A 135,391-nucleotide genomic window follows, 5' to 3' on the forward strand; every position below is an offset into this window, starting at 1 on the left:
GCACATGAAGCCTCAAGAAATGAACCCTTTCTCGAACCAGTTGGCTCAAGAGGTTCAATGCCTCATGAGGCTTCATCTTACCATCACTAGAACAAGGAACACAGGTGGAGTTAAATACACGGGAGGGTAATCACAGAAACGAGACACACCTGGGAACAATCAAGGGGAGGACAGGACAACGAAGAGACTTAAGGACACAGAAAACTCTAAATAAACACAGAAAAACACAGATCCTGACACTATCATATCCTTTTATAACAAAATCTAGATTTGGTTTTAGCCATGTTTTCTGTATACATATAATCTCTGGGTTTTCTTCAAGTCCATCTATATATCTTTTAAATTCCTGTCGTTTGCAATTAAACTTCTGCAATATTATATGTTTTTATCACCAGGGGCTCCTGGTATCCCATCTGATCCCAACCTTTTATTAATATCTTCCAAAGATCTTTCCCTAAACCCCAAAAACTTTTCAGCTCCTCTTACTATTATTTTAATCTTTTCTGTTTTGTGCTTAGCTTGATATGTGCAATTAATCACATATGCTATAAATAATATAAATTTTTCCACAAACATGGGGAGCAGCCGCTGCTGCTTCTTCCTGCTGTTTATCTGCAGTGGGAAAACAACAGCTTGGCTTACCACTGCCTACAGCTGGACTACATTGTCATAGAAGTCCCTTAAATCTAAGTTACGGAAATATTGTCTGCTAATAATTTTAATCTCTTAAAGGATTTATGACTAAATCAATTAAAGCTAGTTTTGTCTGGTTTCTGTTTAGGTTTTGAATCCATTGTTTCATTTGTTCCTCATACTTCTATCAGTCTAATTGTTCTGTATTGTATCTTTACAAATGTGTGTCTTTCCTTAAAATGAACGGAGTCCTGTTTAGCTCAGTGTGTCCAGATCCCAGATGTGAAATGATTTCTTTCTCTCTCTCTGTTTTAATGGGTATTTTATTTCTGTTTTCCCACATGTAAGGATTATCACACATTTGTCATTTAAATTCCCTTAAATTGAGTTTTGTATTTCTACCTGTGAACAACTGACTGAGATCAATTGTTCAAGGACAACTGATCAGTTGTTTATTCCATACCCATTTCCATATTAACTCCTTTGCTCCTCCCATCATTTACACAGGTAATATTTTTATTGTCTATTAATTTATTACTGTTCCATTCTGATTAATATTAGCATCTCTTAATGAGTTGTGTTTATTAAACTTACACACCAAAATATTTTCCAATTAAGTTGATTTCAAGTCTATCTTTTGATTCATATAAGAGCATTTTGCATGGATTGTAGTAATAATAATTAATAATTCGGATGATTTCCTTCCTATTCAAAACTTCAACAACTTCTCTAAAAGCCTAAACTGAATTTGCCTTTTTAAAATTGTTACACATCCTCCTACTCCATGTCTGCGACTTTTAGAGCTGACTCAGGGCTGATTGTCTAATTCAACCCCAACAGCAACATTTAACACCTTGGAACATCTAGTTACACACTTTAAACAGAAAACATAGTTTATTTTACTTTTATAATAATTCCTGTGGAACATCACTTCAACTGGTTTTCTTATGTCCCAGTTGTAAAGTGAACTTGAAGAAGGCTTTTCTTCTTGAACAATCAGAAGAACTTCCCATCAACCAACTAGAAACTCTAACCTCAGAGCAGGTTAGAGAAGGTTAGACTCATAAACAGAGTCTCAGTCTGGGTCTAATTAAATCAAGAGACAACATTCAACATGAGGCTACACTCTTAGAGGACAAGGCTCTGTTGACCATGCTGGTCCACTGACTCTTTACATCTTAATTCCAAATCCAGTGGTCAGAAAGCTTGTAGTTCTTAAAGCAGAGTACAGGAATGTCTTACAGGACACGGCAATAAGAGCAAATATTCTAGAGTCAAGTCAATGGTTCATGATGCTACAACCTGAGCATCTTCACTCACTTTAAGCAGAAGTCTATTTTCTTTTTGTGCATGTGATACAGTAACTAAAGACTGAAATTCAACTGACTGAATTTCACACAGAAAACTCCAGTGCAGCTCTATTAAAGAACAAGACATAAGGAAAAATGCTTCTCCTGGTTTATTAGCATCAGCATTATCAAACGTTTTTTTTAATCAGTGTACAAAACCATTATTAGAAAATATTCTTACATACATATGTTGAGACATATTTAAAATTGTTTTCTGGTAAGAATGTACTGAATAGAAATGTATCTGTTTAGATTATGATGGAAGAAATTGTTCACAAATTTCATTTTTTATGAAGGACTAAACTATAAAATGGGTTAAAGTGAGCTTTGCTCTGTGCAAAGTACAATACCAGTACAAAAATATATATTACTGTTAAAAACTGATCCCTTTATGTGAAACAGAAACATTTTTATTTGCATTATTCATGTAGTTAGTCTGAACACTCCTGAGCTATATAGGTGCATTTTAATTCCACTATCAACAATAAAACATATGCTGCAGAAAAATGATCAAGTATATACATCATACACTCCCTCAAATAAACAGTGTATGTACAATATCTGAAAGAAAAGCTAAGGTTCCCAGAGGAAATCATAACATTTTTCTTAATTTGCTGTTAAAAGAAATCTTCTTTTCTTTCAGGTTATGATTTAACAAAATGAACTGAAGCAGTAAATGTGCAAAGAATGGTACTGTATTGATTATAAGAAGCTGCATGGGATGCTCTATCTGTTAAAAAAGAGATACATTTGCCCACTAAAGGACTACTTCCTCCAACCTGACCTATGCTAGTTTACCAAACTGTCTTCAGTAAAATACTAACACATCCAGTAAAAACCATCTTTAACTTGTTTTTTTCCATAAGGGCTTATTTATTTCATATCTAAGTAGACTGAATGAGTTTAACCCAACTTCAGAAGACTGGCAGCCAATATTTGACAGCAAAATATACAGGTCAATCTCAGTTCCATAGAAAGACCAGAGTTGTATGCTCCCAAACCAACTTAATCCTTTTTAAATGTTTTGGGTGCGTTTGGGTTTACATCCTTTGACCAGAGAATAACTGTCCAATCAGTTAATTCCTAGTTGATTGGCTGTTACTTATTTACCAGCTCATCCTCTTCTTTGTAATTTTCAATTTCTTGACCTCTCTGAGGACGCAGTCAGCCCTCTGGAGCTTCTCCAGAGCTTTAGCAAGCAGATCCTCCGGCATTACCTCAGCGTAACTTCTCTCCTGAGCCTGACTGAGGAGCTCACTTGTATTTTTCATCTCCAGAGCCACTTCGGTCTCAAGCTTTGTTACAGAATTTTGAAAGGGTGATATGCTCCATTCATTTTCAGCTTTGCAGGTGGTTTTCAGCTGACCGGAGCCCAAGGAGTCGGACAGTAGATCTCCGATTGATGCAGACCTGGCCTTGATTGACGATTTGAGAGGTTTCTGGAAAGGCTCTGAGCGCCGACAGGGAGTGACATCTGGTTTAACCTGAAGACTGGCTGATGGCCTTAAGTTAACAGAGATTTCCCTTTCATCTTCAGTGCCATCCAACACATCCAGGCCAGCATGGCTTCCATGGAGAGCAGCCGTGGAAGCTGCCAGCGTGTCTTCACTCACCGAGCCTTCACTCTCATCGTCAGAGTGCTGACCACTGTCTACAGATTTCTCCTCGGCCTTCTTTTTTTTTTCTCCTGGCAGGTGGTGGAGAAGTGGACTCAGGTTGAGGGTCTCAGTGAGTGGGTTGTCTGTGCAGACAACTACTGAGGGGACGCTCTGCAGTGAATCCTCCTCTCCTTTAAGAGAACGTGCTGAGGTATCAGAAGCAGTGGAGTGTGATCCCTCTGGCTGAGTGACAGTTGACAGATCTTCTGCCAGAACTTTGGGTTTGTTAGAGGTCATTTTGGATTCACGATTTTGGACAGTTTCCTCAGACTGGTCTACCTCATCATTGATCATTGCTGTTTCGTCCTCACTTTGTTCAGTAGCTGTATCTTGTGTCTGTTGTTTGGGCTCCACAACCATTTGCGAAGGTTTCATGTCCTTGGACGGTGGTGTTGGGGGTTGGTGGTTTGGTGAGGTTGGTAACACTTCTACAGGGTTGCTCAATGACCCACCAGAGCTGGGCTTATTGGGAGGTGTTGGTGGTGGGTTTGTGTTTTTCTTATCATCAGTATTTTCATCTTGTAAAATCACCTCCCAAGGTGTAACACTGGGTTTAGATTCTTTTGATGGAGGCATTGGCGGTTTCACGACCTTGAAAAACATGAAATCGGTTTTATAGACCATTATATTCATGTAAATTTACTTTGAGACAATTGTATGTAGTAGTATTATATGGTATAGATACAGTATATAGTATATAGTATTTCTGCTTGGAACATATGAACAAACCTTTTCTTTTTCATCTTGTTTATTAGGCTCATTCTCAGGTACAACACTGGATTTAGCCTCCTTGGTGGGAGGCATGGGAGGTTTGATGGGTTTCTTCTCCTCATCTGTTGTCAACACTGTTTCAGGACTTTCAGTACTGTCTGTTTTAGCAGTATCTGTCCCATTAGGCATCACAGCATCCTCAAGATTAAGATCCAAACGCAGGAGACCATCGGAGGACACCTCTGCCACCTAGAGCAGGACACAATACAAGCTTTATTAACACTGCAAATTCTAAACTATGTGCTATAAATATTTCCAAAGAGTGAAATATCAGGAGGAAATATCACATTAACAGGCAAATGAATACCTCAACGGTTTCAGGAGCAGAGATACGTTTTTTTCATGGATTTAGTGTCCTTGTAATTCAAAACATATAATGGGCTGCACAGTGGCACAGTTGGTAGTACTGTTGCCATACAGCAAGAAGGTCCTGGGTTCGATTACTGGTCTAGGGTCTTTCTGTATGGAGTTTGCATGTTCTGCGTGTGCATGCGTGGGTTCTCTCCGGGTACTCCGGCTTCCTCCCACAGTCCAAAAACATGACTGTATAAATTATCCGTAGATGTGAGTGTGGGCATGCATGGTTGTTTGTCCTGTCTGTCTCTGTGTTGCCCTGCGATAAACTGGCAACCTGTCCAGGGTGTACCCCGCCTCTCACCCGTTGACAGCTAACGATAGGCACCAGCACCCCTCCCCATCCCATTGGGATAAGGGTGTAAGAAAATGCATAGATGGATGGCATTCATGACTTTGGTATGTTCTCAGTATGTTAAATAGCTATGTGCAGGATCAGGGCCAAACCTTTTGGCAGAGACCAGCTATGTGGTCTAAACCTTTTTTTTTATTTATGTCTTATGATTCTAGAAAACACTGGAGAACAAGAATTTTATTTGCACTTTGATGAAAGAGTCCATCTTTACAGTGCAAGTCCATACCTCTTTCATGTGAATCCTGGTTGGTGGGCGCCGGTTGCGGTTTCCTTGAGGTCTTGTTCGGGTAATATGCTCTAAATTGCTGCTTTCATCAACTTTCACCTATAATAAACATGCCAAATTCTAAATTTTTGAAGACAAATAGAAGGTAAATAAAAAGATATGTGAATAAGAGCAACAGAGAAGTGGGATAGTGAAGCAACAAGATGCATGGTGGATGAGTTTAAGCAGCAGGGGTCAAAGGAGTGGAAGAAGAACGGGTAGTGAGGGTGGAGTGGATGGAGACAAAATATTTGTGACAGAAGAACTGGTGCAAGAACATTTTACTAAAACAAAACAAAAACAAACAAACAAAAATCAACTAATAATAAAGCAATAACAATGTTAGCTTTTCTTACATTACTTTTCTTAGCAGTAGTAATGCTATATTATTTGATCAGTAATTTTAACATTACCTTCCTTTTTCCTTTATCATATCAACAACACTACAAGTACCTAAGTGCCATACTGGACTCTTCTCCTATTTCTCTTTTTCTTTTCTCTATTATTGTTGTACACCCATTTCCAACACTTGTATTTTTTATATATCACAATACAAAAAAGAACATTTTACTATGTAGTTATGATTAGGAGAGTGTATCCTTCTTTCTGTTTCTAACCAACAGAAAGAAGGCAGAAGTGGAGATGCTTTGGTGACAAAATGAACAGGATTAGAAATGATGTGAGAGACAGCTCAGTTGGAGCAGCTTGAGAGGCAAGTTAGAGATGACTGGGCAACAGATGAAGAAGATAGTGTTTATGGAGTAGTTGAGAAGGATATGCATCCATCAGCTGCGATTACAGATAAGTGGGGATGGGGACAGATTGTTAAGAGGCAAAGCTAAAAGATAAAGACGGAGGTAAATAAGCATCCCTCACAAGAAATTTCTGTTTACCTCATCAAAGACTTTGTTTTTAGCTCGGCTGATGCAATCACTGAGCGCTTTGATCCAGGCCTCCTTCTCCTCTACAGTCTGAGTCTGGAACTTCACATCATGGATCTGCCAGTGGCATAAAGCAGGCACCTCTTTACATTTAATTCCAAAGCTATTCCACTGTTTCTTAGAAGGGGAATTGGAACTGCACAGCAGCATGATGTAAGGAACACACTGCTGCAGCTGGGACACTTCCAGGAGGGTTTCTACTGCCACCATTCAGCCCTACAACACAGAAGGGTTACCCTGGAGAAAGGTACAGGCAGCCAAGTAGCTCTTCACATCCTGATCATTCAGATGAAACAACAGAAGCCTTGGTTGCATTCACTCACTTTCAGTATTCTAGCAAGAACACAAATGAGACAACCAGCTGTATTAAGTTTGATATTTGCCAATTTTGCATCTTCATCTGCCGAGCAGATAACCCAGCAGTGATTAGAAACTACATACTAGCATCATTAATTTGTGGAAAATGCATTTTCTTTTTTTTTTTTTTTTTGTAGATATGTTTATTAATTTTTGTTTAATAACAACAACAACAACACAACACAGAACAAAAGCTCAGCAGTACAGTCCAGAGTCAAAAGGAAGGATAAGATAGGGGGCATACATACTTCCATCGTCACTCACATCTAAGCATTTATAAATGCTCGAGACAGGATGGTAGACAAGTGTCCTTCAGCATAGTCCAAGAAGGGCTTCCAAATGCGTCCAAAAATGTCAGTCTTAGAGTGGACGAGGCATGTTAGAAAGTCGAGAGGGATATATTCCAAAATAAGCCTCTTCCATCCATTAATAGTAGGAGATTTATTAGAGATCCATTGTAACAAAATATTCTTTCGAGCACAGAAAATTAGGACATTATATAACTTACTCTTGTTTTGATTATTAATATGTTTATTTGGTAAACCAAGGAGGAGAGACACTGGATCGAGATCAATATTAGTTTTGATAATTTTCCTAGTCTCAACCAGAATAGATTCCCAGTACATCTGGATCTTGGGGCATGACCAAAGACAGTGTGTGAGGCTGCCTTCATGTATTTTGCATTTAGGGCACAGTGAAGAGGACCCCGGTTTAAACTTAGACACCCGGTTTGGGGCCAAGTGAGCTCTATGTAGTAATTTAAGTTGCAACGCCCAGGAGCGATTGCAAATAGTGATTTTTCTGGCAGAGTTCCAGATACTGCTCCACATTTCATCAGTAATCTCGATGTTCAGCTCTCCCCCCCAGGCCTGGGCCAGAGTTGATAAATGACACTTATGACATTTTAATATTTTGTAGCACATACTGAGTGACACTTCACGAGTTCCGAAAAACAGTTTTTCAGTGCCCGAAACATCCGTGTCCCTGAGTAGAGTTGTTTCTTTTTTAATAAAGTCTCTTAGCTGGAAGAAACGGAAGAGGTTATTTTTTCCTACTCCAAAGGCTTCCATAACTTCATTAAAAGACATTAGGATCCCTTCCTTAAAAAGACAGCCCAAAGAGGAAACACCCTTAGCCACCCATTCCCCAAAACCTGCATCTAACACACCCGGAAGAAAGTCAGGGTTCTGGACAAAGGGTGTAAATGGGGATGTTTTCCCAGTCCTTCCCTCGATATGTTGAACCGCCCTCCAGGCCTTGACTGTATTCACAGTGATTGGATTGTTACAGCATTTCTTTATTGTTTTCATATTTTTAAGAAAAAGCAGGCTTTTGAGAGGGCAATCACATAACGAGGCTTCTATATCCAGCCACACTGTGGATGAGTTTCCAGATATCCACTCTCGGGCATATAATATCAGAGAACTCAATTGATATTTTTTTAGATCTGGAAGGTCCAAGCCTCCCATGTTTCTTGGCAGCTGTAGTGTTGACATTTTTATGAATGCCCTTCTTTTGGCCCAGATAAAGGAACCAAACCAACTCTTTAATTTTTGGATCCACCTCTGAGTAAACAAAATAGGAACCATCCTAATTGGGTACAACAAACGAGGGAGAATGTTCATCTTGAGAAGCGAAATTCTGCCCAGCCAAGATATGGGAAGACAATTCCAGCGTTCAAGGTCTAGCTTAATTTTTTCAAATAATGGGACAAAGTTTGTTTTGAACATCTGATCGAAGACAGGTGTGACAAATATGCCAAGATATTTAAATCCTGTAGGGGACCACTTAAAAGGGGAACTAGGGATATAAAGTTGTCTACCCAAGGGCATGGCCTCGGATTTGGAGAAGTTTATTTTGTATCCCGAGAATGAGCCGTAGTGGTTAATAATTGCAATGACTCTGTCGACTGAAGTGGTAGGTCTGGAGAGGAACAACAGAACATCGTCGGCATATAAAGAAATTTTATGGGTCCCCCGATCAGTGTGGACACCGAATACAGTGGGGTCACTACGAATTGCTTCGGCCATTGGTTCAATTGCAAGAGTGAATAAAAGAGGCGAAAGGGGGCAGCCCTGCCTGTTTCCCCTTCCCACCTCGAAGTTTCTAGACCTAAGCCCATTTGTAATAACTGAAGCTAAAGGACAACTGTAGAGGACTTTAATCCAGCTGATAAAGTTGGGGCCCAGTCCAAATTGATGCAAGGTATGAAATAGATATGGCCATTCCACACGGTCGAATGCCTTCTCTGCATCTAAGGAGACTACGAGACCATCCATCGCCCGCTGTTGACACAGCTGAATCACATTCAAAAGACGTCTGAGGTTATTGCAGGAATTACGACCCTTGATAAAACCCGTTTGGTCTATCCCTATCAGAAGGGGTAGAATGTTTTCCAAGCGTGTTGCTAGAATTTTGGACAGTACTTTTAAATCTACATTAAGTAATGAGATGGGTCTATAGGAGCCACAATTTTCTGGGGGTTTTGATTTCTTAAGAATTAAAGATATATTTGCTTCCCGGAGGGAAGGGGGGAGGACACCGGTACCAAATGAGTCATTCAGCATGGATAGATAGGGCTTTGACAACAGATCCATAAATGTTTTATAGAATTCCGAAGTGAGCCCATCCGGGCCAGGTGCTTTCCCTCTGTTAAAGAAAAATTATTATTTTTAATGCTTGATACAGTTAATCTACGACATGTGTAACAGTTATAGCCAACACTCTTATTTGGAATAGTTTCTGTTGAGCAGTTGGGAATTCAGCAGACAAAGCAGGGCCTTTTTTCCTCCCCCTTTTGACAGACACAGCAATAAAATTTACAATTCCGAGAGAGCAGAAGAGACTTCTTGGCGCCTCTCCCCGTACCTGGCACGGCCCAAGACGGAGTGGTCCCCCTTTCGCCTAGACAAAAACCAGACATCGGGGCTGTGATGAGGGGAGTTTCTAAGTTTCTAATTGGTCAAAGAACGGAACGCCTTGACTGCATATATTAAATAGGGAAACACCTCTTTCATTAAAAAGTACAAGTCAGCAAGCCAACGGAGAGGTTTTTTTTCATCTTTTCCTCCACGTGGGCGCCTTTGTCTGTCTTATGTGTTTCGTGTTGTCTGTTTCGTGTAGTCTGTATAAAATGCATATCTCTGTTCCTCTGCAGCTTTGTTGTCGATTGCTTTGTATGAGATTAAACTCCGTGATCTGTGACGTCAACACGTTTTGTTGTTGTTTCGTTTTAGCAGCACGCCGTCGCTCCACGTCGCCCACTGAGAGCGTCACTCGCCAAGGACTCGGAAGATCCCGGGCAAGATTAAAGAGGAAAAGAGCCAAACGTTTTGTCCAAAGCTAGCATATAATGATCCTCATTTTTTAATATTTGGGGGCTTCGTCCGGTTCTGGAATCTTGGCGGGTGGCGGTCTCTCCCCGATCGATCCGTCCGGCTGGTGCGGTAAGACGTTTTTTAATTACTCTTTTGTTGTGCGCAGCCACGCGGAGTTTCGGAGCTGCAAGGGTGGATAGTTTTGCTCTTAAAAGAGTCTGTTGTTAGTTATAATTGGAATTTAACGATAGCCTGCGGTAGGCTTTGAGTGTGTGGTACACGTAAGAACAGCGAACCGTAGCGGGTTCAGACGGAGGATTTTGCGCTGCCTCCGTCGTAAAAAAGCTGGGTTTGTTAATTGTGTTCTTGTGCCCTGGGAATCAATGGCTGGGTCCCTAAAAAATGAATTTTCCGTGCGTACAATAGTCTGGGGTAGACTTTGAAAATAGCCTGCGGTAGGCTTTAGGAATCAAGTATTAGTGTGGGGTACACTTTAAGAGAATCTGAGGTAGATTCTGGGAAATAATCTGAGGTAGATTTTGAGAAATAGTCTGCGGTAGACTTTAAATTAGCTTGCGGGAAGCTTTGGAAATAAGCCTGCGGGAGGCTTTGACAAATAGTCTGCGGTAGACTTTATAAATGGCCTGCGGTAGGCTTTGATATGGTGCATCTTTTATTTTTTTGGCCGGCATTTTATTTTTCCCCGTCTGTCTGTTACGTTTGTCTGAAAACGTGTTTGTGTTCTCTCTGTGTGTGCTGCTTTGTGTGCCGGCTGCCGTGGAAGTGCGCTGTTTGTCCTCAGAGCTTTGTGTGTGTCTGTGTGTATCTGCGTGTGTGTGCGTATGTGTGTCTGCGTGTGTGTCTGTGTGGCCGTGTGTGTGCGCGTGCACGAGTTCGGGCTGGCTGTGTGTTTCAGCAGAGTGTTAAGTTGTTTGGATAGCGCTGTCTGTGTGAATTTGCATTGATTTTGCTGCGTTTTATTGTGAAGTTATTATGGACACTGAGTTGCGACACGTGCTGTACGCTATTTTATGGTCGGGGTTCGTTGAAGAGTCGTAACGGGGAAAGTAGAACGATGGCGAAAACGTGGTCGTTTAGTTTACAACATAATAAATAAATAAAATAAATAGGAGTTCAGTACATAAAACTGGTACCAGAACACAAAATTATTGGTTGTGGTTTGATTTTCACATAACTTTGAGATCTATCTTTTTAAACGTGCACGGGGAATTAAAAGGTTCCTGACGATTGGAGTTTAAAATTAATTAAATTGACACATGAAAATATGTTAATAAAACATTGGACAATTCCTGAAGCTTCAGTAAATTTGATATAAATTACAGAAAATTTGATAAAAATTACAGTTAAATTTGATAGAATAATGACCACAGACTGACACTTGGGGACTGATGAAATTTTGACTGACTATAAAACCTGGCCAGATGTGTGTGTTTTGTGTTTTCTGTAATGTGTTGTGTGTTTTTGTTTTTGTTTGTGTTATAATTTATGTTGGTTTGACAGAGTGTGTGATTGGAGATAAAATACCATTTGGTATTTTATGTCATATAACTACTGAATTTTTCTCAGTGCTGTTTGATGGTGCAAAATTTCTAGTTTTTACAAACATCCTCTGTGTTAAATTGAACTAACTTCTTAAAATTAAACAATAACAGCAGTAAGTGTGACCTGCAGTGTACAGTTTGGAAGGTGATTAAAGGATAGAATCTTGATAAAATACATTATCTGAACAAATTGAAATTACAATATGGGTTCTACGGTTAAATAAATGAATAAATAAATAAAGAAAGAAAGAATAAGCCAAGAAAATTAGGTCACAGAGGATTCTAGAAATGCTGTCTTGGCAAATTAATAGTTAAATACATAAATATGCTGAATGGATAAATAGATAAATACATAACTGATTAGGTACAGCTATGAAATAAATTAAATAAAAATTTATATAGACTTGAGAACTGAATAGTGGATATAATGTTAATTATTCCTTCTAAGGCTGTGAAGGTAGTAGGAAAATGGAATAACATACAATGAGTAAAATAGGATTTTTTTTCATGAGTTGAGGATAAGAAAAAAAAACGAAGATTTTTAGAGAAACAGGCTCTAACTGTAAGAGGAAATTGTTCAGATAATAACAAACTGCAATATGCAACTGACTCTAGATATTTTCACAATCAGTCTTTTTCAAACAGACCAAAACTTTAAGATAGATAAAATATTGTTAAATCTACAGGACTTACGGATAATTTGACAGGATAAATTAGAAGTCACTCTCTTGTTAAATAGAAATTGGTTGAATATAGAAAAGTTTGCTAAAACTTACAAGATTTGTTGTTGAAGGATAACATTAAGTTTGACATAACTTATTGGTTAATAAATAAAAAAGATTATATGGAACTATGGTAGAGAATCAATATTAAACTGTAATAAGAGATGATTAAATAGTGCCTATAGACAGAGGAGAGGGCTGCAAATAAAATAAGAAAATTAAGAAAAATAAATAAAGAGAACAAAACAAGAAGAAGCGACAAGTATGTTTATTTAGACATGAGACGAATGGAGCTCAAGGAGGAGTTATAACCCCATTCACAGAAGTTCAGCACGGGAGAACAAGCTACAGCTGTGCTGTAATTTCTACCCCCACTAGATTCAACTAATTAACATGTGAAACCTTTTTGCATATCACTAATTTTAAGTACAAGGCAACCTCTGCTCACAGCAGCTCAGCAGAAAAGAATAAACAACTGTAAGGCAAATAATTTTCTCTCCCATCGTTTAAACTACCTCCTGACAAAATGTCTGAATATAAGTTACAATTTTAGTAGTGGTACGACAAAAGGTTTTTAGGTTCAAATTTTACAATTAAAAGAGACTAAAACATATCTGATGCTTTAAGTGCCAAAGCCTACTAATAAATTTAAAGAATTGGGAGTTCTTCCTGAAATCCTTATTGGCTCTCTTTCCTGCCATGCAAATAGTTCCTCCGAGAGGTGAAAAGGGGGTTTTATGGTGGGCTTAGGAATTTGTTTTATGGTCTGACAATAGAGATTGTTCAGCATAGTGTAGTGACTTTAAGATATATCTTGTGAAATCTAAGTATGAGGATTTAATTAATTTTAGAGAGTCATACATAAGACAGAATTTTGATGCTGTTTGGTTTCCCAGCTTTAGTGAAACATTTTCTCTTTCAAGTAGATAGTTTAAACAAGCACATACATAGTGAACAAGGAATAATGTGGAAAATGTTAAATATAAGTTTGTAGCATCGAAACACTGAGTCGACTGTCACACACAGACACTCTTGGTAATGATTTTCTGTTTTCTTTTCATATTACTTTATATATTAAGTAGTGAGTAGTTTAGGATTTTATCTTTACATTTCTTTTCATTAGTCTGACTTTTTATTTGGCTATTTGTGTCAGTTCTTTGTCTATTTTGTTAAATATAACAAATTACTTTCTTTCTTTTGAGTTATCAGTTTCCTCTGGACCCGTTCACCAGGGGATAGGGAATTTTGGTCTTTAGTTTAATTTCTTTCATTTGTAGATTTGGTTATATTCTGATCAGTATTTGTCGAAATTTATCATTTTTAGATTTTCTTGACTAAGACTATATTTTTTCTTTTTCAACGTCTCTCTGGCTGGTTTATGCATAACATTCACTGAGTTTTTAATTGGTAAACACGTTTTGTCAAACACTGCTGAACATTTTTGAGAAGTTTCTACAACGAATTATTTGATAATCATGAGAGTAAAATTGAATACTGAGTTTTAAAACTGTAATGTGAAATGTTTTTTGAAAATAGTAATCTTGAAGGTTTAAAGCATGCTATAATAAATTGTTCTGTTTGTTTTGACAGTTTGCCTGTTAGGACGGGGCAGTATTGGGTAGAATTTCTCAGTAAAATAATGACCCTGTTTCATCAACATCGTTAGTTAACATATTAGGTAATGATGATACATTAGCCAGTAATGTATCATACAGAGGGAGAATATGTTACGGATTTATTTTTATTTTTATATTACTTACGTAATTTACTGAAACCTTTATTACTTAAACAAATTTTTTGAAGAACATGTCTGATCTGTGTTACACAAAAAAGTGAAACGAAAATATGGTCTGGTATTATATGTGCTTATTTTAAATGGATTTGAGTTGTTCTCCATTAAAAGATTTTCTGACAATGGGCTAAGGTATGTTGAAACAATAGATAACAAATTTATAGTGATAATGAAGCATAGTTTGGTTAATTAACTTGGGAAAATAATTATAGAAACTAAAATATTATTGTGTCAGCCATTTTCAGAGCATTAATTTAGTGGAGCATGAATGTTTTCAGAAATGTTTTGAAGAATCTGTTCTTGATTAAAGTTATCACTAATCAGTAAAAGTACACAGGCGGGATTATAATGATTTTTCTAAACTTGATTTTGATTTTTTGATTTACATCCATTTACAACGAATTTGGATAAAACTTTAAATTCGACGACAAGTAAAAGCCTAGGTAATGTCGGTATATTTTGAAAATGTTTGGATTTGTTAAGGCATACATTTACATTATAATTTCTCCAGGTCTAACTCTTTTGAATTTTGTTTAAGGAACGCATGTAAAATGATTTAGACAAATAACCAGTAAGATCTAGTTTGTTCTATAAAAGTAATTTAAATTGGACTGTTTAATTCCCATTGTTATTCATTTTGGTGGTAAATGTAAGCTTTACAACTACATTTTTAAGTTTTTGTGATTGTTTTGTTTCGTTTGTTTAATCCTATTTTTTATAAGATTGGTTTAAGAAAGGATCTGCATATGTTTAACATTCTGGGAACACGTTACTTTGGAAACATGTCTTTTGAAGCAAATGATTACAGGGTTTTGGTGTTTTCCATCGGTTAGGAGCTATAGTATATTATAATAGAAACGTAAATTGAAGGGATCACATCCACCATTTGATGAACAGAACTGGACAGACTAGGAGATAAGGTTTCACGTGATGTGTTGCTCATGGTTTTACACACAGACTGCCCTGGAGCTCGGAGCTCCAGGACTCTGGACTCTGTCATACAAGCTGTGTCATGCGAGGCGGGGGTGGGGCTGCTTGGAGAAGCGGCTTCACACTTATTTCGAAGATAACAGCCACAGAGCCACGAGCGTTGGAGGATTCACTTGAACACAAAGTGAATTGAAGATGTTTGTGTTGAATTACACAAATGAATGATGCCTTTGGATAAATCTGATCTCTGTTTTGTCATTATAGTTTTGCAGCTGGTTTCCTGGTGCCCTGCGGATGTGGTCTCCTTCAAAGTCTGCGTTCTTTGATAAAAAGGATTAAAATATTTTCCCTGGATGGAAAATAACAAAACAAATTTATTTTTAGGTGAAACCATCGTTTGATTATGCTGACTGTAATGAAGATGATATTAAAGAATGTGGTAATTGTGTTTCTGATGCTAATGAAATTCATGTTGAACACAAAATGTCTGTGTAATGACCTGTGACAGGTCGTTTCTTGAGGTTTCCAGTCGAAGAAGATCAGGCTAGAAGAGGATCATCATCGACATTAATTTTTATTGCGTGTTTTTCGTTCGTTGGGAACTTTGAGAAGGACTTTCGTTTCGTTTTTTGCGCGCATTTTTTGAACATTTCCTGACGAAGACTTCATATTTTTTGAGAGACTGTCGATGGACATTTAAAAAAAAAAAAAAAAAACACGAGCAACAGATTGTAATTTTGTGTCTTTCTCATTTGACAGGTTGTACTTGTGTGGTGAATGTTGTCTTTTAAGTTGCAGAGCATTTCTTAATAATGTTTCTATGTATGTCCCTGTTTTATTTTTTGTTTTACACTTTGGGTTTTTGTTTGTCCTGTGTTTTGGTTGTATTGTGATAATTTTGTTTTATGATTTTATTTTTGGGAGGATAAGTATTTCTTACCCTTGGGTTTTGTTTAAAAAGGGGGACTGGATATAATTAGGGTACAGCACTCTTTTGGTTTTCATTTTTTGGTTTTTTTCGTTTTTCTTTTAGTTTAATACACAGTTTTTGGCTCTGTATTAGAAGGCTTAATCAATTTTAGTGAGGTCTGTTTTTCAGACCTCAAAAGGGGGACTGTTAAAGAAAAATTATTATTTTTAATGCTTGATACAGTTAATCTACGACATGTGTAACAGTTATAGCCAACACTCTTATTTGGAATAGTTTCTGTTGAGCAGTTGGGAATTCAGCAGACAAAGCAGGGCCTTTTTTCCTCCCCCTTTTGACAGACACAGCAATAAAATTTACAATTCCGAGAGAGCAGAAGAGACTTCTTGGCGCCTCTCCCCGTACCTGGCACGGCCCAAGACGGAGTGGTCCCCCTTTCGCCTAGACAAAAACCAGACATCGGGGCTGTGATGAGGGGAGTTTCTAAGTTTCTAATTGGTCAAAGAACGGAACGCCTTGACTGCATATATTAAATAGGGAAACACCTCTTTCATTAAAAAGTACAAGTCAGCAAGCCAACGGAGAGGTTTTTTTTCATCTTTTCCTCCACGTGGGCGCCTTTGTCTGTCTTATGTGTTTCGTGTTGTCTGTTTCGTGTAGTCTGTATAAAATGCATATCTCTGTTCCTCTGCAGCTTTGTTGTCGATTGCTTTGTATGAGATTAAACTCCGTGATCTGTGACGTCAACACGTTTTGTTGTTGTTTCGTTTTAGCAGCACGCCGTCGCTCCACGTCGCCCACTGAGAGCGTCACTCGCCAAGGACTCGGAAGATCCCGGGCAAGATTAAAGAGGAAAAGAGCCAAACGTTTTGTCCAAAACTAGCATATAATGATCCTCATTTTTTAATACCTCCCTGCAGGGATCTGATGGCTCTTTCCACCTCTGCCTCCGATATTTCTGCATTTAGAGCTTTCTTTTTGTCCTCTGGCAAATTGGGCAGTTTAATTTTTGAGAAAAATGTTTCCATTAAAGTTTGAGAGTTGTCGCATTGCTCAGATTGGTACAAATTTTTGTAAAATTCAAAGAAAGCTGCATTTATTTTCTCTGGGTCTGTAGAGCATATACCCCTCCGATCAGAAATTGAAGCAATTGTTTGGGAGGTCTTCCGTGTTTTTGTAAGATAGGAGAGGTATCTACCTGGTTTATCCCCATATTCAAACAGTCTTTGTTTAGCAAATTTAACTTTGTCTGTAGCGTTCTGTGTCAGTAATGTGTTCAGCGAGCATCGGATGGCACTGAGCTCCCCCAACTTAGACCGCGAAGGTTTTTTTATGTATTCTTCTTCCGCGAGTCTGAGCTTTCTTTCTAATATGTTTTGTTGTTCTGCAATTCTTCGTTTTTTGCTGCACGTATATGATATTATTAGTCCTCTACTAAATGCCTTAGCTGTGTCCCAGAGCAGGGAGGGGCTGCTAGCAGAGGGAACATTGATAGCGAGGAATTGTTTGAATTCTGTTCTAAAATACTCCACAAATTTTTCATCCTTTAAAATTAAAGGATTTATCCTCCAGTGATTTGATTGAACCCTAGCATTTTTAAAGGTATAATTTAGATACACTGCAGCATGGTCAGATATAACAATGTGTCCTATTTTGCACGAAGCAACTTGTCTTAAAATAGTTTTAGGGAGAAAAAAATAGTCAATACGTGTGTGGCATTTGTGGGGGTTGGAGTAGAAAGTGTATTCCTTTCCAGCAGGATGGAGTTTTCTCCATGCATCCACAAACCCCGCCTCCTCAAAAAGATCAAAAATCTGTTTTGATTTCCCTGAGATGGGAAGGGGGCTAATGGGGATCCTATCAATCAGTGGATTCTTAAGACAATTAAAATCACCTCCTACAATAACATTTTCAAGAGAGAGGCCTGCAAGTTTTGTCATTATTTCCGTTAAGAAGTTAATAGGGTGACCCGGTGGAAAATAAACATTCAAAATGGCAAATTCTTCCCCGTTTATCACTGCTCTAACAAGTACGTACCTACCATTTGCGTCTTTAATACATTCTATGACTTTAAAGGGCACAGATTTTTTAATAAGAATTGCAACTCCTCTACTTTTGTTAGTAAAAGAGGAGAAAAAAACATGTTCAAAACCGCATTGTTGTAATTTTAAATGTTCGGAGTCGTTTAAATGTGTCTCCTGCAGCAGCGCTATATCTACGCCTTCCTTCTTAAGGGCTAAAAGGACCTTTTTTCTTTTAATTGGTGAATGACTTCCCTTAATGTTCCATGTACATATTCTTAGCATTTATAATCCAGGGTCATAATGCGATGCCACCCAGATAATGACTACATACAAGGACTGCAATGTGCTGAGCTGAACAGGAACCAAACAAAACCAACAGATTAAAACCAAAATAAAACAGAAAAATGCGCATTCCGGGCGCGCTTCCCCCCTAAACCTACAGGGGGCCATCCCTTCCTTAACCAAGCGCGTGTGTTTCATCTCCCTGATGAAAACACACGCAGGTAAGCAAACCCAAAGGAAAAAGTCCATCACATATCCATCGTTGCCGCGCACCACTAAATATCAGCAGAAAGTACAGCTGAGCAGATCAAATTGAAACGAGTCATAATCACAATTACTCACATCCCTTATCCTTATGCGAGAAGAGGGGAACAAAAAGAATCAGAACATGCTTAGAGATCAAATCCCTGACACCGTCCGGTCCAGAGCCTCTACCTCCATGATCCTCCGCTGGCGTTGTTTCAGCCTAGACTGTCCATGAACTCCACTGCCCCATCCGGCGAAGCAAAAATCTTTGTTTCCCCATCGCGTACAATCCTCAACCTGGCCGGGTAAAGAAGGGAGTACTGGATGCCTGCCTCCCGCAGCCGTCGCTTTACCGCATCGAATCCTTTCCGCCTGCGCATGGTGTCTGCCGAGAAATCCTGGAAGAACATGATCTTAGAATTCTGATACATCAGGGGCTGGTCTCCGCTCCCCGCACGCCGCGCGGCTTCAAGAACCTGCTGTTGATCTCGGTAGTTATGAAATCTGATCAGCACCGGTCTTGGTCTCTGTGAAGGCCCGGGCTGTGGAGCCAGTGTGCGGTGAGCCCTCTCGAGCTTGATCCGGCCGCTCTTGGTCTCGACTTGTAGAAATTCGGGCAGCCATTTTTCGAAGAACTTTAGGGCTCCAAGGCCAGCCTCTATGCCCTCTTTTAAGCCGAGCACCCGAATGTTCTTTCTCCTGCCTCTGTTTTCAATATCATCGATTCGTTGTGCCATCGTGAGGACCTCCTTCTCCAACTTTTTTATGCGGGCCGTAGCCTGGTCCAGGCCGTCCTCCTGAGCTGCAATCCTGTCCTCCGCATCTGTAGTGCGTCGGACCAGCTCCTTTATCTCCGTGGCCTGGCTCTTAAGCATTTCAGCCAGGATGTCTACTTTCTGGGAGATAACTGATGAAATGTTCCCAGTGATTTCCTCAATAACTTGGCGAAGAGCAGGATCGAGTGTGGTGGTCCCACCAGCCGCTGGTAGCTCAGCAGCTAGCTCCGTGTTAGCCATGTTACCTGTGCTGGCCAGTTGAGACTCTATGTCGCAGGTCTTGTTGGTTTTCTTTAGGATTTTGGGCGGCATTGTACTGGAGTAAGTCGGAAGGGCGTTTATCAGCGTTGTATTACCACATTTAGTTGGAAAGTCGTAGTAAGAGGGTGGTATTCTGCTCAAATATAGAATATATGGTGCACCGTTCAACGAAGTCAACCACTTCCTACGCCGCCGGAAAATGCATTTTCAGCAGCCTCTATCCACAACAACTGTTTTTATTGATCATAAGCTAATTCAGGTTGATACCATTTACATTTATTTGAGGTAACAGACAATATGGAGCTGCCCATTGGGTCAGACTTGCAGCAACACATACTCTGATTGTGTCAATCAGATATTTGGCTAAGTTTGGATAGTTGGGTAGAGCCATGGGATGAAATACGGACTGAACTACACAGAGAACATGAAGGAGGAATCACATGAACAATGATGTCATATGCGATGTCTTTCTCTTTGCCTGCAGTTCTCCACTGGCTGCACTGGGAGAACACACCCAGAATATCTTGATCTTGCTGGCTGAGTAAAAACACTGCATTTTCAAAGAAAAAACATTGGCTTCATTTCTGCCAGATGAATCTTGGCAGAAAATATTCTCTGAGAAAAGGCAGGTTGTCTCTAATCCTAAAAGACTTTTCCTTCCACTGCCTGACGAAAACGCCATGTGAAGAGTTCATGAGAAGCTACTGATCTCAATGTGCTCCTGTTCATCACAAGGGTTCACTGTAAGAGGTTGTGTCTGGGCAGAGAATATTAGTTTAGGATAAAACAGGTTATTGTTTCATTGTGTTTTGCTATGTTTTGATGTTGAAGCTGTATCTCCAGGTGTAGCTGAGGCTGCAGGTGTTTGTAGCTTTATCTCAGCGATTGGCTTGACAACAGATAATTCAGTGGCGTCAGATTGTTCCATTTTATCTGTGCTTTCCCTTCCTCTCTTCTCAACCTGCATAACAAACATTTAATAAATCAATTAAATGTTGATTTGTTAAATGTTTTCCCAAACTTCATAAAACTTCCCCGGGTCAGTGAGGAGGAAAATACTCTCCAAACCATATGTAGTGCAATATACAATAAAGGAGAGGACAATATGACAACAGGGATGAACAATGGTTATCGTAAAGACAAAAAGAAATTAATGAATTAATTCAAAAATGAAACATTCATAAGTTTTAACATCTTTCTAGATTTATTTTGCCTATTTCCAATAGGGTAAAAATTAAATTTGGTGAATTTTCAAAATAATATAATTAAATAAGTTGTAAACACAGTGACACAGAGTTAGAGGTGACCTTGATGTTGTTGATTAGATGAGAATAAATGTATTTTCTTTAAAGACTAAACTCTACCTTGGGGCAAAAGAACTGAGAACTGATTTAGACTTTGAAGAAATGACATGTCATATTGTATACATATTTAGCCAGTAATAATTGAACATTTTAATATGTTGAATGATTCAAATGTTCAATAATTTATTGTAATACTATATCTTTAAGTTCTAAATCATTTATAACTTAAAGATATAAAGACTTTATATCTTTAATTTAATTAAATAAAATGTTGAACGATGTCATAATTTACAAACTGTTGCCGTTATTACAATTGTCTCATTCATTTTAAATCGTAATACATCATTGTTGTTTCTGTCTAATAGTTGACTGTTATTGTTCTAACAGTCAACTATCAGCTGACTGATGATGCTTCAGTTCATCACCATTCTAGATACACTAAATACCATGAACCAGTACAGATTGTCATCAACTATTGGTGAAGAGGCCTACACAACATTGAAGCAACACTGAAGCAGTTGCAGGAATTTGACAACAATTCCATGTGTTCTTAATATGTCTGGACTAAGGACCAGTTGCTAGATAGAATCAGTTTCTTAAAAAGTAAATATGGAGGCACCACCAAGATCTCCTCACCTAAGTTTTTGGAACAGAATTCAAACTGGATGCTTTAAATATGCCACACCCAATGAAGATGGCCTACACAACATGTTACACACTGCAAGAACTTATTACCATGATAACTGGTGCTCTGAATAAATAAATGAACCGGTCTTTCTTCCATTGAACATCCTCTTAAAGTGTGTCTTAGCTCACCTTGTTTCCAGACTTTGGAGACCGTATCAGAACCAGTCTATGCTTCTTCTTGAAGGTACTCTTCAATTCATGGCATGTTTCATAGTTTTCCAAGTCCAGTCGCTCCAGGCAGTTCTGCAGATCCTGGAACACAAAGTAAAGTTCTGTATGGACCAATCTGGAGCAGGGTCACCCAAAGCATAATGACATCTTTGGGGTCATGTGACAACACTGAAGCAGGCCACTGCTGTATTGTACCTCATTTTCATACACCACAACCTCGGTCTTCTCCACATGGAGGTAGCGGTCTTTGTAGCTTGTCAACAAGCGGCCATGGGCCTTCTTCACCCAACCAGCCTTACTCAGGAACTTTGGCTTATTTTGCTGGGCAGTGTCCTCCTTTGTACCCTGCAATGATACAGAGGAAGGAAGTCACACATACACATCAGATGACTAGCAGAGTGCAAATGCAGCTAAACATAGAGGCAGAACGCACTCTATTCCTGTTGTGTGACTAAAGAGCTGAATATTTCACAATTAAATCAACCTCTTACAACTGCATCTTTGGTTTGCTCCAGATTTCAAGCATGAACCTCTTGTTCCTAGACCCAATTGGGAGGATCTACATGTTGGAAAATGGAAACTATTATTTAAAACCATTGTTGATACACCTGGGGCATTGAGTTACAGTTAAACTCAGATTAATGCCAAAAATGTATTGGCAAGATTGTTTAAGACTGTTTATGTCAATTATGATTTCAGATGCAAACAACAAAATTATGGAGTAAATGACTTCAGATGTGACATGTGATTCATATATATGAATAAATATATATAAATTTCAAAATTCAAAAAGACACTGATGAACAGTGATAAATAGATAAATGCACAGTGCATTTACGTTTTAATTAATTCACCTTCCAGTGAATTCACCGTAAATTCACTGGAATATGCAGTGAACTTTCACTGGAGCCACAGTGAACTTTCACTGGAGCCGTAGTGGAATTTTACTGGAATCGCAGTGAAATTTCACTGGAATTGCAGTGCACTTTTACTGGAGCCACAGTGGAATTTCACTGGAATTGCAGTGAACTTTTATTGGAATTGCAGTGAAGTCACCAAAAGTGTTGCACTGTAAAGATGGTTTATAGTATGTTTTGTTGCAACCTGAAGTGTGAAATACACTTCAGTGGAGTTTGAAAACAACTCCATGGAGTTGTTCACCATGTATATATATACTATTCAGGGTATCTTTAAATAGAGTTTAGTTAAAATACATTTTCCAAAAATCTCCCTGATCCTTTATATCCAAGCGGAACAAGTAAAAAATATAAAGCTCTACAGTTCCAGTCAGAATACTCTGGATGACAAGTTAGAGCAGGACAGCTTAATACTAGCTAATGGTTTCATTCCAACCTGGTAAATAACAGAAGCAATGAGTGGACAAACTGAACACAGCTACAGTTGTGTTAGTGGCTTGATGTGGTCCAATGTCTGGAACTCTATTAGCTTTATATCTCCATCTACGTTTATTAAGCAATGCTATTATAAGTATTTGTGAGCAGCAAATATCTGTTAGTAACTATGCAATGCTGTGGTTTAGCCACATGCTGACAAACCTTCTCAGGAAATTAAATGTAGTGTCTCCTGTACACCACTATCTAAGTCTTCAGGGCAAATGAGCTATGGTTTAGATTAGATATTACAGTGAATTATAAGATGGGCTTGAAATTTTGAAAGGTTCTGGGAACCATATTTAAACAGTTTAGGACTCACCCTGATCCTGGGACTTTCATGCTGAAGCACAAAGGAGAAACAGAACAGCCAGAATGTAGACTGGTGGACTGAGCCTCTGAGCTGGCTGACCAACAGCGACCCTCAATGCTGGAAGTATGAGGAAGCAAAGAGCTCTCTGACCAGATCATTGGGTCATATAACAGGTAGATAAAGATTTTCTGCATTTCTAATTCAATTTAATTCAGTGCAGTTATTTTATATATGTAATTCCTATTTTAGCCACACACTCCTTCTCTTTGATGACTACCCCACCAGTAGGTGCAGATGTCTGCGAATCTTCAGACTTTGCTTCTCCTTTAGGAACTTCCAAAGGGTATATATCTTTTTGGCATTAGGTCGTCTTACAATTTTCCACTTTTACTGTAAGTGTGAGTGTTCCTCAGCGTGGTGAACAGCATTGCAGCCGCAGCAGAGAGGGACACCAAGCAGGGAGGAGAGGCATCCCAAAACTAGAGCTGGAGGATCCAGAAGAGCCTCCAGTCAGTAAGGAAGGACACTGCATCAGTCCTGGACATGCTGACCATGCAACCTACTAAGTCATCATAGCGAACACAGTGGTGCAAAACAGCAACCATTAGTCAAACTCTGGTTGATTACCAAAACTCTTCAGAAATGATATCACACATCATATTTCTGGTCAAAACACAGGAAGTCCACTCTGCGCTCAAGCATTAACCAACCTCTAGATATACAGCTAGCCACAGATGTTTTTCTGTCTTGTCTGTGGTGTTGTGGTGAGTACTAAAATGAGCGCCGAAGCAGTTGTGCAGTGAAACCGTGAAGCAAATCTAACTAGTGTAACCCTTTCTAAAGGAGGAGCAAACAGAGAGCAGGGTTCAGCAGCGGACATGTGTTTCTAATGAAGGTTTAGGTCAGCGAACATCTGGAGCTCATTGATCCTCCTGCTGACCTGCCCAGCTCACTGCAGCAGACTCCCCTCCAGAATGCCTTGAAGTGTTGAGAAGCCTCACCAATAATGCTGGTAAAATGTTAATAACATCATGTGGAACACAAGCTGCTGGTCATCCAGGAGTTTTGACAATTCCTGCCAGACAAAAGCTTCAGATGCAGTAAAAACTGAAAATAAATAACAACAATGCGTTTTAAATTTATGGGTATGTAGGTTACTTCAAGAACCAGATTTTACAACAATCCACTATTTTAGATACACTAAAAACATGGCAAAATGAGATTGTAATTAATGGCTAATAACCAGAAATAGAGTGCCTATCCATTCATCATTTTCTATAAACTAACCCTACACTTAAAAATGTGTAAGGTGTTGTTTTTCAACCCATTTTCTGTTATCATCAAGTTCACACATCTGGTGTTGTTTTATTTCAACAAGTGGACACAGAATGTCTTAAACCATTGACCAATCACTTCTTGGATGCCTGTTTGTAGATGAGGATCTGCAGAATAATACAAAGCTGGTGAATGTATTACACTTGCCACTGGGTGTCCATCATGACATAGAGTGGACCTCCAGCAGGAACAGAGGGAGGGTACCACCTGGACTAGCCCAGCATAGAAATAAATCCTGCAATCTTACTCTGACTGGCATAGGAGAGTCTGCTGGCAGACTCTCCTATGCCAGTCAGTTGCTGGCAGGTGTCTGCCAGCAATCCTGCTGGCAGACACCTGGCAGAAGTCTGACCAGTTAACCCAAAATGACAGTAACAGAACCCATGCATGAACAGAAAAAACATGCAAACCCTGAGGCAGTCAGGCAGGATTTAAACACTAGACCTATATGTTACAACACTGTTCCAGTTACTGCATTTCTTTAGTAGAAACACAATAGAAAATTCATAAAGTGGGAAGATGCTAAACTTAATTTTTTATATTGACTTCCTGTTTTGTAGAGATGTTACAGTTCATCTTTCAGATCAACTTCCTGCTTTGTGTCAGTGATGTGTATTAATGTAGCCAAATGTGCAGCAATAAATACTAAACAATTCCAGGGAGAAAGAACATGGCTCTCAATCAGAGAAAAGACACTGAGGTCACCAGAAATGATGCTCGACCCACACACAATATAAAGAAATAGAATGCATCATCAAAAATTCCCCTTTCATTCGCAATGAAACCGTGTGTGTGTGCGTGCATGTGGGGGCGTGTGCGCGTGTGTGTGAAATATGGCCTCGGCCTCTTCCTGACCAGTAAAACTTTGTGACGTGGTAAATATTCAAAGCAAAAGCACTAACCTCATCAGGTAGTTGATGTTGTGGTTTGTCACAGATCAACTAGTCAGGAAGGAAATCTATTTTTGGAACAGTGCAACATCAGTGAAGAAACATTTAAGAAGAGCAGCGGTGCACTGGGGGCACTGATCCTCCCTCCCAAACATCCTGGTAAAGGCTGCAGTTCTTTAGTCACCTGACTGGGATGTGGAGTGAATGTAAAGATGGGATGAATGAGGCTGGATGATGGCCTGGTTGTGTTGGTGACAGATAGAGACACTTTCAGTCAGCTGATAGGAACCAGCACTAACTGTCTAAATGACAAACAGTAGCATGTCCAGTCAGCAGAGTTGAAAATTACTCAGTTACACTTATGTGAGTAAGTTATTTGGGGGAAAATTTGCTTTTAGGAATATTTTTGCTACGCTGTACTTATCCTTTCTACTTAAGTTCACTGAATGAAAAACAAGCTTGTTCTAACCAAAGATTCACCTGACAGATACACACCTGCAGGTTTTGTTTGGTTTTTTTTTAAAGAAATGGATTTGGAAAAATATTTATTTTGCATAATTTTATTATTTTGTAAATATTTATATTAATTATTTGTATTTCTGTCCTGAAAATACCAAAATTCCCACATAATTTTGCTCTATCTGATGATGTAATTTTTAAACATTAAATAACTGATGTTTTGATCATTTACTCAGTACTTGAGTTGACTATTTGCCAAATACGTTTTTTACTCTTACATCAGTAATTACTTAAGCAAAAATATGCTAAAGTAGTGCTACTCTTACTTGAGTATAATCTTTGGGTCCTCTACTCTCCTATGCCAGTCAGAGTAAGTCTGACAACGTAGGTAACTTTTTAACCATATTTAGCTGTTTTTCTGATGCCATAAGCCTTTTGAAGGTTGGGAGGCAGAATGGACAGCTGAGTCTTAGTGAGCACATCAGATATTCTGTAACTCATCCAAGGTGGTTCAGCGGTGGTGAAGGGATGTGGGTGGGGCGGGGGGAGTTGGTGGAGTGACTGTCAAACGACCTTGAAATTATCAATGCAGGAAACCAACAAAGCAACAACAAGCTCACAGAAACCCTCCACTGAGCTTCTTTTCAGACAAAAACTTCATGACAGACAAACAGGAAAGAGAACAGAGGTGTCAAAGGTCAGCACAATGCTGAGTTCATCAGGAACATGAAAACCAGTGGATGACATCATAACCACTGGCTTCAGTTACTGGAGCAGAAAGGGAGCCACTGGAAGCTGACCGGCTCAAATCCAATCATATTCCAAAACATTGTGTTAATAATCCCTGAGGTTCTTCAGAGAGAGAAGGTTCTGGGTTTGGTTCTGTCCTCACAGCTGTGGGTTTTCAGCTGAGGCTGCACTGAAAAAACACAAAAACACACTGAATTGTCCTATCATGGCAGAGCGGCTATGGATGGCATGTAAAAGCACAGTCTTTTTGCCCTCCATCGTTGTGTACACGTGCAAAATTTCCATATTTAAACATGAACATGCTAGTGGTCACTATTATTCAGTCAAAATGCAAGTGTTTATTTTTAATAACTTCTGTTAGCAAAATGTATTATGCAATATTGTGAGGCTCCTTTTGGTTCTAAATCAACTATCACAACATATTGCTTTTACAAACAATATTACAAGCACAAATAAATAAAAACAGAACTTTTCCCTGTCAGAGTTTAATAATAAGTATTTTTTGTTGACTTGGCCTAAATTGGAACAAGCTTGATTTGATCTGTCGAATATTTATAGATAGGTAAGCACTGGGGCAGAAAGCAGGGGACTCTTCACCTCAGAGGTGAAGACTCTTCACCTCTGTATACAGTGACGGCACAGCAACTTCTGTCATGTATTTACGTGTTGGTATTGCGTAGCGTGGTTCGAGTATCTTTAGCATATTCTTAAAACCCTTGTTTTCAACAACACTGTACGGTCGTAGGTCCTTGCAAATAAACACGGCTACAGACTTTGTGATTTTTTGTGCGCGGGCAGAGGTTGGCGGAACTTTAGAGATGAGTGATTTGTCGATTTGTGTCTGTTTGGAGTCAACAGGTTGTGCTTCGGGTTTTTGTAGCGCATCTGCGTGGTATCTGGGTAAGTGGTTGCGCAGGTTTGTCGTGTTACTGAAGTACTTTAATTCTCTTTGGCACAGCTTACATACCACCTTGCTTTTGTCGACTTCTTGAGTTCCAGATTTAGACGGGAAAGCAAAATGAGCCCAAACATCTGACTTAAAAGTTGACGGAGTTAGCTTTCTACAGCTGCTCGCCATGACTGTTGTTATGCGCTCAGGTGCTCAGCACAGTAACCAAACTCGCAGAGCCCCCAACGTGTCAGGAGGTGAATCGATTCTGAGGAGCCCCCTAATCGATTATGAATTTTGCGTGAAATTATTGCGATGCATCGATTCTTCAATTATTTTACCCACCCCTAGTGAAGACAGCCGTTTTGGAGTCGTTAAAATCGGCCGAAAGAGTTGCTCTGATGTGTGATGGCTGGACCTCGAGAGCGACCGACCCCTACGTAACCATCACTTCTCATTTCATATCGAACGAGTGGGAATTGGTGTCAAATGTGCTTCAGACCAGGCCCCTTCATGGAAGTCATACTTTGTTGTCATGCCAAGCTAAAAGGTACCTTTGCATCCCAGGCAGTAGTGTACCTGCTGAAAGGATCTTTTCCACAGCAGGTGACATAGTCACAGCCCAGAGAAGTGCATTGAAGCCTGAGCATGTGGATCAGCTGCTTTTTCTGAACAAGAATCTCCATGTGCCCACTTAGTCTGTAACCAGAAATGAAGAACTGTACTGTTACAGTACAATTCTTTATTTCTGGCTACAGTACTATAGTTCAGTTCAAGATATGTTCAAAAATTAGAGGTTAATCACTACATGTTCAAAAGCTAAGAATGTTTACAAGCACTAAACTTTTTTCAGTGCAATTCAGTTGAATACAACCCTATGATTTGTGTTTAAATCTGCACTAATATGCACAGATGTTATTGAAATGCATTTTTATTTATATTAGACTTTCAAGAGATAAGCTATGCCTAATTTTATTTTACATGCACTTTATTTTTTATTGTTTATTAAGAACAGTTTTCTACTTTAAGCACATTGCAGAAAGAAGTTTGTTTCTTTGCTCAGAAATGTGATGTTACAGAAGTTTGTATGAACATAAATATTTTAAAAATGTCAACATTATCTTAAATCATTTGTGTCTTCACAACTTTAAATCAATATCGAATCGAATCGAATCGCAACAGCAATAATCGAAATCGAATTGAATCGTGAGGTTCCTAATAATACCCAGCCCTAGCAGAAAGCAACATGTTGGTTTCACCATTGCTCCATAAACACATCTAAGAAACACTTCTTAAAAACATCTCCAAAAGTGTGCTCCAACTTTTGGAGATGTTGCAGGAGAAGGCTGTCAGACAGCCAAACAGGAGGTTGAAAAAGGTATTATGTGCAGGACTAGCAATAACTGTCTCACTGCTGATTTTATTTAAAGCTGATTTTGCACAATGTATTTTCCCCCACTGGATGAGAGCGTTGTAATTAAAGGTTTAGATGACAAGTTTTTCAGTGTCTGATTATTCTACAGCAATCCAAAACCTGTTTCTTTTAGTATTTTGTATTTTCTAACAAATCTTTACCAGGAGATCTGCGTTTTCAGCATTTGAGCTGCTGATCACTGTTCAGAAATTATCAAGGGACATTTGTATCGCTAATTAACTGGTGTATTCATACTTCAGTGTTTAACTCTCCATCAACTAAACATTACAGGAACTAAAGCATTCCTTGCCTGCACCATTCAACCCAGGACTAGAATCAGAGACTCTGACACAGATCGTTCATGTTGCTCATCCTCTTGTTTTTCCCAGAAACTGGAAGCAGAGTCTCAGTCAGACCTCTTGCACACACACTTCCATTGTGCAGTAGAGGCTGATCCCAAGAGAGGGTTAATTGTTTTCTGGCCAACACATAGAGTGGCAGTCTGTTGGCTCTTTTCTAACGAGTGAGGCAGACACGTCACACCATGCACTGCAGGTCAGCGCGCTGCAGAGACGAGACAAAGAGCAGCCTGGAAGGGTCGCATCGCGTTTGGTGGGAAAAAGTAAAGCAGAGTTGGGGGAAAGGGAACCACCACAGTGTATCAGTTAGAACTTGCCACATTCCAAAGATCAATTAAGTGTTATGGAGACATGCACTGAATGAATAGTCCAACATTCAAACTGTAACAGTCTCAAAGTGAGAAGCCAAGATATTAATAAATGTATGAGAACTTCTGGGTAAAACACACTTCCAAATCAATGTTCCTCTTCTTCAGAACCAACATACCTGTCACTAGTTCCTTTTCACACAGTTTCAATTCAGGCTCATTGTGAGTAGTCAAATGTCAAATCAAGCAAAGTTGGACTTTGGATTGCTATTTTCATTTTTATTCATTCTGTTTGGAATGTGTTGCTGTATTTTCGATTATTATCCAGCTGTCAACCCAGTTTGGGCCGAGTTTCAGCTGTTAGGTTCTGTTTCTGCACAAACAGGCCCAGATCATCAGCCCTCCACCTCCATGCTTCACAAGGTGTTTTTACTGATGTGCATTGTCTGCCTACTCTGGTACCGTCTGTCCAAACCTCACTGTTCAATATGTCATGTGTCTCAGTGCTGTGCTGCTGTCATGTTCTTTTTAAAGAGACCAGAGCAGAAATACGGGTTCAGGCTTTTTCTGATCGTTAACGGTTATTTTTTGATACATGTAATGTTAATTACATCACATGTAATTAACTCTCAACCTCAAGGTTTTTTAAAAAATCATTTCTTTAACTTTTCTAGAACAGCCACTCCTGGGAAGATTTGTAGCTATCTTGAATGTTTCCAACTTGTAAATAATCTTCCTGATATTAGAATATAAAACTCAAAAATGTTTGGAAATGGCTTTATAGCTTTTCTCAGAAAGAAGGGCAGCCTTTCAAAATGTCGTGTCTATGCCTCTGTGCTCAAAGCTCTTCAAACGTTTTACCACAGAGGCCAAAATAGTGAAGCAAAAAGCGTTTTGTTTCTTTTTCTTTATGTACTAAAGAACAAAATCAATTTTACTGTAATATTTTTCTTTTTTTCTTTATTTACCTGTTTTTTCTGAGGTAAATAAACTTACTTTATTTTGCCAAGTTTATTAGATGCTTGAGCCCAAGGGTTTTATTTAATATCATATTAAACTGAAAGCAAAAGCTAGGGTTAATAATAGATGAATAGCTTTTGTTTTCATTTTAGGAGCATCTTAATTACAAGTATTTTGAAACACCTGGCCTTATTTAAAATTTCCCCCCAATTAAAAATAAAGGTATGTCTGTCACCTCGCTGTAGAGCACCAAATCTGAACTGTTCTTGAATTGTTCTCCACAGAACTATCATTCTGAGGAACACAAATAGCCCCTTAGGCACACTTTGGACACACCTGCTCTAAATAGAACATCTCCTTTTATAGAGGTGTTTATGCCTACTAGTGATCATTTGATCAGTTCATCAGAACAAAATGCTGGTGTCACATGAGGGTGGGGCTAGTTTTCCCAGTTTTCTTGCTGATATTTTCATTTCTGTCAAATGGCTTTTAAGCTACAAGATAAAATGTTACTGTCACCATTCGTCCTTGCTAGCACAGCAGTGTGCATAACAGAAAATAGTTGCTGAATAAGAACTGTGCCTGGGTTTGAATGTGGGAGCTCCATGCTGTTGGAGTTGGTTTCTGTCTGTACTTTTCATCTCAGGGTGTGGTTCTGCACATGAAAGTGGATGAAAGCAGCCCACTGCATACGCTAAATGAACCTAGTACGTCTCTGCATGACTTCCCGTTTTTAATAAGTTGCTTCCTCAAAATGTCATGTTGCTGTGTGGCCTGCAGCTCATCAGTTTCTATTCAACAGAACAAACCCACAAGTTCTCTGCTCTTCTGCAGATATCGTCCAAAAACACATCAAATCTCAGTTTGGCTGTTCATTAATAAAACACGGAGCTTTATTTTAAAACTTGTCCAACTCTTCCGGATATATGTGCTTATCATCACGGTGTCTGATGAAGGGTAATCTAGGAAGTATTTGGCACCAACTGTAACCGAGGTTCCCCATCTTGTGCAGGAACAAAACTTCCCCTAAGTTCACCTGATGAAATGAATCGCTGGGCTTTGAAAATGGCAGTTTGCATGCCAACTCAATCGGAGTTTAACTCAAGCCGAAAGTGCTGCAGTCCTCTGAGTTTAAAAAGATTCTAGTTTTTCCATTCTCACACGGCGACACAGTAAAAATGCTCCCTTTTTAAACGGGCATTCCTCCGATCCTGCTGCCTGTCTGGAAGTTTACCAGTGAACTGATGCAACAGGTTGACAGGTGGGCAGCTCCCTCTGTGACACAAAGTGAGTCGGTTTAAATAAAGGAAACAGCCGACTGCAAACAACACTGGGATACATGGTTCCTATTAGAATTCACTTCTCTGGGCCCCAACTTTACAGCTATAAGTTGGTCGCGCCCTGTGCGTGTGTATGCGTGCGTTTAACTTTTGAGGTGTCTATCATCCCAACACAAATTCTTTCAAATCTCTCCAAAGTGCGTCAAAGTCTTAGCCCGGATGATTACACGCAAAAGCAGCGAGAACACTACATGGTAGAGGAGGCGAGTACTCACATCTTCCATGATAAAGCAGCAGGGTCCGTTATGTGGCTGCAGACTAGCCCAAAAATCACACGACGTCGCTCTCACTGTCCTGCTCAGAAACGCTGTGAAACGGTTGCCTGCTGGTCAGCAGCTGACACATTTCCAGCAGTAGTCGTAAATGCTGAAAAGAGGGAACTGTGTAGTCTATGACACCAAGGGTTTTCCTCTTTTGCCTCGGAGAAAAAAAGTTTCAAGAAAGAAGTTTGGTTTCCGGTTCAAGTCCGGTTTTTACGCTCGTGAATCTGTGAGGAGGGGCAACATGGCCAGCAGCCTGTATCTGGTTGCTAGGGCACCCCGTCCCATCGCAGCACGTTAACAGGCGACTTGTTTCCTTTCTCATCTAAATGAACGACGGCTTGATTGTTTCTGATAACAGCCATAACAACAGCACCAACCGCAGGGACTTTCTAGAAAACACTCCTCTCAAAGATAGCTTACTAGAAGTGAGCATTCTAGCTAAAAGTTTTATTTACTTATATATTTATTTATTTATTTATAGAAGTCTGTATTTTAATAATATCTATAAGATCAAGATAATATAGAAGAGAATAATATAAGATGAGATGCTATTAGCTCTGGTTTAATTAACTTCCTGATAGGATTGACTGGCCTTGACATATAAAAATTGATAGTTACTTAACCGATCAGTTATTCCGTTTAAACACATGCAGCTTTTACATATTACAGAGACCAGCATGTGCTAGCCAGGTGTTATCCTTTCATAAATGGAACAAAATGCAGATTATAAAAATAAAGCTTGAAAGCAACATAGGGATGTTAGCTACAATTATTTGATTACTTCATGGACTGTAGAAATAAGATTAATGAAAAATGCTTTTTATATTTTTTCGATATATATCGATCTGTTGATTAAAAGCATTCAATTTATTTTTATAACTCCTAGGACAAATATGAACAAATCCAGCCTAGGTGAATTTAACAGGTTATGGATTTGTCTTAACATACCGTGTTTGGTTTTCAGCCCCAAAAATGGGTCAAAGTGAATAATATACAAAAGCGTATGTGTGATGAGTAGAATAACCATTAACCTGGAATTACATTTTTTTTTAATTTGTCCTTTTTTAAAAGGGAAATAGGCAGGATGCAGAGAAGTCCATCACAGAAGTACACAGGAATGAAAACCTTGAACACACCCTCTGAAATTCTGTGAACTGCAAATATAACTTAACACTATAGCAACCTCTTCCTCACATTTATTGGAAGGATGGTAGTAATTAAGATGGTCCTCCACAAAATCAACTTTATATATCACTGATCCCAGACAAACCTCCCTAACTGGTTCAAACCTTTTATAGTGTCTTTATGAAAGAGTTTGTGGTGTGGGGCTAAGTTTCAAATTCAAGCCCACTGCATTTGGTTTGGAACACAACTACTCTTCACACTGAACTGCAATGGCTCCAGTAACATTTTACATTCAAAGACTCATTATTTATTATGAAAATGTATTTTCTGAAAATGTTTGCATGCAGCATAATACCTATAATCTTATTCAGAGTAGTGGTAAACCTTAAACTGGTGAACTTGATTTCATAACCTTCAATAAAAGAATATTGTTAGATCGAATGCTTAGAACAGATAAATGTCTGGATGTGCCATAACTTTTGTCAGTTGATCAGAAACAAAACTGAAGTTATTATGTTTGGACCTAAAGAGGAACGATGTACAGTTAATGCACAACTTTAGTTATTACCACTTTGAATGTTCCTTAACAATCTGATTAAATTATTAGCGTCAAAAACTACTCTACAATGTCTGTGACTCATCCTGAGGAAAAAACAACACTCTCTCCCCAACCCCAAGTTAGAAAATAGTAAAATTGTAAATGGCTTGTATTTGTACAGCACTTTATAAATTCCAAAGGACCCCAAAGCACTTCACACTAGTCAGTCATTCACGCACGCATTCACACGCTGATGCCACCACCAAGCTATTGTGTAGCTTGGTGGTGGCTACTGGTTAGTAACCACAGCTGCCTGTTGAAGCAGTGCTGCTCTTACTTAAGAACAGTTTTTGAGTACTCTCCCACCTTTGTTCTAAACTGAATAAAACTTAGTTCTCTTTATTACTGCAGTTCTTTCAAATTGCTTTTTTGTGATGCTCAGAATTTCAATAAGCATCTTTCTATATTAATATTTAGGATGTAGCAAACAGGCACAGTGATGGGGAAACAGGGATTCTGTACTGTAAACATACTGATAGGTTTCAGGTCCTCTGCTTGAATTTACAAGCAGGGAGGAAGTTTGTTTTGGCTGAGATACAATTTAGCAATATGAATGTCAGGTTTGACACCTATTAAAGACAAGTTGAACAACACAGAAAAGACAAGAGAGTTAGATTCTTTTGTACTCGCGAGGAGAACGGACAGAGATGTGTTTACAGTTACAAATCTCCAACCGCCCTGGAACACATTTGTCCGCTCCTCTCTTTTTATTACTTTCAGAGTCCCTATCACAGAGAGCACTGCAACTCTAAAGGGGTGGGGACAAAGCATTTTAGTTGCAGTGCTAAATGACAATCACTAACTAAACACATGTTATCTTGCATTAAAACACAGAGTAAAAACAGAACAGGTCGTATATCTTCAAGGCGACGATTCGTCAGCTATCTAACAGCTCAAAGGAAGAAGAAGTCCTGGCGAGCAATGAACCCCGTGAGCACGGTTATCACTGCTTCTCTTCAGGGAGGCTCTCTTGTGAAGACGGAGATAAAGTAGATCAAAACATACAGAAACAGTCTTTATGTTTAGAGAAAAGAAAACAATCATGGAACATCAAATATGAAACACTATTGTTATAAAGGAAACAACAAATATATGATAATATATACATTTCACCTAACAATGAACCATTTCAAATGTAGTTGTAAAAAGCTTCTTGCAAATATGTATGCCTCTGCGAACAGATACATTTTATTGGGATAATGATGGTGACTGTAGTACGAATTTGCCCTGCAATTGGCGGGTTGCCTGGTCAACACCCACTTCTGCCCTTGTGTCATTGGGGAAGACACTTCACCTGCCTTGCCCACTGGTGGTGGTCAGAAGGCCTGGTGGTCAGAGGACCTGTTGGCAATGGTGAATGGCAACCTCGCTTCTGTCAGATTGCCCCAAATAAAAATAAAAACAAAAAACAAACAAACAAAAAAAAAACGAGTAAAAATAAAAATCAGCCAAGTAGGAAGTTACTCAAGTAAGAACTTTATGTAAAAATGTATTTGGTTAAAAACAAGCTACTTAGGTACTGAGCAACTGATCATTAAACTGATGCAATCAGACAGACTAAATTATAATATAATAGCAAACAGTCTCATTTGAACATAAACTGCAGGTGTGTATATGTCTGGTGCATTTTTGCCTAAAACATGTTTGTTTTTCACTCTGTGAAGTTATTCCAGAAATTTTACTTAAGCAACAACAGCAACTCTTCATAATAATATTACTCAAGTAAAAGCAAAAAATAATAATAAAAAACATGATGCATATTAATCACACTGAGTACCTCCAACATAACAGCACAGAAACACTCTAAAGGCTTGGAAATGTATATATAAATGTAAGAAAGTTTTTGAAAAGTGCTCTTCAAAAAGTCTTATTCACAGTCACTGGAATTGTTCTGGACTGAATTTGTGAGGCAATGTTGAAACAACAGACAAAGCAATTCCCCATTGGATACAAGGCTATGTTTCATGTAGCAAAGGTTTGATGTAAGGAGGTTAGGGTTATCGTAGGGCTACCACAGAATTTTACACCACAGAATGTAAAATTCTCTATATTCCAGGCGTTTAGTCAACACAGAGAAGCCCTGATTCAATTAGACACCCCAATTTACTTTGCATGGATTGATGAAAGTATCAAATATTTTAGACCCTGAATAAATATGCGGTGTTCATCTACTCTGTAATTTAAGAACAAACAAAACTTATGGTTAATTTTGTCAAATGATATTTAGCATTTAAAACACATCCAAACTGGTGAGTTGTCTTTTATTTCCTTCAATGAATATATTGATATTAAATCAATATATTAAATCAGTACGTCCCCGACTTTTGTAAGACATTTTTTCCCACACAATATTACAATTGCCCATTCTGTATTATTACAAGGCGTCGCCGAGGACAGCTATTTAGGGTCCTTTGGTTCTGCAACGTCAGGGATAAGCATAACCAGCATCAGCCACCAAAGTTAAAGGAATCTGGTTACCAGTAAACACTAAAACAACTCAATTCATTAAACCGGACAGTAATGAGAAGCGAACGTGAGCACAAAAAAAAATTAAAAAAATTCACCAATCGAATGTAGTGCTTTAAAATATGGGGTATTTATGAAGCTGCTGAGGGCGACAGAGCGTGTGAACGTTGATCATGTCGGACGCAGCTATTGAGGAAGTTTCAGTTTTATCGTCCATTTACTGCAGAGACGGAGAGTTCCAAATTGTTCAACAGTCTGGTACGTTGGTTGTTCTTGCTCTGATAGTATGGCAGGCTGTTTTAACATAAATTCGGTTTTGTCTGATCATCCCTAATTACATTCTAGATATCTAAAAATGTATTTTGACTACACAAAACTGCATTTTGACTATCCGGAATAGGAATTTAAAATATCTGCATTTACACTCTGAGTGGTAAGAATAATAACTCAAAATGTCTTCAAATACAAAATTAATTTCAAGATATCTCAATTACTTCACCGGATCTGACGGGACACATGTCCGTAATTACAATTTAAGTCATCTCGAACGTAATTATGACTAGATAAATGTACAATTTTAGATATCTGAATTAAGAATTCTGTATAAACCCCTTTGTGCTGCCACTGAGCTGCCCAAACAGTTGCCTGCATAATTTTATGTTTTCTGCGCAAAATTATATGCACAATGTAGAAAGGGCAATGTTGGATATGAAGAGACAGAAAACTTCATGGACTTTAAGACTATTTTGGTTTAACCAAGTAGGAGGGACGGCCTGCCGTATCTCCTATCTAAAAATACATTTAAGATATCTATATGGTGTCTTTCAAGATATCCTTAATTAGAATTATGATGACTAGTCAAAACTACAATCGAGATATCTTGTATTTACTTGGACTTTATGCATTATGTCATAATTTAATTGTAGATATCTGACATGTATGTTTCAGATAATCAGCTATTCATTATCAGTGTTGTATAAAGTACTGAAATCTCAGAGTCAAGTAAAAGTACAAGTACCTCTCCAAAATATGACTTTGGTAAAAGTCGAAGTCACTGACTGAAATGTTACTTGAGTAAAAGTCTTAAAGTATCTGAAACTTCTTGTACTTAAGTATGGAAATTACTGTAAAAATGGATGTACTCAAGTAATGTAATGAAAAGTACAAGTAAAAAGTAAAACAAAGCAAATGCAGTTTGAATGACATTTTTTATATTTTGGTAAACTTGTCAAATACACTTAAAATAATGTACCCAACCAAGTGCAGGCAAAATTAAACCTGCTAATAGATATACCTGCAGGCATCATTTAGTTAAGAAAATTAGGTGCTTTACCTATAGCACAAGGTTAACTTAACCTGCTTTACAACTGAACCAGCTTCTTAGTATACCCTCCAGGACAGAAAATACAAAGTTTTTGTAAGCCTTAAGTTTTCCCTTCAAGTAAGGTCAGTGCTGAAAATGAGAAAAATAAATAGTACAGAAAATGCGGCCAACATGAAGAAAAAGAGCTGTTACGATTACTCTACTTCACAAATCAGTGAATCAGTCAATGCTACAGTCAGTAGGTGGTGCACACAACTGGTCATTATGCAAAAGAAAAAAAGAATTGGGAGGGAAATGCAGCTTATTGGCATCTGTAAACCTGGTTTTGAACTTGCATGCCTTTCCTATATTTGTTAAATTTAGTCTAAATTGCTATTGCTATGACTTCTGTCCCCCCTTGAACAGAGGAGTCTAGGTAGCCTGCTACAGTCAACATTAGGCCTAAGCTAAATACACCACGTGTGGAACTGAAACAATGCCAAACAAAGTTCATTTATGGTCAAGATTTCACAATACAGTAGTGCCTAGTGACCAAGCTATAGTTACTGAAACAGGAGGATTATAACCATTTCATAAGAAGTTACCTCGATGTGTTTCTTCAAGTTGGACGGGGAGTTTTTGTAAGATAGAATTTCCATGTGACTGCTACTGATTGCGAGACTTGCTTTGTGTTTAATGGGAGAAGCGAAACAGGTGTATCCTAATTAAAAGTAAAGAAATCAAGAAATGGCAAAAAATGTGGAATGAAGATAAGAAAGGAAGAAGATTATATGAAGTACAAAAGTCAGTTTGAATTCGAAGCATTAATGAACGAAACAGAAGAGAAGAAATAATAATTAGTAGATTAAGAGTAGGTCATACCTACTTAAATGACATGCTTTATAAAATAGGGAGGAAAAATAATGATAAATGTGAGAGATGTGGAGAGAAAGAAAATGTAGAACACATATTGATGAACTGTAAGTCAAATGAACTCGAAAGGGAAGAATTAAAGAGAATAGTTAGAAATATGGGGCATGAATGGAATCTTAAAGGTATATTAGGAAATGAAGGAAACATAACAGATATTCACAAATTAAGGAAAGCATTGTTTATTTATCTTAAGAATACAAAATTAAAAAGTAGAATTTAATAGATATGAAGTAATGCTTCTACACACTCATGTACAGTAGGTGGCGGTATGCACCTTAAAGTTGCTTGTGATCCGCCATAATAGAAAAGAAGAAGAAGAAGGCTTCATTCTTGTTTGTTCGGTAGCCTACTTGCTACTTGCTAATCAGTAGGTGGGGTCAAAACACTTGCGTTTCTCTCTCTCGCTTTTTTGTAACGAGTAACTAAACCACACATTGAAAATGTATCGGAGTAAAAGTACGCAATTAAGTTCGGAAATATAGTGAAGTAAAAGTGAAAGTCATCAAAAATTTTCATACTCCAGGAAAGTATGAAGTACTCCAAAATATACTTAAGTAAAGTAGTGAAGTATTTTTACTTCGTTACTATACAACACTGTTCATTATATACCTTGAATTTAAGTCTCCATGCAACAATGGCAAATATGACGCAATTTCGACTAATCAGAATGCAATTAGAGAAATAGAAATAGGTATTTTGTCTAGTTAGAGACAAATATAGTTGGAGGTTTCTTAATTTAAGTATTGTCATAAACCAATTTCAGATATCTGGGGGGTAAAACAGAAGTTATGTTAAAACGGCCTGCCATACTGCCGGTAGTTGCTTCGTTCGGGTTGACGATGTTACTGCAAACTCGGGTGTGCCTTTCACGTCACGCCCGAGAAAGGCAGAATCAGCACGAGCCACGAATTGAAAGTGCTAATTCTCAACTTGAGAAGGTTGTAGAAGTGGGAAAAAGGTGGGTTGGCAAACGGCTATTTGCAAAAGAAGCTGACGATATATATTTTAAATAATATTTGTTGAAGTACAAGAAATGAAAGGGACATACTTAGAAATATTTATTTTGGAACACAATGTGCCCCACTAACAGAAGTGTAAATAATAGTTCATTACATTTATTCGTTTACGAATTCTGCTGTGGTAGATTAAATGGTAATGAGAAAAAAAACAGGTTCTGAAAGGTTAGGCCACATTTTTATCAAAAATGCTAACTTTTTAAAATGTATTTATTTTTTTAAATTTGTAGTAACTAAACAGTTTGGCGGTTGACAAAAAGCCAAACCGCCAACTTGGAGTTACTACTAGTTATCGGTGACTACCGTTCGAACATTATATTCTTTTAAAAATATAAAAATATCAACAAAAATTATATTCCATGATACCTATGATTCCTTAACCTTAAATCATTATCTGACGCAAAGATTGCATACTAATAGTACTCTCCCATATGAGCATTTATTATAATCTAAAGGTATCTGCTCTTCCTGTTTGTCTACAATAGTTGCAATAAATTGTTGCATGTATGTTAATTTTTGAGCTGTTTTCAATTGTTTTTTTTTTCATTTTCTCTTCAAAGTCGTTATATTGAAAAGCAAAGCTGATGTTCTGTGTATTTTTTGTATTGTATTTGTTGTTTCCTCGTTTACTCTGTTACAAAGAGGTTTTTAATCTCAATGGGTTTTTATTTTGGTAAAATAAAGGTTAAATAAAAAAATAGAATCCAAGTCTGATAGCCTTGTCTTTTTGTAGCACAGGATGGGCTGGTGGTCCAGCTCAACTGCACTGGTGGGAGAGGCGGGAAGCTGAATGTGAGTTCAGTGTTCCATCTAGACCCCAGCTACCCTTCCTGTCCTCCTCATATTTCTATCTCCACCACCGGCCTGTCTAAGATTCAGTGTCACAACATCAGGCAGAAGCTGATGACTCGAGCTGCAGAACTTCCCCCAGAACCAATGCTGCTCCAGCTGGTGGAATACTTGCAGGTAAAGGCTCATAAAAGTAAATAATACCTGAATGTTTTTAGCGATAGTGTCCAGATGTATTGTGGTCACAGCAGGAATGTGTGGAACAGACAGAGGACCAGACAGGAGAACAGGACGGAACAGGGGAAGAGAAAAACAACCAGCAGGAATGGACAGCGGTTCTGCTGCTTGACCACATCAGATCTCGAAACCGATATATTGGACTCCTGGAGCGCTGGAGCCAGCAGCTGCAGCTCACCTGTAGACTTTTACTAGGACGCAATCCATTAATTATTCTGCTGGGGGAGAGACCCAACATCAAGGTACATGGTATTTTTTTCCTGAATCGACTTTAAATGTAGACTGACACTATGCCATATTATATTATTTATTCAACAAATTAAAGATAAACTGAGAAACAGTGGGAGAAAATTAAACTTATGCTTTGAATTTCTGAAGGAATTCTAGATCATTTGAGTAGCCAGGGGCTGGTATTCAGCATTTGGAAGTGTGAGATGCTTTCTAAAAGAACCAAAGTGTTGAGAGATTGCAGACCTGGAGCCTCATGCATAAAGCGTGTGTGCGCACAAAAAATGTGTGGCGCCATATTTTACGCACAAGTTGGCTTGTATAAAAATTAACTTTGCGTCAAAGTTTGAGTAAATATACGCACAGGATTCAGAGGGAGCGATTGATCAGAGATCAGATTGATCTCCTGGGAAATGTTGATGATGGTTTATTAGCGTTTAGATTGCCTGGACTGATCATCCTGGAGCTCCGAGCAGAACTTAAAGATGGAGTCGTGCGGTACCAGTACCGGTCCAGCTGCAGTCATCCTTCAGTTGAGCCGCCCGCTTTTTGAATGCGCCTTTATGGACAGAAATCATCTCTATTCTGTAAATGTACAACTTATGTACATGATTCTACTATTTAGAATAAAATAAATAGTAGAGAGAGAGTCCTTCCCACTCAAAGGACTCTCTGACACGCTGTCATTCTTTAAATCCCTGTTCTACTGTTCTAACAGGCATTTGCACAATCTCTTTATTTCTTTTTTTAATTTGGATTTTTTTTCTTTAAAATGTATTATTTTTGTCTTTGTGAGGCTACCTTATGTTACCTGAAAGCACCTTTTAAATAAAATATATATTTATTATTATTATAAATACTTGTACTGCTACAAACAAGGACGTTGCCATGGTCATTGCTTCACGTGGTGGCAGACTTCTGGGTATTTTTACTAATTTACATATGTATTTAAGGGTGGCAACAGGGCGGACCAGCAGCTGCGCCCTATTTCCCTCAAATTAGGATTTATAAAGGAAAGTTGTGCAGCCACGTGCGTGCGCACGACGTTGTGGATCCAATTTTTTTTGTTCCGCATTTTCATAAATGTTTCCGTACGCCAAGTTTTATTGTGAAAACTGCCCACTCTTTTATGCATGAGGTCCCTGTTGTTGTGTGTTAGCACTGAGCAGTAAGGACTGCCTTTTCTAACTGTTGTTAGAAAAGGTAGCAATGCCATTTCCAAACAATTTAAGTTTGTAATGTAGAGTGAGATCAATGGTTTACAACCAGAAACCAAAATCATTGAGGGAAACCTGGGTGGAAAACAACTAAACATAAACAAGTTATGAGCCGGGTAGTGAGCTGAGTTAGCAGGTTAAATATTGAGGTTCATGTTGGTAAAGTTGTGGGGGGAAAAAACTAAGTATGGCTTCTTTAGAATAGCTGAGAGAGAAATAAAATTCGGGAGAAGTCCCAAAGAAATATTTGTAAAGTTTCATCTGAACAATGAAAAAGTGTCTCAAACAATGTCCTTCAAAGAATAGAGACAAAAGTAGAGATGTCTATGACAGCACCATGTTTGAAGAATATCGTCCTCATGTGTCCCGTCAAGGAAGGCAGTGACGGGTCTACAGCGACTACAGAATATGAGAACTGGAAGCATTTAATATATTAAATGATCTTAAAAACTAATCTGAAGATGAGGCAGAAAAAAAATATTTTTTTACTTGTCTAAAAGTGACGTCTTTTCTCCCATGTCAATATCCACTCTGACTGCAAAAACTTTTCTTCAGGAGTTTTGTCACCGTTTAAAGACTGTTAAGGTGGATGTGGACTCTTCAGGTAAGAAATGCAAAGAGAGGATGATGAAGGTTCTTGCTGAGACCCCATATTCCTCCCTCTGTCAACATAGGTATGTATCATAAACCTGCAACAGAGAAATCCAGATATTTTGTGACTCTGTGTTTAATGTCTCAGTAGTATTTACACTTCTCTCATGGCCTTCCTTTCTCTCAGTCTGCAGGGATTCATAGTGAAGGACTACAAGTCATTATCAGAGCTTACTGCTGTCTTTGAGGAGCTGAACCTGGCTGAGCTTTATCAACAGATGCTGCCTACATTAAGCAGTTAGAAGAAGAACTGTCATATCTGCTTCTTATGTCTATTTATATTGTATTCACAGACCTACATCTAATATTTGCTTTTTATTTGAGCTGTTAATTTTATATCAATAAGTTTGTATTGCTTTAAACTTTTGTCCTACCTTTTGTCCTGCTAATCTAGTCTTTGTTACATTCGAAGACATTATCATTAAACGGGAATTAGAACATCCCTCCTCTTCAAACCTCTATCATTTTGAATGTGTTCTGTCTGATACTGTAGAAGTCAGAATTGTTGTTTGAGTGTTACTGAGAGGCCCAATAGATTTATCTTCACAAGTGGAGTTTTATATAATTATAAAAAAGTTGATTAGAAATAGCTTTGAGCTCATTTCAAATTAAATGGACATGAAAAGAAAGAAATGGTCCTTGGTGGGTTACAAGTCTGGGTTTGGTGATTGCCAAGAGAATGGTACTTGTCTGACTGCATTGTGCCAAGTGTAAAGTTTAGTGGAGAGAGGATTATGGTCTATGGTTGTTTTTTAGGAACTTGGCTTGGCCCCTTAGTTCCAGTGAAAGGAACTCTGAATGTTTCAGCATACCAAGACATTTTGGACAATTCCATGCTCCCAACTTTGTGGGAACAGTTTGGAGCTGGCCCCTTCCTCTTCCAACATGACTGTGCACCACAGGACAAAGCAAGATCCATAAAGACATGGATGGAGAGTCTGGTGTGGATGAACTTGACTGTCCTGCACAGAGTCCTGACCTCAACCCAATAGAACACCTTTGGGATGAATTACAGTGGAGACTGAGAGCCAGGCCTTCTCGTCCAACATCAGTATGTGACCTCACAAATGCACTTCTGGAAGAATGGTCAAAAATCCCCATAGACTCCTAAATCTTATTCACAGCCTTCCCAGAAGAGTTGAAGCTGTTTTAGCTGGAGAGGGTGGGCCAACGTCATGTTGAACCATATGGATTAGGAATGGGATGTCACTTAAACTCATATGTGAGTCAAGACAGGTGAGCAAATACTTTTGGCAATATAGTGTATCTGTCCCTATCTGTTCCATATAGATATATCTATGTTATTAAGATCTAATGTGAAAACTGCTGTTATGTGGTGCAGGGTGGCTGTTGGTGAACCATGTGCACTGTGTGAAAAGGCTATACTCCTGAACTCAGCTGTATGTCTCTATCCTATTTCATATGAACTTTCTGTTTAAGTAAGACCAGTAGTGCCAAAAAATCTTTTTTAGAAAGAGTTCTGTCATACTTCACATATTCCTTTTATCTTTTTGCTTGAATTGTTTTCTTTTCCTTTTATGTCTATTTTTTTATTTGTATTTTTTTTCCAAAACTTTCTTGTTAAAGCTGTTTTTATGTTGATGCACTGCTGGTGGAAATTTAATTTCCCAGTTGAAACTTCATTAGGGATTAATTGAATTCTATCTAATCTAATCTAAATTGTTTCGCCCAGGAATGATTAGGGGAAGTTGAGCCAGTGGTGGAGTCATTTTATGTGTCTGGTGTTATTACAATTTGTCAGCAGTAGAGGGAGTAGTAATGCTATTTGTCACTGTCTCCAGATCCATCTAATCGTGGTTCAGTTCTGTGAAGGGGAAACAGAAATTTTTTTTGAACTGCTTATGAAAGTGAATGCACCTGTATTATTATGTACAAGATCAATTTGACCTACACTTATAAATATGCACACGCGCGCCCCCCCGCCTCCCCCATATATACAATACAGACCAAAAGTTTGGACACACTTTCTCATTGAATTCAGTGAGAAGGTGTGTCCAAACTTTTGGTCTGTACTGTATATATACAGTATACAGTATACAGTATATATATATATATATATATATATATATATATATATAGATAGATAGATAGATAGATAGATAGATAGATAGATAGATAGATAGATAGATATAATTTCAGCTGACTGGATTTGAAGAGAAGTGAGTGGAAAACCACAGAAGTGCAGAAAGCCGACAAGATGGGAGCAGAAAAACTGCAAGAAAAAAGACTAACAGGCCTCTAAGTGGATGCAGCAAAATATGCCAAAATAGGCCATATGTTTGCCACCATAAGTCCTACTGTGACATCTGAACTGTCTGGAGCTTAACCCACTCAAGTCTGGGGAGATAATGGTGTACATCTGGAGAACACTCCAGAGGATAGTGAAGAATTGTCTTTTACCATCCTCAACAATACTTTGAGGATTCTTTACGGGTCCTTAGAACCTGCCACAGGAGCTACTGCTCATCTTCTGCACAGCCAACATTCAGTCAGTCCGGTGTTTGTCCGGAAGCTCACCAGGGCTGAGCTTCCCTCCACCCAGGACTTGTTCAGGTCAAGGGTCAGGAAATGTGCAGCTATTATCTTTGCAGACCCCACACATCCTGGATCCTATAGGACCTGCCAGGCAGAACAGACCCAACTAAGCAGGCAGGACAGTATTAATAAAAGGAAAACTCCTAGTTTAATCTGCCAGTGGAATTTTGAAGTTAATAACTGGACTGCTGGTCTTTTTCTTGGGACTGTGTGTCATTGTAAGAATAGAAATAAAAACTATTATGCTATTATTGGGAAAGACCTGTAAATAAAATGAACTTTTCAAATATTTGAAAAGCTAAGAGTTTTTATGGACAGAAAAGAATTAATGCATACAAAACTAAAATATTTTCACATTTCATCCTGTGCTTAGTAAGTTTATTTCTGCAATATGTAAAAAGCTTTTCACAGTTTCTACAAGTGAGTAAAGAGGTTCCTTTTAATCCAGATACAAATGCAGCTGTGAGGAGGAAGTGAGTGTTCCACCTTTAGAGATCATGTTGCTTCTCTGTTGAATAATGTCGCCTACATACAGCGAACCAGAGGGACTGAAATAATACATGGTGCTGTCTCTGAGTGGTACTAGATTTCTGCCACTTGTCAGAACGGGGTTTTTTCTGTTCTAAAGTGATAAAGAACAGCTTTGCGGTTATACTAATGTACAGTAAATATGCTAGGTAGGTTGAATTGTTGAGTTATGCAAGGCTTTCAGCTCTCTATAATGGTATAATACTCAGGAATGTTGTGTAACAGATTTGTCCCCCCCCCCCCCCCCCCCCCGCCTTTCAAAGTGGACCCATAGATACTTTCACTGTCACTGGTCCATTTGCATCCATGCACTTTAACCTTCCCTTGCAGTATTGCAGTGATTAATTCACCTCTTCAGTAAAGAGAGGTAGTGAGAGTTTTTGTCTCTTTTTTTCAAACTTTTTGATTATATTAAGTGTGCCATTTTTCAGCAGTTCAAATTTGAAACTGGGAATTCTGTTTTAGCCTTTGCTTGTTTTTGGCCTAATAAAAAGAATCCAACCATTACCCAATGGATGTTCTAGTCCTGGAAAATAAAATAAACAACAAAGTCTTGTTTCTGCATAAGTTAGTTGTGTGTGAGCAATAAGAAGATTTTACATCTGCCTTACCTGGGCTGCTGGAGAAGCTCAGAAGGTGCCAGTCAGATTGAACATCACAACCTCCTCTTGTTCTTGTCAGTCAGACCTGATGGAAAGCTGTAAAAATGTCTCAGCTGAACTGCCCTGTTCCCTGGTTTATAATTTAATCTTCAATTATAAAAACAAACAAATATATTTTTGATTTTTTTTAAGGGTAAAAAATTCTATGAACAACAGTGCAAATTTCAAAGTGATGTTAAAAATAAAACCTACGGGGCCCTGAATGGTGTAACAGCAGGGCGGTGTCTGTTTATCCAGGGTTTCAATCAGTTGTAGTTTTTCTCATTCTCTCTGCTTGTTTTCTAATTGCTGTCAATAAGAGCCCCTAATGCCACAAATTATTAAGTTTATCATTATTGTTATAATCTGTTGATTTCAAATGGATAGGAAAATGTATTTGTTTACCAGCATTTTGTTAGTACAATATCTAGAAGCAGGACATGGACGTTGAAATGTTTCTTTTCACCTGAAGTTCTATTGAAACTTTAGGGTCACTTTTTCATGAAATAGCGAAACAAATGTGATTGGACTGCTGACTGGCTGTTGTTTGGTGTCCTAAGGCATCATGCTACTGATTTTCTAGTTTAGACTCATTAAACAGATGACCAAATGATTGTGGAAAAGTTTAACAGAAACAGAAGTGATATAAAACTATTAAAAGGCTCCCAAAGAGGAGCGCTTTTAATTTTGTCAAACAGTATGTTTTAAATGTGTGTGTTTGACGTGTGTGAATGCATGCCTGTCAGCACATGGGCAGTGGTGTGTATTTGATTTTAGGATCTTATGAATAAAAAAAATAAACTGAGTCCTCCAAACATATGGCTCTTTATTTAACTGCAAACAAATATTATGACAATAAACCAAAAGAAATATCTATTAACAATGAACTGTTTTTGCTCTCTCATTTTTTAAACAAATCAATGTAAAGAAAAGAATGGTTACTCAATCTAACCTGTTGAATTTAAATACAAAATACAAACATTTGTGATACAGAGCAAAACTGCTGAACTACCAGAACAATACACGTTCTTGTTTTTTATTCAAAAAGGAACAGACAGTCATAAAATGTTCCTATTTAATACAGTAAATGTTTAACTTCCTTGAGAGAGTTTACTCTATTCACATAATATCCAGTTCAATAACAATTTTGTTCAACAGTTGTTATTTATAGTGTAAGTTTGGTCAATAATGACTGCTATTTTCCCCGTATTTATTATCAGTGTTTGACTCATTCACAGTACATGCTTCCAGGCTCCAGACCAGCGCCTGGCTGTGGGTTTTACACTCAGTCAGCTTCCTCCTAAACACAAACAATATGAGAGCAACAGCTCTGCTAACAACAGCCCCAAGATCACATTTCTTTACAAGCAAGCCACAGAAACTGAGAAGGTCTTTAAGTCTTCGGCCATTTTTCTAGATATTTTTTTTTCTCAATTTTATTGTTCCACAGTCACACTTTACCGCTGTTCATCATAAAGTAAATAAACTTTTGCATTTCATCAGGCCCTGTGCTCAGGCTTATTTAGTGACCGTGGTGAGCCCCTTTAATACTGCATATCCGTCAGAAAACAGAAACGGGATGTTGCACACATCTAGGAAGGGAGGAAAATCTTTGGTCAATATTGGCAGCATAAAACACAGAACTGGAAAGATCAAATCAGATCAGAGAATAGTAAATATGGTCACACTCAACACTAGAACTTTTAAATAATGGTGCTTACTGTAGTATTTTTCTGATAAATTAAGCGCCATATGTAGGATCTATCTGATGACAGTATTCAGTAAATCCATAATATTCAGCTTCCTGATTCCGCCATCACAGGGAGAACAAAAGGGAAAATGTTTCTGTGGTCTGAACTGGAACATCAGGGTTAAAGAAAACAGAACGAGATCAGTTCCACTTTACAACAGGACAACTTACATTAATGTAGACGATTCTTTACACACACACTGATTGTACTTTAATGAGTAAACACTGACAGGAATGTCGTTTCATTTTACACAACACATGGATTTCTAACTGTATATTCTTTTTGCATGATTTTTCCTTTTTTTCCAAACATACAGTATTTTGGTGGATTGTGTTCATATTTAAAAAGTGCTAATTAGTAAGTCTTCACTCTGCGCCCCCCCCCCCCCCCCCCCCCCCCCCCCATCACCTGCTTGCTGCCATTTGAACCCAGATCTTTATTCGTGTTCAGCGGTGGCCCCTGAGGTAACACAAAGGTTCTTGTGTAGGTTTGGGTTCTGACTGTGTCTGTTTCTGCTCCGTACAGAGGAGAAGGATGTGTCACATCCTGGGACCTTGCACTTGTGAAGCAGTCGCAGATGGACTGTCTTGTAATGAGCGCGGAATGTTCCTTTGTTGCTGTATACCTTTTGGCAAACGTGGCATGTGATGGGAGACCCACCCCCATGATGTCTGTTTTGTCCGCTCCTGCTACAGCCTGTGTTCCTGTGTCTCCCCGCTGCCCCCTCCTCACCCTCTGGCCTCCTCACACCCAGCCCATCACAGCTCTCATCGCTGTCCTCTATGGGGAGGGCCTCCTCATCCTCATCCCCTGCCTCCTCATCACTCTCAGCTTCATCTGAGTCCCAGGAAGACTGAGCGCTGCCGCTGCCACAAGGTAGGACAGAGGTTGAGGTGCTCAGGTCAAGGATCGTCCCATCATTCCCATTTCCACCTCTGTCTGCTTCTCCTAATCCCTCCAACTCTTGTAGGGGAGATGTCTCAGCACTGCTAAGTGCAGCAGGTGCCTTGCTCATAGGAAACACCAGTCCCATGCGGTTGTGTCCTCGGAAGATGACTGAGGTCTGGCTGGTTGGGTCTCGGTGAAGCGCGTCTTTGTCCTGCTGGTTTTGTCCAGGCTCCAGGCCTTCAGAGTCTCTGTCTCTGCAGTGTGATGGGGAGTAGGGGGAGGCGGCTGGGCTGAGGGACTCTTTGGTCAGCAGCTTATGATGTAGATTCAGATTTGCACTGTGTCTGTAGAAGAAGAAATAAACATCATTATGGTGTTTCTGTAGCAGCTGGAGAATATTTCCTTACTAAACCCTGTGCAGATGAAACAGAACTAGTTTACTTTAGTTTAGTTCTTTTCACTGCCTATCTGCAGCGATGGGTAAGAGGCAGGATACATCCTGGATGTATCACATTTTATAGATGTAGATTAATAACATGTTTCACATATTACAGAAGTATAGCTTAAATTGACTACCAGATGAAAAAAACAGTTCAATATATGTAATATCAATATCGATAATGTTTTTCTTTTATTTGCACATATATAGTCATGTTCAATATACTAGAATATCTATTCTAATGGAGTCTGCACAATGGTGCAGTTGGTAGCACTACTGCCTTGCAGGAAGAAGGTCCTGGGTTCAATTCCCAGCCTGGGGTCTTTCTGCATGAAGTTTGTGTATTCTCCCTGTGCATGGTGGGTTCTCGCCGGGTACTCTGGCTTCCTCCCACAGACCAAAACATGACTGTCATATTAACTGGTCTACCTAAATTCTCTTTAGATTTGTGTGTGTGCATGATTGTTTGTCCTGTCTGTCTCTGTGTTGCCCTGCAATGGACTGGTGACCTGTCCAGGGTGACCCTGCCTCTCGCCCTTTGACCTCAGGAGATAGGGCAACCCCACTGGGGATAATCATGTAATATAATGGTTGGATGGATGGATGTGTTCTAATGAGGCCTGTCTGTCAGATTAAACATACCTTTTAAAATAACAACCTTTTAGCAGATATTAGACATACTTTTTCTTAAGCCCACTTAAGTTTTAAAAATGTTTTTTATTGGTCTGATCTATTACTCTAATCTTAATGTGGTGTTTTACTAGGCTGAAAGCAGAAAATAAATATACATCCATATGTGAGAAATGAATATTATTTTTTCTATTGCTCATTTAATGAATTGAGTGGCTGAAATAAATGAACTTTTCGGTCATTTTCTGGTTTACAGACCTGGGGTTAGGGTTAGGGTCAGGACCTCCAAGTACATCCAGTCATGTGCAAGGCAATATTTTCAGAGTGTACAGTTTTCTTAGGCCCCTTCAGATTGCTCTTTCAATCCACAATCAACTCGTTCTTTATGGGTTGTGAGCAGGTTAAAGGTATTAACACAAAACAGTAGGTGGGGGTGAAGCTAACCTACCACAGTTACCCCTCTAATGCAGTTTGGAACATAATCTCAGAGTCAGGAGAGGAGCTGTCTCTGGTTTTTAGTGAACATGAGGAAGAGAATTGTGTTTTGTGGAACATTTGGTCAGTCATTTCTTTGAAATATGTGTGTGTCCCCTTTGGTGTGCCTAAATTCTTTATTGTTCTTGTGCATTGAGAACAGGTTGCTTATGCTGTGACATCACTTTCTATTTAAAATTGTATTTTTCAACGATCAGTTGACCTTCTGGGTTAACTGATCATTGGGACCTAAACTGGATCTGGTCCCAGATCAGTCGATGATGAGCTTTATGTATCAGAAACTAGAATTTGCTGTTGTAAGTTCAACTGTTCACCATACGCAGATGGGCTAATCTTTAGTAAAGATGCATATGTTGTATAAAATTAACTTTTGTCGTTATTATGTAATTTTGAAAATATTTCTGTGGTACTTAACCTTTTCACCTACTGTTAAGAATTGGAAGGAAACTGTAGACCACAGAGCCAAACAATATAATGTAATGCAATACATTAAAAATAAACAAATCCTATGCCTACCAGCAAGGAATATTGTGTTTTGTGCACAAGAACATGGAAAAAACTAAATGAGAACCCCAAAACTGAACCCATTTGAATTCTTTTGTTGGGAGGCTAAGAAAAACATAGAGCTACTTCACCTGTCTCGGCTTCTTCGGGACGGGAAGGCAGCATTGCAGCCATCCACTGTGCACATGTGCATCTCCTTCAAGTGGATGTTTTGGTAGTGAATCTTGACACTATAAGGGTTTTTAAAGGTCTTACTGCAGATCTCACAGTGGTGTGGAGGGTTAGCATCAGGTTCAAGGTGAGACAGTCCTGAGATCCCATAATCTTCTTCACATCTGTCAAGTCCTTCCTTTTCATTCAACAGGAGACCACGCCCATTGGTCAGCCTGTGCCCAGATTCATCCCATTTATGCTCTGGGATCTTGTCAGCTATTTGCAATGAATCTGAATGTCCTATGTCAGTTCTATCTTCAGTGCAAGTGGATTCTTTACTAGCTGAGATTTTGTAGCTAGCCATGGGCCTCTTTTCCAATAGGGATGGTGAAACAGTGATGACCCTCATTTCTTTTTGCTCTGGTCTGTCATGTTCATCATTCCTTTCAATTGAGTTTCCAGCAAAGGTTTGGTCTATCAGATGCTTGCTACCATCCCTTTCCTTTTCTTTATCCATGTAATCTTCTCTTGCCTCTTCAGATTTTTCATTGCACATATACTCTCCTTCATGGTTACCCTCAAAGTCATCCTTTTCCCTACATCTCAGAGGAACCTCCTCCTCAGAGAGGCTTCCCTTATCCATCTCCTCATCCTGCTCTATTACCTCCTTCTCTATTTTTATTGGCATACTTGACTTACGTGATTTTTTCTTTGGTATAGGATCTGTCATACAAGGTTCCGGAGCTGTGATGGGTTTGACAGTTACAGAAGATGATAAAATTGGAAGAGAAGGTAGTGTCCCTGGGGTGTTAGCGAGTTCTGCTGGGGTTACCAGGCTTCGGTAGAAAGGCAAGACTGGCTGTACTGTCTTCAAGTTAGGGAAGAGGATGCCAGTTTGGCCCATGCTGGAGAAAGAACTACTGTGGAGCTTAGGAGCAGTGTCCACATGACTCACCATGTAGCTGGGAGCAGACTTATGGCTTTCCGAGGAAGAGATGGAAATTGTATTGCTATATTCAGCTCTCTTTTCTCCTTGTGAACTTTCATCAGCAGACAAGCTCCCTCGTAAATCTTTGTCTCTGTTGTTCCGGTTCATGGGCATGTGTAGCCGGGGGTTTGGGTTAGCGCTGTGCCTATTGCGACTGCGCAGCGAGCTGAAGACCATGTTGCACCCCTCAATGGTACACTTGTGTTTAATCTTCAGATGAACTGCATTGTAATGAATTTTCAGTGTGCCTTTGTCATAAAATGTTTTCTCACAAGCGTTGCAAAATACACGCCCTTTTTTCAGAGAGCCTCCACCCCCTGATGCCCCTCCATTGCCGCTTCCATTCCTGTCCAGAGAGCGCAGCTTCCCCTCAGGAGACATCTGTGGGACATCAGAGGTCATAGATGGCGTGCATGGTGTCGATGAGCCATCTGAGTAGTTGTCACTGGTGGAGAAGTCTTCTGCTTCAATCTTTGCTGTTGTGGAGTGTGTGTCCATTGTTCTTTCACCGGTTTGGTCCAAATCAGAAGCATATGAGATGGAGCTAGAACCTAGCAGGCTGCTCTCTGAAGGATGTGAGAGATGGAGGGGGTTGTCCCTGCCAATATTGTCTCTCACATCATCTTTTCTCTGAAGCTGCTGCTCAACTGAAGCACCACATGGCTGCTGCTGGTGCTGTTGATGCTGTTGGTGCTGCTGGTGCTGATGTTGCATTGCCCCTGGTGGTGAGCCTAAGAATGGTGCAGGCACAGAGCCTAGCAGCTGGAATGGAAGCATGAAGGCCATGCTATTGATGAAGTTCTCAAAGTGGTGCATGCTGTTGCCGCTAATCTTTTCAACCTTAGTTGCGGAGAGACTGGCAGTGGAGCGAGGAGTGTTCCGCTCTATGAAGGTGCGGATGTCTGAGTTTGTGCGGGTGCTGGGAACCAACACCGCCTGCCCCTCCTTGTCCTGTAAAGCCATAAGCTCCACTATAGACTTGGTTTCACCAAAACGCAGAAACTGCTGCAGAGTAGCAATCTCCTCCTCAAAGGTCATGATGGCCCACCGGTCCAACACTTTACCAGCAACATCCTGCAGACAGAGAAGAAAAATGAGGTGCATGAAATGTGTGAGGATGTTATCATGACATAGATTGAATGAGAAAGTAAAAGGAGAGAGAGCAATTTCATCAGCAGCATTAAAGCTGTATGTTGAGTTGCTCATACATATTCACAGAGCAGCTTGTATGACACACCTTATAAAATAGATTGGCAGCAAGGCTGAAGGAAGGAAGCAGAACAAGTGTGAATAGAAGCGAGCGGTGCAGAACCCTGAGAGCCCTCATCACACAGCCTGCTTCAGGTCCGTTGTCTTCATTTAGTTCTTCACTTTTACCTGCTCTGAATCTGCAAGAAGTGCAAACCACCTCACTGGCACACTGCTCCATGTCAGTGCATGCACACACACACACACTCCAAAATCCATGCAAAACTAAAACTGTGCATACACATTCTACTGCATGGAGTGTCAGACACAGTCTCTAGCAGGTCAGGCCAGCATTAATCACATGTGACTCTGAGAGGCTTTGAAAGTGAAGAGCAGCTTCATGCCATAACCAGGATTAATATTTTATCACACAGCATTCGTTGGGTGTCTGTCGAGGATTCGGACTCTACATTTGCTATTAAATAAGCGAACATAAATGAAATGCAGCCCAGCTTGAATTCTTGATGATGCACAAATTGAAGTGAGATCTTGTGCTGTCACAGAGCCTGCAGGCTGGCTCTCGGTCGGCTTGGCATCAGCTTCACTCAAATTCTGGAGCAAAAGACATAATATTTACAAATCTATCTACTCAGTATGGAGACTTGTCTGAAGTGAGGGTAGCATAGCAATAAACAGGCAGTGCCATATTTCTGGGGTCGAGGGAGTTGTTGCAACCAGTGGCTACATTTCATCTCCAAAGGCTTTCCACCTCCCTCCCCCCACCCCCATTTATCAGGAAGATTTCAGTCTCATTTGCTGCCTGGCCTCATGTTGCTCATTGATGCTTCTCAGGTGTCAGACAAACCATATAATCTAACCAGTCCATCTGGAAATTATTTGTACTTTAAGCAGAAAATGTGTTTTCTTAATTTCTCTCTCATTAAATACTCTAGACTGCATGAACTGCATGAGTGTTGTTGTTTTTCCTAGGTAAACTTAAACTCTGCTCTACCGGACTACACCAAAGAAGAAATAAAGAAAAACAATAAAGAAAAAATTAGTTGTGATGGTTCTGTTCAAAATGTTACAGTATGCTCTTATAATGATAATTTGGCCATTTAAGAAGTTTTTAGCTTTGAAAGGAGACCTGCAGACTAGTTTTTGGAAATGTGGATGACACAATACACAAGCCAGAATTCTTGTGCATTAATTATTTATTAATGTACTATTTATATTTTTATTAATATTTTTTTATTGGAGCTGAGATGACTCCTAACTAATCGATCAAAAGTTAACCAGAGTATACAGAACAGACTCATATATATATATATATATTTTAAACAGAATTTGAAATGGGTGAAACTAAACTAAAGCTCGTTTATCATAGTTTCATTCATTTCAAATTCTGTTTAAAAAATTTCCTACAATCCAAAATGATACTGACCAGATCAGCCTTACACTGTAATGACATTAAGCAGGAAGGTTGGAGTTTTTCATGTTGATGTCAGAAGAATTTTTAGCCTGCAGATGCATCCTTTGCAAAAAATGATCAAATCTTCACTAAAAGAATGCTGTCATTTCGTTTTAAGCTATAAAAATATTTATCTTCTCATTTAGAAAAATATTGGAAATGTTTCTTTATTTGCATTTTAATAGAATAGGATAGAATAGAATATACTTTATTGAGGACAAGGAGAAATTACATATTAGTTGACAATGTACTCCATCCAAGGTGTTAAATATTAATAATACAAATATGAACATACAAGAGAAAGTTTATAGAAAGATACATATACCTAAGAGTGATGTAAGAAATTCAACAAATAAATAAATAACAAGTATACACATGCAAATATGTTAATCTATAAATAAATATTTCTAATATTGTATAAAGAAGTGGTTAAATGAAAAATTTGCAGAATGTGTCATTTTAAAAAATCTGATTAATCATCAGAATAATCGATTACTAAAATCATTGGTATCCCTAGTTTTTATATTATCATATATACAGATGACTTAAGATTTTCTAGTTGTACCAAATGTCACAAACGCACATTGTTCTGTTGTCAAGTTAAAGGTAGTAAATTGTACAATAAAACCAGCTGAAGACAGGATTTTTAACAGAAACGAATAGCAGCAAGTTGGTCCAGCTAATCAGAGCAAACCTCAGTGGGAACATGACATCTGTCTGTCTGAATTCATCTGAGAATAATCCATTCATATATTCTCAGTGGTGTCATTTTGACTGATTTTTCGTCTTAAATGAAAAAGATCAGAGTCTCAGAGCCTCTCCAGCTCCGCACAGCCGTCTCGGTCTGCAGACCCTCCAGAGACAACCTGAGGCCGAGAGCTGCTCCCATCCTTTCTGGTTGCTCACCTGAATACAGCTAACACCTCCAGGACTGCAAAATTTTAACATGTATCTGTTTCTGGTTAAACAGTCTTGAGAATGGAACGTAATAATTATCCAACATAAATTCAAATTCCACTGATAACATTTTCAGTTTTCTAAAAGTCTCTCTTCACCAGCAACCTGGTCTGCTACAGACATCAAAAGATTTAAAATAAAAAAATTAAAATGCGCTCCATCAAATACACAGAGTTATATTACAGTTACAATTGTATTACAGTTAGTAGCCAGTTATTTAATAAATAAGGATTATTGATTAATTGATTTTTCAGGGGAAAACTCAGGTTCAGCTGTGAGTTACACACCGTCTCACTGCTGTGTTCAGGGCAGTCGTTCAGCCCAGTTTTAACCGTTCAAATTATTTTAATGGAGAAGAAACCAAAAGCAATCCACACCAATTAAAGGCTGTGAAAAAGTAATTTTTAACACATGAACAGTCGCAGCTAAAATCCACCAGGCCTCGTAAAACTGAAACATTATTGGACAGACAGACAGAATGAACCAAGTTCCAGATTTCATGAACAGGTTGTCTCACCTGGAGCACGTATCCTCTGATGTAATCCTGCAGTGTCCAGTCCAATGCGTTGAGGATCTGGATGACCTCCTCCTGTTTGAGGACAGAGAAAAGGCGGTCCAGGAGGATTTTGAGCCGGATCGGGATGGCTTGGGTGCCGTACAGCATCAAGCTGCAGATATCAAACACTACGTTGGAATGCACAATCTCCACCTGGCTACTCTGGAACATATGGTGCACCTTCAGCTTGCTCAAGGCTGGAAAAAATGGACCAGATTTTATTAGATTAGACTGGATGAAATGGTTCTGCAATAAATACTGTCATCAAATAAAAGTAAAGAGAGACAGAGAGTACATTTTAAGTCTGGAGGTGGGAAATCAGTTCATACCAAAACATAAACTGCCAAAGCAAAAGTAAATTCATTGAATTAAAGAGAGAAACTAAAGGTACACATTAAATTTCTACTTTGCCACTGAATAACTAAGGAAGTTTTTTGTATAATTTCCGAACCCCAGTGAAAAATAAACATCGATAACAAGACAATGTTAAAATGATAATACAGTTTGTTAACATGAAAAACTGCATGTTTAAAAACTACAGTTTTTAAATTTAGTGATTTGCATCACTGTACAAATCAACAAAGCTCCAACATCCTACAGTGTACTGTGTGAATCAAGACAGATAAATGGTCTCAGCTATGGGGCCGGCCCCTTACAACTCAGGGGCCTCTCGGGGGAATTGGAACTGATTTTCCTTTTTTTTTTGTAGTAATGATTTTTTTGTGATTATATTAACAAAAACACACAATTTCATTATAAAATTGTGGTTTTTTAAAACAATAATATATATTTGATAATGTATGTAGAAATCATTCTTTATATGGACAAAAAGCAAAAGGAAAATAGAAATTGCTCTGGACGAAGCAAAGTGTAGCACAAGGGGCTGGTTTTTACCAGGCTACTGTCTTTATAGTAAGTAGAAACAATGAATGAGTGAATGGATCTCCCATAAGGAGGTCTTAATTTTCTGAAAATAACAACCACTTCTAAATGGACCTTCTTTAATTGTGTCCACAAAATGAAAGAATTTTATACCAGCATGAAAAACAAGGTTTTTTGTTTTTTGGTTTATTGTTGATTTGAATGCCAGATCAGGCCGTCTCCTGCTTTTAGTCCTTTTGACTTCATGTGATTCTGAACAGCACCAAGCAGTTTCAGGAAAAGAAGACAAGGATGACACGGAACTGTACTTAGACTGCTGGTCATTTTATTTATTTATATTTCTATGCACTAAATCAAACTATAACTGACCCCTCAAAACAAACCATTCTAACTGATTCCATCATCACATTATGTTTATGACAGTCCAGAAATACTACAGAAGTCCATCTAACATTTAGGTTGATTGAAAGCTGATACTTGGATGCTCTCATCAAGACAAAAGATCTTAGTAGAAAAATAATCCATCCATGTCCATCGTTTCTCTCTGTACACTGCTCTGCTCTAAGCTCACTGTAAATGCTAAACAACACATCTCATCCATTCTCATCAACAAGCCCAATAGATTTTTTACTTTTTTCAGAATCTTTTTATAGTCAGGCTGTTTGAACCTTAAACCTATTAATTTCATAATACTATATGGTTGGTGAGTTCTGTAGAGTAATTTTTAAAAATACAGCAACATTCATATGGTTCTGTCCAGCATCTAATGAGATTACGTCACATATAATATTAGCACAGTAGACGTATGGGTTGTCACATATTACCAGTAAAATCCCACAAATACTTCTCATAAGTGCCAAACATGAAGCCCAAAAATGATCAGTTCTGATGTAGTGGAAACTGTGGCTGAACAGTCAAAACAACGAAGGATTTAAAAAGAAAAATGCATTAACAGAAACAAACCCATGCTTCCACCAACTTTTACTGTCACTTTTGTTTACTTTCCAATTCTTGCTCAGAGTCATTAACTAAATTATCTACAGTTCTACATCATCATTATATTAAATGTTAAATTGTATTCTCAAAGAGTTTGTCCTTTCATTCATGTTGGGTTCATGGTGAATGTTTCTACCTGCCGATGTGTTAAGTAAGTCATTCAAGCTGATGGCACTTTAAAAAAATAATAGATCTGAAAACAAAACCAAACTATAAATTAGAAGTGTATTGAATGTGTTCTGGTGAGAGAACTTGCTCCAGCTCTTACCATGTGCTACCCAGCCATGTTTGCAGTTTTCACACTGCCTCCTCTTCAGCTTCCCAGGCTTGAAGTTGTCACAGTTACAGTTTACCAAGGTGCAGCAGATCGCCTGTAAATTATAACAAGGACAACAAAAAGGGTGATATACAAAATCAGTATGTTTTTGTCTTTGTCTAAAAACTTCATTATTGCTTTTTTGTTGATTGATTTAAAATGAATCCAGAAGGCACACAAATAAAGATGGAGGAATAAAACAAGACAGCAGTCCTTTTCTGCTTTTCCTATAAAATGTGTGTGTATGTGTGTGTGCGACAGTTGCGGTTCTCACTCTGCAAAGTGATATGTAAGTGACTAACAGATTGACTAACAGAAGAACATAAATGCTTCAGGTCATTTGGTTTCCTGTTGTGGGTCGCTCATTTCTTAGTTTTCTGAGAACGGAAGAAGACTTGTTTCAGGATCACTGCAGGACCTGCCGTCTCTGCAGCAACAAGCAGACACCAGACCCCTGGACACACAAACATACATGCAGAGCATTCTGACTTTCAACCTTTCTGCCAACCTGTTTTATGGTTAATGCTGAAATTTCAGGAAGTTATCTCAGAAAAGCTATGCAGACAGAACTGAAACAAACAGAAATAAAAGTGATGCATATGCATAACAACAATGAGGCCATTGTGTAGCTGGACCAATGCAAGCAACTTTTCCAGAATTGAATTCTAATAAAATAATAATAATAAAAATAAAACATGTTTTATTTTTTGCATTAGAAAAATATGCCAGACCAGGAACAGAGATAGCATCATCATACTTGAGATCAAAGCTGCTTGTCTTAGTGGTTCATGCTGCAAACCTTGGGATGGCTATACTCCAGCACCTCTCTCCCTCTGCATCTATAATAGATGATCAGTTGAGTTTTAGTATACATGAGCAGAATGCTTAGCTCCTTGCTGGATCTCTCTTGCAAGGCAGAGAAGGAGTAAAGTGTGGGTGATGGGTTGCGAGCCGCCCCCTCCTCATTTAGTCAGTCACTTGGTTGTGTGATTGAAGCCAGGCTTGTCTTTGTAATCTGGAAGCACATGATTTCACCTTGCACCAACCTCTCATCATTAGTGCGAATAAAACTGACCAGGGATGAAGTTGGTGGCAGCTGCCTGGCCTTGATACACCACCAGTAACCTTCGGTCGTCAGATGTCCGCTGGCGTTGCTGTTTTCACCATCACTTTTTGCGTCGGGCCTGGAAAGCCGAGGTTCCTCAGCCCAACTGCTGAGGTGTAAAAACACCTTTTCTCATCTCACAGAGCCTTAATCCCATCATTACAGAGCGGCCAGACCTAACACAGCCCAATTAGACTAATCCTGTCCCTCTGTGGCTGCACACACACCCTGCTGCTGCTCCCCCCAATGTACATCTCAATCAGGTGCTATGCACTCCCACACACACATGCCTACACCCCCCCACACACACACGCCCACATACACACACATAAATTATAATTCAGTGTGCTTGCAGTTGTTTTGTCTTAATTAGTGATTCATTTCATGAGTTCCTTTGCAGAGGAAGACAAAGAAGGAGAAAGAGAAGATGAAGACGGGGATGATGTATGGCAGCCAGTGCCCTGCCCCGTCTCTTTCTTTTTGCCATTGTCACAACAAAGCCGTAGCTGTTCGTATGCATCAATGAAGCCAATGACAAGAAGACTAATTGCACAAAATGATGCAGGTCCTTCAGCACTCTCACAGCCAAAGCTAACATGGTGCAGTGTTCTTTACATCACTGATGTACATCAGAAACCCCCCTCTTTTCGCCCCCGCACTCCCATTCACCTTGATCACTTTAAACATGTCTGATTAACAGTACTACCAATCACTGACATGTCTACAGGTTGTTTAACAAACGACAATCAGTGATGGCAATAAATCTGTGATGAATGAGGGAAAAACCGCAACAGTGCAGAAGTAGAACGGTTGGGCTAAGTATCACTGTTAAGCACAAGTAGAGTCGATAATTCCTAGTCCATGTAATATCCTAGTGTGTGTACCACCTATTTCTGTCTACGTGTGTGTGTGCACGTGGGGGTGTGGGCGTGTGTGGGCGTGGGGGTGTGTGGGTGTATGTGTGTGAGCGTGTAGACACTGAGAAGTGTTCAGACTGAAATCCTGTTCAAGACGTGGAGAAATAAAACGCCATTTTGTCAGTACTTGTTTTGTGTTTCATGCTATGTGGAGTCACGGCCTTGACCTTAATGAATGTCTTTGTCTCCATAGTTTTTTGATGTGAAATAAGTTACGCAGTATTGGCCGATTTCACTCCAAAGGCTTAGAATTATCTTTTTATCTAAGATGAAAAAGTATCCAGAATTTTTCTGCCTCTATGCTGCTAATCTTAAAGTTTTTGGTGGTTGTGTCTTTGTTGCAGGCAAAAGCTTCCTTTCTGAGAGACTGCACACAGGTCATAATGTGTAGGACGGACGGCCGGATGGATGGCCGGAGAACATGGTTGATTAAAAACTAGTGTCGAAGGTGGAAAAGGCAGGGATGGCATAAAAAGTCCCGGTGTATTCATGACCCACCCCTAGCTGCATGTGTCTATTAAAACCACTGTAAGCAGCTTTAGAGAGCAAAGCGAGGTAAAACAGAGAGCGCTGGTGAACGGACAGGAACTTGTTGGCCTAATGTGGTGGAACTCTAATCAATTAGCAGCAGCTTCACACCTTTGTCTCTGTGGGAAAACAGAGGTGATGAGGCCAAAGAAAAAATGACCCCAGAGCAACTGGCAGTTCAGAGGAACAGGAATACTGACACAACCACACACATTTACTGCCAACCTATTGGCAATTAAACATGCAACAGAAAAATTTAATTACATTTTTAAAATAGGTTTTGATATTTTGTACAGCTGCAGATTTTTGTATAAAACATGGAACTTAGAACTTAGTTCTAGATATTTTTACATATTTCTACCATACATAAAAAGTTATAATTGCAATATAACTGATTACTTGTGAAGGAGGAGGCAACCCGACAAATTATAAAACCAAACTGTTTTGAGTGATGATATAAAATGTAAATATAAAATATAAATATAAAATATAAAATGTTAATTTCTAAAGCATGTTATGTTATGTGTTAGAATGTGTTAGAAAGCTCATCCAAGTCCTGTTAAAAAGTCTGTATAAAATATCAATTATATGTTTAAATTTAAATAATTTTAAATAATGTTTACATTTTAGTCAGACTTAAAATGTCATTTAAATCACCTACAAGTCGTCATATTATGATCTTGTGGAGAAAATGTCTATTTTTTCTGCATAAAAAATAATTATATGATTAAAAAAAGAAAGAAAAAATACTTCCAGAAACATTATTATCATCCTTTAAATGAGAAGTGGAACTTGCCACTAGAAATTTACTGTACTGATATGTAAAGTGCAGCTGAAGTCAAGTTGTATTTCGTTCTACTTTTGTCACAGTTGGGACGCAGTAATAAAAACCCTCTGCTTCACTGCAACCGTTTTAATTTATATACATAAAAAGTCATGCAGCCTGTCTGTCTCTGACCTGCATAACAACTACATAAAAAAATTAGGAAAAAAAGCCATCTAATACTGTAATGGTAGCCAAAAAGATAAAAAAGAAAAACAAAGAGAAGAAGACAAAACCAGTGAAAGCATGAGCAGCAGCAAGTAGAGACAGGCTGCATTTATGTCTGTTAAGAGTCCATACAGCCTAAAGACAGCGTGAAAAACTCATTATTTCAAACTCATCCTGCAGTCAATCACCAGCCGACACGCACAAATCAATCTCTACATGATCCACAACCAAAACAGACAAAACACAGCATAGGTTTACCTGAAGATCCATGAGAAAAACGCTGGCCTCTGTACAGAAACAAGTTTGAAGGAGACAAAAATGTGAGCGTGAGGATGGAGGAAGCAAGCCAAAGTTTGGATGGCTCTCTGGTGTTGGTTGCTTGCTGTTAGGAACGCAGAGGGAGTGTTTGGCTCAGAGAGAGAGTAAATGAGGGGAACATGTTAGTACACTGAGTCTGATAGAGTTTGGCTTCCAGCTATGCTCTGATTAATATCAGATCTCCCCCTCTCCACGCCTGCCTCTTGACAATCTTGTCACATCTGGCTGACAAATCCTTACAAGCCTTTTGGTGGCAGCGTAGAGCATATGCAACGAATGGACACACACACACACACACACACACCCACACACACAGTGTGGAGCTTAGTGTGTGGGTTTTGGGGGTGTTACAAAGTTAGTCTGGGGCCAGCAGGGGCAGATCACAGCTCAAGGAGACGCTCAAGGGGGTAAAAGGCTGGTGCAAATATGCTCCCAGCCCCCCCTCCACCCTTCTCAGACGAATCATCACAAAGCTAATGTAGCTGATGAAGTTCACACTGACATCGGCCACTTCGCTCATCCACACCAACAGAACCTATGCAGAAAACTCAAAGCAAGGATAATTTCCATCTGAATGAACAAGGGCCACAAGTTTGAGTCCTTCTCTAGTTATCTCTCTTTTATGGCTTGTGTGTGTGTGTCTGCGTTTGTGTATGTGAGTACAGCGGAAGAGAAGACTCATTTTCAGAAAATAGTGATATTAAAAATAGTACATAAAAGCTGGAAAGAGTGAGATCACAGCAGGAATAAAAGATGGGAGGCAGCTGTGGCAACATTTCACACACATATAACGATTATGTGAACTGGAGCAAAATTAAACTTTCACTCATCAAAGTGGAAAAGCCAGCCTTGTGACCAGAATGCATTTTGGTTTTCTTGTGTTTTTATGATTTTGGAGGTCAAAGGAATATCACAGAAATTCTGTAAAATGATAAGTATTCCTTCACTTTCATCTGGCATGTTGACAATAAAGTAAAGAAAAAAATATCATATCTTTATGACATTTCTAAACAAAATGTTTTAAAAATGAAGCATATCTGGAATTTAAATTATAATATTTTACATTTGTAATTGAAGAATTAAAAGTGTTTCGGGAGAAATCAAAGAAAGAATATTTTATTTTCAGTGATTATTCAAACCTTTTCTTCTAAAATCTTTGTTCTGATATGCACTAATCTGTCAGCAAACATACATGCACATAAGCAGTGTCTCACTAACACGCAGATAACTCAGAGATGTTGTATTATGTCTGCATTCAAACATTTTAAACACATTCCAATAGGCTGCGCTCAGAGGCCAGGAGGCAACAGGAGGTCAAGTGGCTCTGCTTCCCCAACTGCAGGCCGACTGAGAGACGATCTGGAGGATAACGACCAGACACAGGTAACAAGTCTGTGTGTTACACTCCTCTATCTTACAAAAAAGATTCCTTTTCAGCAGTAAGTCTGTAAACACTGACCTGAACTGGTGCTAACCGTAGAACATTGCCATACTCCCCTAATAAAGAAATACATAACTACAAAATCATGTATTACACATTTAGTGAATGAATGAATGGAAAATACAGAGCAGAGAGAGTAGATTAAATTTAGTCAGAGACAAAAAAGAACATTATTGACCTTCTTTCTGTCATCTTTGGTTATTTAATAGTTTTTTCAACAAAATGTCGGCGAGCTGAACCCGATCTGCACATAACTACTCATCTTATTTTTTTTGTCTCTTTCTGGTATCTAAAATTTTACAAGAGTAAGAGCATCTAACACAGAAAGAATTTAAAATTTTTAAAGACTTTAAAAATAAAGTCCTCAAAGTGAGCTGCATCAATTAGATGCTTCCTTCTTTTTATTCTTTTCTAGTTAGAGAAGTCCCTATTAAGCTGATCAATTTAAGGAAGCATTTGATATTTGATAAGTTGGCATAAGAACAAGTTTTTAATAAATAATGTTCTTTGTAAAGAACCAAAACTGAGTTCCAACACTGATGTCAAAATAATATGCAGTAGTACACCTCCTCAGAATCGCTGACAGATATAAAATCATCTGATACAAAATGTCTAGATTTCTGCTGAAACCTGTCCAGACTACACCATTCCAGTTTATAACTCAAGCAAATCCTGATCATGTGTGCAGGCATATTGAGAGGTGCCAGAACTGACAGAAAGTGGAAATGAAAAGCAGTTCGTCTCTTACCTCGGCCATTGTCATTTAGTGGGATGTTTCCAAGGATACGGAGGAGTTTGCCATTCTCTGAGAGTTCCACAAAAGAACTACCTCCAACTCCTCTGTCCGCACAAGTACGAAAGCAAAAGAGCTATCACTTCCAGCAGCTTCTCCTTCAGCAACAGACACACTCGCTCCCTTCTTCTCTCATAAGAACATACACACCCTCATGCACGCACACACACACACACACACTCATACACAGCCATATGCGCTTGCCCAAAAGAAAAAAAAAAGTCACTATGCTTTATTCTGGAAGCACAGATGCACATGTGCCTTCTCTGCGTTTCGCCCCTAATGTTGCAGTGGACTCCCACTAAACTACTCGAGATGTTTAGTGTGTGCATGCGTGTGTGTGTGTGTGTTGAAACTGGGCACAGGGGATTGGAATGAGATCCTCCCACTCAGCATTCTCACCTCAGGAGCTGCCTGCTCCCTCCCTAGCTTACACAGAATACACACACAACTGTACACGCACAGAAGTGTGTGTGTCCTTTCACGCGCGCAGACTCAGACATGTCTACCCCCTCCGAGTCACAGGGCAGTCCCCTCACAGCTGGCTGGAAGAGGGCATGACACTCATCTTTCACAGAGATTTGATCAAAAGGAATCACAAAGGCTAGAGGCTCTCCTAATGCAGCCAGGGGAGACCCCCCCATTCCCCCTCCCTTGCCCCCTCTCTCTGAGTAATGCCCTAAATCAACGCTGCCCCTCTCGATGCACACAGCCCAGTGTGTGTGTCTGCGTTCACCTTAACACAGCTCTGTGAAGAGCCTCCATAACAAGTTATGCCTTGTGCCGTCAGGAATGTGTAGGTGTCTGTGCTGAGCATTTTTAAGCAAGAGGGGGACTTCACACGTTACACACACTCCATCTCTTATCTTTAAGAAAATGTGTACTATAGCTCAGGAGCGGCCCAGTCTGCTTTTGGGACCGAGAAAATGATGTTGTCATATGTTGTCATGTATAACCAAAAGATGTCAGCAACTGTTAGAGAGTCAAAAAAAAAGGTTTAACAATAAAAACCAACAGACAAAAAAACAACTGATAAAACATCCCAATACATCTTTCATATATATAAAAAAAAACTACAGTATCCATGGCAACAATTAGATTTTCTGTTTGGTGGGCTATAATGAATGATTGTGGAACATGTTACAGAGCACATTCATAAATGATGACATTTTAGCTGCATGTTTATGTCTCATAAACCAAACTGTAATAATAGTATAATTATCTAAATTAATATATAATTCAATACTAAATCATTATTCCTCCACAAATAAAAAGTGAGCAATTAAAAATGGAAAGAGACTGGATCTGGATGACAGGGTTGTGGTGTGGAGGATGGATCTTACTTCACCTGAGCAGCAGGAAGTATTGTTGGACATGAACATGTTGAGTGAAACTGAGAACTTTGAACTGAATCAAACAATTTTTATACTACAAACCAGAATGAGTGCAGCTCCTCCTGACACCAACAAACAGCAGTCTGTTTGGGAGTGAATGACAAAGGTATACTGCACTTCTTAGTGTAAACATTGGGGAGAGGGGGTCTGCATGTACTCGTTTATGTTATCTATTCAGGACCTTTTTGCTATCTTCCTAATCTTCTACAGACCGATGGGCCTTATGGAGGCCAGAACCCGATCCTAATGTAGTGGACCCTTTGATAAATTTAAGTGTTCATGGTCAACCATAAACACTAAAGGATTAAGACGGTTTCTTTTTGGTTCACTTTTGTTCTTATTGAATGCTCTGCAGTGACCAGCACAGGAAAATGCACCTTAATGCAGACGTGTAGTGAACTGAGCTTTAACAAAATCAGGGTTTAATTTAACAGGAACACCAACAGAAAGTAACCAATATTTTATCATAAAGAAAATTTGGAAAGTCGGTTTCTGCTTCCTGAACAGAACCTTAACTCATTGCACCATAATTTATCTTGAATATTTGATGTTCTTCTTCCTCTAAACTCTGAAGTAAAACTAAAGTAATATAATATATTAGAGTCTAATTCCTTATTCCTTAATAGCAAGGATATAGTTTTAATTTCTTATTTAAGAAAGGTGTAAAATAAACTTCCTGAAAAGTTCCCAACGTTAAAGATAATAAGTTCATCTCCTGTAACGTCCTTCCCTTTTATTGATGGGTTTCCAGGTCAGTTTTCTCATCCTTTCTGCCTTTTTCCCCCTGAGCAGCAGAGGGAAAGCTCAGATGATTTCTACCATTAGAGGCAACTGCTAATCCACAAATTACACAGCAAGTTTGGACAAGTATGTCTCATGTGCTCTACTTGTGGAGGCAAAAAAGAAGGGAGTGGGGGCTGGGGGATTCCACTATAGCTGAAAATCTTAGAAAAAAATGCTTGAATAAAAAAGAGAAAAAATTATTTTAAAGGATTTTTCCTCATTTAGAATAAACACACCCCATTTACAGGGAGATATTTGCTTTGAAAAGTCTAATTTTTTTTTTGCCAACTGGGGGAGGCTTAGTGCCTTGCTCAGAGGTACATAAATCAGCTGAAGTGCTGTGAGGTAGAAAAGAGACTTACTTATCCACTTTCTCCACCCACCTTCTTCCTCAGAGCAAAACTCTCCAATCAGAAGCCTGCTTTTCCCACCTCAAGGGTAGCTACACCCTTTGAATTCACATTCAAAAATTTGCCAAGTAGCCTTGCTACCAGATAAAAATGCAGCTAATGGCCCTTAAAGTCTGACATTAAAACTACATTACTTTCCACAGGAGATCAAAGCTGTTCTTATTTGTGAAAAGCCCTAAATGTTATGAGGTTACATATGAGGATAAGAGATATCCCGTCAAGGCGTGTATCTTAAGTTTGGAAAGCCCTCCACTCCCTGCGGTTGTTCATGCAAGCAGATCTGCTTACTGGCCTTGTATTTATTCCATACCTAGGGGATGCATACCAAACACAGCCCCAGACCTGGCCTGGATTAGGTCTGTGCTGCTTGTCAGATTGCTGCTCTCTGGGAGGGAGTACCACAGACGTATTTGTGCCTTGGGGGCTGAGGGTGAAAGCTACAACTAAAACCACAGCAAATCAACTCCATGTGCAGCAGAACAGGTCACGCTGCCTACTTACATATCTATCATTAGCCTTCCTGAAGGGCACAGGAGAAGTGGACGGAGTACTTGTAGAGATGAACAGAAAGCAATACACACACACACACAGCTTCACACTTTGTTTTGGGGATGAAGCCAAGTAAGGTCTTCACTAGGTTAGGCTTCCTGACCTTTATTTAACAGATCTGTCATAACTGTATGATATTTTATTTGACTGGTTTACCTTCAAAATGCTATAACAACCACTGAAAAGACAGAATTAAACTGCACTTCATGGAATTTTTCTATATTTCCAAAGATAGAGAAACGCAGGGGATGTTTGTAAAATGCATTACGGTTTACAAATGATGAGGAGAAATATGCATTTAGTTAGATTTTATTTTTGTATTTATAATATTAAGAGAAAAAAAATTATGCAAGTGCCTAATTCTGGGGTTATTATTTATGGTGTGTGTGTGTGTGTATTATTTAGTTATTTGAATGTTTTCCTCACAACTCAAAAATGTCATAAAAATTGAAATGTGAACCAGCCTTTGCTCTGGTAAACAATGATGGAGAGAAATTTTGATTTAGTTTTATTTTATTTTCTTAGTTAAAATATTAAAGAACATGATAACACCATGGCTTCATATGCTTAATGGCTTCATGCAAGTAGTACATAGGTTGGATAAAAGAATTAGTCATAATCCTCAATAACACGCATGACAGCATCATTTATATATAGGAGATGGAAATAAGTTTGATGAGCATTTGCAGTACATACATTTTCTTCATTACAAATATGGTTTCTTCATCATTTCTTTCTCAGGAGTTTTTGACTACCAAACACAATTAGAAAATCAGTCATAACTGAGCATATAAAAGGTAGTTGAAGCTGAACTCATCCTACGATAGTTCATATACGGTGGTACAGAAACTAACCAATGCCTCCCACAGTGGTAACAGATAAACTGAACACATGATTTCCTCCTGGCTCTGAGAAACTGGTGGGTGTTTTGTCCCCTTTAGGCCATGTCTCCTAAGGTTCTCTGACCAAATCAACTTGCTTCATCGCCATACTCACTATGCAATCTTACCTGGCCATTTTGAGACTGCGGCTGGGTGTGGCCTTCTCCCTTGTCTCACTTTATAGAACTCTGGCTGATTGAATAGTGCTTGTTGGTATCTTGAAGACCGCATTACATGCCACTGTGGGACAATTTATTGAGTATGTTCATAAATTCGAAGAAAGGCAATGCCCCCTTTAACTGTTGTCTAAACCAGTGGTTCCCAGACATGGTGCTCAAGTACCCCCACTCTGCATGTTTTAGATGTTACTCTGATCCAGAGCACCTGATTCAAATGTTTGCATGACCTCCTCTGCAGCCCCCAAATGATGCAGACGTCTGTTAGTCACCCATTCATTTAAGGTAGGTGTTTGGAAGCAAGGAGACACCTAAAACATGCAGTGCAGGGTAGAGGACCATGTTTGGGAATCACTGATTTAAATGCTGCTTATCATTGGTTTACATCACTGCTCTATCTCTCTTACATATGAAAAGGTAGAAGAGAGATCATTGGCTGTAAGAGTCCAAGAGAAGCAGCTCAGTCTGCCTCCTCTCTTTTCACCCAGTCCCTCACTTAAATTTACACTGACCCTCATGGTCCAAACACCAGGACCTCTCCCAGTGAGATTTTACTCAGTTTCCTCTTTTTGATCCGTCTTTATAGTTTACCAATCTTACTGCAAACAAATAGGCTGTCTGGTGAACATGCATATTTGAGTGAAAATGTGCAGGGAAATATTGGAATCTGGTGTTTTAACATATGGACACGAACACCATTTGCACCAAGCTGTTTTCTCCACATATACTGAAGAAAATGGATTTTGTGCTTTCAAACAAAGGTGAACTTAGATTTCTTTTTGAAGGCCTGTCAAGGTGTATAGAAGAAACCGTGTCTCCTAGAGACACAATTTGGATGTTTTTCATCATCCATTTTCTTCATCTAAATTAGGATGGTTAAAATCAGTAAAATTTGCAGTTTGACCCACATGCAAAAAACCACAACTACTGGGAGGGAGGAGAGAGAGAAGTTAGTGTAGTGCCAAGAATAGTGATGAAAATGTTTGAAGAAAATACATGATGCTGACTCACTGACTCAATGAGTGGAAGCAGCTTGGAAGAAGGGAATCCAATAGAACTGGAGGTAAGGTGTAGTCAGTGTTCCTGGATGGAATATGGGCCAGAAATTATACAGATTGGAAAGCTGGCATTAAGCTCATGAGAGTATGGAGAGAAGGTTTCCTCACCAGCTAAATGATGACTCTAGGAACCAGGTCAGAAATTCAGCAGGTCTGAAAAGATGTAGAATATAGGGAACATGAAACTGCAAAAGATGAATCAAACTTTAGGTTTGATTCTACCAGGAAAGGCTGACTATTACTGGCTGTCACGTAGCTCCTAAAATACTCAGAAGGAGATGAGAAGATTGTTTTCAGGTATGACTGCAGCCCAGAGCCAAGGCCACACGCTCAGGTGGAAACCTGCCACTGAAAGACAGAAGGAAACTGGCACACCAAGTGCACTCACAAGCCAAAAGCATGAATTCATTCATTTTGAAAATGATCTAAATTAAAGTTTTTCCTCATTTGTTTTAGGTCACATAAAAAGAAAAGGGGATTATGTTTTCTTTTCATATTTTGAAATTTAAAGAATCCAGGGACCACTTTCTTTTGTTGCTTTGTCATCTTGGGATTCTAATCAGAAATTCCAATAACCAGAGTATATTGTCTCACTTCAAGGGAGAAGGCCTCACCCAGCAGAAGACTCAAAATGGCCAGGTAAGATTGCTTAGCAAGCATGGCGATGAAGCAAGTCGATTTGGTCAGAGAACCTTTGGACATGGCCTGAAGGGGACAAAAAAAAAACAAACCCAGTTTTTCCATCAGGAGCAGAGCCAGGAGGAAATCCTGTGTTAGAACCCAGAGTACAAATGTAAACTTTGGTTGACTGGCTGTGCATATAGGCTGTTTAGGTGTTTAGGTGTTGGAGTGCCTTTCCTCACTTTAACTGATGGTAAACGGAGGGAAAAGGATCAGTGATTACCTCACCATTCTTTATAAACTATATTTACCAGGCTCGGGCCAACACAGCAAATGGCTTGAAATTTCCTTGGCATTCCATGCAGTTTTTCAGTGCAGACCCTCTCCCTCTGCTCCTATAAATCACAAAGAGCAGATGTTGTACACCAAGAAGCAACCATTAGGTTTTAACCTCATAAAAAATGTTGGAGACGTTTTTAGAAAGCCAGAACATAATGAGACTGATCTATTTGATTCTGTAAATAATATGTGATGGATAAGATGCAGATGTATGTTTGTGAGATGGTAACAGAAAACCTTGTTACAAGAAAAAGTGAGTCCACTTCCACCATGCAGCGTGAAGGGAGGTCAGAGGTGTATGTGTGTGGGTGGTGCAGTGCTTTCATACAGATTGGTTTTCAACAAATCCCAGCACTAGTGAAAGCAGTGTTAGCCTCTGAGTGCACTTCACATGTTAGCAGACCACACTATGCTCACACTTCATCATAGTAAGTTCTTTGCTTTTCAGATACTGAGTAAAATGAACAGTGTATACATTAAGGAAACACAAATGGTTCTAAAAGTGGCTGAACCAAGCTCTGAAAACTCCTAGTAAATAACATTTTGCTGCCAAATGATATGATCAACGTATAACAGCATTCCACCCAGTACAGCTGGAATGACTTAACGAATAACTTAACAGGAAATTAGGGAGAGGTTTAAGTTTCAGGCCGGGCTTATTGCTTCTGAGGAGGTTTAAGATGCTGTAGTAGAAGGTGTTTGACAGGCGTCCGATAGTTTGATGGTGTCTGTTCTATGTTTCCAGGATGCTCCTCCTCACCCCTTAAACACATAAAATTTTAAATAACAAAAAAATAATAATATTTTGGTAACACTTAAAATTCAACAAATTTTTTTAGAGCACTAGTAAATAAATTAGCACACTGCATAAGCTCTTAGATAAAGCAGTGTTAGAACCGAGAGTACAGATGTTGGAGGGAAACTTTGGTTGTAAATGCTGAACCTGATTACTACTCTGCATCAGGAAACAATCTGATGTGTTTTGCCTTAAGGCTCCACTCATCTTTAGGCTCCACTCATCATTTTCAAATAAAGTCAAATTTGACATACTTTCTTTAAACTTTTTAAAGCTTTAAGACACAATCAGTATGGAAATGTTTCACGTTTGGACTTCCAGTTGATCAGACGGGCTTCAGGATCAAATCTTGGTAATTCATATGTTTAAAAAGTTTGTGTGTAAATGCACGTGAAAGCTAAAAAATGAACAAAGCTGTTGTCAGATATAAACCCTGATATATTATAAAGCTTCTTTGGAATCAGTTTGTGATAAAATATTGTAATATCCACTGATTCAGTGACAATTGGACTCTGTTTTAGTTCTGTCTACACTGCCCTCACAGAAGTCTTGTGGAGTACAAGGGGCACTCCTGAAGACCTTCTTTGAATCTGCAGTAGCATCAGCTACCATCTGCTACTGGGCTCACTGCAGGTGGTGGGGCCGACGGACTATGGCCAAAATAACATCACTCCTTTACAATGTCTCCCACCCCATCCATGAAGCTGTTGCTCTAGAGGAGAGCTTCTTCAGGGACAGACTGCTGCATCCTAGGTGCACAAAGCAGCATTACTGCAAATCCTTCCTCCAATGAATACATTTACAGCAGTGGCCTGGGCCTGGTCACTGCTGTTGTTGGTCATAAGAGCAGATGGCACAAAATTATAGCCTCACTTCTGTCAGCCTGCCCCAACATTCACCATCAGCATGTGAATGTGCCCATAATAATAATAATAATAATAATAATAATAATAATAATAATAATTATTATTATTATTATTATTATATAATTAATAATAATAATAATAATAATAATAATAATAATTATTATTATTATTATTATAATAATAATTATTAATACCTCTTATATTCTCATAATATTATCATATTCTTATCATCTTATACTCATCATAATATAATCATCCTAATAATTATTACTATATTCTATCTTACTTCTTCATATTATGCATTCTTATTATTATTCACTCCTTGTGGACAAGCATCTAGTGCCCGTTGACAGTCACTTGCGTTGTGTCAGTGACTTTACACCAATCCCTCATACCAAGCATGTATGTGGTGACAGTGGAGAGGATAAATCCCCATTAACAGGAAGAAACTGACAACATGTTTGGCTCATCCTGCATTTGTTTCCAGGATGTGTCTGTTTGGAATGTCTTGTTCATTCGCTTTTGTTAAAAAATTAAAAGTTTTATTAAAATAAACAAAAGTACAAATGTCTGCTTTCATAGAACAAATATATAAAATTAAGGAAGTATAAGGCTTCTCATACAGGGAACATTGAATGCAAAAGGATTTATCATATAAAACATTCCTATTTGCTAAGCTACATTAATATATGGGGCTGCAGCTGATAATAGATTAAAGATTTACTTGGGAGCCAAAAGAACCAGCTCTTATTTGGGAGCCGAGCCGGAAGAGCTGGCTCGCTGAAAAGAGACGAAATTCCCATCACTATAATAAGTTCATATTTTTACCATATACTGTAGTTTTAAGTGCTATAAACTGCATATTCTACCTAGCTATAGCAGTCATCAAGTGTGCCTTGATAAAGATCTACTAAAGCACTGACCATCATGGAAAATGGATTTGTTGAAAATAGTCGGCTCCTGGAAGAAAAACTGATCAATTTAAGAAACAAGATAAGTTAATTGATAAATAAAACTGATGCTGAAATTGTGCAATTATGTTCCTAAAGAATGTGTTTGGAATATAGATGCTATAAAGGTGGAACTGGAAACTAAAAAAACTAGGACACTGTTTACATGGTGTAAACTTTGTCCAACCAGAAGCATTTCTTACACCTCACCCCAATTTATAACAATCAGAGTTTCTATTAGCAGTAATAATGAATTTTATTCTCATAATGCTAGGTAATAATAAAGAATGCTAACCTGAAACCTATCTTATACTCACATAACCGAAAAACAACATTTGTATTGAACTGGGGCTCAAAATAAATGGCCCGGCTGTTAATAGCACTTCTGATTCAAAATGTCATACGAGCTAAATGCTCTATTGCCACCTCTCATGTTTTTGTACACTGTTCTCACCCATCAGGGCCTTGCCGCCTGTAGTGACAAAGCGCTTGGCTAATAAGTAAAGCTGCCCCCCTTCCTCACATACTTTATCAATCCACTTCTCCATCCTCTCCCAGGAGTCTAGTATTGATCAGGCATGTTCACATTAGAGGGAGGGGAGATGCTTTTATGATAATCCACCCACCCTACCAGCCACTCATAATGGCTGCATTAGACGCTCAGCCCATACGCACCCGACACCTGGCCAGCTCTCTCTTCAGTCCTACTTTTTGCATTACAACACTGTTTAATGGGCTTTTTAAGGGGGAGGGCCAGTGGAGGGAGAGGGGAAGGGGGGGTCCAAGAGTTTCCAGTAGACGAGGATCCAGCAAGGAGCCACAGTGGAGGTCTAGCATGATAGTGATAGATGGCACTATGTTCAAGTGGAGGGTGGAGGAAGCTGGAAGTGGGGGCCATTATCTGTTACTGTATGCCCACTATGTCTAGCCAGGACACTCAGCTGGATGTCTGATTGCTAACAGACTGGGAAGTGGAGCTTAGCACGAATGTGTTCTTACCAGACCCAGACAAGGAGTCAATAGCTTTCTCTGCTACTAGATTTCAGTCAAAACAGTAGAGATTTCTTCTAGCAAATAAATGAGCTCATGGTCATTTTGAAGATTTATGTATTTTGCAAGCAGGGTATTTTGATTGAAAAGTGAAAAACCTAAACACTACGATAGGAAATGCTCCATCCTTTTTCACCAAACACAGGAGGGAGAAGCAAGACTCACCAAAAAGAAGGGGGTAAAAAAGAGACAAAAAGCCACCTGGACACCATCAGTCTCACCGAAGGTAAACATCTTCGACATTCCTCTTGGAACGCTGAACTACGAGGGTCAAAGGTTGCAATGACAAACGAGTGACCCAGAGGTCCAGAGAGGCCAAGAGAAAGCCTCTGGAACCTCTCAGCAAGGCAGAGACAAATTCTCCAGTGCAGGAACAATGAATAAAAAGATAACAGACTACAAGCTCTTGTAGTAGATTTTCAAGATGGAACCTGTGTGTAAGAGACCAGACTCAAACAAGGCCAAAAGGTGTTCAAAAATTTGAAAAACATTCAATTTAATAATGCCAAAATGAGTTAAAACATCAAATGTCAATGCAAAATAAATGACAAATAACAGATTTGGGGAAAAATTAGGTCAACTGAACAGTAACTGAAAGTAAATTGACCTGCAAACAATGAATAAAAGGCTGTTTAAATAGGGTAATGCTGTAACCCTATTGGTAACAGATTACAGGTTATTGGTAACCTTGTAATTAAGAAAAAGAAACAACACTAAAACTATGTGGTGGTGGTAGAATCATCCACCACACTGCTTTGTATTGTGATAGCGTTGTATTAACACTATCACACTGACTGATAGCATCTTATGATGGACTACCAAGATGGCAGCTTAAAATGGATGTAGACTTACAATTTAGCTGGTTAACAGCAGACATCACAGAATTAGTAGTTCAAAATGAAATAGCACGTGTGGCACTATTTATCAATCCCTTTAAATACCACGTGGGCCTTTTGGTATCATTATTACCAATAGTAACACATCTTTAGTGCTAGTAGTCTGCTGCCTGTTTGTGGCATGAACAGACATGGCATGTGTTTACAACACAGTAGAAACTGACTGTTGTTTCTGTCTTAGCATCAGCAGAGCTTTTAACAATTTTTTACTGCATTTTAACAGTAATATTCAGACATTATGCTGTCCCAAATTCAGCACTTGAGTTGCAGTAAAAGATTGAAATCCTGCTAAGAGTACTCAGCATGCTGAATGTTGAGTTTGTTTTAAATTGTACGATGTCTTCTTTCCGCAGTAATTACAGTTCCTTTTGCTGTTTTTTTTTTCATACAAATCCTGATGGGCACTTGTTCTGGTGGTATTTCAATTCAGGACTTTAGTGATAAACTTAATGTTTGTGCACAGAATAAAAAAAAAGATAAGACTTGGTATTTCTAATTTTTGGTTTTCACTTGATTTTGAACCCTCCAGTGCTGCAGGTCTGGTGGGGGGTGGGATTCTGCCAACAGGTTTATAAAGATGCCTTTGCTGCTGTGACACATTATGGTCTCCCTTGGGCTTTTGGGCTCCACAAGAACTTAAAGCAGAGGTAAGAAGCACAGAAAGACGGCAGAGTCTGAGAGGAAGATAAGAAAAGTGGGTCTGTGCGTGTCTTCACAGTGTTTAGTTGTGATTAGTTATAGCAGCATCTCTGTGGTGGCTGTGTATCCATGTGCCACTCAGGGCATAGTGGTGTGTTCCTTTTGCTATCCTCATGACCTCGGACCTAAACACACCAATTAACCACAGCTAGACTTTCTACTTTTCTTGAAACTTTGCTCCAAACAAACTGCATCTGAACCCCCTGGCAATGTTCATCTTTGATCTGCTGCTTTTCACTCTGATCTACGGGATCCACCAAATGATTTTAGCTGTGAGTAACAAAATAAATAAATCAATGTGTTAAAAAGATTTTCAGTATTCTTGAATAAAACATACACAAATGTATAACCTTTTATGATATGACATTGGTGCCTGCAATATGTTAACTCACTGACTTTGTTTGAAGTTTACATTATTTCACTTTCAGAACATTATGGATGAGTTGGACATGCGTAATATATCTAAACATGAGAGATAATTAATGAGTTAAGTATGAGTTAAGTGAAATTCTCTGATAAATAATAATAATAATAATAATAATAATAACAATAATAATAATAATAATAATAATAATAATAATAATAATAATAATAATAATAATACACACAGCTCTGATTGAAAAAAGACTACTTCATTTTCTGAATGTTCATACTTTTGCAAACCAGGTCTATACAAACAAATAAATGGATGGTATCAGTTGGTCCAATTGGTTTCCCAGGAAATTAGTGATGTGAAGTTCAGTTCTTTTCAGAAAGCCGGTTCTTTTGGCTCCCAAATGGCACTTAATTTATTATTGACTATAGCCCCATACTTTACCCAAACTTGGTAAATGTGAATGGTTTCTATGTTGATCAATCCTTTTTGGATTCAGTGTTTTTCATAACGATTTTTCTTGCCTAATTTTACGTATTTCTTCTGTTACTAGAGCAGACAGACTTTATCCTTTATCCTTTTTTCACATAATGATATGATTCAAACTGCACATGTGACTGGAAACAAAGTAACCAGAGCTACTAATAACAAAACACATTCTGCTGTGAGCAGGGTGGAGCCACTGAGAGTGAGAGCTGAGTGGCTGTTGGCACTCAGCTTCAATTTAAGGAGTTTAGATGTAGCATAAGCTACATCTCTAAATGAGATAAAATACATTTTTCTAAATATGTGACAGATTTTTCATCCGTCCACCTCTTGCTAAGCTTTGCATGTAGAAACACAGTCAGGCACAGACTACAGACTCACCATGGTGCCTGTGTTGTGACATGAATGTGTTGAGGCTGTCTGGATTTGTTGCAGCGCTGAGAACCAGAAGCGCCTGAGGACCCTAAAGCATGCGATGGCAGCCTGTGTCGGGAAACAATTAGACAACAAGTCATTCATCTTGGGTCAGGGATTGATATCCAGGTTATTTTAAGTGCTGAAAATAGGGAGGGTTTATGTGCTGGTTATTAGTTGTTTAAACTAAGCTCCTTTATATTTTAAATTATAATTAAAGTAACTCACAAAGTTTGGGATGAAAAAAGAAATCCCTCAATATCACAGTAAAAGAGAAACATGTTAACAATAAAAAAAAACTTTTAAACTAAAAATGTCAAAGCATCATATTTTGAAAGTGTTCTTATGAGAAGACAATGTCATTAATGTCCATTTGATGCAATTACTTTGTTGAGTTTATCAAGTTAAAACATATTAACACTACCCTTTATGCCAGGACCTTTGTTGTATATTGCCACTTTCTAGCAAAATTATTTTCAGTTGAAATGACTTATCAAATTATACTATAAAGCTGTAAAACAGATCCTTAGCACTACAGGGCCGCCAGGTTTCAGGTTGCCATTCTGGTCAGACTGAAGGACTGGAAGGGGACTGCACAGCTCAGAAAATAACTGTCTACTGATCTTTAACTTGAATTTATGCTCCTTTGAAAACATAAAGAGAAAAAAAAAAACCAAACAACTTTGTCTTAGAACTGACATATTCAAGTGTTAATTTGCTAGACTATCTCAATGCTGCCTTACATGTATTACACCTTGTATTTTGTCCTTGAACAGATCACTCAGTGCATGCATCAGTCTGTAAAAACCTACAGACTTCAAAATCAAGAAATATGAACACAGCCCACATAATGGAGATGTGTATGTGTTATAGACTGTAAATGAAATTTTTCATTGTGTATGCACTGTACATTTTTGATTAACCTTAGCTTGTTCATTTTAAAAGATAGAATATTTGACAGTATTCTTCAGGAATTATACTTTTATGCAGTGTATTATTTCAAATAAAACTTGGCTCCAGTATTAGTGAGGCAGTATGAAATTAATACTCCAACGTAGCGAACTGGATCGTTGAAGCTGTTTTACAAGTCTCAACTGATCAATGCTTAGATGGCTCATAACATCTTCTCTTAGGCTATCATTTCTACATAAGAGCAAGGCGGTGCCTCATTAGGAAGGCTGGTGTTGCAGAACAGAAGACCTCAGAGTTCTCAGAAAACAAGACAGATTTCAGGGAGGGATTGCAGGACCCACCACAGCCAGTTTTTGACTTTGTTCACCTTACTAAAAGCAAGGGTAAATATGTTCCAGAGCCTACAAACTTGAAAGAGAAGAGATAATGGTGATCCCAGGAGTGCATAATAAATTGTTCACTCTTCTGTTATACTCACACTGTCTTGTGGAGCCCAGAAGCTGGGAAGCTGGGAGGTATTTATTCTAGATCTAAGAACAAGCATCCAAGCATCAGAATCTGACACGTGTAGTAAATGAAAGAGGAACATGCCAGACTTCATCTGTTTTCTAAATTCTTGTGGTTTAATGTCCTTTATAAAGAAACCAATTAGGGCTTCAGCTTTGAATTTATAAAAGCAGCACAGAACAACACATTTTTAGTTTTAGGTGTCTTACTATACTTTATAATCTACTAAAACGTGACACAATACTGTTCCCTATAAAACAGACTAGGTGTGTGCAGTGTGTGATGATGTGGTGAATGTGCAAAACACAGAAATGAGAGGCAGAGAAATGCTTTATGTGTGTTACTCCCTCCCCTAAGAAATATATTATTTACTCTGGATCTTCATTCAAACAGAAATTAAACTCTGGGTTCTAATAGAAGTCATAACAGCTGTAACACCACTCACCAGTTGTTTCATAGGACCACATTTATGTAAAACAAAAATCTGTACCCACATATGTATGATGTCTGCATGACTCGTTGAGGTGGTGATGACAAGTCCACTGGGATGGCCATTATTAATCAGAGCAAGATGTGTATTTTTTTTATCTCGTTAATGATCCCGACAGACCTGTTTTACATGAACCCTGGCATGCTTTTCAGCAACATACATCTGTTTGTGTCATGATCAATCTCCACTTCCTCTTTTTCACAGCTGAGCCTCTGCAGCAGCCATTCAGATAGGACATAATTAACCATTTTTTTCTGAGGTTCAAAAGTCAAAGCTGTTCCACTTTCATCTTCTGATATGTCAAACACAAGTCATGTTTTTTTTTAATCTAAATGTATTTAGTTTCAGAATCAAAGGAACTTCACTAAGGACAAAGCAATATGAGGTCTTAACACTGTACCCTGAATGTGTGTGCTTATGTCCAAAATTACTTAAAAACTCCTCTAACTGGGAGCGATATCAGTGTCATACCTCAGAAGCATATAGTCAACTGTTTGAAGCAAAGCTTGGCTTTAAAGAAAAGAGAAATTACAAAGTTAGGAAAGTGTAGAGAGTACTCAAATAACAAATATAGATACACATATATAAATATTTATATGTGTATGTATAAAATGTATATATAAAATGTTATTAGAAATTGCTTTGGGGTTGTTTCACATTACACTGAGATGGGCAGAAAAGAAAAATAGAAACAAGAAAGGGAGAGCTTGGGAAGAAGTTTAATGAGAAAGGCAATAACAATAGAGGAGTGCAGGGGGGAAAAAGAGAACCAAGAAGGCACAGTGGTAAACAACATATAACACAACATATATCACATCAGTTTGTGTTCACGAAACCAGGACAACTAATCAAGTTAAATGTCCAGATTGATGGTTTGCTGTGATTATTTTGCAAGACAGTCATCTGACACAGCATATACAGTATATTACATTTCCTAATATCATCAACATTTAATTCTTTGTATTTTGAGCCTATTGTCTATTTATAGATCACTATAGCAGGCTATAAATAGGTTATCATCACATGTCAGCTAGCTTAGGATGACCAGACATCCTCAATTTCTTGGGACAGTCCCTGTTTTAAACTACCTATTCTCAGAAATATTCATGAATGAGACAATAAATGCTGTGTGCAGACTGTTATTATGGTAACTGAGGGTAGAAAGTGCGAATGAGCATGTTGTGCCCAACAGGAGTTGTAAAGGTAGCTGGTGGTGTAGCTAACATTACAGACAGTAGAAGAGTAGAACATGCTGGCATTAAAAATTAAACACAACAACAAGCTAGAATAAAAGAGCAGAGCGCCAGCTACTGGCCATTGAAGGGGAACTTTACTGTGATACGTTATGTGTCAATCGATTTATTTTGTATGCACTGATCTTTGTTAATAAAATCTTGGTTTAGCTTGGTTTCTAACTATGAAGCAAGCAAACAGAACAACAAAAGACAAAATGAGAGCACAGGGAGCAGCTGAAATTTGAGTCAGAGAAAGTGGAAGAAATTGTAACGAGGTGATAAAAATACAACTAATTGTAAAATAAGATGTCTTAGAATTAACTGGTGACCTTCATTTCATAGCTCAATATGAGTTTGGGCATATAAAGATCCCTCAGAAAAAAGATGCAGGAGTCAAAGACAGAGAAACTAAATGAAGAAATACAAGGACTGGACATGAAGAGAGAGATTTGTTCTGTTCTATCAGCTTATAACTCCAAATAAAAATAGTTGTCTTTGTTAAATGTAACATTTTTGGCATTTCATCAGCTGAGGAAACTTGTCAATTAATTTTAAAAACTTTGGTGATCCCAGTTCCTCACCTGAAAAAAATTCTAAATGAAAACAGAAACAGTATGGTCCATTCATCCATCCATTTTCTGTACACCTCTGTCCCTAGTGGGGGCCAGAAGGGGTGCTGGTGCCTATCTCCAGCGAACGTTTCGGGGGAGGAGCAGGGTACAGTATGTTAATTAATAAATTGTAAATTATGTTGGACATCCTAATGCTTTTGGAGGGAATTGTGATTACACTATGTCTCTGTTTTGGAATATTGAAGGACAGAAGGAAGAAGAGATGGGGAAATCAAAAAACTGTCAGAGGAGTTGTGAGGAAAAAAACAGAATGAAGCAAGGAGGAAAATAGCAAAACAGTGTTCAAAAGAAAACTGCGTTAATTTACCACACTTCCTCTTCTTTCAGAGTGGCTGTATCCTCAGTTATAGGTGTTATAGATGGTTCAAGTTCAGTAGCCTGATGGCCTATGGATAGAAGCTCTTCATGGTTCTCTGTACTGAACCTGAGGTTCACTTCACTTCCAAACTTTGGCAGCTTTGTGGATGACAATATAAAAGCAATTGAAGAGCAAATTTTTAAAAAAATAGATATTTTTGGCATATTGCTAAAATGTGTCTTATTTCTTGCTTTTTAAGTCTTTCACTTTACTGTTTGTAACCTTCTCTGCTTTTATTCTGTCCAGATCTCCATGGCAACCAGGCCTGATCACTATGGCTGATGACTCTTCAGACAGAGGAGGCCTTGTAGAACCATAGATGAGCTGATGCTAGCTGACTCCCTGACACAGTTCACTTACCTCATACACATAATATCCTTACATCAACTGCATCATATATATATACACTGCTCAAAAAAATAAAGGGAACACTTAAACAGGTGTTTAACACTTAAAGTGTTCCCTTTATTTTTTTGAGCAGTATATATATATATATATATATATATATATAACAAATGCATGTTCACTTACATAATATACACCCTTGAGCTACTGTGTCTGCTACTATTGCTTTCTTAGCTCACATACCAGCCTCCTCTCACTCTGAATTACATGAGATAAAAACTTAAGGAGTATCTTTGTGAGTCTCCTGGCACATGAGAGATACTGTATATTGCAATGGGTCTGATGAGGAGGTGTCTTTGATAACCACCCTTCCACACACAGTGGCGTTGTATCAGATAAACTATGTGAACCCTCTTACACTCAAGTATGGGGCTAGCCAGGGGCTGGTGAGGGTCTCTGCTCTCTCCTGAGGTCTCTCTCCCTGAAGAAGTCTGAAATATGAGAAAGTCCATCAGTCTATGACATGTTTCAGAGCCCAAGCTGTGGCTAGAAGTGAGTCCAACTATAACTATGGGAGAATTTTACTGACATACTGTAAGTCAAGAGCACACATTTTCAGTTTGAAAGCAGAGTTTAATTTCTTTTATCCAAAACTTGTAATACTTGTACTCAAAACGTCTGCTCTCTTTCAAACATTCCCTGTGCTCTCTAATCTCTGTGCTCATGCTCAGATTTTCTCCTCGTGAGCAAATCTTCCATTCCCAAACCTCTCTGCTCGCTTGCAAATTCTTTTCTGCTCTTTCTCAACCAAAAAAGTACTGTTACCTGGTGACATTCTAGCCAATAGAATGAAAGTGTTATAATGGGCAGCGGGAGCCTCCCTAGGGTGTGTTGGTTTCCTTCCAGTGGGTGACTTCATTTTGCTAGGATACAAATAAATCTTGTGACATTCTAGAAGCACAGCAAATGCGTCCCATAATCAAAGCTGAAGTATTACTGATTATGTGTGAGCTTTTTTTTTTTTGGTAATGATGTTTTTTTTTTGGTCAGGCAGTGAATATGCCCTGTCTGTGGCATTCTTTTCTGTGTACTGCTTTAGAGATTAGGGTGGTCTTTTTAACTGTTTAACTCTTTTCAGGTTTTACAAAGCCTTGTCCCCTGGACTGAGGAGGTGGGGGTAATCGGTACACAGCAGGAGTAAGAGATTTGCTCAGGGCAATGAAGGAGGAGAAAAAGGTGGTGACTGTAGTGGGGGTGGTGAAATTGGAAAAGCATGTGGAGAAAGATGTGACTGTGGGAAGTATCCAGATATTTCCAGATGCCCATGCACAGTGGGTCTGAGGGCCACAGCAGAGCCACCCTCCCATGGGACGTGACTCACCTGGAAGGAGGGCCAAGCACTGCCAGATGTGGAGGAAGCCGTCTGGGTCCCTCACACTAAGCCTGTCTAACACTGTCTTGATTGTGCTTCAGCATATGCTTCCAGTCAAGGGTGAAAAATGCAGGCACCAGCACATGCCAGAAGTCTTTCAAGCATAGCCTAGCAGTCAGCCTGCAGCCGTGCACCACTCTGATCTACACACACGCATGCACACCCCCACACATTCCCCCACACAAGGATATAAGAACCTGATTCACACGCACACCCCCACATGCACACACACACGGAGCAGAGTTCCTCCCAGTCATCCAGTCAGCGTAGTGCAGACATGTCACCACACAGCAAGTCAAGGCTGGTTAAGCTGTGAAGCGGCTAAGAGGGACCCAGTCCAGACACCCAACCCTGGGGATAGCAACGCACAACACACTCATCCAGACACACATATGGCCCACCTCACCTACTAAAAATGGAAACCAAACATAGAAAGGTGAAAACGAGGAAGAAAAGAAAAGTGACTTGATGGTCTCTCAGTATTCAAAGGTTGGAGTGTCAAGTAGGATCTGAGCAAACACTAAATTGCTCAGAAAACACTAAATTAGTTGCCTGAGTCAGAAGACGTAGTTTAATTTACCTTTTAAAAATTTGCATTGCTTCAATTGATTAAATTATGGCACTACGAGTTTTATACAACTATATTTCAGAACAACCTACTTCAATGTACCTTCATAAGAAAAGACAAGAATTCCTCCTCATCAAGCATGACTCAGCAATTCAAATAAATCAGGAAAGCAACATGTTCAGAGAAAAATCATCCAGCTCCACTTAACCCGACAACTATCAACCCCTGAAAGAATTTATCTGATTTAGCAGCGATGAAGAGTCGCTGCAAAATGTTTGTAACTATGTGTAAGCCTTGGAGGTTCCTCCGAGAGTGTAGAGACTTGCAGCTGGTGAGCAAACATCTCTTTCATACTGAAGAATCCCATCCAAATCCCCCCCACCTGCAGCTACACACACACGCGCACACACCCATACACAGATGGCTACCTGCAGCCTGTAAAAGTCCAAGAGCCCTGTGTAGGAATGTGCATGTTGCACAATGACCTCATTGTGCCATGATATGGCTTGTCTGAGCTTCACTCTGTGGCAAAGTCACACCTGTTCCACCTATGCCAAAGGGCTGACAAAGCCAAAGATACGTCAATCAGCATTCAGAGCACACAGAAATGAATAGCGCAGAATGATAGACGCATGCATATACATGCAAAGACCCACTCACACTCAATGTGTCCCTGTTTCTGTCTACAGCAGAGTGGCTCTTAGACTATTGGTGTCTAAATAAGCTGGGACATAATGTTGTTTCACAGGTTTTGAACACAATTATAAACACAACACAGCAAGGAAAACAGATACTTTGCCTCCTATGAAAACTGTCTTGCCAACATACAGTATAAAGTTCTATCTTTTCATTTTAATGTATACAATGTACGGCATGTTAAGCACAGGGACAAGATTTATATTCATAAATAACTGGAATATTTGCCTTCTGGGTGAAATCTCAGAGAAATTTCAATAAAATGCACTATGGCCATTACAGGTAAATACAATGTGACCTTCTATAAACCTTTGAATCCACATATCCTATTGTTCAATGTTTCAGTAGTTTTTGCTCAACTTGTGTTTGAGCCATGAATCAATCCAAAACATTTTCTGGTTTAGTCAGAATTAGTTTTCAAACAGTCCTCTTCATTAGGATGTTCACATTCTGGCATCATGAGGCCAAGACGGCATCAACAGCAGCTTGCTGTTTAGAGATTTCAAAGAGAATGTTCTCAGATGGAAGTGGCTGCTGTGCTTAGAGTGTCACAGAGTGTCATCAATAGGATGCAACAGAGATACAGTGAGACTAAAAGACTCATAGAGAGGTATTGAAGTCCTCTGGACACATCCCACACCGATGACACACAGTGTCCTATAGAACCAGATGATGAATGCCACTCAACTCCTGGTACAACTAAGAAAAGTTAGTGTAACATCAGACCATTCAAAGCCGTTCACATCAGCATGGTCTATGGAGAGATTATCTGTAGTTATTGATAGGCTGATTAATTCTGTTAATATATTAATAACCATAATATTTACTATGGTTAGTAACATTAAACACTAGCCGTCGAGCAAAAGAGGCTGACAATGACCTGATCATGATTATAAGAGGAGCCTGTTGCCAGCCCTCCAGTGTCTGAGTATTTGCCTTCAATGGTATTTCAACCAGCCTTTGTGTGTTCTGAAACTCTGTGTTTTTCTTTGGTGGCCATATACTTGACTGTTGTGGTTTCCTTTAAAGGTGTTTTTCTCCACGGCGATATTGACAGAAAAATACTAATATGGGAGCACGGCTGGAAAGGGGAGTAAAAAACAGTAGTGTCCTGGCTAAAACTGTAAACTTCACAAGGATGGTTTTGCCTGGTTTTTGGAGCCACAGACTTGAACCATGCGCGTGAGCCAGAACAGACTGTTGAATCAGAGTTGGAGCAGTTTTATCATGGTGAGGCGAGTAACCGATTCCTCGTGGTTGATGATGCTATTCTAGCCATCATCATTCCCGATGATGGCGGGAATAGCAGACTGCTATTTTGTGAACATATGCTAACTAAGCTAACAGACTGCTTTGTGCCTGTAAGAGACTGAATACATGAAGTTGGTAAATTAATTTGCCAGCCCTGTTTGTAACTTTTTAAATAACATATATATATATATATATATATATATATATATATATATATGTGTGTGTGTGTAGACATGGGTGGGTTGGGGGGGGGGGGTGCGTGTGTGGGTGTAGTTCTGTGAATGTGAGGTTTCACTAAGTGTGCTAAGTTTCCTTGTACACATCTATTTGGGTTGTGGGATTTATTTGTTGTAGCACTTGATGTGATTAATACCCAATTAACGAGTGGAATACATTCTTGTGCTATGGTTCTACTGGGCTGAAAGTAAACAGTTCTTTGTTCTTGGTGCATTGCCCTTGGTTTATTTACTGACCAGTATGGTTTATTAAACTGGTACATTATTCAATCTTACCATTTTTCCTTCCTTATAAGTGCATAAGGTTAAAACCACTGTTGGTCTGGACTGATCATAAGAATCTGTCTTATCTGCAATCTGCCAAGTGCCTCAACTCTCATCAGTCCCTCTGCCCCTTGTTTTTCTCCCAGTTTAATCTCTCCATTTCATACCGTCCAGGTTCTAAGAATCTCAAACTTGATGTCCTTTCCAGACTGTATATGAAAAGATTCCAGTTCCCATCAACCACCCAGCTGCACCGTTGCTTCCATTACATGGGAGACTGAAAAAGTCGTCAACCAACCCCTACAAACAGGACCTGATCCTGAGACTGGTCCATGCAACAGAACTTACATCCCCACCTCAGCCAGAGCCCGTCTTATTCACTCAGCGAAATTTTCAGCACATCCAGGAATAAGCCGCACCACTGCACTTATTAACCGTCATTTCTGGTGACCAACCATTCAGCAAGACATCAGAGAATATGTCCTTGCCTGTCCCATCTGTGCCCACAATAAATCATCACATCAACCTCCAGCTGGGCTTCTTCAGCTACTTTCCATTTCCAAACACCGTAAAAGAATCCAGGGAGCTGCTGATCCAATGGATGGTGGATGATCAAATGCACTGCAATCTATCAGCTTCATCTGCCTGGGTATTAGACAAGCCTGCTGCCAGTCTTCCGGTGCCTGAGTATTTGCCTTCAATGGTATTTCAAGCCATCTGCGTTTGTGTCCTCTGAGACTCTTTGGCCCCTTTTGGTGACCATATACTTGTGGTTTCCCTTAAAGGTGTTTTTTTCCACGGCTTCCTGAATTAAGTTCCGTGTGTCTGTCTGGCATCTTCTCATGCTCTCAAGACCTTCAATAAAGTGTCTTTGCTCAAGTTCCATGACTGGCATCGTTTCATTCCTCCTGCTTCACATCGGCTCAACGAGAACCTGTCCACCCTCCATCTATTACACCTTCATGATCACTCCAAGAACTATCAGCTCTCAGCTTCAGCATTTCCCCACACAAGAACCCAAGCCCAAGACCCACTCTCCTCCCCTTGGTGGACCCATTTCATCATCAGTAAGAACTACATTCCTAATCTCATCCTCCAAACCTGCTGAAGTTACTCACCACCTCTTTGTTTCTAGTGTCCTGTCAATGATGCAAAATCCATTGTTCTTTATTATAAAATAAACTTTATTCACTTTTTCCAACTGTCTCCTGAGAGGTTTCTGAATGTGGGCACAAAGCATTCCCAAAACATAACAGAAAATTGTCTGTATGAGTGGCTCTAGAGACTGACAAATAATCCATCATAGCTCTAGCTGTTTTACTCAAGTTGTGCATTAGAAAAGCAGAAGCAAAGAGAAAAAACAGGGCATTCTTTCACCATCTAAAGGATATTCTCAGTGGCAGATTAACAACATGAATATGGGCCCACCCAGAGGCAAGACTAAACACTCCTGGAGAAGCACATAGGAAAGGAGGAATCAAATAAGTCCAACAGGCAATGGCTAGCGAACTGAAAGGTTGATCACAGTTAATTCAAAATTTCGAAACTCATAGTGGCAGAAATCTTTTAAGTACAAAAGGTTAAACTGGACCTGGCCTTGATATAATCCACTGCTACCAGCTAAAGAGCATGTCCACTCTTCATAAATGCCTAACAGTACAGATGAACTAGCTGATAACCAGTGATGCTCATCCAGGATGGGTGACCCAACTTCACTATATCTTGATCAAACCTACTTTGTTAGGTTCACATGTAAAGTTCTAATTATAATGAATATTCTTTGGAATGTACTTCAGCCTACAAATTACCAGGTGCTGACTCTTGAATATAAAATTGTGATAAATAGAGTAGAAAATGTTCTTCTAAACATCTAAACTGCATTGGTCTTACACTTGCCCAGATATTCATTATCTCATTTTTTCTGTTGCTAAGACATGTCACAGTCATTTTCTGGAGCCACCACAAAGTCATTAAGACAGTTCCAGAGTGTTATATGATCCAGTAGTTCATTGGTTGGGCAGGTCTCTAGTGCCGGAAGAGCATTTCCAGTAAGCCTCATATACTCTTGTGATAAAGGCTTCACTGGAGGGCCAAAGTGATATTTCAGTTGGAAATGACCGCTGCTTGTCACATTATCACAACCACTTTAGGAAGAATCAATCAATATCCATTTTGTGAAGCTCCATCAGGGAAAGCTGGTGATGCTGATGCTGCTTCAGATCATTAAACAATGAAATGAGAAAAAAAAAGCTCTTCAACTTGATTCATTTTGTGTGAATACTGAATTCAATACATTTGAATTCAGTATTCACACATACAGTGATCTCCTGGGTGACTGACTACTTGACAGGCAGGCCACAGTTTGTCCGTCTGGGCAGTGTCCTGTCTGATGTGGTGGTCAGTGACGTAGGAGCTCCACAGGGAACTGTGCTTTCTCCCTTTCTCTTCACCTTGTACACCACTGATTTCCAGTACAACTCTGAATCATGTCACCTACAGAAGTTTTCTGATGACTCAGCGGTTGTCGGGTGTATAGGGGATGGAGGGGAGGGGGAGTACAGGACACTGGTGGACAGCTTTGTGGAGTGGTCTGAGCAGAATCACCTGAGGCTCAACATTAGTAAGACCAGAGAGATGGTGATTGACTTCAGAAGGAAGAAGATACCTTCACGGCCACTAAAGATCAAAGGGGAAGTGGTGGAGGAGGTGGAGGATTACAAATACCTGGGAGTTGTAATCTGCAACAGACTGGACTGGGCATCTAACACTGACGCTGTGTGCAGGAAGGGGATGAGCAGACTCTATTTTTTAAGGAAGCTGAGATCCTTCAATGTGTGCAGCAAGATGTTGGAGACCTTCTATCACAGTGTTGTTGCCGGTGCCATCTTCTTTGCTGCTGTGTGTTGGGGAAGCAGCATCAGAGCCAGCGACTTTAATAGACTGGAGAAAATCATCAGGAAAGCTGGCTCTGTACTGGGACTAAGGCTGGAGTCCCTGGAAACTGTGGTGGACAGGAGGACACTGAAGAAGGTTCTGTCTATTATGGACAATAAACAGCACCCTCTCCACCACATAGTGGACAGACAGCGGAGCACCTTCTCACATAGACTGCTCCAGCTCCGCTGTCGTAGGGACAGATACAGGAAATCCTTCCTGCCACATGCCATCTCACTGTACAATAAAAGCTAAATCATTGTTCTGCACTAATCAGTTCAATTTCGCACAACTGCACTGTGGCACACTGGCTGTACATATATTTACATATACATACTGTGTCTGCATTTTTGAATCTTTGCAAGGACTGCTCTAAGCTGCTTTTTATATTGACAGCATGTTATATTTTATTTTTATTTTATCTTGTCTACAATTGCTACTCAGTGGTGGTTGTTGTGTGTCTTGTCTCTATGCTGTAACTGCGAAATAATTTCCCTGCTGGGATGAATAAAGTAATTCTATTCTATTCTATTCTATTCTATTCTATTCTATTCTATTCTATTCTATTCTATTTTAAAGGTTAACTTTTGTTAATGCTATCTATTTCAGAGAACTAATTAAATTCTACTTATAGCTGACTTTAAATAGTTGTCCCACCATGTCAGTTAGCTTAAACTCTCATTTTAATAAAAATAGTGAAACGGGGAGTGCTGTGGTGGCGTAGGGGATAGCACGACCCACGTTTGGAGGCCTTGAGTCCTCGACGCGGCCATCGCGGGTTTGATTCCTGGACCCGGCGATTTGCCGCATGTCTTCCCACTTTCTGTTAGCCTACTGTCATAAGGGACACTAGAGCCCACAAAACACCCCCTGGAGGGGAGGAAAAAAAATAGTGAAATATAATGAAGTATATTTTTGGGGAGATAGACAGATATTAGTCAAATTTAGAGAGTTAGTGAGTCAAACTTTGAAGACCGGTTGGAGGGACAAAGCCAATAAAGTCCCCCCTGGTATCCTGTATCATGTTGTAACATTTGCAAGTTTCACATTGATATCTTGTTTGGGTTCTGGCCATATTCTCTCTTTGTGTCTCTGGAATCTTTCTTGTGCATTTAGGAAGACCAAATCCATAGATAAACTTATTTTTCAAACGCAACATCTTTTGTACTGTGACCCATTTTTCAGATTATTCCCAAAAAACCCTTTTGTGTGTCCAGACCCTACATTACTTATCGCACGAAGGCCCCAGCTTAGGTGTGTTATTAAGACATAAAGATATAACCTGTTTTCAGACACTACAGTAGTGCATCAGTTTATCCAATCTCATAGTGAAATTCTGTTTTCAATACATAAACCAAAAAAGTTTTGTATGTTCTGTGATATCTTTTGTGAAATAGTATGTTCTTTGAAGTCAAACCTTGAAGTTTAAGGTAATTTTCTGTCAAACTAGATCAGTTTCCAGTTGCAAGACAAAAAACTACATGGATTTGCTAACTATGGTGTATATAAGCCAGATAGTTACTAGGACAAATTGGATAAGTAATTATTCAATTACTTATTCAATTAAGTAATTGAATTGTGTGTTACATTATATAAAGTGTAACACACGAAAGGTGTTACATTTTATATAACACCTTTCACAAAGTCCTCTAAGAGGACAGGGGGAAAAAATTTAACAAACAATAATTTTAAAAAATACAGTATTCTGATCTGAATCAAATGCATGTTAGAATAAGAATGTCTTTGTTTGTTTTGTTTTTTTTTTGAAGGAGTCCAGACTTTAAAGACTGGAGGCTCATTTCTACAGCTAAGGTATAGTAGTGCAGAAGGAACAATTTCCTCAAGCTTTCTGTCTGGTCATTGGCAGAATGATTACATTTTGGTGTGAGTGCCTGAATGCTTGAGTCGGAGTATCTGGCTTTACCAGATAAGTAAAATTAGAAGGATCTTGACCATGAAGGGCCCTGAAAGTTAAAGTTAAGATTATGAAACAGCCAAAAAAATAATAAAATAGGTGTGGACCACTGGGATGTAGATTGTCATGGTGGCGCATCGTAAAAAAAAGCTAGGGGTAAGCCTTTGAGGGCCATGTTTATTTGGATAAAATCTATCTGGAATTGAGAGAGCATGGATCACTTACTGTTGGAATCAGACCAGAGATAAAAACACATATTCCACTGCCTCTAGGAAAATCAAAAATCTGACTAAAAGGGCTCTGTGTGATGAAAGACTCCCACATGGCCCAACTGCCCAAGTGATCACTCCAAATTTCTGACAGCAAACCTGGAAGAATTTCCAGAATAACAGGGAAGGCAGCTGCTGGAAATGATGGCAGTAATAAATCTGAGAGTTCAAATTATGGAGTCACCAACCAATTAAAAAAAAAAGGGCCCTTGCATTTGTTGTCTTGAAAGCATAGTAATCCCAGTCCACCCGTCTGTCTTGGTTATGTAAATGGGTTTTTGAAATTTGGTGGGCTTTAAAACCAAAACTAGACAAAATTATTTAGTCTAATGATTTTTAAAAAGGCATTTGTTAAGAAATATAGGAAGAAAATTTTGGCAAGAAGAGCATTTATGTTGCCCATAATTGAGAGTGAGTGTCCTCCATTTTCTAGCCTCCTTCCTGAACTTGTCCACTTTTTCTAAGAAGTTCATTTTGAAAATTTGTTTGAGTTTGTTGACAGGAAGACTCCAAGAAATGTCAGTTTATGAGTTATCTTAAATGACAAAAGTAAGGCTCACACGAAAGCCACTCTTCACCAATGAATATTATAACCTGAAATTGTATAAAATAAGATCTAGGAGGACTGGACTTTTTTGCACATATTTAACACTTATTTTATTTCTTATAACAAGCTTCACAGTACATCTCCATTTTTTCAGTCTGAGCCAGTCCGCATTTCTATGTGGTCCTAAAGCAGACATGATTTTCAAAGAGACCTTAGTCATGTCAGATTAAACAAATTTTTACACAAATACTTGTGGAAGATTCATAAGCAATGGAGGAAACAATCCTGTCAGATGTGACTGCTGTTTACCAATTGCACATTCATACCATTGTTTTGCCTAGCAGGGTCAAATCTCTTCCTCTTTTTTCCAAGCAGAAAAACACACTGTACATTTACAACATACATTCTGTTACTAGAAATCTAAATCAGATTTAAACCTGAAGAACCTGGTGTGAGACTGTGTACTATGTGAGGGCAAAAAACAACAATCTATTCACAAAGATACATGTACATAGAGTGATGGAAACTATGCAGACAACTACAAGGCAATGCATGCAGGGAAGGACAACCAAGAATTTCAAAGTTGAAAAATTGACTGAAAATCCTAGGAGCAGAAACTAATAAAAATACCTAATAGAAAATCAGAAATCTTAACATAGGTCAAATAAAAGGTCACATACAGTTTTAGTAAAACTAACACAACTATTTAAATTTATAGGTATGCTACAGACATATTCATCTCCTTAGAAAGTACACTTAGTCATTTATACTAGTTTAGTTTTTAGTTTTTAGATCGAACCTATTTCTTAGGCTGATCAAATGTTGCTGCAGAAGTAGAAAGAGAAGTAAAAATAAATAGTTGTGTTTGGTGACGAGCTGGAGTGATTCATGAGACCATTTAGGGTAAACCATAAGGCAACCATCAGACACTCTACCTTGCCAGTATCTCTGTGACGAAATACTGGCTTTTGTTTCTTGTCTGTCTGAGCAACAACACTACCCCCCCCCCCCCCCCCACACACACACACACACACACACAGACACACACATCATGATCTGGGACTGGATTCTCTTCATCCCATCCTCCCTTGCTGTTTTCCCTTGTGTGCCATCTCCGCACATCATCAATACCCCTCGACTCCCCTGTGCCCCTCTACATACCCTACTCATATACATACACACGCACACACACCCCCACACACCCAAACCGCCCTTTAACCCCAACAGCACCAGTCTGGAACCCCTCACTTCAAAAGCCTGCTAGCTTAACATGTCATTGATTACAGCCGAAGGACTCTACTGCTAGAGGTACAACAGTGGGGGCGGTGAGGTTGTGTAGTGGGGGTGAAGCTTCACCACAGCTATCTATCACAACTAGGGAATGACAGATACTATCATGAAATAAAAATATATTTTTACACAACCACACATGCACATACGCACAAACATACAGAAACACACACTGACAAACAAAAATGTGGCAGGATACCCAAAGGTTCTGTGTCCTTTCGATCAGAACATATGTGATGGCACTATTGGAAAAGTTCAGGAGCTGCGTTCTTTCCTACATTGTAATAAAACTTTTTAATTGCTGTTTTCTTGTTTTCTGATTACCTTTCATACCTCTGTGGGTCCATTGAAAAGTATTAAAAGGCATCAGATTAGTTGAAAAGCTGGATCAGGAAACAAACATATATAGCACATATAGACTTAAGGAGAAAAAGTTAGATAAAGAATCTAACTCAGGAAAACCTAAACTCCTTCTTAAATAGTAGAAGACCATTGCAGCCGCTGTAAGCAAACCTCCTCCTGCACCATACTATTCTGAAGAGGTGCTCCTTCTTCTGGTAGTGATAATAGTAACCGCTCATGGCCGCTGCCCCACAGTCAGTCTGGGAGCAATTGATTGGCTCTGTGTATTTCAGTGATGGCAAAATTTCCTTCCTGTGTACCTCTTGAAGTAGCCGAGAGTAGAACTCAGCTTCAAAAAGCCCCAAAATGCATATATTTTGACTGAAGCTGGCAGTCCTCATCCAGGAGGCTGGAGCATACATTCTTAAGTCACTCTGGCTTAGATCTTTTCCGGTGAAATTATTGTGCAAATGACACTGTGTTTTGCAGAAAGAACCACACGCAAAAAATTGGAAAAAATTGCTTCTATGCAGAAAAAGACTTGGTATTGGTAAACTACAAGGCTATAGGTGGTTACATCTTCATGGCCTTGAAAGAAATGTTGTTGTTTCTCAGGAAGCATTAATGATGCTCATCAAGATTTGATGACCATCATCAATGATCTAGATGGAGTGGAACTCTGGCTTGCATGACATCTCCGGCATCATCAGTATAATAGTAGAGGGTCAAACGCACTGTGGATTAAATATATTTATGATCAACTAAAGCTGGATGGCGTTGCAGTTAATGGTTGTATTGACTGATTTATTCTTCACATAATGTGGATGGAAATGTATTAACAGGTACCCAAGAGTAATTGCAGACTACTTCATAGACTCAGTGACACACTGGAGGCTGTCCACAGCAGGTCCAAGCCGACAAAGGATCAGGAAATGTACAGTACATGTCAGAGAAATGCAACTGTTTCTGTGGAGGAATCATCAGGATCATAATGCTTGATAAAGACGCTTCATTTAGGGATGCAGCACGGCCAATTAATGGATAGAGTCATTGGGGGTCAGTGGGGATTCTTGCCTAACAAGGATGTTTTTCAAACCCTCAGAGAGGGCGAAGACAGGCAACTTCTTGGATAAAAACCTGATGCAGTTTTGCCTTGTCCAAGTATAACAGCAATAAAATAAGATGTATGGTTATTTACAGTGGACTGTTTATGAATTAAACTGACATAATTTACAGCATTTTCCACAAGTGTAAGTAATCCAATATTAATTTCCAGTCGCACTATCTTCAAACATTTTGTTGATGTAAAAGTAAGAAGTATGACATGAGAGAAAAACATAAGACTGACTTTTTCATGTAGAGTTTGATAAAATACATAATCATTTTTAGTGTTTGTAGTGACCCTGTTGACAGCAACAATTTTAACTGAATATTTATTTTCACGAAGGATGAATTGGATGAAGCTGTGTGAGGGACTGAACTGGTAAAACATGAGGACACAGCAGAAGTTGTTCAAAGAAAATTGGTTTTATTCCCAAAGTAACAAAATTCAAACAATTATTACAGGGCCTTTAAAAGCGGTCAAAAAAAGAAAACTAGACTCAAGCTATGTTAAATCATGATTTATCTTAGGAAACCCTCATAAGTGCTCAAAGAGCTGAAATACTGGCTAATCAGACCAGACAGACAGAAGGGAGAAGGCAGAAGGGAAACATCTACTCACAAATTTAACAAAAAGTAACTAAGACACACACAGTTAGTTTAAGAATTAAGTGAAATAACTAATAAGCATAAGCTTAATAAAATCAGCAAATCAGAAAAGACGAAGAACTTATGGAAGAATTAGAATAAAAGACTCTACCGTCTTTCCCTCCACGTGGAGCTCCACATAAAAACATGAAACACCAATTAAGACCAAGGTCTCCCTACAGGACGGGTGGAAGATGTCCTGATTCCACACTCATCGTGCTACAACTACAGCTGTTTGTGAGGTCTGATTAAACTGTTTGTGAGTTTTTCACTCTACTTAAGGATATAAAAGCACCATTGGAGGCAGATACAGGAGAAGAACTATTTAACTATTACAACACGGGATCCTTGAAAATCTTTAAAGTGTTGTAATATTACACACACGCCTCTTTTTATTATTAAACCAGCATTTGTTTAGCTTGATGAGTGTGTTTATATGAATTACACATAGTCCTTCTTATAAACATGAATAGCTACATGTCCTTAATAAATGCACATAATTGTGAGAATAACAGTTTTATTATTTAAAAGTGAAAGCATTCTGACTGCAAACCTTGATATCTCAGCTCCTGACAACACAGTGTCCACTCAGTTGTTGCTCTCCAGAATGGAACTGAACTCACTGTGGAAGTCAGGCTATTCTAAGAGCATCCCACATGAATGTCCAATTGACATTTTTTAGAAACTAGTCTGAGCTGTAAACACAACCTTAATAAAACCACAAAAGAAATTAGAGCCAGTGCAGAACCTCAAAAATCTTCAAAGCTTTTCCTCATTGAGTTCATTTAATGGGTCCTTCAGTGACAGATGAGTACTACAGCAGATCCTTCCTCCCAGCAGCCATAAGACTTTCCCAACAAATTCAATAAGTTTATATATCTCTGCTATCATTTGTAATTGCCCTATTTGTGCAAAAACAAGGTTGAGAATGTAAGATCAAGAACAGACATGGAATGAAAGTTGGACATATACTGACACAACTTTAGATAAACTGGAGGATCGTCTGTGGCTGGAAAGAGCTTAAATTGCAGATGGCACAGGTGAGTGAGTCTGGCAGGGACAGGTGGGCTGCAAATGCTGCATTGCTTGGTAAGTGTAGGTGAATGACAAGAACAGGGAAGCAGAAGCAGAATGAAAACAACATTTTTAGAATATCTCCATTTATTGACAAGTGGATTAACTATTTGGATTTTAAAAAACCTGTTGATCAAGGACATTGATGCTTTTGTATAAGTTTCAATGGCTGTCTTCCTTTCTGTCCTTCAATCCCTCCTAGACACACAGACACATTCATTTCTGATCTGAATCTTGATCAGTAATTTTTTGTATTAATTCCTATGTAGGAATACTTGCGGAAGAGGTCAGGATATAATGGTTGTGTAAAGGTTAGAGCCTTTAGCATTTGCATCACATTCTAGAGAAAAGTAGTAGCTATTTTAACACACATACACAGTCTGATTATATGAGACAATTACAACATTTCCATTGAGCTATCTTCAGTCTCACATTAAGCTATCAAACTTGAGCTTATTAAGAAGTCTTCCTGTATGCTACAGAGGCATGGTAGTTAGAACAGTCTCCAGCTTGATTTAGATGCCATGTCTTCACAGAAATATTACTTCCTTAAATTACAGCTTGATGAATTTATCTAAGAATGGAAAGTCCAAAGATTGTTCTTAATGTTTGTCATACTAGGATTTGTGTTTTGAATTCACACGTTTAGAAAATATTGCTAATTAAATGTACGTTGAGAAGTTTGAGGTAAACATTTCTGTGTATTTAACACAAAACATGTTATAGAATGATCACATTGAAAATGAACTCTTTGTATATTGGCTGGATGGTTTATATGAGATGAGGGAACAAGATAATTGATGTGCTCAGTGAAGCAACCTTTCTGCACTGAATGCTTCTAAAGCACATTCACTCTATGAACAGATGCATGAATGAATTCCACATGAGCAGTAGGGTCAGTGCTGGCATTAATGAATAACAAAATCAGTGACTCAAGCATCAGACTTTTAATAATGTGCAACACATGAGTGTGTGGGTGTTGTTCTAATTTTTATTTAAAATATCTTTTCTGTTCAATTAGAATTCATAGATATTTTAATATTAAGAACTACTCATATTAATATGAAGTAAGACTGTAACATAGAAAACAAAAGGAGACACTGATTAATAGATCTGAATTTAGAAGCTGTTTGGATTCTAAAGAATACAGGGCTTAAGCCCATCCCAAAAACAGAAGAAAGTTTTTATAATTTTTATTTTGTTACAAATAAAAGTAACATATTGTATCACATCCAGTCCATAAGCTGTGGTTTTAAATGATGAGTATTGAGCATAAGAAATTTACTGATCAGTTATTGGTCAATATCCAAAAAGTGTGAGGAGAGTAGAGAGGAAATATTACATGAAGGTTGGCTTAATGACTTGGAGTGGGGGGGAATGTGGCAAAGGGGAAAGTTTGTAAAAAACAAAACTGTGTTGTTGAAACTTTAAAGTCATCATGTTTACTCTACGTTGTTGTTTTGAACTACTGTGGTTATTTCAAAGTGGAATTTGCAGTACACTTTGCTTTGCAGTGAGTTTGGTTTACATGTGCACCACACATAAAACCTAAAATTCAGAATTCAGTGTTCATAGAATGTAAAAATTGTTAAGAAGTTTAATAAAGTAATTTCATGGTGTCACACCCTGATCTGCTAATTAATGAAGAACACCTGCAAAGGTTTCCTGAGCCTTTAAATGGTCTCAGTCTGGATCAGTAGGAACAAATCTGGCAAAGACTGCTGACTGGACAGATGTCCAAAAGACACTCCGAATGCCATATTGAGCAAAACTACAAAAATTCAAGACTTGACATATTTCACTTTACATGTGTAATGAATCTATACAAATATAAGCTTCACTTTATAAGAAAAAAAAACTTTTTCATAATTTTTTTTATTAAACCGTTCAATTTTTTATATGCATCTGTAACTGGTTATTGTCAAATATTTTGAGGGCGCAAATAGAATCCAATAAGTCATTCTATTTCTTCAGATTAGCTGCTCTGAAAATGTTTTCTAAATGACTGAGCTGAACAGAAGGCTAAGTAATACTATAGAATAAATAGGAGCAATTGTGAAAATTTCAGCTCTGGAGTGCAGGGGGGAAGCAAATCAGTATTTTATTTTTGTTTTAATTTGTTTTTTATTATTTCTTTTAAGCTAAACACAAGATTATGTTTATGATAAACAAAAATTGGTTTCAGTCTGTGGCTTCTTTTTACAAAAAAACAGGTTCTGCGGCATCATAGGTTGAATTCAGTATGGGGTTGCTTTTGTTGCTTTTTGCCAAGCAACATCAGCAGAACTCCCTGATCAGCAGTAGACATACGCATGGATGGACCATGTCCCTGGGCTAAGCCATGAGAGATGCTCATTTCTCCCTTTAGTCAAAGTGCTTCAGGTCAGTGAAACCAGAGAGGAGAGGAAGAGTCAAGCTGACCAGACCCTGAACAACTTTAGTCTCTGATTACATAGCTTTTCTCTCCGGAGTGTACACTTCTCCACTCTGGCATACTGATTAGGCCGATTCAGGCTTCTGTGATCACCTCAGCTTGTAGGCCTGACTTTAGCCTTGCCTCCCCCCACTAGTTCTATACTCCATCTCCCAGTCCATTCCTACAGAACCTTGGGTTATCGTCAGAAGTCTATTGCCCCTGCAAAGTCTCAGAAGAAATCAGTAAGGCTGGAATGGTGAGAAGGCATGGGCTGAAGGAGGCCTTGGAGAGAGGAGAGGTGCTCTAACTCTGCAGAAACTCCCCTCTTGGCTTTTTTTAGGGGGAGGGGAGCGGAAAGAAAATCAATAGGCAAGAACCAAGAGGCCTGTGATGGCATGGATAATCACATTTCTGCATTAATGTTTTAGATGCTGGGAGAACTCATCTGTCTAGCTGGTCTCTAGTCCTTGGTGCAGAGCTGCACAATAAGCAGCTAACATTTACAAACAAAGGATTCATTTATATGTTGCAGGCTCACACACGTTAAGCAAAAAAGAACATATATTAAGACCCTCCACACACCTTACATATGTTGCACAATGTAAGAAAAACTAAACTTACAAAAAGCACAAGTTCAAAATACTACAAAGCATAATGTAATCTATCCATAATTTATGGATCACCAAAGGTCTGTGACAATTACTTTGGCAAAAAGATTAAAAAGAACTTTAAAGGAAATTGGGCTGAAATAAATGCAAGCTGGCACTTTATGTCACAGCTTCCATGTTGCTTTTCTATGATATTATCACACATAAATCAGGCTCTGGCAGACGGGCACATGCATCCCTTCTTGGGACCTCAATCATGGGGTCACCACCACCTCCTCTCCTCAAACTACAGAATCTGATGCATCACACACACACAAAACAACCACTTCTTTAATACACCACACTGGTGAAAAATAAGTAATCCAATGATGTAACAACATGGCATAGTTGCACTCATACACTATGTCTGCTCTCTACGGCATTCTCAACAGCCGTAATACCCAAGGTCAAGCGTCTCCTCACCGGAGACTTTAACTTTGCAGTATATGACATGCGCCTTTTATAAATCATGAAGATGGAACACATATACAAGCAAGAGTGAAAGTGTAATGTTTGATCATTACCCCTTCAAAATAGGGGTAAGTTAAAATATTTTTCTTACTACAAATTTACGTAGCAAAAAAATTCCAAGGAAGGGATTATAAGTAATTAGTATGAGAAGAAAACACTGTGCAAACTTTAGCATAACAACTTCAGAAGTATTGAAATCTCCAGAGAAGAATATTATATTTTGTTAGACAGCTGCCACAAATAGACAATAGGTAGCGGAAAACGACAGAGTAACTTGCCAAGATCAGAAGGCGGTTAGCGGGTAAAACAGAGCTATGCTGCTCCAAAAACTCTGGTTCACATTTCAAAGAATCCTCATTTTGGATGAACTGAGTGGATAGATGAAGTTATGAGGACTACTTTCTCACCTAAACACTTTTTATGACAAATTAATAGCGTAATCACCTCCATTTAACTCTTATACTTCTTGTTTTTGCTGAATGTCTGGTCCGATATGACTTGTTTTTTTGTTTGACTCCCCCTACTGGTCTGAAGCACTTCCGTTTTATGGAGCGAGTTTGCTGTTGTTTTTGCTGTTTGCAACACTTCTCCCCCTTGCTTCTTTTCTTGTGTTTGCAGCATTTTATTTGTGTTTGCAGCATTTTGATTGTGGTTGCAGCAGTTTTGTTTCCATTTGTTTATTGTTTTTGTGTGTTTTGGAGTTTGCATCATACACCTGTTTGCATCTCGTTTCGATGTTTGTTGCATGTTTGCAACTGTGGCCACCATACACTTTCTATCTAAAACTCACATTTGCCAAATGCCTGTGAAATGTCATGTTTCTCACATATGAAAAAAGTAAAATGTCCGTTTTATTTGGGCAAAACTGACAAAAAACCACCATAAACTGGAAACTATACAAATTATTTAGAGAGTGAGATGCAGTATTTTGGGTTCACTCACACACACTCATGACATCATCCATGTACTGAGTCTTGATTTTCACACTTATACTTTGGTACCTATGCGGGACATTGCCATTTCTAAACAATCACATTGAAAAATGTGTGGGCTATTTATATTATTTCATTTATTAGAATAGTTGAATCCTTTATGAAGTGAGATGGGATCATCTGGTAAGGGTCAGTGAAAAGGACAGTATTAGATGAGTGGTGGGCAAAGGGAGGGGGTCAGCAGCTCTGTACATGTGCTTGGTGTCATCTGACTTTCTGGCTGGCTTGCTGATCTCCTCTGATTTACAGTATATGACATGCGCCTTGAAGCCCAACCCCTAACAGAGGCAACATCAATTACCTCAACTCCCCCCACCCTTGCTGACACATAGCCAAGGCCCTTAGCGTGTAGGTAAAAAAAATGGATAAGCTCCTCTCTCTTTCCTCCTTCACTCAGGTGGAATGAGTGGATTGAAGAACACTGGAAGTGAAACAGAAGATTGTTGGAGTAAAGAAACATTTTCCTGCCTTCCCAAGCTTAATTGGTACTTCATATCCTGTTGCCGACAACAGGACCAGCTGTTGCTGTGTTAGTGAATGCATTCCTGGGCTTGGCAAGGAATGCATTCACGTTGGCACATTAAGCTTAATGTACCAATGCTTAATGCAAAACATAAAATCTTACCAAGCATTTTTGTCTAGTTTCTAGTGCAACTATCCTGGTATGATAGGATAAAACAAAATTAACTGAAAAGTAACTGTTCTGCAAGAACTAGGAGATTGCTTTAAGTCAATAATTCCTTGATATTGATGAAAAAGTACTTGTTGTATTGGTAGATTATTTCACCTAAGATATTTTCCCATGCACAGCTTAATGACTTTATGCCGAAAGTAAGTAAGCAAGACATGGGAAATGTTTCCCATATGAAGTATTTATGTTAAGTTTTCCTAAGACCACCCAGCACTGAGACTACATTGTAGAGCTTTTGAACAACATACATCAATGTTCCCAGGACCAGAATTAAACAGGGTGATGTGGCATTTAGTTCACACACTCCTGAGATCTGGAACAAACTACTTGAAAACCTGAGGTGTGCAGAAACTGTTTTCTCTTTAAAATCAGGACTAAAAACATTGGTGTTTTATACAGCTTTTGATCAAACTATCTGAGTAATGACCTTTTTGAAACATTTTTTTCTTTTATGGATTTAATATCTGTATTTTAACACCAATTTATTTTTTGTATTGCTCTTGTGCTTCTGCTTTGTTGTTTTGTTCTGTCTTTTCTTTGGTTTCAGTAAAGCACATCTGTCTCAATGGTGGAATATAAATAAACTTACATTGCGTTGCCTTTATTTATACTCAATTTTATTCCTAATTTATTATTTCCTAATGTTAGACAAAAGTTATAAACAAAAGCAAGTTGTGTCAACAAGAGGTGAGCAACTGAATGTAGTTGCAATAAAGAAACTACCGTACATGGTTGCTGGTCTCTCTTTTGTACATTAGGACAGCAATTGGCATAGCTCAGCCATATGTTTTGCTCTTAGTTGCTGCAAAAACACAAGCTGCACAGCCTGCCCTGTTTAAGCTCATAAGTCGCATTTTAGTTCTGACCTAAAGGTGCCAGAAATGACAGGCTCAGGAAGGGGGGAACTTCCTCTGAGATTTAGGGAGAGCACAGGGGTTCTATGGAGGTTTGACTCTGGCAGAAACTGTGCGTGAGTTCTGTTAATGTGTACTGTTCAACACTTGTCTCTCTTAGTGTACATGAACATTTGCTGTTGGAGGAAAAACTCAAGGGAAACACATGAGAAACATATTCAGGGGTGTCAGGAAATGTACCATTCAAGTTCTATAAATAGCTTTCTATTTATTAAAGGAATCAAATTCCAAAATGTTGCTTTGTGGAATTTTTTCACCAGCATCAAGAAAAATGGCTAATTTTCTTTGTTCAGAGCTGTTTGACTTATAAACTGGTTATGCACATACTGTATATATACATATATATGTACGGTATATATATTGTACTGAAGTGTACTATAAACACTTTAGTACATAAATAGTAGTAACTATCCTGTGAACACCTGGCTGTACTTTGGATCCTCTGTTTTTATCAGAATCAACTTTATTTGCCATGTTTGTGGCTACAAAAAACATATATAAAAAAGATACATATATAAACAGCCACAAACTGTTTTGTGGCTGTTTATATATATATATATCTATATATACAGTATATATATATAGATATAGCTTTCTATATATATATATATATATATACACAGTACAGACCAAAAGTTTGGACACACCTTCTCATTGAATTCAATGAGAAAGTGTGTCCAAACTTTTGGTCTATAATATATACAGTATGTACAGTACAGACCAAAAGTTTGGACACACCTTTTAATTCAATGAGTTTCCTTTATTTTCATGACTATTGACATTGTAGATTCACACTGAAGGCATCAAAACTATGAATAACACATGTGGAAATATACACTAAACAAAAAAGTGTAAAACAACTGAAAATACCCCTTATATTCTAGTTTCTTCAAAGTAGCAACCTTTTGCTGTGATTACTGCTTTGCACACACTCTGCATTTTCTTGATGAGCTTCAAGAGGCAGTCACCTGAAATGGTTTTCACTTCATAGGTGTGCCCTGTCAGGTTAATAAGTGGGATTTCTTGCCTTATAAATAGTCATGAAAATAAAGAAAACCCATTGAATTAGAAGGTGTGTCCAAACTTTTGGTCTGTACTGTATATATCTATATATATATATATCTATGTATATATATATAGTTATGTGCTTTGGCACATTGTATTTATTTCTGTCTATTTTTTTTCACTTGGATCATTTTGTATAGAAGTTAGTTGTATGATTTTTGTTGTTGTTGTTTAATATACTTTGGAGTTTTGATAATTCTTTCTTGTAATTTGGTCCGTTAATTTGTGACGCTGTTGGACCGCCTATAAATAGGCTGGGTTGCGCCAGGTAAAGGCGACGCCCTCCCAACCAACACCCAGGATGCGTTCTGACGCGGTGCGCACGTCTCCAGCCTGCCACACGGTAGTCTGTTTTTGCGCGTCTGAGTGAGGCTAATTTGACGATTAATCTATCCAAATGCCAATTTAGCCAAGCGACAGTGACCTATCTTGGAAAAAGGGTGGGGGGAGGTCAAGTTCGCCCAGTGGAGGCTAAAGTAGAGGCTATTTTGTCTGTCCCTGTACCCACCAGTCGTACTGAGTTACGCCGCTATTTAGCGATGGTTGGTTACTATAGGGGTTCTGTAAAAACTTTTCCTCTGTAGCTGCCCCTTTAACGGACCTACTTAGCCCTAAAGTGGCTTTTATTTGGTCTGACCGGTGTCAAGCTGCTTTTGGGCAAACTAAACAGTTACTGGTTAATGCTCCTGTGTTGTCTGCCCCTCGTTTTGATGTGCCGTTTAAGTTGGCTGTGGACGCGTGTGATTCAGGCGTCGGAGCTGTCCTTCTGCAGGATGGTTCTGATGGGGTGGAACATCCGGTTTCTTATTTCTCGAAGAAACTCAATAGGTATCAAAGATGGTATTCCACCATCGAAAAGGAGGCACTAGCGTTGGTCCTGGCTTTAGAACATTTCGAGGTGTACGTAGGCGGTTCCAGCGGATCTGTGGTTGTTTTTACGGACCATAATCCTTTAGTCTTTCTGGACCGCATGCGTAATAAAAATCGCCGTTTGATGGGCTGGTCTCTGCGGCTTCAGTTTTTTAATATCGCTATCCAACATGTTCGAGGTAAGGACAACGTAGTTGCCGACGCACTTTCACTACTTTAATCTGTTTACCTTTCTTTTTCTGAATGGGTTGAGTTTTTTTTACAGGTTACATCAATCCCCATTCAGAGTCTTTGGGTGGGGGTGTTATGTGCTTCGGCACATTGTATTTATTTCTGTCTATTTTTTTCACTTGGATCATTTTGTATAGAAGTTAGTTGTATGATTTTTGTTGTTGTTGTTTAATATACTTTGGAGTTTTGATAATTCTTTCTTGTAATTTGGTCCGTTAATTTGTGACGCTGTTGGACCGCCTATAAATAGGCTGGGTTGCGCCAGGTAAAGGCGACGCCCTCCCAACCAACACCCAGGATGCGTTCTGACGCGGTGCGCACGTCTCCAGCCTGCCACACGGTAGTTTTTGTTAGCCGTTTGTTTGGTTGATGTTTTTTTTTGTTGTTGTGATTTTTGACCTGGTGGGACCGGTTGTCCTGTTTTCGATTTTTCTTTAGCAGTAGTTTCTTTTTTCTTGTAGTCCGGTACTAGCAGGGGCTTCGACGGCCCTGTATAGGGTTGGCCCCCTGCTGTACCGTTTTGTTCTTTTTGATCGGCTCATCAGGTCCAACTTTCTGTTTATACTTTGGGATTTTTGTGTTCTTTTTTTGGGGGGACACGGGGAACCGAGGATTTAATTCTTTCTTTTTCTTCACAGAAAAATCAAAAGAAGCTCATCTTAAAGAAAAAGGTCGAGAGAGTTGAAATAAAAATTGCTTTTGAATCCTCATTTTTGTCTTCGTGTCCTCAAATATGTTGTGCCCTTTGTGGACGTAACAATATATATATAGATAGATAGATATAGATATATATATAGATATATATAGATATAGATATATATATCTATATATATCCATCTATATCTATCTATCTAGCCTATATATAGATAGATATAGATAGATATATATATCTATGTCTATATATATCTATATATATATAAAGTGTTTTTTTATAGCCTGAAACATGGCAAATAAAGTTGATTCTGATAAAACCAGAGGACCAAAAATACAGCCAGATGTTCACAGGATAGTTACTACTATTTATGTACTAAAATGTCTCTCCACATTGTTTTACTAATAAAGATCTCTCCTAATAATTAAAACATGGTGGGAAAAGAAAAAAGGAAGAACTCTGGAGTTAAGGGCAGCTTTCTAGGTAAGCAGGAGAAAGCCTCAAAGCAGAAGGATTACCTTAAAAGTGAAACATGGATTCAAAAGTAAAGGAAATTAGTCACCAAGAAGTTAAAAAAATACTTGATTGGCATGGAAGATTATAGAATAGAATAGAATAGTCATGTTCTGAAGGGTGTATATTGCATAGTAACCAAACTTATTACACACCTACAACCTAACAGGTTTTCTTTTGTTTGTTTAGTTTTTTTCAGAATTTGCAAAAGATTGCAATTAGTTTGAATTCAAAGATGAGATGTAGAGTAGATAACCAGTGATGCATGACTTTCCAACCTCAAATATCAATAAATGCACACCTGACACTGTCATGTAAAAAGCAGCTTAATGACATTGGACAGATTGCCTGGTTACTCACCTGTGTCTATAATGTCAGTCAAATATAAATCAACCACCTGTAGCCATCTAGGTCAATATGTAACCCCAAACCCCAGCGAGGCATGCTGTGGCAAAAGCTACAAACATATGTAACGTTTACAGAGGTAGAACACTAACACTTCTGAATGTTTTTTCCAACTTTATAATGCCAGTGTAACCACTACTTAACCGAATGAGCAGTGACCTCAGTAATAATGTTACTTGTGCTCTAGGAACACACAGGAGAATGATAAGCAAATATGTTTTAACAACACCAGTTACCAACCAATAAATGGAAAAAAAAAATGTATTGTCCACTCTTATAAAATAAAATTAATGTTCAAAGTCTGTGGTTTTCTAGCCTTTTACCTTAAAAACTCATTTAATTTTTATTTCAAGAAAAATGCATAATCCAGTTAGTCCTTCAGTACAACAGTTCAGTCAGTCAGCTCAGTCAATGTGCACATAATTTGTCAGTTTTGAAAACATTCATGAATGGTTTGTGGGATGAAAGAATTTAAGAATTCAGTCGGGACAAATTTTGCAGTGCTGCTTTTCAGAAATGGAGTAGAAAGCCTTGAGCTGCAGTAAATCATGTTGTGATTAGAAGAGCTCCATTTTACTCATTTCTTCTGCCAGGGAGGACCAGCCATTCAAGGCTGGTTTCTCCAGCCACCGGACAGAAACACAGCTGTGAAGCCAGCAGAGAAGAGATAAACTGATAAGAACATGAGCTGGAGGAAAGAGGAGACAGAGGAGTACAACATAAACACAGAGGTGGTGCTTATCTGATGTAGTAACAGTTGGTAATGGCACTGGCCACGTTCATGTTGCAATATCATATAGTGATGGGGGAGAGGGGTTAGTTGGAGATTTATTTGAAGAAAATTGTGTTGGGGAGGGGCACCTGTAGGTTGTACCCTAACAGAATGACCCCTGACCTCTCTCACTGCCAGAGCTGCTTGGGGTCTCCCAAACAACCAAGGGGACCATGAGCTTAACTAGTGTCTGTCAGGGCCCTCAGCAGTGTCAGATAGCTTAGGGCTTTTTCAGATGTATTTTTCAAAAGGGGAAAATCAATAAGTAAGGCTGGAGAGAGGCAGATGCAGAAACATGAGCTTGTGATATTTACTTTGCTGTTAGGCATAACATGCTCAGAGAACATGTAAAAAAAATGCTTCAAAAATATGTTTGGATGCAAGACATAAATAAGTCAATAATTGCACCTTAAGTCACCTTTTCTGCAACAATAAGGGACTCACTATTTTTTAACACTATTGAAACCCATATTTAGAACTCTGCATGTGTTAATCTCCAAAACGTCTTTTAACTTGTCCCAAATGAATACTTTCTGAAATGTATGGATTCAGTCTGTAACTGAATAAAATCTAAATGTATTAACTGAGGCTGGATTTATGCTGACTTTGTTTATGTTCAACCAATCATATGAAATGTGGAATAAAATTTTTGTTTTTGTGCTGCATGCTGGAACATATAACGAAGAATCGCTGCTGATTCTGTAATTCCTTACTTAACAAGTAAAATGTATTTGGGGCCTAAGATGCACCAAGCATCAGTTCTTAATTTTTCCCTTCAATTTTAATGTTACTGTATTGTTGTTAATTTTATTTGATTTTCTGCCTGTTTATCGGTAGTGCATTGCATGTCTGAGTTTTGTTCTGGTCCTCTCAGCTGATGGAGTATGGGGGAATTTTACTGCCATAAGTCAAGAGCACACATTTTCAGCCCAAAATCAAGATTTCATGTCTTTTGTTTTCAAAACTTGTAATGCTTGTACTAAAAACCGCTCTCTTTCAAATATTCTCTGTGCTTTCTCAAACCTTTCTCCTCGCGCTCAAAACCTCTCTCTGCTCAGATCAAATCTCTTCTCTATGGAGCCCCCGAGGGGACATGGAGGATTTTTTTTTCTTTTGTGTTACCTCGCAGAACATTTGCATTCCCTCGCATAACTTTTGCGTTCTCTCGCAATACGTTTTGCTTTCCCTCACAATAATGTTCTGATTGCCACTGGTTTTCTGCCATAATATAAGGTTTCTGTAAAGTTTTTCCATGTATGTTAATATCTGATTTGTGAGATATCAGAAGTTTTATCTGTTTTTCTGTAAGACAGAAATGCACCACAAACCTGTGTGCAAAATGCAAAAGCAAAACATAAAAATTCTGGATCACCATTGGGCGAGTCAAAATTTTAGGTAGCAAGGGTTTCCATGGCAACTGGTGAGCATTGATTGATAGCGTTACTGAGCTTTACAAATGTGTGATTTATTTACAATGTGGACACAGAGGCCAGGGGGAATGGTATCAAGAACCACTACAAATTCCTTAGCGGTTACCGGAAATATAAAAATGAGACCGAAATTCACTGTAACTGAACAATGACCCTTGATTATTAAAAAGCTGCCTTAAATGAATTGTATTTTTTCAGGAGTCAATGTTGAGTGATTTATTATTATATAAAATATCCTTATTATGCCAGATTATATATTTGTAAGGAGAATAGTTGTGCTTAATAACCAAAGTAGCAAACACTGTTTGTGGAATGTGAACAGTTTGGCTGGGATTTTTTTCAGGATTAAAGTTACAGAGTAGGAGAAAATCAAGACCACCCAATTGAGAGAATATATAATTAGGAATGAAATTCCAACACAAGGTGGGACATGACAGGTATTGTTTTATCCATCTGACTTTTAGAATATTATTTAAAGTGGAAAAGTCCAGTAAATTTAGCCCCCCATATGATTTGGGTTAATGATAATAGACTTTTTAATGTAATGGATTTTGTGCTTCCAAAGAATATTGAATAATATCTGGTCAATACTTTTACAAGTGATGTTGTAAAAGTATTGTTGCCTACATACAGAAAGAGGCCAAATAAACCAAACTAGAGAGGCCTTCTGCCTTACAGAGCAGTGTGCTTCCCAGGGCCGGCCCAAGGCATAAGCAAACTAAGCAGCCGCTTAGGGCCCACTAAGGGGCCCACTCAGTTGAGCTGATTTATTTTTTTAATATTTGTTTTAAGTAATAATTTCTATGTCATTATAATATCAAAAACACACAATTTCACTATGAGGTGATTTGTTTTCACAATAATATATATTTGATAACATATGTAGAAATCATTATTTTATGGATAAAAAGAAAAATAATTGCTCTTGGGGGCCCCTGGTGGCCACGGTAGGTACCGCACGCTTCGCCGGTAACATGAGCTGACGTGCAATGTGCAGGGCGCACCCAAACGTCCAAAGCTCCAGTCAGAAGGTAAGTACGCAAAACAATGTCTCAAAAAAGGACTTATCCTTCAGGGAGAGAGAAAAGAAAGAGGGAGAATATAAAAAAGCCAAGATAAAGGTTTGTTTTAATGTGCCTTCATAATGTAATGTAAAAAATTAGTAAAGCTGCTAATAGAAAATTCGCTTGATAGCGACCAGGAACGGTCCAGTTCAACAGTCAAACATTTCTGCTAGGGTCTTTGTGTGAAACTGAGTTTAAACTTTAAATGAGTTGATTCTCCTGCTTGGCTCGGTATATTTCTGAGGTATTTTTGGCTTCAAAACGCCATGTTTGATAATGTTTGATAACAATAATTAAAACTTCTCAATGTTTGACATTGTCTTGCAAAATGTTTTACGTCAGGCTACATAGCTGCTACATCGATGAGCAACTCTATGCTGTAGTTGGGGATATGTTGTTTGCTGCTGAACATAATCATTTTGTGGCAAAAACAAACATTATTTTTACATCAACTTCTAAGTTATGTGAAGCTTCTGTTAAAATCATTTGAAGGCTCAGAATCAATCTAGTACCAATCCACATTCTCAGGGTCTTCCCTGAGAATGTGAAGTCTCCTGGTACAAATTACATTTTTAGCTTTTGGAGTTACGCTTAAGAAAAATGTAATTATTCAAAGAATGTCATGAATATGCGTGTATGTATTCCATCTTAAGTTGGGCTGCACCTATTGCAGTTTTCTGGCCGATCCCTGGTTGCTGATCTTTAAAAAGCCTGACCTGCCGATTTTGATTTTGGCTGATATGAATTTTCTTTGTCTGAAATGTCGCTAAATATAGCAAGAAAGTCACTGAGTTAACAACAATGTTGTGAATATTGTTAACTGCAAACGTTTAGACCTTACCTGGTGGGTCGGTCTGTTAGTCAAACCTCTCACTGTAGAGCAGAAGAGGACAGAGGCTGACTTTTAAACCTTTGCTGACTGATAAGATTAGGGGATAAGATGGGATTCACATGTAAGTATCGGCCCATCACTATCCCCCAAAATGAAGGAAATCGGCACCCAGAAATCAACTGGTCGATAAATCAGTTGGCCAATAAATGTATCCTACATTATACATATACTGTATAATGTAAACAGCACTGAAATAAGTTAATAGCAGGTGTGTGAATGATCTAATGACCGGACTGCTGATTGCAGCCAGTTCACATTGTTAGCAGAACTAGGGGCCCCCAAAACCAAATTTTGCTTAGGGCCCCATGGAGGCGTGGGCCGGCCCTGGTCCTTCCCCTCAGTTAGATCTCTATGCAACCAGAGGTTCTTATTCTGTTAATAGCAAGAGGTAGGTTTTCAACACATCTACTTTTATCATTTTTGGTGATGGTGATTCCTAAGTACAACATTTTGCTTATTTGGTATATTGCTCATCGAGGATACAACACAATCCTTAATAGGAATAACTTCTTATTGACATTTAGATACGGAGAAACAGGGCAGCCCTGCCTGATGCCTCAATGTAACTGAAATCTAGGGGAAGTTTCTGATTTTAACTTTATAGCACTGTTGCCATTAGCATAAAGAGTTTGAAAAGCTTTAATGAAGAAGGGACCAAGTCAAAATTTTTCTAAAGCTAAAAATAAAGAGTCTCGTTCTAGAGAATCAGAAGCTTTTCTTGAAGTCGAGAAATGAATCTGAAGAATCTTTTATATCTAGGACCAACCTTATATTGTTGGATATGTGACGTCCTTTCATAAATCCTGACTGAGTCTCGTCAATAATATCATCTAAAACATTTTTAAGATGTTTGGCCAACACTAAAGCAATTATTTTATAATCGTTATTTAACAGACAGATAGGGCACCAGTTATCTAAAAGAAGAATGTATTTTCTTTTTGGCTTAGGAGTTGTCTTTCTGCTTAAAGGAAGCAGATCCTCTCTGCTGTACCCTGCTGTTAACTCAGGAGACAAATTGCTGCAAAAGTCCTTTTCATTGCATTTTGATGACTTCTTTAGAAAACTGATTGATATTATTTGAATTTGTTTTAAGAAAGCATTAAATTCGACTTGCCTTTTAGTCTTTGTGTGGAACTTGAGCCTGAAGTAAATGACTTAGACCTACAGACAGCTTTGAGAAGACTTGTTGGGATTTGTGACTGCATAAATAAAAGAGAATCAACTAAGCTCAGTTGAATATATTAACAAATAAAAGGATAAGTTTGTAGTTGATTTAAATGTATGTGCAATAATGTAAACAATGAAAAATGTCAATGTTACATGACTGCAATTGAATTAAATCGAATTAAAATGATGAAAACTTTTGCTCTTCATCTCTGAAGATAAGTTTGTGATTGGCCTGGAATCAGACTTGTTTAGCCGTGGTTTTCCTATCCTGCCTGTAGGATTACATTCTGGCCAGAGACAAAGCAGATAATTGGATTCACATTGTGTCTGTGGGGTGTGGGGAACAAACCCCACCTCGCCCCAGGATGGTCCACAGCAGCCAGTGTGACCGTGATGTTGTTGTGACCCTGCCTCTCAGGGTCACAACGAGGAATTACAGAGTTGGCTGTCAAGCTGAGACCAATACTCTTCCCAGAGGTAAGCTACCTTCAGAGCTGCTGAACCCACCCAGCAAACCAACACACTCTTTTTTTTCTTTTCTTCTCCTGTTTAGCACAGCGCTCAGTCTCTCCCACTGCATAGCAAGCCCCACGTTTGGAGGCCTTAGTCCTCGACTCGGACGTCCCGGGTTCAACTCCCGGTCCCGATGACCTTTGCCGCATGTCTTCCCCCTCTCCTCACCCTGCCTACTGTCGAAAAAATACGAGCCACTAGCGCCGCAAAAACTCTTCGGAGAAAAAAATGGAAAAAAGAATCAGATCACAGGTGTCTCTTCAGAAATTTCTGGACATTAAAACAAGGTCAAAGATTAGTTGCTGACTTAAGAATTGATTTTAGAATCAAAGCTGTGATTCTACCGCACTTAAAAATGCATTTTTTATGCTTTAAGCAGCCCTTTAAAAGTTGAATTGGTTACAGTAGGTGAATCCAAGACTCAACAAAATCATTTCCACGGCCATTTGTCTAGGTAGCAGTTCAGAGTGCTACCATTTCCTCCTAACTGGAACTCCTCAACACTTACCACCTTGTTTGTGTCTGCCAAGAGGACAAATGGAAAACCACCTTTAAGATTCCCATTGGCCATTTTGAATACTTAGTCATACTAGAGCAGTCTTCCAAGCCCTAGTCAATGATGTTCTTCGTTTTGTTTTTTGATTTTTTTTTTAGCATATTCATGTTCGCATACCTCAATGACATCCTCATCTATTCCAAATCCGTATCTGATCACGGCCGTCAGGTTTTCCAAAGTCTTCTTGAGAATTGTCTGTACATCAAAGCAGAAAAATGTGAGATCCACAAATTATCCATTACCTTTTTGGGCTACATCCTTGAGGGTAGACAGGTTCGTGCAGCTCCTGAAAAAGTTAAGGCTATGCTCTATTGGTCCATTCCTCAGACCCTCAAACGGCTTAAAAAATTTCTAGGATTTGTCATTTCTACTATCGCTTTATCCGTAATTACAGGCAAACCACATTTCCTTTGACTGCCCTCACCTCTGCTAAATCTCTGTTCTCCTGAAACCAACTATGCCTTCATGAACCAGGTCTCTCAAGCACTCATCCTCATTCAGCCTGATCCCAACATACATCTTATTGTTGAGATTGATGCTTCTGAGACTGGGGTCGATTCTGTCGTCTTTCAGTGTTCCAGCGCTGACAATAAACTTCATCCTTGTGCTGCCTTGTCCCATAGACTTTCACCCGGTGAGCACAATTGTGATGTGGGGGACAAGGAATTTTTGGCAAAACTTCTTGTGGAGGAGTGTTGTCATTGGTTGACAATTGGTACAGACCCAAGTTGGTCTGGACCAATAAAAATCTCTCCTACTGTCAATCAGTCAAATACTCAACTCCCAACAGTCTTGCTGGTTCTTGTTCTTGTCTTATTTGAATCTCTCCATCTCTTATTATCCAGGCTCCAAGAATCTCAAACTTGATGCTCTTTCCAGACTCTACTCATCCGATAACTCCTGTTCTCATCCTTCCATCCAGTTGCACCGTTGCCACAGTCACATGCGACTGTAGTGTCTAATGTAGGCATTGGAAACCACATAGACCAAGCTCTATAGATAGGACCTGATCCTGGCACAAGTCCCCTCAATAAATACCATCCTCAATCAGAGCCTGTCTCATCCATTGGATCCATTCTTAGCTGTTGTAGTTTCCTTTAAAGATTCTTTCAGCGGCTTCTTGAATGAAGCTCCTTGTGCTGACCTGGTTTCTCCTCTTGATTCAAGATTATCTGACAATTTCTGGTTTAATTTCCATGACTGGCAACTCTCCGCACCTCTCGTACCTCAACAGCTCTGTGTAACCTGTCTGCCCTCCAACAATTTCATCATTCAGCAGCTCCCCTCTGACTGCTCCAGAAAACTCTCTGCTTCCAGCTTCAGGATTCCTCCACACAAAGACAAAAACCAAAGACTACGCTCACCACCCCTTGGCAGACCCGTCATCATCAGTCATACATTCATAATGATATTCAACTTTTGTACTCAAGTTATTCATTATCTTCCAGCTCTGTTTCAAGTGTTCCCATTTGCTCCCGCCTCCAAAACCCTGGACAAAGATGCACTATGCATTATTCATTGTTGTTCAATAAACTTCATAAATTTTTTCCAGAGAGAATATTCTTCATGTGAGCCAAAAGTATACCCAAAACCATGACACCAGGCAGTTGCAATGTTGTGATCTCAACTATTAGCACAAATTCAGTCATTTGCAAACTTTGCTCAGATTTGCAATTTAGCCCCCTTCTAATTTAACTTTCTGTTTTATGGAGTATCTTAAAAGCTGAACCTGCAAGACAAAAGCATGTATGATGTTAACAGTTGCTTTTTTTCTTTTGCAAAAAACTATTTGAGAGTTTCTGTGTTCATGTTAACTTGGATGACCAACGTGACATTTTCTTGTTCTTATTGCACATTATTTTATATGTACTGAAGGTGTTATTTCAATAAAGTACTGTTATTTGCACTTTAAATATGTGCTGTTAAAATATTGCCTTTTTTGGGAAGGTTATGTGCATCAATTTTTAGTGTTTTGTAAGATTAAAAAAATTTCTTTTTTTTTCATTATTGCAAACATTCTTCAAAATTAGTACTTTTTGGCATGAATCACCAAAAAACATTGCAATGACCTAGAGGGACTGATACAGGGTTTAAATAAGTATTCTGGTCATAAGGGTTTTTTTAAGGTACTTTTTTTTTTTTTACCAGAGGCCACTTAGTGCCACCTAGAATGTGTCACTCACAAAGTAACTTGTTTTTCAAAGACAATTTTGTTCAAAATACAACCAGCTTAAACTACTATTGGATATGTGACCTTTTCTAGCAGCCATCCATGAGCTTATGAAGAACATGTCTCATGTCCAGTTTCCTTTATCAGCTCTATCATTACATGCTGACACCAAAGCACCACTTCAAAGAGGCATGCTTTGATGCTAACCATCAATATGCATTTTAACCTGGAATGCTGTTTTCCCAGCAATCCTTCCACTAAGTCTACTTTCTGCAATAATTGGCTTCAAAGCTAATAAGTACAAATTATTTGCTACGGCACTGGTGGTAAAAATTCTAAACTTTACATTGAAAGTGTTCATGAGTTCACAGGCCTTAGATCAGTGGATCTCATTTTCTACAAGTGCTTTCCAGTTTGTTCTTGTGCAAATAGGTTATCAGCATAAACCCGCTTACATTAATCCAAATGCGTGGCCTGGGGGGCTTGTAAAATGCATTATTAGAAGAGCAGCAACAATTTTTCATGCCTCACAGGGCATTCTGCCCTGAACATATGAAACTAGTAAGTATGTTAGTTAATTTGTGAAGCTCTTTGCATTTGCAACCTAAGTTGAGATTTGGCTAAAGCTGCCAGGGCCATTTCACTGTGGTGCCTGGCTGAATTCCCCCTTCGGAAAATACATGTTTTACTCTGTGAGTCAGATCAAAGCAAAGACGCTTGGATCAAAGGCCGGCATCACGCTGCTTTGGTCACATCTGTGTTGTTTACACGAATGCTAAAGGCACTTATATCAAATATTACAAACTTTGAAAGATATATGTTTGAATTAAAGTATTTTGATGTCACTTTTGAAGTACATCAGTGCATTTGGGGATAATTTTGAAAATCTCTCCACAATTTCACAACAATTTTGCAAGCTTTAAACAAGATGAGGACATTTCTGTTGCAGAGTATACATCAGTTTGCATCTTTGCTCCCTTTTAAAATTATGCCACAACTTTAGTATCAACAATAAAGCCTATAGGCATGTCTCTCAATAGTGAGCCAGGCTTTTGGTGTTCGTGCAACAGACTCAACTTTCCAGGATCAAATACAGCTGTTTTCTAACTCTTTGAAAATAATGAACCAGAGAGGGCAAACACTGATATATTTTCTTCAATTGTTGTTTATCTGTCAATGTCTGGTGTCTCTGGAAAAAGATGAGACAATATGGGGGGTGAAAGGCAAGCAGAGGGTGAGGTGTAAGGGTAAGGGAGTGAAGAGGAGAATAAGAGTATTTCAATGACCTGTGAGCAGGCCTGCTGTTGAGCTGGGGGCTAAACAACCCACCACCACCACTCCTACTTTTTGTGGGGGAGGGGAACAGGGGCTAACTGGATTAAAGACAGCACCTTAGCACTTGTAGAGGAGAAGACCATCTCTGACAGACTACCAGAACCCAAATACGGTTTATCTTTACAACCGTATCCAACCTCTCCCACTGTCTGTCATTGTTGTTCAACTCTTCCTCCATCTTGTTTACATAGACTAAAACAGCATATACATAGCAAAACTCCCACCCCAAAGCATTCTGCCTTTCCAAACCTTCATATCTTTCTTACTGCCATCAGCAGACCCCCAACACATTGAAGATAAATAAGTTAGGATTGGAGAGTATGATATGTCAGATCTTGCATGGCTGTAAAAACATTTTCCCGAGTTTCGTGCCATTAATAAGGCACAAATCCACCAGCAGATGAGAGCATCACTGTTTGGCAGAGTTGCTGTTTGGTCACAGACTAACCAAACTGTACTCAAATCACTGGAAAGTAATTATAAGCCTTAAGGTATTACGACTATCCTTCAGATAGTTGACCCTCCATCGACTATCCAACTGAGGGTCTGTCAGACAGTCAAACCTCAGATTCAGAAAAATCAGTGTGGTTTTTGTCCTGGTTGTGGAACTGGAAGTTGTGTGGGAGTTCACCCAATCAATCTATATGTGTTTTGCGGACTTGGAAAAGTTCAACTGTGTCCCTCAGGGAACCCTGTGAGGGGTACTACAGAAGTATGGAGTACTGGGCCCTTTGATACAGGCTCTTAGGTCCCTGTATGACTGGTTTCAGAGTCTGGTCCGCATTGCTGGGAGTAAGTCTGACTTGTTTCCAGTGAGAGTTGAACTTTGCCAAGACTGCCCTTTGTCACTGATTCTGTTCATTATTTTTATAGACAGAATTTTTAGGTGCAGCCAAGGTGTTGATCCATTTTGGTGACCTTAGGATTGTATCGCTGCATTTTGCAGATGATGTAGTCCCACTGGCTTCATCAGGTCTTGTTCTACAGCTTTCACTGCAGCAGTTCGCAGCAGGGTTTGAATCGGCCGGTATGAGGATCAGTCCCTCCAAATCCAATTCCATGGTCTTGAGCCGTAAAAGGGTAGAGTGCCTTCTTCGGGTCGGAGAAGATGTCCTACCAGAAGTGGAGTAGCTTGAGTGTTGACAGTCGGATTGGCACAGCGTCTGCAGTAAAGCGGGCGCTGTACCAGTCTGTCGTGGTGAAGAGAGAGACGAGTCAAAAAGCAAAGCTCTCGATTTACCGGTTGATCTACATTCCTACCCTCATCTATGATCATGGGCTTTGGGTCATGATAGAAAAACAAGGTCACGGATACAAGGGGCCGAAATGAGTTTTCTCCATAGGGTGTCTGGGCTCTCCCTCAGAGGTAGGGTGAAAAGCTTGGCCATCCGGGAGGCTGTCAGAGTAGAGCCTCTGCTCCTTCATGTCGAGAGGAGCCAGTTGAGGTGGATCAGGCATCTGGTTTGTATGTCTCCTGGATGCCTCCCTGGTGAAATGTTCCAGACATGTCCCACTGAGAGGAGACTAGAGGAATACCCAGGACACAGGAGGAACTATGTTTCTTGGCTAGCCTGGGAACACCCTGGGATTCCCCCAAAGAAGCTGGCCCAAGTGGCTCGGGAAAGGGAAGTCTGGGCCTCCTTACTCAGGCTGCTACCCCCGCGACCCAACTCCGGATAAGCAGAAGATGGATGGATGGATGGATGGATGGATGGATGGATGGATGGATGGATGGATGGATGGATGGATGGATGGTATTATATCAAAAGCCAATTAGATTTCATCATTGTTATATTCTGGTTAAATTTGATATCCTGGATGTTTCCAATTTTTTAAGTCAGAACTTTTTTAAATGGATTTTTAAAACTGACGAACCAGTTCCTGAATCAGTCACGTGGTATGACCCAATTGCAAGGCTTCAAACATCACAACCTGCTCCATCAACACAAGACTCAATATGTGCTTCATAAAAATCCTTCTGGATTACTCGATGCACGTTTCAAAGCCTAGGCACAGAAAATACATCACTGTCTCAGTACTTACCTGCCTGCTTGCTCTCCAACGGGCTGCCTCTGTGTGGCTGATTCCTGGATTACCACCCCATTTCTGATCAGTGCTGGTCTCGCCTCATCAAACAATCAAACTAATCTGTCAGCAGTACCCAACGTCTTCTCCCTCAAAAAACAGACTGATCATCCAAAAGTACATCCAAGTTAAACTTACCCGTGAACTTTTGATATCTAACCCTGTTTCCCTTCTAGAATCTATCAATCCAGATCCATTCAACATCTCCTGAATTGCACATTTCATCCCTTCGCAGATATTGTAAATAAACTTATTACTTTCATTCTGCGGTCTTTGTAAGATTATGCATGTGTAAGATTATGTATGACTTTTGTGAATTATTTACAGATCTTGAGTTCCAGCAGCAGTGAGTTTTTTCTGGAAGGGAGAAAAGGGGATTAGTGATACTCAGTTGGCACTGAATGCTAAGGATGATGATTTAGTAACCCAGGTAAGTAGATCCACTAACTTCTCTTACTGTATGAAGATAAGTTTCAAGGTCAGAGAACACAGCGGTTGCAAAGAAGCTTTATTACCACATCCATGTTGTGTGCTTTAAGTGTTCCCTGAAAGATTTGGGAAAGAAAAAAGACAAACCTTCTAACTGCAGAGAAACACTATAAAAGCCACACAGATGTTATATCATAATCATTCAGCCACTGAATCACAGAGACATCGCGGGTTACTCGGCTCAGTTCAGCAAGCAGGTCACTGCTTCAAGGTTGTAGCTGGCTGACTGACAGTTTGTTCTCACAGGGCTCAGTGGCCTGAGCATTTCATGTGTAAAGCAGCACTGGCCTGGATGGTTTCAGATGTCATAAGGAGTAGCTGGCAGGAGGAGAGCAGCAACAGCAGATGCAGATCAACACACTCAGGGCCTCAAGCAAACCCTTCGAAGCAAATGCCTGCTCAAGCAACCGGAAGAGGTGACAAAACACATCAGGTAGCTCTGCCTTTCCGCATCATTCTCACCCATTCTTGTCACATATGTTTGAGACTTTCACATCAGACAGAAATGGCCACTGGAAGTGACAAGCTCTGAGGCCGGACAAAAGCAGAAAAGACATTTAACTGGTCCTTTAACTGGCTCCCCAGATGTCCACTAATATCTTCAAATGAGACAAAAGTGAGACATAAATATTTATACCAAAATAAGCTCCTATGTTCTCAGAGATAATTAATACAATTAAATGCTCAGGGCACAAAGGGCAAATGTCAAAATAAGACTAAGTAAGTCTGATCATTTTACTTAATTCTTATTTACAATAAATTAAAGACTTAAGGTAAAGTCAGTGCTGAATATAATATAATATATAATTTTTTAATATATAAAAAACAAAAATTATAATGCCAGCAGACAATTATTTAATTTTTAACAAAACTGAATTTATACAGTTGTGCCCACGTTTTTACAAGGATGGTCGGGAAAAGGTCTTCTATGGTTATTACAACCTACCTCAATTCCTGTGAAGTTGGGACATTGTGTAAAACAAATAAAAAAACAGAAAATGATGATTTGAAAATGCCTTTCAACCTATATTCAATAAAATTCACTACAAGACCAGATTTAATATTAAAACGGATAAACTTCATGGTAGTTTTGCAAATATTCACTTACCATATTTTCCGGACTATAGAGTGCACTGGAAAAGTACATAAATAAGCCGCACCGGGCTATGAGCTGCTGATATCTCCACCGCTCTCAGTTAATAAATCTGCTGGATTTATTAAGGACGCAGCCCTCCATCTCCAACGCCAAACCATGGATTCATTCACACCAAGCTTATGTGCAACGGCTCTATTTCCCTCCTGTACTACCAGATCGATAGCCCTCAACCTAAAAGCTGCATCATATGAACTTCTTCGTGTTGTTTCCATAATGAGGGGGTATGAGTTTGAAACATTTCTCTGTTGTGCCTGCTGCTATGTGCTTGTTCCATCCATCCATCCATCCATCCATCCATCTTCTTCCACTTATCCGAGGTCGGGTCGCGGGGGTAGCAGCTTCAGAAGGGAGGCCCAGACTTCCCTCTCCCCGGCCACTTCTTCTAGCTCTTCCGGGGGAATCCTGAGGCGTTCCCAGGCCAGCCGAGAGGCATAGTCCCTCCAGCGTGTCCTGGGTCTTCCCCGGGGCCTCCTCCCGGTGGGACGTGACCGGAACACCTCACCAGGGAGGCGTCCAGGAGGCATCCTGACCAGATGCCCGAGCCACCTCAACTGGCTCCTCTTGATGTGAAGGAGCAGGGCTCTACTCTGAGTCCCTCCTGGATGACTGAGCTTCTCACCCTATCTCTAAGGGAGAGACCAGCCACCCTATGGAGTAAACCCATTTCGACCGCTTGTATCCGCGATCTCGTTCTTTCGGTCATGACCCAAAGCTCATGACCATAGATGAGGGTGGGAACGTAGATCGACCGGTAAATCGAGAGCTTCGCTTTTTGGCTCAGCTCTCTCTTCACCACGACGGACCGGTACAGCGCCCGCTTGACTGCAGACGCTGCGCCAATCCGCCTGTCGATCTCCCGCTCCCTTCTTCCCCCATTCGTGAACAAGGTCCAGAGATACTTGAACTCCTCCACTTGGGGCAGGACAACCCCCTGACCCGGAGAAGACACTCTACCCTTTTCCGGCTCCAGACCATGGCCTCGGATTTGGAGGCACTGATCCCCATCCCGGCCGCTTCACACTCGGCTGCGAACCGCTCCAGCGAGAGCTGCAGATCACGACCCGATGAAGCCAAAAGGACCACATCGTCTGCAAAAAGCAGAGATGAGATCCTAAGGCCACCAAATCGGATCCCCTCAACACCTTGGCTGTGCCTAGAAATTCTGTCCATGAAAGTGATGAACAGAATCGGTGACAAAGGGCAGCCCTGGCGGAGTCCAACTCTCACCGGAAACGAGCCCGACTTACTGCCGGCAATGCGCACCAGACTCTGACACCGGTCATACAGGGACCTGACAGCCCGTATCAAAGGACCCGGTACCCCATACTCCCGGAGAACCCCCCACAGGGCTCCCTGAGGGACACGGTCGAACGCCTTCTCCAAGTCCACAAAACACATGTAGACTGGTTGGGTGAACTCCCATGCACCCTCCAGGACACTGCCGAGGGTGTAGAGCTGGTCCAGTGTTCCACGACCAGGATGAAAACCACACTACTCTTCCTGAATCCGAGGTTCGACTATCCGACGGACCCTCCTCTCCAGGACCCCTGAATAGACCTTGCCAGGGAGGCTTAAGAGTGTGACCCCTCTATAATTAGAGCACACCCTCCGGTCCCCCTTTTTGAACAGGGGGACCACCACCCCAGTCTGCCAATCCAGGGGAACTGCCCCCGATGTCCATGCAATATTGCAGAGTCGAGTCAGCCAACACAACCCTACAACATCCAGAGCCTTAAGGAACTCCGGGCAGATCTCATCTACCCCCCTGAGCCTTGCCACCGAGGAGCTTCTCAACCACCTCGGAGACCTCGTCCCCAGAGATTGGAGAGCCCAACCCAGAGTCCCCAGGCTCAGCTTCATCAATGGAAGGCATGTTGGTTGGATTGAGGAGGTCTTTGAAGTACTCTGCCCACCGGCCCACAACGTCCCGAGTAGAGGTCAGCAGCACACCATCTCCACTATAAACAGTGTTGGTGCCGTACTGCTTCCCCCCCCCCCCCCCCCCCCCCCCCCCCCCCCCCCCCAAGACGCCGGATGGTGGACCAGAATCGCCTCGAAGCCGTATGGAAGTCCATGGCCTCTCCAAACTCCTCCCACGCCCGAGTTTTTGCCTCAGCAACCACCTGAGCCGCATGCTGCTTCGCCTGCCAGTATCTATCAGCTGCTTCCGGAGTCCCACAGGCCAAAAAGGCCCGTTAGGACTCCTTCTTCAGCCTGACGGCATCCCTCACCGAAGGTGTCCACCAACGGGTTCGAGGGTTGCCGCCGCGACAGGCACCGACAACCTTGCGGCCACAGCTCCGATTGGCCGCCTCGACAATGGAGGCACGGAACACGGTCCACTCAGACTCCATGTCCCCCACCTCCACCGGGACGTGTTCAAAGTTTTGCCGGAGATGGGAGTTAAAGCTCCGCCTCACAGGGGATTCCGCCAGACGTTCCCAGCAGACCCTCACAACATGTTTGGGCCTGCCAGGCCTGACCAGCTTCCTCCCCCACCACCGGAGCCAACTCACCACCAGGTAGTGGTCAGCTGACAGCTCCGCACCTCTCTTCACCCGAGTGTCCAAGACATACGGCCGCAGATCCGATGAAACAATGACAAAGTCGATCATCGAACTGCGGCCTAGGGTGTCCTGGTGCCAAGAGCACATATGGACACCCTTATGCTTGAACATGGTGTTCGTTATGGACAATCCATGACGAGCACAGAAGTCCAACAACAGAACACCGCTCGAGTTCAGATCGGGGGGGCCGTTCCTCCCAACCACGCCCCTCCAGGTCTCACTGTCATTGCCCACGTGAGCGTTGAAGTCCCCCAGCAGAACAAGGGAGTCCCCAGGAGGAGCACTCTCCAGTACCCCCTCTAAGGACTCCAAAAAGGGTGGGTAATCTGAACTGTCATTCGGCCCGTGAGCACAAACGACAGTCAGGACCCGTCCCCCCACCTGTAGGCGGAGGGAGGCTACCCTCTCGTTCACCGGAGTAAACCCCAACGTACAGGCGCCGAGATGGGGAGCAACAAGTATGCCCATTCCTGCCCGACGCCTCTCACCTTGGGCAACTCCAGAGTGGAAGTATGTCCAGCCCCTCTCAAGGAGGCTGGTTCCAGAACCAGAGCCATGCGTCGAGGTGAGACCGACTATTTCTAGCCGGAACCTCTCGACCTCACACACTAGCTCCGGCTCCTTCCCCACCAGAGAGGTGACATTCCACGTCCCAAGAGCCAGCTTCTGCAACCGAGGATCGGACCGCCAGGGTCCCCTCCCTCTGCCGCCACCCATCACACAATGCACCCGACCCCTTTGGCCCCTCTCACGGGTGGTGGGCCCATGGGAGGGGGCTATGTGCTTGTTCTAAATGAAAATTGGTGCTTTCTTCTTTGATTTCCAATTTTGACTTCCAAAGATTCACTTACTGCTAAAGAGCCCTGTGGCGGTTGAAGAAAAATCTACAGAAAAGCCCACCGGGCTTTAAACTGCATGGTTCAAAGCATGGGGAAAAAGTAGCAGCTTATATTCTGAATAATACGGTATTTTGATTTTAATGCCCCACACTGCATAGGGATAACCCACCCACCTTGCATGCACCTGTTGGCATGTGCAAACATGCAAACAAAAATATGTCACCACAACTGCAGCATCCACCCAGGAGAGAACCACCACCAAGCCCAGCTCCTTCATCACCACCCAACAAACCCAAACTCCACCAACTCACTTCTAAAAAGGGATGGAAACCCTCCACAACACACGCTGCAACCCCGATGACCATGGGGACAACCTGTGAGCCCGCCTGTGTAATGGCAGCAATTCCCGTCCATCTGTCCACACGCCAGGGGTCTCATGCATAAAGCGTGCGTGAGCGCAAAAAATGTGCTGCGCCATATTTTACGCACATGTCGGCATGTATAAAAATTAACTTTGCGTCAAAGTTTGGGTAAATATACGCACACTTTTTTGCTGGCGTGAAAATGTGCAGCAGCCACGCAAACTTTTTCTGTGGACCATATCAAACTACAAAGCGTCAAAACTCACCGAAATACACTGACATCGAACTACATTCAATGTTATTTAGACCAAGAAGTTTCAATCCCTATGTTTTTTATAATTTTAATATTTTATTGTTTAAACGTAAACGATGAAACTGAACCGCATTTTTCCTCAGACAATAACCTAACACACACGCACACCCCCGCACACAAAATAAAGAAATTTAAAATGAAAGGATGTGAAAACCTCACCCAAATGTAAATAGTACTTTTCCTCAGTTTTTGTCTCATAAAGATGTAACGCATTGGTCTGTGCGCTGAAGCGCATTAAATGCATCTATGGGGCCATTTCATTCTCACTAAAAAAAAGAAAACATTGTTGAATCAGCAGATTAACTCCAAACAGGTTTGATTATTTTAAGGTGATCAAGGTCTGTATCACACGTACATACTGTAAGTAGCTGCGCGAAGGTGTGCCGCGTAAATGTGGAGCGCTTTGGCTCTGATGGAGAACATCGCCAATGGAAGGATTCAGAGGGAGCGATTGATCATATTGATCAGCTTGGAAATGTTGATGATGGTTTATTAGCATTTAAATTGCCCAGACTGATCATCCTGGAGCTCTGAGTAAAACTTAAAGAAGGAGCCGGGTGGTACCGGTACCGGTCCAGCTGCAGTCATCCTTCAGTGGAGCCGCCGTAGTCTATCCTACATTGACAAAAATATTGTCATGCTTTTGCATGACAATAGTCCTATTTGCTGACAATAGTTGTCCAGTTGTCACAAAAAATATCTTAAAATGCATACAGAATGAACCCCACTAATAAATAACGTGTTCAAAAGTAGATAAATAAAACGTAAAACTTATTGATGTCTTCAGCAATATTCTGATCAGTTGACTGATGCTTTTTGAGACTTTACAGATGGCAATACACAAGACACAAAACTTTATTGGAAGGGTAGTTTTTTCTTCTTCTAATGAAATAACAGAGAATACAGCAACAAAAAACTGTTGAAGACAATACAAATTCAAGCTTTAGCAAAATTCAGTACAATATGTAGAACAAAGTGACCCATGTGTAAAATTTGCTTAGCAATTTAAAGAGGATTTAACAAAAATATAATAATTTAAATGGCTAAGGATAGTTTTGCCATTTGTTTTTGCATTTTACTGGCATGGAGGCGGGAGGAGGGGTTTGGTGGTGCATTGGAACATGGAGAGGAAATTTCAGGGCAGGGTGGCAGACCAAGTCCAGTCATCAGTCCTTGAGGGTTCTTGAAATTTCATACAATCTATAATGGCACAGTTGTTCCTGCAATCAGTTACAATACAATAAAAAATTAAATGCTTGTGTGGATTATTCTTTTTTATACACAGAGGGATGTTTTGTGTAATGTTTAGGAATATTAAAGCATAATTTATATTTCAGGAGTTTGACACCTTGACACTTTGGCACTTCTGTTTTGAATTTCAACATGCGGTTTGACATGTTTGTATTAATAACAGTGTGATCTCAGAGGGCCATGGCCTCGGGCTACTTGAACAAGACTACCAAAAAAAGGGTTTCAAAAGGAATTGTAGAGTAGCCTGGGGACTTGTCAAAATCAGCTCTGATACTGTTGCCCTGAAAAAAATCCATTACCCACACATGTGGGGGGATGGTAGTTAGCAGGAGTGTGAATGAAGCTGATGTCTGGGAGCTTTATTTCAATGTTCAGTGCTAATATTCAGATTCTTTCTGCATCATGATTATGCCTAATCTCCTAAACTTTATATTTTTTGCAGTACAATGTTTGTTCACCCCAGCTGTGGCGTTTTCTGATATGGACCCCCCAACCCCTGCGGTGCCTCCCCTGGTTTGCAAATTTACCCCCCGCCCCCCACTCCTAGAACCCGAGGATCTTCATGTCAGTGGTGCCTAATGTAAACCCCCACCCCGGTCAACAACTTTGTGGATGGGAGGACATGCCGCGCCAGAAGGGCGGTTCGCCCAGGGCACCAGACAGACTAGGACTACCTCTGCACCCCAGCGCTGCCAGGATTGTCTTGACTAAATAGATTTACAAAATGTAAATCTCTGTTACAGACTGTCAACATGGAAGGTTGTGTTTTTTGGCTCCTGTTTTTTAAAACTACATTTGTATCTTTTCTCTACAAGTCCTGTTATAGTTGATCTGTAATGTGTATCCATGAAAACTAATAAATCCCATCAGGTAATCAAGATATCATCAAGTTTTGACATAGTAGACTCAGTATTTTTGCTTTATTTGCTTTATTAAAAAGATATTATTTCCCAATCTTAACCCTCTAAATTTTATAATTTTCTTTGTAAAAAAACAATTTGCATACCTGCAGTTCACAGGAGGGTTTGTTAACCTACCAAGCATGTTAGAAAAGGCATGAGTATTCTTATTGTGTCAGGATTCAGGGTTTTGGGGTTTGGTTTTGCTTTTAATCATGTTTCAAGTTAGTAAGTAATAGAAACTGGCCTTAGTTTCATTCCCAGGATGAATAGGACTAGACACATAGTTTATATGAAAAACCCTGCAGTACTGTGAACTATTCTGTTGCCAAAAAACTGGTGCAACAACATCAGATGATCAGCACTTGCATAGTGTTGCTGCATTGACTATTGCAGAGAAATCAAATACACATTGACAACACAATACCTGCTTGTAACTAGGTTTGGTATGCTTTATTTTTGTTTATCGGGACTGTGGCAGCAGCATTTTGGATGTGCTGCAGCTACACTATTCATTTTACAGAGACTGGTAAATTAGCTCATCACCCAGGTCTAAAGTCATCCACTGGCTTCCTGGAGCCCAGAGAATAGACTTTAAACTACTGTTGTTAGTTCAGAAATCACTGAACGAAGTGTATTGTAACTTTTTATTACTTTGTTGAAATGTGCTGTACAAATAAACTTAGTGATGATTATATTGTCTTTCCAGCGTCTCCACAGAACTGTAGAAGATTAGAAGTTGTACTAATTCCATTTGTACTTCACTCCTTCTTCCTCCCTCTTGTTTTTTTTTTTTTAAATAAATATACTTTGAGCCAGGCCATAACAAAATCCTAAATAGCTGTTATTTTCATGAATGCAAATTTTATTTTTATTTATTGTTATTGTTTATTGTTTTTTTTTTAAAGCATAGGATGGAATTTCTCTCTCTGATTCTGCATTTTTTCCTAAACCACTGACATGGTATATCATTGTGAGGTCCTTTAAATATGCCCTATATGAACCCACATCCTTGTACGAAACCAATATTGTCAAAGATTATTTGCCTAATTTCCCATTGTGCAATTAGTTTGAACCCACAACATTTTTAGCTAGCAACACTGTTTTCATCATTGCCAGTTTGATTTTCTCAGGAGTGCTGCATCAAAATCATTTTTTTGTGTTTTTTTACATTTTACATGATACAATAAATGGCTTAGCTGTGTAGATGTTGCACATTTATTTACAGAGCTTGAAAACCTCCACAGTGAGTCACAGAGCTAGCTAATAATTTCCAGCTATTTGACGTACTGAGAAACATGGCAAAAGTGTAGATTTTAATAAAACACAGCACAGCTCCTAACACAGCAGTGTTTTCCTCGTCACTTCTCACCTTCTTGAACTGCCATGTTGGCCATCTGCTTGACTGCATGGAAGTGAGATTGCAGACTTACAATCAGTATTGAAGCTTTGTATAGTAAGAACATAGATTGGTTTAATTGACAGAGTCCTCCAGTCCAACTCACCAGAGTAGAGATAATTCCCTTATCCACATCAATGCAGAGTCTCTGCTGGGTGCAGTGAAAGGAGCTGTGGACCCGCTGTCTGCTGGCAGGATCTGCCAAAATCAATTAAACAAGCTTTGATAAATACTCACCTTACACTTGTGAACTATGTGAAAGAAACTGAACAACAATTACTGAGACAAATGTGAGATCATTGCCTAGCTGTACTTCCATTTGCTGTCCAAAGATGAGCAAAGTTGGCTTTAGGTAATACCAAAGTCTTTGGATGTGATTCTGCTGAAGTTGATGGTTTATTAGTCTGTTACAGGGATGAATCTTTACCTCTATAACCACAATGCTGTGTTTCCTAATCAAGTGGGTGCTCTGCTGGCTTGTACTGTCACAAAGTTACCCAACCTGGGCAAGCAGGCATTATAACTCTTATGAATATGCACGATAACTCCAAAATGTGCAACAAAAAAAAAAAATGTTTAAGATACAGATTTTCTTGTAGGGAGGGGTCTGTTGTTGCCAGACCAAAGAAGGCCAGGTGCCACCAGAAAACATCACATCAAATTTGCAGTTTGGATAAAAATGAGCACTACTGGGCTACTTAAGCTTCAAAATCGTCTATCATTAAATAGTTGCTTGATGAAAATGCTGTAATCTTGTACGCAAGGAGGCTTCTTCTTCCCTTTCTCGACTTCAGACCCAGGTCAAACTCTTTTGCATAGAGCCCTGAACCATGTGTTGTATGATTGGTCAAAGGTTTGGGGACGCGTTTTCTGTGGAAATGCACTCCGACAGCAATGTTGTTATTTCGTTTCAGCAAACCAGATGGTGTATGTGAACTTTCCACCATCTGGTTTTTGAATCTGCTTGTGACATGAATATATTTAAGGAGCTATGAGGAATTGTGTACAATTACATGATTCTTCACAATATACCTGCAAAGATTGTCAAATGGTTAAAAACCCCTGGATGGAAACTTCAAAGTCATCGTCTTCGGAGGTTGTCTGCAGAAAGTTGTGGCTCTTTCTCTGTGACTGTATTGCAGGGGTCGGCAACCTGGTCCTCGAGGGCCGGCGTCCTGCAACTCTTAGATGTCTCCCTTGTTCAACACACTTGAATCCGACACCTGAATCACCTCCTAAGTGCAGTCAAGTTCTCCAGAGTCCTGCTAATGACCTCATTATTTGACTCAAGTGTGTTGAAGTAGAGATACATCTAAAAGTTGCAGGACACCGGCCCATGAAGTCTGGAGATGCCCACCTCTGCTGTATTGATATGTAACATGGGGTTTACTGAGAAGTGAGAGAGATGTCCCCAGGTGATCTGCCTGTGTGCAAATACAAATGTCCCGCAACCACGTGACCACACATTGACTGTTCGGCTTCAGGTGAAATATGGGAGAACCTGATTCCTGCACACATTTGTGCTGGCCTCCAGCTCCATTGTCCTCCTGCTTTTGTTGTGCAAACACACAAAAGCGTGTATTTTTTTATTCAGACTACTAGCTCAAATTTATGGCTATTAAAACCTATGTGTGACATGAAAACCTTTGAAAGATTTGTCATAACCGAAGACAGACTTAGAGTTATTTTATTGTCGTTGCACAAAGACACAACAGAAATTGGCACCAAAAGGTTGTCGCTTGGCCACCAGAGAACCCAGAAAGAAAAAAAAAACAGAAAAATCACAAGTGTGCCTATAAATACATATTCAAGTAATATTGTTAAATATATATATACCTTAGCATTTTCAGACAGTCTTAGTGGGGGGATTATTGGTGTTGAGTAATTTGATAGCAAATGGGAGGTAACTATTTCTGAGTTTGGCTGTTCTACAGCAGATGCTGCAGAATCTTCTGCCAGATGCCAGTCAGATGACCAAAGGATGGGTGGAGTCAGAGAGGATCTGGTTTACTCTGGCTAAGAAGCATCTGGTCTAATGTCCTGGATGGAGGGGAGAGGAGTCCCAATGATCCTCTCTGCTGTCCTCACCACTCTTTCCAGAGACTTCCAGTTTGAGGCCTTGCAGCTCCCAGACCAGATGGAGATACCACTGGTCAGCAGGCTCTCAATGGCTAGAAGGTAAAGAGGGTGACAGGATGGATGGAAGCCTTTCTCTATACAAAATATTCCAGCAAACTGCAAATATGAAAGACACAAATTCAAAAAATATATGGAGACAAAAGTTTTAGTTACAAAGACTGGAGTGAAAATAGAAGGAAAAGTTATTTGAATAAAATTAATAGAATGAAAGCCCTATGAAACTTGTTTTATTATTTTCTAAATTAAATTTATTTTTAACAAATTCAAATTTTTCCTAATTCCATTTTCTCCATCTTAACCATATTAATCCAAAATATATGTAATGGTGTACATGAAAAAAAATTACAAAACATTAGCTAGACTAAGTAAATAACATTTACTTACTGTTTGTCTTTTTCACAAATGAAACACAACAGAATGTTGGTTTTACAAGGTGTTAAAATGTGTCTCCCACCAATTTTTTATTATTCAAATCTTTTTATCTGTTTTAAACATGTAAGGACAACAATGAAACAGACAAAAGCAAAACGACAATAGGTGCTGACATCACACATTGAGTAAGAAGGGAAGGGGGGAGGGCTATATACTCAGGAGAACTCTGTCTCAAAATACAGAAGAAATGGCTGCCAGGTGATATTGTATTGTTGAATGAAGTTGTTGACTGCATGTTTCAGATGTTCAAAGCTTCAGATGAAACATGACATCTTCTACCCACTGCTTATGAGACGGAGGAGCAGCTCTCTTCCAGTTGAATAATATTAGGCGTCTTGCAAGTAGTGTGGCTTGTTGCATTGTTATTGGTGTAGCGGGAGGGACAACCCCAAATGAAGCAGTAAGAGAACTTCAACCAATATTCCTCTTACACATGGAATTGTAATTGTCCTAAAGATTGACTCCCAAAAGGAGTGAAGCCTGGGGAATAACTAAAACATATGACTGAAATCAGCATATGACTGAAATCAGCTGTGCCCACACCTAATACAAGATGGGTCTACATCAAGATACATTCTAGCTAGTTTATTAGGGGCCGAGTACAATCTGTGCAGAATCTTAAACTGCAGCAGGCCATGTCTAATGCAAATTGAAGAGGAGCGGATCCTTGCCAGGCAGTATCAGTAAATAGTTCCCCTAACTCGTCTTCCCATGATTCTTTCAGATGACTAAGTGATGGGAATGCAGCATTCTGAAGTTTACCATATATAGCTAAGTATATACATATTAATATATACTAAGCACTTATCAGTCAGATTCATATCTAAAGATTCATCAATCCATGTTATTTGAGGCAGCGTTAAGGAGAAATTAGCTTTCACGTAACTACACACTTGGAGATACCTGAAAAAGTCAGTCTGAGGGACACCAAAGTCCCTTCTTGGCTGTTCAAAAGAAATAAATTGGTGTCTTTCAAAAAGGTCCATTATGCAAGTTAGGCTGCTCTCGTGCCATTTCTGAAAGGATGGATCTATCAAGAATGGGGTGAACTAAACTTTGCATCGCACAGGAGATGCAGTTAGTGCATTTCTGCATTGAAAATGAGTCCTAAATTAGGACCATCTCTTTAAAGAGCCTCCAACAACTGGATTGTTTGTCCAATGACATTTACTCAATGGTAAAGGGCTACATATTAATGAGTTAAGCAAAACTGAATTGCTAGACTGTTGTTCCAGGTGGACCCAAACTGGAGATTCAGTATCCGACTGATCCGTAAGTCTACAAAACCTTATGGATATTGGTTGCCCAGTAATAGTAAAGGAAATTGGATAGGGATAGTCCACCATCCTCTTTCTGTCTGTCTAATATTCCTTTCTAATCCTCTGGATGATCTTATTCCAGATGGTTAAACATATGTTTAATTCTTTGAAGAACAATTGAAGAAAATGGACGAAAAGGCCTCATTGACTGTAATTCCTCCATACTGGCATTTTGGTTGCCCGCTGCAGTCGTCATTGTTGCATTTGAGCAAGCTGGGTTAGCTGAGCTGGCTTCCGCTTCAGAGGCCCTTGTGACCTGTCCCAACTTGTTGGCTTGAGATTTTTTCGGCATACCTAAAAAATCAGTTTTTTTAGGCATGCCTAAAAAATGCCTCTTTGTTATCTAATATATACACAACAGCCTGTGTGGGGCTATATCGTGTAATTTTATAAGAGACGTATCATAAATGTAATGGTTCAGGTGCGGAGCTCATAAACCCATGTCCTCACACGGTGCTGCCTCAACCGGAAGTCTCCCAACAACTTTTTAAAGACTTCAAACATTATGTACAAAACTTAGAATCTTGTTTATAACATAAGAGAAAAACTATAGATAACTATCTATTTTAAAAATGCTCTAGAGTTTAACTGAACACCAAAATATTTATTATATGAAAAACCTTTTTAAAAAGTAGTTGTACACACAGAACCTTTGATCATTTTTACTTCTTCTGTATGTCACAGATCTCTCTATTGAAGTAATGACCATCAGAGTTTTGATGTTTAGTTTCCATGTTTCTGCAACGGCAGCCAACTGCAGACTCGTTTGCATTGCTTCACCAAAAATGAGCAAAGTTTGTTTCAGTTTTTCTGAAGGAATATCTGATTCAGAACTCAGAGTAATAAGCAACTTCAACTCTCGCTGAAGAGAGTTGAAGTTATTCTACCATTTAATTTCCTTAAATTTTCAAGAGTTAGCAAACATGACTGAAGTTAGGTAGCGTCTTCTGTTTCTCATATCCTTTCACCTCCAATCAACAGGGTACTGACAAAAAGTACCGAAAAGTTTACTCCCGTCTCATAAAACTTTTGACTCGAAGCTTTTGCTAAACTTCTAGTTATTTATTTATGCTTTATTTCAGAGAATGTTTTCGCCTTGGCTGCATTCAGTGTGTGTGCACAGTAGGTGCAGAGTCAAACTCCACTTAACATTTGAATGTTGCGGGAGCCGCAACATTCAAAACACTGCACAAACCACTGCACCTCCTTCTGTATCGCTAACATCAGCTAATTCCATGATTCTGTAACTGTCTTGGCATAAGAATAAAAATGTGGTTTTCAACATGCTAAATATTACATGTTCTCTTTTGCTTTTGACTTGTACAAAAATGTGTCTCAGAATATATTCCAGACAACAAAAGTAGTCAGGATTCTTGAATTCTTGAGGGTGTATTAATTAATAAATGACAGTTTTAGACATTTTCAAGGATTGAAGTTTTGAAGACTGTTTCTGTGTTTGCTGCCTGGCAAAGTTTTATTCATGCCCACATGCTCTTTGTGTCCCCGAATCCTAACTCTAGATTTCTGTGAAGCTGCATCTTCCAATGGATGTGCTATCCTCTCTGATGTTTAAGATTATTTCTCTCTTTTATTGCCTGCTGTATAGGAATAGGTGTAAGTGCTTTGGTAGAACTTGTTTTCACCCTGATTTCAGCACTCTCCCATGGCCTCTTCTTCGTTTACAGTGCCAAGAAAAAAAACATGTCATTGTGAACATTGACCCCATCCTGATCCACATCCACTCTCCATCGGGAAGGCAAACACATGCCTTTACAATTAACTCCTGCACTGCCATCAATTTATCCCACAGAGAAGAAAAGACAGAGTCACCCAGGATCAAGCAAGGAAGAAAAAAGAAAAACATAAGTATGAAAAGGTTTTCTTGAGAATAGGAATGAAAAACATGTTTTTCAGTCCCTTTAAAGTAACTGTCACTGGAGTGACAAGGAGACACTATTGAGAGGCTTCGTTTATTCAGCCAGTTTGTCTGAACTGTTCAAGAGACAATTACAGGGAGTCATGAAGGTTATGTTTATCTTGAAACCAGGCCTGTGAGTAGCTGCCTTAAAAGCACTGGAAAAAGATGCAGTTATGTTTCTGATGGTGGGTCTTAGAATTGATCCGTGTTTAAAGCAGCAGCTGCTGGTCAGCATGAAGCTAACGGCAGTATGACCCAATGTCTGTTCATATTACACTGAAGAAGCTCTATGAGGCAGACATAACACATTAAGTTTTGCTGTTGAAAGTAAGGCATCATCCAAAAACATTCTTCCTGTCTATCCTAGAATTCTTCTTATCTTACAATTGATACACAAGAACAGTGGTTCTAGCAGTGTTCTGCCAAGATCTGTAAATATGCAAAAAACAGTCCTGAGTTCTCACAATTACACATTGTACTCCATCTATCCATCAATCCATTTTCTTCTGCTTATCCATGGTCAGGGGTCTTCCTCTGGGTCTTCTCCTAGCTATAGCTATCTCTATCTGTCAGTCCTGTCTAAAACAGCCACCGTCATGTTTACAAATCGAAAACTGTAGCAGGTTCTGGTAATGTTAAATATCATCATCGGATAACATCCTTTGAGTGAAGGTACTAAAGTGGGTGCTTAGAAGTTATGGTTAGCATAGAATTTTAAAAATCTATATACATGACGAACCAGAAGTAACACATGTTACACAAACAGAATCCTAAAATATTAATTAATGACTACAGAAGGTATGGAAAGTAACACATACCACTGTTCAATTATTTAAAAAGTACCTACATTGTTATATATGCTTGTGATTTTCTTTATACAGCTGAAGGCATGCGTTGGATAAGCTAATTTATATTTATCTCAAAGAAATAAATAGAGAACCATAAAGACAATCTTTCTGAGACCTTTATCACTAAATGAAATGCATTTTACAGATTAATTACACACTTACACAAAAATGATGATGATTTTCCACTAACAGTTAATGAAAACATGCCACTTTAAATTAGAATTTTACATCAGACCAATGAAAAAACAGTTTTTAAAAACAGAAATGTGGACTTAATGAAGAGCATGTTTAATATTTGATAAAAGATTATTATTTTCAAAAGGTGCTTTCAATCTAACAACTGGGCCTCATCTGAATACATATCCTAATTTACTGAATATTACAGTATATTAATATTTTGTATTTAAATCTTGAGTAATTATTTTACATACATATTTTTGTCTAATGATTCTGCAGAATTTACTTTATCTCTCCACCTTACAAATCAAATCAGTCAGTGGGGGGGGAAAGCATCGGACAGAAAGGTGACTGATCTGCCTCTGAGGTTCTGTGCATGTTAGGGTTTTTCTTTAGCAAGACAGTAGCAGTTAAAATTCATTCATGAAATACTTTAGAACAGAAAGTAAAAAGTCATTTTTTTAAAAATGAAATTTTTATGTATGATTTCACCCTCAGATTTATTTAAATATTGATTAGATTCCACACTTGAATTTCAATTAATCAAATTACAACTTTTGAAACATATCAAAAATAATAGTGTTTTTATTACGTACTTCCAATTTTGAAATTATCACTTATAACAGGTATTTAACAAATGTCACTTCTTGTGGCAGGAATGTCATACACATAAACATGTATTTTTACATAGAAA

General features: G+C 39.3%; 3 protein-coding genes across 4 annotated transcripts; 1 reads left to right on the forward strand and 2 right to left on the reverse strand.

Moving 5' to 3' along the window:
* Positions 1 to 2,069: 2,069 nt before the first annotated feature.
* On the reverse strand, positions 2,070 to 32,604 carry plekho2 (pleckstrin homology domain containing, family O member 2). The gene is made up of 7 exons (XM_032561469.1): positions 32,309 to 32,604; positions 21,881 to 22,030; positions 21,644 to 21,766; positions 6,279 to 6,383; positions 5,347 to 5,445; positions 4,370 to 4,600; positions 2,070 to 4,231 (listed from the first exon to the last, which is right to left on the reverse strand). Exons 1-7 carry the CDS (start codon positions 32,315 to 32,317, stop codon positions 3,089 to 3,091), a joined length of 1,860 nt encoding a protein of 619 aa, XP_032417360.1. The 5' UTR covers positions 32,318 to 32,604; the 3' UTR covers positions 2,070 to 3,088.
* Positions 32,605 to 36,469: 3,865 nt separating this feature from the next.
* Positions 36,470 to 58,719, forward strand: rwdd3 (RWD domain containing 3). Its single transcript, XM_032561485.1, has 6 exons — positions 36,470 to 36,803; positions 40,531 to 40,763; positions 40,835 to 41,065; positions 42,824 to 42,942; positions 43,047 to 43,156; positions 56,659 to 58,719. The coding sequence occupies exons 1-6, from the start codon at positions 36,719 to 36,721 to the stop codon at positions 56,676 to 56,678; spliced, it is 798 nt and encodes a 265-aa protein (XP_032417376.1). The 5' UTR covers positions 36,470 to 36,718; the 3' UTR covers positions 56,679 to 58,719.
* On the reverse strand, positions 47,451 to 65,274 carry bnc1 (basonuclin zinc finger protein 1). 2 transcript variants are annotated; one of them, XM_032561451.1, is made up of 5 exons: positions 64,907 to 65,274; positions 58,811 to 58,913; positions 56,626 to 56,861; positions 51,483 to 53,566; positions 47,451 to 49,627 (listed from the first exon to the last, which is right to left on the reverse strand). In XM_032561451.1, the coding sequence occupies exons 1-5, from the start codon at positions 64,919 to 64,921 to the stop codon at positions 48,832 to 48,834; spliced, it is 3,234 nt and encodes a 1,077-aa protein (XP_032417342.1). In that variant the 5' UTR covers positions 64,922 to 65,274; the 3' UTR covers positions 47,451 to 48,831. The 2 variants fall into 2 exon arrangements, with proteins under 2 accessions (XP_032417342.1, XP_032417344.1); XM_032561453.1 differs by lacking the exon at positions 64,907 to 65,274 and adding an exon at positions 62,658 to 63,703.
* Positions 65,275 to 135,391: the final 70,117 nt, after the last annotated feature.

This window comes from Xiphophorus hellerii, chromosome 4 (assembly GCF_003331165.1).
Source record: "Xiphophorus hellerii strain 12219 chromosome 4, Xiphophorus_hellerii-4.1, whole genome shotgun sequence".
Lineage (NCBI taxonomy): Eukaryota > Metazoa > Chordata > Actinopteri > Cyprinodontiformes > Poeciliidae > Xiphophorus > Xiphophorus hellerii.

Bases quoted from the DNA above. Each gene is read 5' to 3' on its own strand.
- bnc1 (XM_032561451.1), bottom strand. The intron at 56,862-58,810 runs GTAAGAGCTGGA...CATTTTTTCCAG, and splicing joins ACATGGCTGGGTAGCACATG to CCTTGAGCAAGCTGAAGGTG. The intron at 53,567-56,625 runs GTGAGACAACCT...CTCTGTCTGCAG, and splicing joins TCAGAGGATACGTGCTCCAG to GATGTTGCTGGTAAAGTGTT.
- plekho2 (XM_032561469.1), bottom strand. The intron at 5,446-6,278 runs GTAAACAGAAAT...TGTTTATTATAG, and splicing joins AAAACAAAGTCTTTGATGAG to GTGAAAGTTGATGAAAGCAG. The intron at 4,601-5,346 runs GTATGGACTTGC...GTCCTGCTCTAG, and splicing joins CCAGGATTCACATGAAAGAG to GTGGCAGAGGTGTCCTCCGA.
- rwdd3 (XM_032561485.1), top strand. From the start codon at position 36,719: ATGTCGGACGCAGCTATTGAGGAAGTTTCAGTTTTATCGTCCATTTAC. The intron at 41,066-42,823 runs GTACATGGTATT...ACTTTTCTTCAG, and splicing joins GGGAGAGACCCAACATCAAG to GAGTTTTGTCACCGTTTAAA. The intron at 43,157-56,658 runs GTTAGAAGAAGA...GTAATCCTGCAG, and splicing joins GATGCTGCCTACATTAAGCA to TGTCCAGTCCAATGCGTTGA.